General features: G+C 33.0%; 11 protein-coding genes across 18 annotated transcripts; 4 read left to right on the top strand and 7 right to left on the bottom strand.

The window, feature by feature from the left end:
- The first annotated feature begins 255 nt into the window (after window positions 1–255).
- LOC130976433 (amino acid transporter AVT1H) lies at window positions 256–5,322 on the top strand. Its single transcript, XM_057901301.1, has 3 exons — window positions 256–639; window positions 3,212–3,825; window positions 4,648–5,322. The coding sequence occupies exons 1-3, from the start codon at window positions 357–359 to the stop codon at window positions 5,185–5,187; spliced, it is 1,437 nt and encodes a 478-aa protein (XP_057757284.1). The 5' UTR covers window positions 256–356; the 3' UTR covers window positions 5,188–5,322.
- A 19,291-nt stretch (window positions 5,323–24,613) lies between these two features.
- Window positions 24,614–28,330, bottom strand: LOC130977159 (15-cis-zeta-carotene isomerase, chloroplastic). Its single transcript, XM_057902187.1, has 4 exons — window positions 27,763–28,330; window positions 25,683–25,829; window positions 25,303–25,512; window positions 24,614–25,114 (listed from the first exon to the last, which is right to left on the bottom strand). The coding sequence occupies exons 1-4, from the start codon at window positions 28,201–28,203 to the stop codon at window positions 24,779–24,781; spliced, it is 1,134 nt and encodes a 377-aa protein (XP_057758170.1). The 5' UTR covers window positions 28,204–28,330; the 3' UTR covers window positions 24,614–24,778.
- A 19,303-nt stretch (window positions 28,331–47,633) lies between these two features.
- LOC130973476 (uncharacterized) lies at window positions 47,634–51,030 on the bottom strand. The gene is made up of 7 exons (XM_057898028.1): window positions 50,805–51,030; window positions 50,670–50,707; window positions 49,843–49,914; window positions 49,529–49,763; window positions 49,342–49,459; window positions 48,394–48,516; window positions 47,634–48,282 (listed from the first exon to the last, which is right to left on the bottom strand). Exons 1-7 carry the CDS (start codon window positions 50,860–50,862, stop codon window positions 47,952–47,954), a joined length of 975 nt encoding a protein of 324 aa, XP_057754011.1. The 5' UTR covers window positions 50,863–51,030; the 3' UTR covers window positions 47,634–47,951.
- A 2,684-nt stretch (window positions 51,031–53,714) lies between these two features.
- LOC130973478 (glutathione S-transferase U17-like) lies at window positions 53,715–55,587 on the bottom strand. The gene is made up of 3 exons (XM_057898029.1): window positions 55,425–55,587; window positions 54,928–55,302; window positions 53,715–54,353 (listed from the first exon to the last, which is right to left on the bottom strand). The coding sequence occupies exons 2-3, from the start codon at window positions 55,243–55,245 to the stop codon at window positions 53,979–53,981; spliced, it is 693 nt and encodes a 230-aa protein (XP_057754012.1). The 5' UTR covers window positions 55,246–55,302; window positions 55,425–55,587; the 3' UTR covers window positions 53,715–53,978.
- Window positions 55,045–60,318, bottom strand: LOC130973473 (pentatricopeptide repeat-containing protein At1g05670, mitochondrial). 6 transcript variants are annotated; one of them, XM_057898018.1, is made up of 4 exons: window positions 59,973–60,318; window positions 55,993–58,581; window positions 55,425–55,464; window positions 55,045–55,236 (listed from the first exon to the last, which is right to left on the bottom strand). In XM_057898018.1, exon 2 carries the CDS (start codon window positions 58,502–58,504, stop codon window positions 56,300–56,302), a length of 2,205 nt encoding a protein of 734 aa, XP_057754001.1. In that variant the 5' UTR covers window positions 58,505–58,581; window positions 59,973–60,318; the 3' UTR covers window positions 55,045–55,236; window positions 55,425–55,464; window positions 55,993–56,299. The 6 variants fall into 6 exon arrangements, with proteins under 6 accessions (XP_057754001.1, XP_057754002.1, XP_057754005.1 ...); XM_057898019.1 differs by having other exon boundaries at window positions 55,203–55,236; window positions 55,425–55,615; XM_057898022.1 differs by lacking the exon at window positions 55,045–55,236 and adding an exon at window positions 55,284–55,302.
- Window positions 60,319–64,346: 4,028 nt separating this feature from the next.
- On the top strand, window positions 64,347–65,348 carry LOC130973903 (uncharacterized). Its single transcript, XM_057898591.1, has 2 exons — window positions 64,347–64,931; window positions 65,091–65,348. The coding sequence occupies exons 1-2, from the start codon at window positions 64,347–64,349 to the stop codon at window positions 65,346–65,348; spliced, it is 843 nt and encodes a 280-aa protein (XP_057754574.1).
- Window positions 65,349–74,385: 9,037 nt separating this feature from the next.
- On the top strand, window positions 74,386–76,744 carry LOC130973479 (rho GDP-dissociation inhibitor 1-like). Its single transcript, XM_057898030.1, has 5 exons — window positions 74,386–74,694; window positions 74,775–74,841; window positions 75,227–75,448; window positions 75,529–75,653; window positions 76,425–76,744. Exons 1-5 carry the CDS (start codon window positions 74,500–74,502, stop codon window positions 76,500–76,502), a joined length of 687 nt encoding a protein of 228 aa, XP_057754013.1. The 5' UTR covers window positions 74,386–74,499; the 3' UTR covers window positions 76,503–76,744.
- Window positions 76,745–90,062: 13,318 nt separating this feature from the next.
- Window positions 90,063–92,946, bottom strand: LOC130973481 (protein BUD31 homolog 2-like). Of its 2 annotated transcripts, none has more exons than XM_057898034.1 (4): window positions 92,733–92,933; window positions 92,160–92,303; window positions 91,910–92,097; window positions 90,063–90,641 (listed from the first exon to the last, which is right to left on the bottom strand). In XM_057898034.1, the coding sequence occupies exons 2-4, from the start codon at window positions 92,167–92,169 to the stop codon at window positions 90,486–90,488; spliced, it is 354 nt and encodes a 117-aa protein (XP_057754017.1). In that variant the 5' UTR covers window positions 92,170–92,303; window positions 92,733–92,933; the 3' UTR covers window positions 90,063–90,485. The 2 variants fall into 2 exon arrangements, with proteins under 2 accessions (XP_057754017.1, XP_057754016.1); XM_057898033.1 differs by having other exon boundaries at window positions 90,074–90,641; window positions 92,201–92,303; window positions 92,733–92,946.
- Window positions 92,947–100,681: 7,735 nt separating this feature from the next.
- LOC130973474 (MACPF domain-containing protein At1g14780-like) lies at window positions 100,682–106,483 on the bottom strand. The gene is made up of 7 exons (XM_057898025.1): window positions 106,156–106,483; window positions 104,439–104,677; window positions 103,867–104,071; window positions 103,257–103,334; window positions 102,976–103,159; window positions 102,575–102,741; window positions 100,682–101,640 (listed from the first exon to the last, which is right to left on the bottom strand). Exons 1-7 carry the CDS (start codon window positions 106,408–106,410, stop codon window positions 100,930–100,932), a joined length of 1,839 nt encoding a protein of 612 aa, XP_057754008.1. The 5' UTR covers window positions 106,411–106,483; the 3' UTR covers window positions 100,682–100,929.
- A 1,826-nt stretch (window positions 106,484–108,309) lies between these two features.
- Window positions 108,310–110,778, top strand: LOC130973480 (oil body-associated protein 1A-like). Its single transcript, XM_057898031.1, has 3 exons — window positions 108,310–108,437; window positions 109,684–110,087; window positions 110,594–110,778. The coding sequence occupies exons 1-3, from the start codon at window positions 108,310–108,312 to the stop codon at window positions 110,776–110,778; spliced, it is 717 nt and encodes a 238-aa protein (XP_057754014.1).
- Window positions 110,779–112,958: 2,180 nt separating this feature from the next.
- On the bottom strand, window positions 112,959–120,555 carry LOC130973475 (uncharacterized). 2 transcript variants are annotated; one of them, XM_057898026.1, is made up of 11 exons: window positions 120,128–120,555; window positions 118,991–119,150; window positions 118,063–118,124; window positions 117,770–117,847; window positions 117,613–117,694; window positions 117,354–117,474; window positions 117,001–117,082; window positions 115,959–116,062; window positions 114,974–115,052; window positions 114,680–114,730; window positions 112,959–113,274 (listed from the first exon to the last, which is right to left on the bottom strand). In XM_057898026.1, the coding sequence occupies exons 1-11, from the start codon at window positions 120,434–120,436 to the stop codon at window positions 113,191–113,193; spliced, it is 1,212 nt and encodes a 403-aa protein (XP_057754009.1). In that variant the 5' UTR covers window positions 120,437–120,555; the 3' UTR covers window positions 112,959–113,190. The 2 variants fall into 2 exon arrangements, with proteins under 2 accessions (XP_057754009.1, XP_057754010.1); XM_057898027.1 differs by lacking the exon at window positions 117,770–117,847 and having other exon boundaries at window positions 117,613–117,762; window positions 118,053–118,124.
- Between the last annotated feature and the right edge of the window lie 860 nt (window positions 120,556–121,415).

Below are 121,415 nucleotides of genomic sequence, written 5' to 3' on the forward strand. Positions count from 1 at the left end.
TCTCACTAAAATTTAATTGAATTAAAAATATGAGCCCAATCATGTCAACACCTTGATTCATTTTGATATATCTCATCAATCTGATTCGTAATTAAGTCGATGATTGTAACCTTACGTTAGAATATTATGTCATACAAATTAACATTGATTCTTTTATACGACAATCAAATCCAACATAGAAGAATCTAAGTCCTTCTTTATCCTACTATAAATATCACATTTTATTAGCAACTTTGAGCAACACACCACCTTACTTAATAAGCAACTAGTGCTAATTAATATAATTAAGGTTCTCTTCTTTCTTCTTGTCAACAATTTCCCCCCTAATAATTTTTTCTTAACTTTCATTAATTACCATGTGGGGAAAGTTGTTGATGAAATCCTTAGGGAAATGGCTTCAAAACCTTATTGTTAAATCAAAGAGTAGTGATGAAGAGAATTGCAATGCTTGCTTAGGAGAAAGCAAAGAATGCAATAATTGTGTCCACACCAATAATAATAATAATAATAATAATAATAATAATAATAATATTGAAGAAGGAGTCACCAATATGATGGACACAAAAAATGATGCTGATGATGATGAGGCCAATAGCTCTTTTGCTCATGCTGTCATCAACATGGTGGGGATGCTCATAGGTAATATATCTATATATATTATTGATTAAGAAAGTTTTTTTTTAAATGATGGATGTATATATTTTTATTTTTTTATTTTATATATATAGATATATATTATCGAAAAAATTTCAAGTGTATCAGAAACATCAAGTTCCAGTTGTTTTAACAGTTGATTTTAATTAATATATATTATATATTATTTTTTATAATTTAGGTCAACGGTTAAAATAACTGAAACACTGGTATTTTCAATACACTTGAAATTCTTTTTATACTATCTATTTCTATTGATTACGTGAATAGTTATAAAAAGTAGAATATAATTATAACTGTCTAAAATATTTTATAGTGTCAGTGATTTATATATTATTCATAAATTAATTTTACAATAAAAAATTCTCTCATCACGATGAAAATAAAATAATAAAAATAGAAACTAATTTTAAAAAAATCACACAATAAGTAGAAAAAAAATGACAATAATATATCATTCCCTTTGCCCGAACCATGCAAATTCTTTATGTTTAAAGTCTTGATAATCAGTACAAAAGAGATAGATTGTATCTTTTTCTTAGAGAGAATATATAATAAGGAAATTTTCTTATTAATTTAGTTATCACTCATGTGACTTTTTTTATTTGATTACCTGTATATAATGACATGGGTAATTTTACATATTTAAATTTTTTTATGAATTAAATTCAATCAAATTAAATAATAGAACGTAAAATAATATTAATTATAATGGATTTTTGTTATATTAAATCAACTTAATTAAATTTAATTAACAAAAAAATTTAAATATATATCATTATTCTAATGACATAGAATCCACTACAACATTCTATTCTTGTTCAGATACCTAATATTAGTTGTCTTAGAATATTTCATTTGTTATTCATTCTTATCTTTAATATTTATAATTATAAATTTTTAAGTTACCAATGCCAATGTGTTCTAATCATATAAAGATTATCCTTAGAAATATTAACATGCTGAGTGTCTGAAAGAGCTGTGGAAATATGATTAATTACTCTAATTCCCATTTAATTTGGTAACTATATTGAATGGGTTGAATTATTTTTTTTAAATCAACTATATTATATATATATATATATATATATATATATATATATATATATATATATATATATATATATATATATAATTAAACATCAAATTAAATTAGTCATTTGTATTAAATACACATTAAAATTTAGAATATAATACATGTTAAAATATATAAATTAAAATAATACATATAAATAACTAATTTGATAATTAATTTTTTACGTACATATATTTTTTTTTAATTTCATAAAAGTCATATCATTTCACCAAACAAAGAAATAGTTTTATGAGGGTAAAATTATTATTCTCTTTATTTGCTCAACTTTAACCTACTAAGGGCTTCAGAATTACGTGTGGAATCAGTGAATCAGCAACGAATAATCCAATTAAAAATATTATTATTTAAATTCTAGGAATATATATTCTTTAGTTCTACACAATGCTAGATAACTAACATTACATCTAACATTTTCAACCGATAACAATTGGGTTAGACCAAAAGCACAATAAAAATACAAAACAAAAATAAAAATCACATGTTCTTTTGAAATTATTTTTTTATCTATTTTTATTTCTTGTTCTTCTTTCTTATATTACATTTCATCCGATCACCATTAGCCATTAATTACCACTTCAGTCATAGTTGTTGGCCACCTAAAATTCTAAATCCTAAATCATAAACATTAAATTTTAAATTCTATATTTTAAATCTTAAATTTTAAATTATAAATTTTAAATCCTAAATTCTATTTTCTAAATTAATTTTTTACTTAGTTTCACTTTTAAATATTCTTTTTATTTGAGTTTTAAATTTTTTATTATTTTTAATTTTAGATGTTTTTCTAAAATGTTTAAGTATTAGTTAATTTATTAGTTAAAAAGAGTTGGCTCCCAATATTTTTTATTCTTTTATCATTAAAAGAAGTATAAGCACGTGAGTAAACAAATGTGTATAATTCTTGTATCTATAAGATAGACACATTATTTTTATTGGAATAATTCTTTGTCACTTTTCACAAGAGTTGTTTAGCTCGCTTATAACTGCATTTAACCATTTGTTGGTCATATATTATTATTTGAAAATTTTACAAATATTCCTAGCTTGGTTTAAATGTTATTCTATTAGTTGGTTAAATCTTTTATATCAGTATTGCATAGAAGGTACCTTAGCTTTAAGGCAGAGATAAGCTCAAAATAATTTTTTAAATTGACCGTATGTACCGAAATAATTTTTAAGATTTTAATTTCAATAATTATATTTTTGAAATTGACAAAAATATACCATATTAATTATTCAGTCTCTTTTCATCAAGTGACTCGTTACGTCGTTGGGAATAAATGTAAATTATTTTTGTCTATCTTAAGACTTCAGAGATTATAATACTTTAGAATTTAACTCCTTTAAACTACTTATGATTAATTACTTGTTGCTTCTTTTAAGTAGTTTAAAGTTTGTTAATTATCCCAAAAAAAAAGAACACATTATAGAGTTCATACTATATTTACATGTTGGTTGTAGGTTTGGGACAATTATCAACTCCATATGGTGTGGAACAAGGTGGTTGGGCATATTCCTCAACCTTACTCATAGGGCTTGGAATCATGTGCACTTACACTTCTCACATCCTCGGCAAATGCCTTCGCAGATATCCGACGAAGCTAAGAAGCTACGCGGATATCGGCGGCCAAGCGTTCGGATCGAAAGGAAGGATACTAGTCTCTACCTTCATATATATGGAGATCTTTATGGCTCTCATCTCCTACACTATTTCGCTACACGACAATTTGATAACTGTTTTTTTAGGAACTACTTTGAAACTTAACCTGGCGAAGTTGTCAACTTCGCAATTACTAACTATTGTGGCTGTGTTCATTGCTCTCCCTACAATGTGGATAAGAGACCTTTCTTCCATTTCGTTTCTTTCCACCCTTGGGATTCTCATGTCCGTCGTCATTTTCGTGTCGATGGCGGCCACCGCCGTTTTCGGAGGTGTTCTGACTAATCATAGCATACCGGTTTTTCAGATGCGTAATATTCCTTCAATTTCTGGGCTTTTTCTTTTCAGCTATGGAGGACACATTGTTTTCCCTAATATATATAAAGCTATGAAAGACCCTTCAAAGTTTACCAAGGTAAATAAGTTATTAGCTTAAACAAGTTTTTGTTATTGTAAAATAGCTTTTTTAATTTTATGGTCTTTATAGAAACTTTTCTTGGTGTTAGTTTTTCCAAAATTTAATATTATTTGTTTTGCTCCATATTATTATTATCTTTAAATACTAAGTGTTTGTTTGGGCGCCATTAATTATCTTGATAAAAAAAGATATTTTTTCTATGTAAATTTTTTTTTTATTTTTTAGTGTTTTTGGCAAATTTCTAATAATAAAAGTAAAAGCACTAGAAAAATAAAAAATATCTTTTTTGAGAAACTATAATTTTACATCTTTTTTTAAAAAGTTTTTTCTTTAAAAAAAAGATGTTTATAAACAAAAAAATACTTTATATTGTTATACCCAAACATAATTAATAAATAAAAAAATTTTTGCATGAGATATCCAAACAAAAAATTACTTTTATTTTTTCATAAACTCTTTAAAAAATATAAATCAAAAAAAGATTTTTTCTTAAAAACTCACCCAAACAAACGCGTAACATGAATATCTTATCACATCGTTATTTTAAGAATTTGAAACAAACTAATAATATACAGATATGTTATGATCACTATTGTTTTACAAAATTTGGGTTGCAATAACTATTTTTCTGTCACTTTTTTTTTTTATTGACATGTAAACTCTTAGTAAAAAACACATTTTGGTTTGTCATTAAAATCACATGCAACACTAATTTTTCAAATTGATTTTTTTATGTTGAGAACTAATTATTGTTCCATATTTTTTTCATTTTATAAAAGATTCATTTTCTTCTTATTTATTTATTTGGGAAAATTTCAGGTATCCATTGTGAGCTTCACAATTGTGACAGCACTATATATGATAATTGGGTTCCTAGGTGCAAAGATGTTTGGGCCTAATGTTAACTCTCAATTCACTCTAAGCATGCCACCAAAGCAAATCATTACAAAGATTGCTCTATGGGCTACAGTGTTAACCCCCATGACCAAATATGCCCTTGAATTTGCACCTTTTGCAATACACTTAGAGCATAGGCTTCCAAGTTCAATGAGTGGAAGGACAAAAATGGTAATTAGGGGTTGTGCTGGTTCAATCTTCCTTTTGATCATTCTTGCACTTGCTCTTTCAGTCCCATATTTTGAGCATGTACTTAGCCTCACTGGATCTCTAGTTAGTGCAGCAGTTTGTTTGATTTTGCCATGTTCTTTCTATCTCAAGATCTTTTGGGGTCAAATTGCAAAGCCCCTTTTGCTCCTAAACTTTTTCCTCATCATATTAGGGTTCTTTCTTGGGGTGATGGGTACTATTTCCTCATCAAGATCATTGGTGGAGAGTTTTCAAGCACATCATTCTAGCTGAAGGAAGGATTTTATGAAACTATATAAGGAGATGTCTTGTTTCTATTTTTATTTTCAGTGTTTTTGTTTTAAGGATCTTTTGACAAAAGTAAAGGTCAAAATAAAATTAATAGATTCTCATTGTCTTGTTTTATTTCATGTTTTCGTAAGTCTTATCTATTATTACTGTGCATGAGTTTAATTACTACTAAATATATATAACTCGGTTACAGTTATCCAGTGTTAGCCAGAAAAAATGATTGTAAAAGCGATTTTCATAATAGCGACGAATAAAATGAGAGCAACCTAAATCGTAAAAATAGAATTGTAAGAGAGTTATATAAATATCGTGCTGTTAGACGAAGCAAAAATCGTGATATTGTGAAAATTTTCACAATTTGATAGACTTATTCTTAGCAAACCCCAGTTGTGATAGGAATTAGGTGGTAGCTAGCCTAAAAGGATAAGAATTTGAAATCCATGGAAAATTACTTATCCAAATAAACTTCTTATACCCAATTTTTCACTTCAATGCTTTCTTTATGACATCCTTTCCTTCTAGATTACTTTTCTATGCTCATGAGGGATTATTCCCACTTAGACATCTAAATCACTTCCATATCTAAAAATGTCTTTCCATAAAAATGTTGTTAAAGATTAATCATATTTAATGAGTATTTGACGAGTATAAAAGACCGAGATTAAAATTTCACAAGTTATAAAACTCAAGTTTGTTGTAAATAATTCTAAATTAGAATTTAACACTCTTTAAAATTTAATAAAAGTGTCATAATTCAAAATAATAACTAAAAGTTTAATCCCGGATCATTCTTTCTTGGAATCACAATCGATTGCCATTATCATTGACTATGAGAGATTGAGAGTTTGTTTGCAATTAACAAAAATATAAATAGCAAGAAAGTAAAAGTAGAATAAAAAATTAAATCGGAAGGAACTTAAACCAAAAAAAAAAAAAAAGAATCAAGGCAATTAGCTAGAGGAGAAGAAAGTAAATTCAAGTTCCAAAAGATCTTGGCAATGGTTGAAGGTTAATGATTACTATTCTTGTCACTAACCACAACATGATAATTACAAAGGGCAAACCTGTAACACCCTAACTTTCAGCACGTCATGATCATCCCAAAAGTGAGGTGTTACTGACCCATTATTTCTTATTTACTATTTAATATTGAGCCTTTAGTTCGTATCGCGTTTCAATTTTTAAGAAAATGCCGAAAAAATTTATTTCTCATTAATCAAAATCATACATCAAAGAACACAAGTAATAATAATAACATAATTATTAATAATAATAAATATTATACAAAAGAATTCAAATGAGACTCGGATACAATTCTTTCTACGTGTATATGTGTGTGTTTTTGTTTTGGACTTTTGGTTGTGCTGTGTGTATATCTGGGATGGGTTGGCGGTGGGTGAGTGAGTGGCGGTGAGAAAGGGTAAACATGGCTCATTGAAGAATAAACAGATGGTGGGAGAAGGCATACGTGTAGGTGAATTGGGTAATAGGATTAGAACTGGTGAAATTAAGAATTGGGAATTTAGGGATTAGATAGAATAGAATATGAATTGAAAACCAAACTTAATCAATAAAATTAATTTTAAGAATACTACTTATTTTTTAAATTACAAATTATTTTTAATTAAATACTTCTAATTTAAAATTATAGATAAATAAATAAAATTTTCTTTGTTTATAACATAAGGTTCGAAACTAAATATTCAAAATATAGTATATAAAATTTCTATTATTTCTTAATTACTAGAACTTCAAATTATAATTAAGAAAGTACTTGATTTATATGTAAAAATCTCCGAAAATATAATTTTGATTAAATAGAATAAATTGTAAAATAAGTTATTATTTAATTTCGAAATCCGGAGTCTTACAAAACCCAATTCATTAGCCTCTGCAAATTGAGAAAAGGCAATTAGGTTTAATTAACCATAATCCACAAGTCCTAACCAGCTTACTAATTGAATTAGTAAAAGATTAGCGTTAGTAAAAACAAGATTAATTAATATCTCTAAATTATCAATCAATTTAGACATTAATGACTCAACTTCATCCAAGTTCCCAACCCAAATGAAGAATACAAAATCTACTCCATAATTAATGTAAACATTTTATCAAACACTTTGTAGGCATAAAAATAAAACATCATAAATGGCAAGAATAATGAAAACTACAACTACTTAATTCAAGAAAGTAATAAGATAAACTCAAACAAGCAACAAAGAAACATAAAACATCACATTCATTTATGAAAAATAAAAATTCAACAAGAATTCATAAACTAAATAGCAAACTATAGGAAGTAACAAGAAATCCTAAGACACCAGAGTAGTAAAACAAAAAATTATAAACTAAGAACTACAATTAAACAAACTAAAACCTAAAAATAAGAGAGAAATTCATAAAAACACTACAAGAAATATCATTAAAATCGACGGCTTTGCCGTCGATAATATTAAAAATTGACGGCAAAATCAACGGCATAAGTTATCGCTTTTTAGCTTGTCGATTTTTTAAAATTCTAATAAAATCGATGGTTTGCTAGTCCGTCGATAAGTTTTCAATAAAATCGACACCATTTTCGTCGACAATATGAGTCTAAAATTTTTACATATTCAGTAAAATCGATAAAGTTGCCGTCAATAATATCATATAAAATCGACAATGCCTCTGTTAATATTAGATACATTAAAATCGATAAAGTAGCTGTTGATTTAATTATTAAGATACTGACAAACATGTCGACGATTTTTAATTTTCTTTTATCTATTTTAAATTTAAAAAGCGACAAGAGTGCCGTCGATTTTAATAGCCATATTTTTTATTTTTTTTTTCATTTGAAAAATAGTAGACATTTAATGCAAATAAACTTTTAAATATAAAAATAAAATTTATACTAAATATTACATAACGAGGCAACTAAACTTTTAGATATAAAAATAAAATTGATACTAAATATTAGACAATAAATTTACAAACTTATCAAAATAATAAATAATCTTCTAATATAAATATTCAAGACAACATAAATAACTAAACTCAAACTTATATTCTTCTAAATTGCAATCCACTAATAATACAAAATATTCAAAGCAAATTAAATAACTCTACTCGTACTCATCTAAATAGTCTTCATCTGAGTCATCGAGATCGTCAGAATTATCCTCTATCTGAGAATCCTGCAGTTGTCCTGGTGGCTGCAGGATAAGTGGGAGATATGTGTAATGATTGATCATTTGCGATACACAACAATAATGTAACAATGTTGTACAAAGATATGTGACTTCAAATCTTCACCATTTTCCAATTGCCACCGTTAGGATCCAGGATTTCCCTCTCTTCAGCTAAATTTAAACGTCAAATTTGGTGAACTTCCTTCTGCTTTACCTCGCCCTCAGCCAAATTAGGTGTTTCTAATGTAGTTTCATGTTCTTCACTAGTTTTCCGTTTGATTTTCCACAGCTTAGTAGTCTTCCCAATTGCTATAAGCACAACCCTTCACTTTAATTTTGTCGCCATTCAAATCTTGCATCCTTGCACATGCCACACATCAAATAAAATGTGACTGAGAATTAAGAATCAATATAATACATCAACTAACCCTTTATTATCATCACTATTTCTTTATAACAAATTTTCACAAAATTACTATGACTCTTTCTAATATTTTCAAATTTGTTTACCCTTTTGTTATAATTTTTAAGAATTACATGTAGTATAAGAGTGACGTTTATTATTAATTCAAACTAGCTAACAGGATCATGTTGTACAACAAAACAAAAGTTTACAAAAGGGGTGTCTGCTTTTGCCATTATAATTGAAAATCAGCATTGAATGGACTTCACAATAAGCATTCAGCACATAGTTAAAGTCATTAAAGTAATAGTCCCTTACCTATATAGCATCACTCATAAAAGTTTTCTTCATAAAAGTCATCTTCAAAGCTTGAATTCGGTATCTGGGGAGAATAATATTTGGGATCAACTTCATAAAAGTCATCTTCATAAAAGTTTTCTTCGTAATTACAAAACTATTAATCAACTTCAATTCTTATTTGGGATCAACAGAATAATAATTGGACAAAGTTCTTACCTTAAAAAGGTCTTAATAGTTGGGCTACCCATTTCAAAATTCAAAGACTTCAGTCTGTTAGCTTCCATTTCCACTACCTATCATGATATACCAATAGCACCCTAAGTGAGTGGAAAATCCATCAAATACCAAAACGAAATTCAGTGTTAAAAAACCATGACACGTGACTATGAAATATTTACCTCTGATTTGTTGTATGTGTTATTAGTGATAAAGCAGAATTCCTCCACATGAGGAGGATTGATCTCTTCATATTTCCTGAACATTAGACACAAAAATGAACAACAACACTTTATCCACCAAAAACACAAATAGTTTACCATCAATAAAAGATTATCAAACGGAAAACCTGACAGGCAGAATGCTAATATAAGAAAATTTTGCCTTGAGATTAAGTCATTAAACAAATAAAAATTTTAGCTATGTCTTAGTATTTGTTTGTGCGCTATTATTTTGATAAAAAAAAGATATTTTTTATTTTTTAGTGTGTTTGGCAAATTTCTAATAGTAAAAGTAAAAGCACTAGAAAAAAAATATCTTTTTTTGAGAATATGTAATTTACATCTTTTTTTAAAAAGATGTTTTTCATGTAATAAATAAACAAAAAAGTACTTTTATATTGTTATATCAAAACATAATTGATAAATAAAAAGATCTTTTTACATGAGATACCCAAACATAAAATTACTTTTACTTTTTCGTAAGATCTTTTTTAAAAAATAACTCGAAAAAAGATCTTTTTTTAAAAACTCACCCAAACAAACTCTAAGTCATTAAACCTGATAGAATACTTATTGGAATATTTTGAGGTAGGCTAATCACAAAAAAGAATAGTTTTCCTTTAGCAAAATGGCATCAACATGGCTTGGTTTAACCTGGTCTTGCATCCCCAAAAAAAAACAAATTATAGAGTTAAGATTCAATCTAAAACAAAAGAAAACAAATTAAAGTCGCTCAATACAAACAAAATCATTGAAAAGAGTAGTGAATAAAAAAAACTTGAGTTTATGCTACAGAATAATTGAAGTGAATATGAGAAATTAGGTATTCAAGAAATTAGATACTAGGTTTTTTTGTACGTTTTAAGTTGCTTCGGATCCAAATTTGATTAATGATTAGTACCAAATCAATCTTTAAAGACCTATTCTGTAACAATGCTGAACAAATTTTTTTTATCCAAATAATTGATGAAAAATCAATGGAGGGAGAGAGAGAGAGAGAGAGAGAGAGAGAGAGAGTAATTTTGATTGAGTAGCAACAATAACGGTGCAGAGAGACGAAGCGATGGCAGCAGCGGAGCGACAGCCACACGGGAGTAGCAGAGTGATGGCGGCGCCGCAGCGGTGGAGAAGGAGGGTTGAAGTATGCGAGGTGAATTCAGGGTAAAATAAGGGTTAGTAAAAATTGAAATGGTGAATTTGGGGAAATGAAGGAAACGCGGGGAGCGAGTGGGAAAAAATTTATTTTATTGATAAAAATTGACGGCAAATATGTCGACTTTAATTTGAAAAAAAAAACACATTAAGCGTCTATTTTATACATTAAATCCAAAATTTATCGACGAAAACATTGTCGATATTTTAAATATAAAAATAGACGCCATGTCCGTCGATTTTAAAATAAAAATATTTTCAACGCCTTGATTCGTTGACAGTATGACGACAGTTAAGACAGGTTTAATGCATTATAAAAAAATCGATGGTCAGGCTGTCGATTTTATTATTTTATTTTTAATTATCTTTTTTTTTTAAATATCGACAGCAAGCCGTCAAAAAATATTAACGGGAGATATAGCCGTCGATTTTTTGCGTCAAAAAATATGCTTTTTCTTGTAGTGAAAACTCTTGAATTTTGGAGAAAAGTTGGAGTTTTTCTCTCTAGAATTCAAGGTTCTAAAACCCTAAAAAAAAAAGAAAAATGAGTGTATGTGTATGTGTGTGAATCCCCTCATGGCTTGCTTCAAGTATGGATTCAAAGTGGCTTGAGATGTGCCAAAAAGGCTCTCGAATCGCGAGTCACGTGCTAATTTAAGTGAGTCACGCGTTGGATATAGTGCGTACGCATGCATGGTGCGTCCGAATCTCTGCAACTTTGCCAATTCTTTATTTCTTCATGAAATCTCTACTTTTGCATGTTTTTCTTCCATCTTTCCAAGTCATTCTTGCCTTCTAGACCTTAAACAACTTAAACAAACATATCAAGGTATCGAATGGAATAAAAAGTGAAATTAATTTAATAATTCTAAAGGCCTAAAAAGTATGTTTCGATCAATTAAACACAATTAGAAGAAAATTCATAAAAGCATGCATTGTTAAGGAATAAGTGCGAGTTAAGTTGATAAATTTCACTCTTTTCAATAAAAAAAATCATCACAAAATATAAATTTATCGGTCTCCAACATTATTTTCTCATCATTGAAAGGTTAAAGGCCTTTAAATGTGTAAATCCTAGCCTTCCATGATAATTGAGCTTTGAGAAAATATCCTAGTAGTCCTCGTGTATCCTTTTTCTCCTCATTATTTTCCCTACCAATATCTAGATATAAGACTTTATGATGGATTAACTACTTGTTTTGGAATTTTATAAACTATATAATGAAAAGTGATGAAAGAGGTGTATTTTTGTTATTGTCATGCAATGATTACAAGTGTGTTTATATAGGATGAAATTCTCCACTGTATAAATAAGAAAATCTATACAATATCTACCAAATCTAGAAATGATTATAAAAGAGATTCTTTTTCAATGACTTACTTATTCGATCAATACTGGTGTAATGTTTAACATGCCCCCCTAAACTGGAGGTTGGAATATGTTTAATAATCCCATCTTGGATACATTAAAGTTAAATGGTTGGGTGACAATGGCTTAGTGAATATATCATCCAACTGCCTAGAAGAAGAAAACAGAAGAAGCTTCATTAACCCAACATATGTTTTCTAGCATATTACATGATAGTCTACTTCTAAATTTTTGGTAAGCTCATGAAAGATGGGGTTCGCAACAATGTGTAAAGCACTTGTATTGTCATAGTATAAAACAAGAAGATGATCACATGAAATGTTAAGCACTTTCAAAAGATTAAGAAGCTATTGAAGTTCACAAGTTGTCTCCCCAATTAGAATCACTAAAAGTGAAAAGGCAAATTGGAGAATGTTTGGGAAAAAACCATTTACCCAGGTTACTCTTCAAGTACCAAACAACTCTCATTGCATCACGATGATGATTCAGAGTGGGTTTGGCCATGAACTGACTGAGTTATTATATGGCATGAGCGATGTCATGGTGAGTTGCAAAAAGATAAAGGAGTCGGCCAATGAGTCGACAGGAAACAAAAACATCAGCAAACAGAGGACTATCATCTTCATATAGTCTCATGGAACTATCCATAGCAACAGAGGATGGTTTGAAACCCAGTAATCTAGAATCATGTAGTAAATCCAAACAATATTTACAGTGGCACAAAGATATCCCTTCTATGAATTAGCAACATCAATTCCTAAAAAATATTTCAGAGGACCTAATTCTTTGATCCAAAAATGATGATAAAAATTCCATTTAATTGAAGCCATTTTAGAAAGTGAATTACCAGATAAAACAATATCATCCATATATAACAACAAAATAAAAAATTAAGAACTCACAAATTTGACAAAGAAGCTATAATGAGAATTGTTCTGCTGATACCCACAAGAAATTAGTAGTATACATAGTTTATCATACTATACACGACTTGATTATTTGAGCCCATTAATAGATTTCAACTATTTAAACATTGATTAGGAACAGAAGAGGAAATACCAAAGGATAAAGACATATATACCTTTTCAAATAAATCATTGTATAAGAACGCATTGTTTACATCTAATTGCTAGATTGACTATCTCAGTATAGATGCTAAAGCAAGAACAACACAGATGGTAGTAGGATTCACAACCAGAGATTCTAGACACCCATTGCCACAAGTCGAGCCTTGTAGCATTTGATAGAACCATTGAGCTTTTGTTTGATTATGTACATCCATTTGTTATCTCACTTGATCTTGTAAACAGATTTGTTACTAGTGGCTTTCCGACCTACTAAAAGTGCAAAAAGTTCCTGAGTATGGTTACTATGTAATACCTCGATTTCTTCCTACATTGCTGTCATCCACATAGAAGCATTTGGATTGCGCATAGACTTCACAAAAGTTATTGGATCTCATTATTTTGTTAGAAGAAAATATACATCGTGGCTTTCCTAACATAATCAGAGTGCGATGATAGTATTTTTCTTTGTCGAGTGGATCAACAAACTTTTATATCATTAGCTTATTCTGGTTCTTATCTTTTGTGCTCTAGTTCTTCTTCAAAAAAATCACCTTATATGTATTTCTTATCTATTTGAACAATGGTTATCTCATTAATAGTGTTGTCATTTTCTTGTCTCCTTGCAATTCATTTTTCTGTTAATATCACATCTATGTGGAAAACTATCTCGCAAACAATGGAATCTCACATGTGATACCCTTCAACTCCGTCAACATAACCCAAGAATATATATTTCCTATACTTTGGTTCTAGTTTTATTCTCTCTGAGGAATTGTACATCACATACGTAGGATAATCAAATATATGGAAATAAAAATAATTAGGTGGTTTACATTGCCACATCTCCGTTGGTATCTTCAACCCATCTGTAGTTGTCACAAGTGGTTTTAACAGCTTCTGTCCAAAAGAATAGTTTAAAATTGATAGGAAGTGGAGTTGAAATTGACTTACATTCTTTCATGTTGAAGTGCTACAAGATCATCCTCAAATAAATCTTTTGAGATAGTCAAATATTCCTGTCTTTTCTGTTTCGATGAACTTGCATCCTTAAAATATTGTTTGCTAGTCCTAAGTCCTTCATATCAAAAACTCCATAACCAATTGTGCCTTCAATTCTTGGATTTGATCTTTGTTATTAGGGCCTACCACCAACATGTTATACACATACAATAGAAAAACGATGATAACATTGACAATGAATTCCTATCCTTCAAAACATAATACAACATTCAGGTCCCTTTGATGTATCTTAAGATCCTCTTAACAACATTTTAATGCTCTTTACCCAGATCTGTCATAAATCAACTTACCACTGCAATTGCTTGAGTAATATCTGGCCTTATACAGATCATCGTATATATATAAAGCTTCCCACCGCTAATGTATACAATACTCAAGACATTTTCGTCTTCTCTGTTTCACTACTACGGTACATACTTGAGGATAATTTAAATTCATAGGAAGTGGGGTTGAAATTAGCTTACATTCTTGCATGTTGAAGCGTTGCAAGATCTTCTTCAAATAATCCTTTTGCGATAGTCAAATCTTCCTATCCCTTTCTGTCTTGGTGGATTTGCATCCCTAAAATCTTGTTTGCTGGTTCCAAGTCTTTCATAACAAACTCCCTAGCCAACTGTGTCTTCACTTCTTGAATTTGATCTTTTTTGGGGCCTATGACCAACATGTCATCTACATACAATAGTAGAATGATGAAATCATTATCACCAGACCTCTTGTAGTAGGTACAATGATCTGAACTAAGTCTGTTGTATGTTGTATCCAAGGCTAATAATGAAAGAATCAAATCTCTTGTACTAACACCTTAGCATCTGCTTTAGACTGTACAAAGTTTTAGTTGACCTGTAAACTAAGTTTCTTTTCCTTGTTCTTCAAAATCTTCTGGCCGGCTGGTTGGTGCATATATATCTCTTCTTCAAGTTCTTCATGAAGAAAAATAGTCTTTACATCTAATTACTCTATATGTAAATCAAATGCAGCAAACATAGCCAAAATTACTCTGATAGTAGTTACTCTCACTATTGTAGAAAAATTTCATTGATGTCAATACTTATTTTCTTAGCATATCATTTGACAACCAATCTTGCATGATATCGTTTCTCCTGATTATTACTATCTTGCTTAATCTTGTAAATCCATTTGTTACTAATTGCTTTCTAACCTGCTTGAATTGCAACAAATTTTCAAGTATGATTCCTATGTAATGTCTCTATTTCTTCTTGTATTGCTGCCATCCACATAGAAGCATCTGGATTGTACATAGCCTCCATAAAAATTGTTGGCTCTCTATCTTTTGTCAGAAAACAATATGCATCATGGTTTGTCAAAACATAATTTGATTACCATGATGGTGTTTTTCTTTGTTGAATGGATCGATGAACTCCTATGTCATTAGCCTCTACTTCTTGTTCTTCGTGCTCTGGTTCTGTTTCAGGAAAATCACTTTCTCTGCATTTATCATCTATTTGAACAGTGATTTTTTTAATCGTATTGTTATTTTCTTGTTCTGTTTGCAATTCATCTTTTGCAAATATTACATCTTTGCTGACAACTATCTTGCAGGAAGTAGAATCATACAAACATACCCCTTAACTCTGTCAGCATAACCCAAGAATACACATTTTGTAGACTTTGGGTCTAGCTTTGTTCTTTCTTGAAAATTGTACATCACGTATAGAGGACAACCAAATATATGTAAAGAAGAATAATTAAGTTGCTTACCTTGCTACATCTCCATTGATGTCTTCAATCCAATTGCAGTTGATGGTGACCGATTTATCACATAATAGCCAGTTTAACAGCTTCTTCCCAAAAAGACTTGGCTAAACCTGCTGTTTGCAATATAGCTCGTTCACTTTCTAGGAGAGTCCTATTCATTCGCTCTGCTATACCATTTTGTCGAGGCGTATATGCAACTATGAATTGTCATTAAATACCTACTTGCTTACAAAATGTTAGAAAATTGTCATCGACATATTCTCCTCCATTATCTATCATAAAACACTTTATCTTCTTTCCAGATTTAAGTTCCAACTTTTCTTTGAACTTTTTAAACATCGCAAGAACTTCTAACTTCTTCTTGATCGGGTGCATCCATAGCCTCATAAAGTAATCATTAATAAAGGATACAAGATATTTTGCTCCTCCTAGGGACATCTCTAGCGACTTCCATACAGCCGAATGAATCAACTCCAATATGTGCTTGCTCCGAGCAGTTGATCTACCAAACGTTAATCTATGTTGCTTGCTTGTAATGTAGTGCTTACAAAATGGTAAGTTTACCGATTTGAGCCCGTGAATGAGATTATGTTCCACAAGAATCTTCAAGCCTCATTCTGACGTGTGGCCTAATTTGATATGCCATGTCATTGTCATTTCTTCTTGGCTTGTTGAAGCAACTGATGCATCTGTCTCTTGCAAAGTGTTTCCCAAAAACATGTATAGATTTGCTGCAATCCTTTCTACTTTTATTACCACAAGAGTACCTTTAACAACTTTCAATATCCCACATTCAATATGGGTTTTGTAACCATGTTCATCCAATCACCCAATCGACAACAACTTCTTCTTAGAGCCTTTCACGTGTCTTACCCCTTGAAGTGAACGAATAGAGCCATCAAACATTTTTATTTTGACAATACCAATTCCAACAATTTCTAAGGTATGATCATTTCCCATGAACACAAATCCTTCCACGACTTGTTCATATGTACAAAATCAATCACGATGAGGAGTCATGTGCCAGGTTGCTCCTGAATCAATAATCTATGCATCATTGAGTTGTTTGCTGCCTTTAGAACCAATTGTTGCTTCACTATACAACATTTCCCCATCATCAGATGTACTCGCAACACATCCTTGAGAACTTGATCCTTCTGGATCCTTCTCTATGCTCTTTTTATTCCGACAATCTTTCTTGAAGTGTCATCTCTTGCCGCAATTATAGCATTTGAATTACTTTTTTCCTTGTGACTTTGGTCTACTTTGGCTTTCACTGGAACCACGCTCCATTAATTTTCCTCTCGTCATTAACAGCGCCTCTGATTATTTTGAGCTCTCTAATCTATCTTCCTTATTCTTGCGCCTGGATTCTTCTTCAATAATCACAGCAGTTATATCATCAAAGGAAAGATAGTCTGTCAAAACATTATTAGTTAAGTTGATAATGAGCTGTTCTTATGAATTTGGCTCACTTTGAAGTAGAAGCTTTGCATATTCGTTTTCTGCTACGTTGTAATCCAATGATGAGAGTTGAGAAAATAGCATATTTAGATTGTTGATGTGATTTGTTGTTGCCGATGTAGATTCACTCATTTGAAGAGTATAAAATCTACTTTTTAAAAATATATTATTGTGAAGTGACTTGACTTCATATAATTTGCTGAGAGCATCCCAAATTTTCTTTATTGTCATTTTCATTGCTACACTTGATAAGACCGAATAACATAGTGCCAAGTGTAAGTTTGCAACGGCATTATCATCTATCTCCTTCCGTTTTGCATCTATATTCTCAGTGGGTTTATCTTCAATTGCTGCCACGCAGTTGTCTTTCCTCGTCATTGTTTTTATTTTCAATTTTCATAAGAAAAAATTACTCCCATTAAATTTTGAAATCTCATATTTTGCTAACATTTTTTTATATGCGGTAACTCAGTGGATGAAAAATTATTAATCAGCAACTTTGGTTCTAATGCCACTGTTAGGTACCAAAAAAAATGACGTAGTAAAATATATAGATGAAAAATTAAAAATTTGTAATAAAATAACCCTGTTTGAAAATTACAATTTCTCTCTGTCAAAAGGAGATTACAATAAAACTTTCTTTAATTTTGACAAAAAAGAGAATATACATCTCTTTAAATATATGAGAAAATATCTCAAAAAAAATATTTCTATGTAACTCTATGTTACTATTATTCTTGTTGAATGAATTAATTAAACTAAATTAAGAAAGCTCAATTTATAGATGCACTTCTTTAATGTACACCATCCCTCAATTAAAGGAAAATAACTCTTCTTGTTTTCTATCATTAAAATTCTATGGTTATAAGTTAGGAATGTTTATATTCTTTTATTTTATTTAGATTTTTTTATCAAAATAACTTTATACTAATTTTACAATCTTGTGTAAAATTAGTGAAGCTATTTTGGTAAAAAGCTAAATAAAATAAAATGATATAAATATTATACTTATAACCATAGAATTTTAATGGAAGAAAAAAAGAAAAAATATTTATCTCTAATTGATGGATTATTTACATTAAAGTACATCTAAAAATTGAGTATACTTAATTTAGTTTAATCAATTCCTACAACAAGAATAATAGTAGCATTGAGTTACATAGAAAATTTTTTTTTTCTGAGAGATTTTCTCCTATATTTAGATAGAGATGTATTCTCCTTTTATCAAAAAAAGAGTGTTATTGTAATCTCTTTGTGATAGAAAGAAGTTGTAATTTTCAAAACAATTATTTTATACAAATTTTTAATTTTTTTTATCTCTATATTTTGCTGCGTCATTTGTCTGGTATCTAACAGTGGTATCAGAGCCAACAATTGTTGATTAATAATTTTTTCTTCCGCTACAAGTTACCGCGTATAAAAAAATGGCAACAAAGTGTGAGATTCCGAAATTCAATGGGAGTAATTTTTTTATGAAAATTGAAAATAAAAGCAGTTATGAGGAAAGATAATTGTATGGCAGCAATTGAAGGTAGACCCATTGAGATTACAGACAAAAAATGGAAGGAGATGGATGACAATGTCGTTGCAAACTTACACTTAGCACTAGGTGATTCAGTCTTGTCAGGTGTAGCAGAGAAAAGGACAACAAAAAAAATTTGAGATACTCTCACCAAATTATATGAAATCAAGTCACTTCACAACAAGATATTCTTAAAGAGAAGACTTTATACTCTTCAAATGAGTGAATCTATACATCGGCAACAGATCACATCAATAATCTAAATATGCTACTTTTTCAACTCTCATCGTTGGATTACAACATAGAAGAAAACGAACGTGTAGAGCTTATACTTCAAAATCTACCAGATTCATATAATCAGTTCACCATTAACTTAACCAATAATATTTTGACAGACTATGTTTCATTTGATGATACGGCTGCTGCGATTCTTGAAGAGGAATCCAAGCGCAAGAATAAGGAAGATAAATTAAAGAGCTCAAAGCAAGAAAAGCACTGTTGATGATGAGAGAGATATCAATAGAGCGTGATTTCAGTTGGAGCCAAAGTATACCAAAGTCACAAGAAAAGAAGCAATTCAAATGCTACAATTGTGGCAAGAGAGGGCACTTTAAGAAAGATTGTCGAAATAAGAAGAGTATAGAGAAGGTTCCAGAAAGATCAAGTTCTCAAGGATGTATGTGAGTACATTTGATGATAGAAAAATCCTATATGGCGAAGCAACAATTAATTCTAAAGGCAGCAAACAACTCACTGATGCCTGGATTGTTGATTCAAGAGCAACCTGGCACATAACTCCTCATCGTGATTGGTTTGTACATATGAACAAGTTGTGAAAAGATCTGTGTTCATGAAAAATGATCATGCCTTAGAAATTGTTGGAATAGATACTGTCAAAATAAAAAAAATTTATGGTTCTATTCGTTTACTTCAAGGGATAAGACACGGGAAAGGCTTGAAGAAGAATTTGTTGTCGATTGGGCAATTGGATGAACTTGGTTGCAAGACCCATGTTAAAGGTGGGATCTTGAAAGTTGTTAAATGTGCTCTTGGGGTAATAAAAGCATAAAAAATTGTAACAAATTTATACATGCTTATGAGAGATACTTTACAAGAGGCAGAGTCATCAATTGCTTCAACAAGCCAAGAAAAAATGACGATAACATGACATCACAAACTGGGCCACATGTCAAAACGAGGCTTGAAGATTTTTGTGGAACGTAATCTCATTCTTGGGCTCAAATCGGTAAATGTACTATTTTGTAAGCACTGCATTACAAGAAAATAACATAGATTGACGTTTGGTAGATCAACTGCTCAAAGCAAGCACATATTGGCGTTGATTCATTCTTATATATGGGAGTTGCTGGAGATGTCCCTAAGAAGAGCAAAATATCTTTTATCTTTTATTGATGATTACTCTAGGAGGCTATGGGTGTTCCCAATCAAGAAGAATTCAGACGTGCAGGCGATGTTTAAAGAGTTCAAAGCAAAGTTGGAACTTGAATATGGAAAGAAGATCAAGTATTTAAGGATAAATAATGGAAGAGAATATGTCGATGGTGATTTTCTAACATTTTGCAAGCAAGTAGGTATTTAACGGCAATTCATAATAGCATTTACGCCTCAGCAAAATGGTGTAGTAGAGCGAATGAATAGGACTCTTTTGGAAAGAGCACGAACTATGTTGCAAACTACAAGTTTAGCCAAGTCTTTTTGGGCAGAAACTATTAAAACTGTCTATTATGTGATAAATTGGTCATCATCAACTGCAATTGGATCGAAGACGTCAATGGAGATGTGGCAATGTAAGCCACCTAATTATTCTTCTTTACATATATTTGGTTGTCCTGTGTACATGATGTACAATTTTTAAGAAAGAACAAAGTTGTACCCAAAGTCTAAAAAATATATATTCTTGAGTTATGCTGACGGAGTTAAGGGGTATCACCTGTGGGATCCCACTGCCCGCAAGGTAGTTGTCAGTAGAGATGTAATATTTTGCAGAAGATAAATTTCAAAGAGAAAAAGTAAATGACAGCACTATTAAAGAAATAACTACTGTTCAAATAGATGAGAAATGCAGAGAAAGTGATTTTTCTGAAGCAGAACCAGAGCACGAAGAATAAAAAGCAGAGGCCAATCACATTGAAGTTCATCGATCCACTCGACAAATAAAAACACCATCATGGTACTCAAATTATGTTTTGACAAGTTATGATGCATATTGTCTTCTAACAGAATATGGAGAGCCAACAACTTTTATGGAGGCTATGCGCAATCCAGATGCTTATATGTAGATGACAGCAATGCAAGATGAAATCGAGGCATTACATAAGAACCATACCTGAAAACTTGTTACACTTTTAGCAGGTTGGAAAAGTTATTGGTAACAAATGAGTTTACAAGATCAAGCGAGATAATAATGATCAGGTAGAATGATATCATGCAAGATTGGTTGTCAAAAGATATGCAAAGATGTTGACTTCAATGAAATATTTTTCTAGTAGTGAGACTAACTATTATCAGAGTTGTTTTGGCTATGTGTGCTACATTTGATTTACATCTAGAGAAATTAGATGTAAAGATTGTTTTTTTTTATTGGAGAACTTGAAAAAAAAAAGATATATATGCACCAACCAGAAGGTTTTGAAGACCAAGAAAAAAAAACTTGGTTTGTAGATTAAATAAATTTTTGTACGGTCTAAATCACGCATCAAGGTGTTGGTATAAGAGATTTGATTCTTTCATTATTTGTCTTAGATACAACAGACTTAGTTCAGATTATTGTACCTACTACAAGAGGACTGATGATAATGATTTTATCATTCTACTGTTGTATGTGGATGACATATTGGTGGTAGGCCCCAACAAAGATTGAATCCAAGAATTGAAAGCACCATTGACTAGAGAGTTTGATATGAAAGACTTGAGACCAGCAAACAAGATTTTAGGGATAGGAAGATTTGACTATCATAAAAGAATTATTTGAAGAAGATCTTGCAACGCTTTAACATGTAAGAATGTAAGCCAATTTCAATCCCACTTTTTTATGAATTTTAAATTATTCTCAAGTACGTGCCTAGAAGTGAAGCTGAGATGATAAAAATATCTCGTATACCATATGCATCAACGGTATGAAGAGCATTTGAATAATTTAAGTTGATTTATGGCATATTCGTGTAAAGAACATTGGAATGCTGTTAAGAGAATCTTGAGATACATTAAAGGGACTTCAAATGTTGTATTATATTTTGAAAAATCGAAATTCAGTCAATGGATATGTCAATTTAAACTTTGTAGGTGGTCTTGATAAACAAAAATTTACTACAAGATATTTGTTCGTACTTGCAAGAGGAGCTGTAAGTTAGCTATTTAAATTACAGACTGTTGTAACTCTATTCACTACAAAGGCTGAATATATGGCAGCTACACAAGCATGCAAGGAACCTATTTGAACCCAAAGGTTGATGGAGGAATTCGGACACAAACAACAGAAGATTCCTATGTATTGTGACAGTTAGAGTGCCGTGCAGATTACAAAAAATCCTATCTTTCATTTAAGGACAAAATATATTGGAGTACAATATCACTTTGTTTGGAAAGTAGTAAAAGAAGGGAGTGTGGATATACAAAAGATTTATACTAAAAGTAACCTAGCAGATGTCATAACAAAACCAATTAATACTAATAAATTTGAATGGTGCAAATCCTCCTATAGCCTATTGAGTACATGAACAACATAAAATCGTGAGATTTTTAATACCAAAATTAACTTTAACTGAGAGGTTGTAAAATTAGTAAAGCTATTTTGATAAAAATCTAAATAAAATGAAAGGACATAAACTTTCTTAACTTATATAACTATAAAATTTTAATGGTAGAAAATAGAGAAGATTTATTTACCTCTAATCGATGGATGGTTTACATTAAAGAAGTGCATCTATAAATCGAGTCTTTTTAATTATTTTTTTTAGAAGTTTTCTCTTATATTTAGAGAGGTGTATTCTCTTTTTATCAAGAGAGAATATTATTGTAATCTCCTTGTGATAAAAGAAAAGTTGTAATTCTCAAAAAAAAAAATTATTTTGTACAAATTTCTAATTTTCAATTTCTATATTTTGTTGCGTCATTTGTTTGATACCTAACAGAGCTTTGATACTATGTTACAAAACTACTCATCCCAAAAATTTGAGCTAATAGGAGAAAATAATATGAATAGTTATATATCTAATAAATACAAATTGTGTCAATAGACATCTTTTATAATCAATTATCTTTTTACTCCCAAATTCTTTTCTATTCTAACCTCCATTAGCTTTGTGAAATTTTTTTTTTGCTTTAGTATGTAAATCATGGTTCTTATCACGATTTACTTGCGCTTTTTCAAACTAAACTTGTGGTTTAATCAAGGTTTTGAAAACTGAATCAATCATCGAACTACTTTAATTATTGGTTTATTAGTTTAACTGTAGTTCAACTGAAATAACAGTTTTATAATAAAATAATAAATAATTATGCTAAGTACATAGTAAACCCCATCACAAGAATAAAATATATATTAAAAATAAGTTAAACTATACATGTATTTGTATACAAATATATGGTAGTTAATTTTAGTGTATAAATAATATTTTTGTAATATAAAATAATCGAATTATAATAAAATAATATATAAAATAATAAAAAAGTACAAAAACATAAATACAGATAATTAAATTATATTCTTATTATATTAATATCTTAAATTATCATCTTTAGAATAAAATCTTTGTATTAGTGTTATAATTATAAAATTATTTAAAATCTTTGGCCGTTTATAAAATTTTAATTCAAATTAAAATTATTAAACACTTGAGATTGGGTTACGTTTTTGTTTTTTGGACATGGAGATTGGGCTACTTTAGTTAACTTGAGATTGGATTGAATAATACACCTGAAGTCCATCATGAGTAATCCAGCGTCTTCATTCTTCATAAGGGTAAGAAAATTGTTGGGTTTGAGCACAAATAGAGAGTAGCCCATATCTTCTAATATACCCCTAATTATCACTCATCACCCCCCACGAATCCCTTACATTCCAATCAGTAGGTAAGGAAGATATTAATATCCTAAGCCATAAAGTGATAAATCATAAAACAAAGTAACAAGCTCCAGTGCTCCTTTTTGCACATCCATTCCCCTCTTTCTCTATCGTTCTGCTCGGCTTTTCTTCTTCATTTTTCACTTTTCTCCTCTTTTACTGCGTTATTGCGTTTATGGTTTTCTACATCTCTCTACGTTCTTTTTTTTTTTTCTGGAGGTGGTCCCAAGAGAATATAGCAATGGAATAGTGTTAGGTAGTTGAATTTGGCTCTGTGTATTTTGAAGGTGAGAGGGAAAGTTTTTTTTTTCCGAAAACCGGTCAGGTTCTGGTTCGATCCGGCAGACCAATTCCCGCCGGTTCAATGGTTCAGGAGCAGTTCTGCCCGGTGGTTTCAGACTGTAAACCGAACCGTATAAAGATACATATATTTTTATATGTATCAAATTCGTGGTTTTGAAATTTACATATAAAGATACAGGAGATGAATGTAACCAAATTTACTTCAAGGATCTATGTAATTTTATATTTTTTTAATTTTATATTTGAAAAAAATCCTTGTCCTCCCTCGATGTGATGATGCTTGGATCATTTAAGTTTTCAGCTTCTACAGTTGCATCTAACACAACTTTACACCGTTTCTAGGCCAAAAGGAAAAATAACACACAATTATATATATATATATATATATCACACAAGGTCATATTCATCAATTGTTTCAATTTCATTTCACTTTCATTCTATTATTCATTTCTTTGTTGAATTCTCATCTCCACATATTGATACATACAACAGCAAGTGGAATTAGCGTTTACCTCATAAACATTTTGTTCTTCACACAAATGAGAGGGAGGTGTTGTGTTGTGCTACTTACCAATGAAGCCTGAAACTAGCAGCCTGCATAAGAGGGTGCGCAAAGTATGCTCCTAGTGTCATTGCAGTGATTGCTAAGTATGGCACCCGAATGAACTCCTTGTAGAAATCTTTTGGCAGCTTTTGCCGGCGATCAATAATTGCGGCGAAAGGGACAACACTTGTTCGACCCTTAACTAACTCAAAATCTTCCCCGTACCTTAAAGCCAGTTTCCTGTCTCCATTCCAAACACCAAATAGATGATGCGCAATTAAGCCTATTGAAGCTGCAATAGCCACAGAATTTCCGATCCAAATCGTGTGAGCTAGACACCACATAACCTGCCCAACCATCTAGAGCAAAACAAATCCTTCAATCAGAGAGCAAAATATGTTCAATCAAAGAGCATAATAAGTTGTGCATTAATAAATACAATAGACATACATTAAGAAAAATCATTTGATGGTATTTAAGTTATTATTCACAAAGATTATCAAATTCATCAGTCGTACCAAAACTATTTCCAACATTGGATTAATACCTGTGGGTGCCTTGTTATTCTTATGATCCCAGTTTCCCAGAGATGTAATTTAGGCTTGTCAACTGCTGCAACCTCTAAAAGATTAAATGTCGAAGGATACAGAAAAAAGAAAGAGATGAAATTAGAGATCCACACAAGTTCATGAACCCCAGGAGCACTTTGGAGCTGCCATAGTTGAACTCCGTCATATCTGTGGTTAATGAAATACACCTGCATGATGATGCCAAACATGGCAGAATATGTTAGTTTGAAGAATCAACTTCCATTGTCACAATGAAATGCTAGTGATCCAAAATAAATAATGCATTTGCTTGCATATGAGAGAGAACCAGACATGAGTTATTGGGTGGATTCATGAGAAAAGAGTAGTAACTACTCACAATGGTACTGAGAGCCAAAGGAAGCGATATCCCTGCGAAAAGAACACGGTATGCTCTTTCTCCAATAAGTTTCTCACCAGAGTCCCGGAGGCTAGCTAAGCCACTATGGACACATGCAAATATGAGAATTAGGATCAACATCACCACCTGCAGATTAACATGTCAAGGTTCCCTTACAAACCACAAGAAAGAGTGAAAGACTACTCTTGCAGATTTTATAAGTGGTTAGGTCATGAACATCACACATTATCTTCTCATCAAACAAAATTATTACAGTAACAACAAGAACAACCAAGCTCTTTCCCACTAATATGATTGAATACAGGGTGAAAATTTCCGTCTATGTGTTCACTGCATTGATCAAAACAATTATGTAATCCTCTATAGTAAACCATACGTCCATATCCATATGTATTGACAATATAATTAAATTTGTGAATGGTTTTTCCTATAATTGTTTTGGTGTCCTTGACTCCTACATCCAACTATTGAGTTGGCGCATCCGATCCACTTTCCTTATTGAGCTTCCAAGCTGAACTTCTACTATGCTATCTCAACTAAGTTACTAACTTTATTCTTTCATCCTATATGCATAAAGAAAGAGCAATTTATCTAATTTATTAGTCTTTATATTTTACTTTATAAAAAATATTTGCTAAACCCATGGGTTTAGTATCAATAGTATAGACACAAAATTCTAACTATTCATCTTGTATGTAGGGTCCTTAAGTACAAATTCTCGAATACAACATGAGTAGTTAGGATTTGATGTCTATATTATGGACACAAAACCCATGGCTTCATGTAACATTATTGTTTACTCTATCCAAAGGAGGATGCTTTGATGGGAGCACAACAACCGAGTTTTGTGCTACTAAGATGTATTTAACAAAACCATTGAGACTTGTATAAAATAATTCTGAATTCAAACCTTGGTTTTCAAACTCATTACTTGGTATTCAAGTCCATCTAATCAGAACAAAGTTGACACCATAGCAAGTGTCAAAAGCCAAGCCTTTCCCCCTCGATTAATCAATTATAGCTATATGAAGTTCTGAACCAAATGACATCATTTTATCATTTCCCAAATCAGGTTATACTCAAGCCATATATGAGTTCACCTCAACAATGTGTACTCATTTGGATATAAGCTAACTAACCCAAAAACACCTTATTGGCCGTTTTCAGCATAAACACTACATACTCAGAAATTCTTGTGTGTTCTTAGAGCATATTAAATTTGGATTACATATTGAAAGTGTTTTGTGTTGACACCATCAGTATCCAAACCTTATAACCAGTTTGGAACTTAGTGACAGTTAAGGCTCTTAACCCTTTATAGCATAATTATATGAAAGGGAAAGTATGAGGAGCCAATGGAATACTTGTACAATGTGTACAATGGAGGTTTATGGAGTATTATAGATATAACCATTAGTGTTACCTTTTTCCATCAGTTAAAATTTTTGGGATGAGTGGTATCATGACATAGTATTAGAGCGCTAGATCCGAAAAGTCAAGAGTTCGATCTTTGGTGAACCCCAAAATCAGTTTAATCTTTTGGGGATGTTTATTATCCCTAGTACTCGGATGGTTATTCTAAATAGTATGGGGATGGTTATTCTAGATAGTATGGGGATGTTTATTTTATAACTCAATAGCCCATTGTACACATTGTACAAATAGTCCATTGTCTGCTAGCAGGATCCTTATATGAAATGCAATACGTTCCAATACAAGAACGGATACACACCTAAGCAGTATGTAGTACACCACATTCAAAATATTTTCTTTGGAAAATATAATTATGGCGATTCAGTACGCAGATGAATTGTGAATTAGCACCTGCAAATTTATATACAGTATGTCACCTAATTGGTGAATTCATATAAATATGCTAAGTGGGAATCAAACCTGAGGCTCTTCATCTACATACATAAACAGTGTATGAGAAGTGTTTTAGGATCAAGAAACAAATTCATAAACAGAGAAATTCTTCGAACTCGAATTAGATGTGTTTCAGGAACATAAAATAAAAAAAAAAATCCTTGGAAAGAGGGGAAGAAATAGAATGAAGTACCTCATGACTATCAGAAACACGTGAAACGGCGTCAACGAAAGCCTTTCCAAAACCAGTTGAATCATCAATCCAAGCAACGTTGAGAACAAACAGCACCGTTCCGAGAATAACGGAAAAGTAAACCCACGAAGATAGTTTCTGTTGGCCCAATTCAAACGCCGCAGAGTCCTCACCAACAAGACTCGAATCTTGTTCGGTTTCGGCATCTGCGTCTCGAATTGAAGTGCGAACAACATCGAATCCCCGACGAGAAGAAAGCAAGAACGGAATTGTATGAGGAGAGTTGAAGTGATGGAATAAGAAGCATTTTTGGAATCGATGAGTTTGTTTGGGATTAAGGCGAATGGAGATTGAGTTGGAAGGGTGTGTGGAGAGGGGTGGGGAAGAGTGGTGGTTGGAAGTGAAGGAGGTGGTGGTGGAGAGAAGAAGGGAAGAAGCCATGTGGCGGTTGGCTCTGCAAAGTGAAGTGCAGAGGTTTAATGTTTGGATTCGGATTTCACTATTTCATATTTTTATTTGTTGTTCTCTAAAATACTCTCTTTGTTTTGTTTGTTATGGATGGTATTACATTGGCGGTTAATGGTGGCATCTCCAACATGCCTTCTGCTATATATATAATCGTTGACAGCAAATTTATTTTTAAATAGATTTTCAATTCACAATAAATTAATTCTTTTTTGATTGGATAATACAACTTAAAAAAACAAAAAGATTAGAAAAGTGTCTGATGGAGAGACATAATCATAAAAAGTTACTAATTAGTGAAAAAAAATAATAAAGAGAAAAATCTAAAACAGTCTTGACAATTATTTCAAAAGACAATGAGGTCTTTAACAAAAAAAAATATTAATTCGACTATTGAGTTTTATTTTTATGGGATTGATTAGTCTTTATGCAAAAAAAAATGCCAATACTTTTTTTTTGTACATGAGCTAATCAGTTTCAAATAAAAATTATCAGGAACCGGGTTGGATATTTTTTTTTTCTCGAAAACTTTATTGTCCTTTCAAGATAATTGCCAAGAATCGGATGAATTGGATGGATATTCACTCAATAATAAAGAGTGAGAAGAAGAAAAAGAGTAGAGATAATAGAATATGAGTCTTTTTTTAATTATTATTATCTTCTTCAATTTTTCTCATACTCTTCGTATACTTTCTATTTGTTATTTTTCTTTTTGTTTTTGTTATACTTGATATGTATCTATTCTTTTATATTGAATCTTAGAATTGGTTATTATTTTTAAGTTTAATTATTTTATTATTTTCTATAATTTCGTAAAATTTTTAATTATATTTTTATATTTTTTTATTTGGGTTCTTATACTAATTTTTTAAATTGGATTCCTATACAATTAAACTAATTACTGTTAAAAAATGCTTAATTAAAAAATATAAGGACCTACTTACAAATTTTACGAAACTATAAAAACTAACAAAGTAATTAAATTTTATTTTTATTATATATAATTTTTTTTCATTTTAATTTATTTAGTAATACTTATCATTGAACTATGCTATACAAACAAAAAAAAATATATAAAAAATTAGTGACTAAATCAATTATCGTATATTTATATAAATATATTTATTATTTAATTTATTTTTAATATATTATATATTTTAATATAAAAAATTATTAAAAGCCAAATTTATCTTTTTAATTATTTTTTAATTTTTAAATAAAAAGTTTTTTATTTGTATCTTTTTATGTTTTTTAAAATAATATATATTTAAATTTTATTTATTTAAGTATTAAAAAGATAATTAAAAAAGAATTATATTTTTAATTATTATTTTATATAAATTAAAATTAAAATCATGGTTGAAATATTTAGCGATTAATTGTTGATATATTTGATATAAATTAAATTTATAATTGATAAATTTAAATTAATTCTTTAAAATTATTATACAAAAAAATCATTTAACTATTAATTTTTTGACATATTTAATATAAATTAATGCTTAATTTTAATATTTGTATCAAATATATCAAAATTAGTTTTTTAAAATTAATACTTTCTCATAATAATAAGAAAGCATTATGAATGTTTTTGAATGCTTTCTCATAATTAATGCTTTTTTATTATTAAAATTAATGTTTTTTTATTAAAATTAATGTTTTTTCATAAAAAATATATTAATTTTAATATTTTAGTTACCATATTAATAAGAAAGCATTAATCAAAATATATACGAAAATTTAATTTAGCAATTAATTTTTGATATATTTAATATAGATTAAAATTAAATTCATGGTTGATATAAAAAAGCATTAAGCTAAGTAAGAGGATGATATGGTAATGTGGTCTGCACCTTGGTTGTGTTTGTTTTTGAGTACAAGAATAAGACATAACAAGATATTGATAGACGAAAATACAAAATCTTATATTTTTATATTTTATTTAGTAATAAATTAAAATAAATTATAAAAATTTAATTTATTCTCATTTTTTTATTAAAAAAATTAAGATAAAAAATATAATAATAAAAAATATAATTATAAAAAATTAATAAAAATAATAAAATAAAAAATAAAAAATAAGTTATATTTTTTATTAATATTTTTTTTTGTTAAGATAGATATAAAATATATTAATTTAATGTCTCTAAATACATTATTTCTATTCATATTTCTTTTATCAAATACAATTTTATATTTTTATATTTTTATCTCAATATCCTGTCTCTATAAACAAACACGTCTTTATATGTGTGATCCACTCACAGATTATTTAATGCTTATTGGTTTTCGTTTTTGGTGACCAATGCTTATTGGTTTTATTAATGTGCATTTCGATACAAGAATTATTATTAAAAGCCGACTACCAGTCAAATCTTTATAAATCGGGTGTTCCAAACTAAGAATGTATTTGAAATTGTTATTAAAAGAGAAAATGTAATTTATAGAGGATTTTGTTATAAAATGATATTGTTGTGGATGTCATGATAGAGTATTATTATGTATAATAGAATATGGAGTATTATTATACACAATAAAATATAAAACATTATCAATTAATGAAGTATAAATGTTTGTAATATATTTTTATTAATTAATAAGTAAATTAAGTAAATAATATTTTATTATTATTTAATTTAAAATTTTTATTTATAATAGATCCTAAAAAAAGCTTTAAGATATATCAAGTTTACAAATTTATATTGTTACGGTAGGTAACCGGAGATTAATACGACGAATGGCGTTTGGCGGCCCAAGTGTGTGATGGAGGAGAACTCCGGGTAGGTCCGCAACTCGGGAGGCTCCGTCCGACTTGTGCTCGCGTGTGAATGGGGGGTGGTACCTGCAAAGACACTCCGATGCCTAAGTTAGCAAGAGTGTGAGCAGGTCTAGAGAGTATTGGACTTAGAGATACCTGAGGGGTGTCAGTGTATTTATAATGGTGAGCCAATAACCACCGTTGGTGTAGTGCCGTATCTTTAGGGTGGTAACCGTCCCCATTATCTTGGGGAGGTTAAGATATGGCTTTATGAGGCGGTTAGAGAGATTTTAGGGGTGGTTACTCATTTGAATGAGTGTTTATCTGCCAGCGAATCTCACATCCGACCTCTTCAGACCAAGTCGTGGTTGGCACCGACTTCTTATGTGAAGGTCGGCACTTTGCCAGGCTTAATCTATTGGATCAGGCCTTTCGATTGGACCTGGGCCCTTAACATTGGGCCAGGGTATGAACAGTGCCCCTACTTGAGCCCAAGATCCTTTTAAGGCTTGGGTTCAAGTATTTAACTCGGATACGTAGTCGACTTGTTTGAAAGAGCACGGGTCTGGGAAACCGACGTGATTTTCGCGACTTTTAGTTTCTGACAGTTACGTCAATTCAAGCGTCGTGTCCGTTGAGGAAGTGTTGAGGGCTTTGGTAACGGTGCAATCTCATTAATGACTGCTTCGTTTTTACCATTATGCCCCTGGGTGTATTTATAAATACTTTCCCTCTCTTTCTATTTTCCGTTTCTGCAATCTTTCAAACTTCTCCTTATCTTGTTCGTGCTGCATTCTTGCGTTCAAAAGATTTCTGTTCTTCTCCAACCTTCATTTTCGGATAAAGGTTAGTTTTGCTTTTTCCATGTCATGCCTTATGTTTGCATGTTTTGTTTTGCGAGTAGATAGGTTGACCTGTAGATTCTAGTTTCGAATCTTTCTCCTTAGAGGCCGTGTTTTTTGATTTTTTCTTTTCTTTTTTCCCTTTTGTAGGTTTCTGCCACTTTTCTTTATATAAAAAATGGCTTCCGTAGACGTTCTTTCTCAGTGGGTAGATGTTACGGTCCTTGGGGAGGAACCGTTGGTTGACGCTGAGTTCATCACTCGTCTTCGTACTCATCACAGGCTCTGTACTTCAGAGGAGGATGAGCCCAAATATGAACTGATAATCCCGGGTCCTGAAGACCGGGTCTGTTTTGGGAGAGAAAATGAGGAGGCCCCTCATTTTTTCTTTATGTATGAGTGCATGATCACCCGTTTGGGTGTTTTTCTTCCTTTCTCAGATTTCGAGACATCTGTTTTGCATCATTGTAATGTTGCCCCTACTCAACTTCACCCCAATTCTTGGGGTTTTTTGAAGATTTATCAGTTTATAAGCCATGCTCTGGACTTTCCGACCTCCCTAAAGATTTTCTTCTTTCTCTTCCATATGACTAAGCCCTTTAGTGGGCTGAACAACAAACAGCAATGGGTATCCTTCCGAGCCATACAAGGTCGGAGGATTTTCACCCTTTTTGACGAATCTTTCCATGACTTCAAAAACTTCTTTTTCAAACTTCAAGCCGTAGAGGGTCACCACCCCTTTTTTCTGGATGAGCATTCCTCCCCCCGCTTCCCCCTTTATTGGTCGCCGCCCTCCTCTTGTGAAAAATATGGTCCCGATGACCTGGATGAGGTGGAGGCGGCCATTGTAGGGTTTTTCCGAGAAGCGTGGGGGAGGTCCCCATATTTGGATACCAGAAAAATCCTCCAGGGAACGCCGACTTTTGTTCAATCTCAATTAGGTAGTGCATGCATTCCTAATTTCCGAGTTGTTTCTGCCGACTTGCATTCTTCCGACTTGTAATTTTTGTTATTTGTTTTCTTTTGTAGATATGGCAAAAAGGAACGCTCAGGAGGCCTACCAAAGGGTCCAGGAAGCCAAGGCGAAGTCCCGGGCTAGGTCCGGGGGTGCCAGGGCGATCACCTCTCCTCCTCCTCCTCCTCCTCCTCCTAAGAACACTGGCACTCCTTCTCAACCCATTGTGATTTCTTCCTCAAGTTTGCCCCGACCACCCCCTTCTGCCCAAATTCTCTCCGAGCCCGAGAAGAAGAAGCGCAAGACTTTAGAGTCTGGCCCTTCTTCTTTTGATGGTGGGGTTAAGGCGGATGCTCTTGCATTCGTCCGAAAGAACATCTATCCTTTTATAAATATGGATGATGTTTCTGTTCGGAACCACCTTACCACCATGGCCGAGGAGAGTTTTAGGACGGCGGGTGTTTGTGGCAAACTTTTGGACATTTTTGAGAAGACTCCCCTCAGCTCTTTGGGGGCAACCTCAAAAGTTGAGGAGTTGGAGGGGAGACTTCTTCTTTTTGAAAAACATGAGAAGGAGTTGAAGGAGGAGAGAGATAAATTGAGGAAGGAGAGGGATCACCTTAGGGAGGAGGTAGGTAAGCTGCGGGCTCAATGCACTTTGGAGGCAAATTTGAGGAAAACAGCACAAGATAGCTACCACAGTTTATTTCAAGATATTGTTGCTGTGAGGAAGGACTTGCTGAACTCTCGGAACGCATACGCCGAGTTGGAGGACTCTATCGCCGATGGTGCCGAGGAGTCTTGGAGAATTTTCCTGGAACAAGTCAGAGTTATTGCTCCCGACTTGGACCTTTCTCCTTTACATCCCGACAAAGTAGTTATTGATGGCGCCATCGTGGATCCTCCTGTCCCCGAGGTCATTTCCGAGTCAGACCTGAAGACTCGGGGGCAGAGGATTATAGAGTCTCCTCCTCGTCCTAAGGATGCCTCGGGTTCTTCCTCCGTTCCTCCGGCCGGTCCTGGTGGCGCCCCTCCTGAGCCTAGCGGTGGTGATTCCTCGACTCCTTTGAAGAAATGACTCTTTATTTTTTATGGCTATATGGGGGCCCGGCCTGTGGGTCCCCTCTTTTTTAAACTTTGTTTCTCTGTTGGTGGTCGTGAACAATTTCTTTTTGGCCTTTTAAGGCCGTAAACAAAAATATTTATGGCGATTGCCCTTTTCTGGACAAGGGCGTAGAAAAATAAATGCCCTTTTTTGGATAAGGGTTCTGAGTTACCTCGTGCGTGCATGCTTTTCTGTTTTTGATATTTTTTGATCTTTTTTCGAAGAAACCTCTTCGTTGGCTTGCGTTTTTCTCGAGCCTTTTTCGTTCAAGGGCTTTTATGCAGCCTTTAAACTTTTTCCAGGTTTTCCTATCTCTTTTGTTATCCTTTATGCTCGACTTTGCTTTAGTGAGCTTCTATGACTTAGGTTATTTTTGTGATGCGTTTTTCTTTTACTCAGAGCTCGGTTTTCTTTTTCTCGGAGCTCTTTCGAGTTCGTTTTACTCGGATTTTCATTTCGACTTGAGAGTCGGATGATTCCTGAGTTCTTACGATCAACTCATATAACCTCTTTACGCCGACTTGTACCTCGTCGTTTCATCCTGACGACCATGTTAGGTCGGTTCATGGGATTTTCACGTTTTGTCGAGCTTAAGTTGGCGCGTTTCGTAGAAAAACTTATTAAAAATAAAAAAGGAGGATTTTAAGAGAGATATTGTAAAGAAGATCTTTATTAATTGGGAAGGTACCTTTTTGCTACTAAGGGTCTTGACAGTATGTTTTCCCTTAGCCTCTACTATGATGCCTCGTTAAAAACCCCTCTCCAGAAAAACCCTTTTTTGGGAAAAAATCATGAAGCTGGGAAAAGAGTACATCAGGGAGTAGAGTTCGCTTCTAACTGTAGTACCTTTTCATATTACAAGCATGCCACGACCTTGGTAGCTCAGTGCCATCTAGGTCGGTTACTTTATAATAACCTTTCCCTAACACTTCCTTGATTTTGTATGGCCCTTTCCAATTTGCGGCGAGCTTTCCATCTCCTGATTTGTTGACTCCGATGTCGTTTCTGATTAGGACCAAGTCATCTAAGGCAAATGTTCTTCGAATGACTTTCTTGTTGTATCTGACAGTCATCCTTTGCTTTAGCGCCGCTTCTCTTATCTGGGCATCTTCTCGGATTTCGGGGAGCAAATCGAGCTCCTCTTTATGCCCCTGTTCATTTCCGACCTCATCATGGAGAATTACCCTTGGACTTTGTTCATTGATTTCTATGGGAATCATGGCTTCTACACCATAGACTAGTCGGAAGGGTGTTTCTCCTGTGGCGGATTGGGGGGTCGTCCTATAAGCCCACAATACTTGAGGGAGCTCTTCAGCCCAAGCTCCCTTTGCTTCCTGTAATCTCTTCTTCAATCCTGCCAGTATGACTTTGTTAGCTGCCTCGGCTTGCCCATTGGCTTGTGGGTGTTCCACCGAGGTGAATTGATGCTTGATTTTCATACTGGCTACCAGATTTCTAAAGGTGGAGTCGGTGAATTGGGTTCCATTGTCTGTGGTGATGGAATAAGGTATTCCATACCTTGTGATAATGTTTTTGTAGAGGAACCTGCGACTTCTTTGAGCGGTGATAGTGGCTAGTGGTTCCGCTTCTATCCACTTCGTGAAGTAATCTATTCCCACGATCAAGTATTTGACTTGCCCTGGTGCTTGGGGAAAAGGACCTAACAAATCCATTCCCCATTTTGCGAAAGGCCAGGGGGAAGTTATACTGATGAGCTCTTCTGGTGGAGCCACGTGGAAATTTGCATGCATCTGGCATGGTTGGCATTTTTTCACAAAGTCTGTGGCCTCTTTCTGCAAGGTCGGCCAATAGAATCCTGCTCGGATTACTTTCCTGGCCAGCGACCTTGCTCCGAGATGGTTTCCGCAGATCCCACTATGTACTTCCTCCAACACCTCGGTTGTTCTTGAGGTCGGTACGCACTTCAGTAATGGCGTTGATATCCCTCTTCTGTAAAGGACATTTCTCACCAAAGTATAATGTTGTGCTTCCCTTCGGATCTTTTTAGCCTCTTTCTCCTCTTTGGGGAGGATGTCGAATTTCAGGTATTCGACTAAGGGATTCATCCATCCGAGGTTTAGGCCGACTACCTCAAGTACCTCTTGTTGATCCTCTGTTTTTGATACCGAGGGCTCTTGGAGGGTTTCTTGGATCAGGCTTCTATTGTTCCCTCCGGGTTTGGTACTTGCTAACTTGGATAGGGCGTCAGCTCTGCTATTTAGATCCCGAGTTATATGCTTAACTTCGGTTTCCGCAAAGTGCCCAAGGTGCTCCAAGGTTTTCTCCAAGTACCTTTTCATATTCGGGTCCTTTGCCTGATATTCTCCACTTATTTGGGAGGTCACCACTTGCGAGTCGCTGTATATCATCACCTTTGTAGCACCGACTTCTTCTGCTAACTTTAATCCGGCTATCAAGGCTTCATATTCTGCCTGATTGTTTGAAGCCGGAAATTCAAATTTTAAGGAGACCTCTATTTGGGTTCCTTTTTCATCTACCAGTATTATGCCCGCGCCGCTCCCTGTTTTGTTGGAGGATCCGTCTACATAGAGTTCCCATGTAATCGTCTTTTCCTCTTGTTCACCTGCACATTCTGCGACGAAGTCGGTGAGGCATTGGGCTTTGATTGCTGTCCGAGTTTCATATCTCAAATCAAACTCGGAGAGCTCTATTGCCCATTGAACCATTCTCCCTGCAACATCCGTCTTTTGGAGGATTTGTTTCATGGGTTGGTTCGTACGGACTCTTATTGTGTGAGCCTGAAAGTAAGGTCGTAGCCTTCGTGAGGCTATTACTAAGGAGTAGGCAAACTTCTCTAGTTTGTGGTACTTTAGCTCGGGGCCTTGTAGGACCTTACTGGTAAAGTAAACCGGGTGTTGCCCGACCTTGTCTTCTCTGATCAGAGCTGATGAGACAGCCCTGCTTGCCACGGATAGGTATAGGACAAGGTCTTTTCCCGGTTCTGGTCGTGTTAAGATAGGAGGTTGACTTAAGAATCTTTTGAACTCTTGGAATGCCTCCTCACATTCCGAAGTCCATTCAAATTGGCATCCCTTCCTCAATAAAGAAAATAGTGGAAGGGATTTCAGTGCCGATCCTGCCAAAAATCTGGAGAGGGCTGCAAGTCGGCCATTGAGCTGTTGAACCTCTCTCAAACAAGTCGGGCTTTTCATTTCTAGGATGGCCCTGCATTTGTCGGGATTGGCCTCAATCCCTCTTTGTGTTAGCATGAAACCTAGAAACTTCCCCGCTTCTACTGCGAAGGCGCATTTTGCGGGATTTAGCCTCATCCCATGCAACCTTATAGTGTTGAAGACTTGTGAGAGGTCGGTTAAGAGGTCGTTTTCTTGCTTGGTTTTTACTAACATGTCGTCGACGTATACTTCCATTAGGCTCCCTAGATGGGGGGAAAACACTTTGTTCATCAGCCTTTGATATGTGGCTCCTGCATTCTTTAGTCCGAATGGCATGACCACGTAGCAATAGTTGGCTTTTGGTGTGATGAACGATGTTTTCTCCTGATCGGGTTCATGCATCGGGATTTGGTTATATCCCGAGTAGGCATCCATGAATGATAGGTATTGGTACCCCGAGCTGGAGTCCACCAGGGTATCAATACTTGGTAGAGGATAAGGGTCCTTAGGACATGCCTTATTCAAGTCGGTATAGTCGACGCACATTCTCCATTTACCATTTTGTTTTTTGACTAGCACTACATTGGCTAGCCACGTTGGGTATTTGACCTCTCTGATAAAGCCGGCCTCCAAGAGCGCCTGTACTTGTTCTTCTACTATTGAGGCTCGCTCCGGACCGAGCTTGCGTCTCCTTTGTTGTACAGGTCGGGATCCTGGGAAAACCGAGAGCTTGTGGGACATGAGCTCGGGATCAATCCCGGGCATGTCGGAAGCCTTCCATGCGAAGAGGTCGAAATTAGCTCTTAGGAGTTCTCCCAACCTCTGTTTTAGGGCTTCCCCTAGGTTGGCTCCTATATAAGTGTTTTTTCCTTCCTCCTCTCCGACTTGTATTTCCTCGGTTTTTCCTCCCGGTTGAGGTCGCAGCTCTTCTCTGGTCCTTGCACCGCCTAGCTCTATGGTGTGGACTTCTTTGCCCTTTCCTCTCAGATTTAGGCTTTCGTTATAGCACTTCCTAGCCAATTTCTGATCTCCCCTCACCGTGGCTATTCCCCCTGGAGTCGGGAATTTCATGCAGAGGTGAGGAGTTGATACCACTGCTCCAAGGCGATTAAGGGTAGTTCTGCCGATTAAGGCATTGTAGGCTGACCCTTCATCGATGACTATAAAGTCTATGCTCAGAGTCCTTGATTTTTCCCCTTTTCCAAAGGTGGTGTGAAGGGGTAAAAATCCCAGTGGCTTTATTGGCGTATCCCCTAACCCATATAGGGTGTCGGGGTAAGCTCTCAACTCTTTTTCATCTAACCCTAGCTTGTCGAAGGCGGGCTTGAAAAGGATGTCCGCCGAGCTTCCTTGGTCTACTAGGGTTCTGTGGAGATGGGCATTGGCTAGGATCATAGTTATCACCACGGGATCGTCATGCCCGGGGATTATCCCTTGCCCATCTTCTTTCGTGAATGATATAGTGGGGAGGTCGGGTGTTTCATCCCCGACTTGATAGACTCTTTTGAGATGTCTTTTGCGAGAAGATTTAGTGATTCCGCCTCCCGCAAATCCTCCTGAGATCATGTGGATATGCCTCTCAGGGGTCTGTGGTGGTGGATCTCTCCTGTCCATATCATCTCGCTTTCTCTTTCCATGGACGTCCGACCTTCTCTAGCCAGCTTTTCTATCACATTTTTGAGGTCGTAACAGTCGTTGGTGGAGTGACCATATATTTTATGGTACTCGCAATACTCGCTGCGACTTCCCCCTTTTTTATTTTTAATAGGTCTTGGGGGTGGCAGCCTTTCAGTGTTGCAAATTTCTCTGTATACGTCCACTATAGAAGTCTTTAGAGGAGTATAAGAGTGATACTTCCTAGGCCTCTCGAGACCGAGCTCTTCCTTCTTTTTGACTTCCCTTTCTCTCTCCCTAGAGGAGGAAGTGGGTCCAGGTCGCGAACTCAGGTCTCTTAGCTTTGCATTCTCTTCCATGTTGATGTACTTCTCAGCCCTTTCTTGTACATCACTTAGAGAGACGGGGTGTCTTTTAGATATGGACTGTGAGAAGGGACCTTCTCTAAGTCCATTGACTAACCCCATTATTACTGCCTCTGTGGGCAGGTCTTGGATCTCTAAACATGCCTTATTGAACCTTTCCATATAGGCTCGTAAAGACTCTCCGACCTCCTGTTTTATTCCCAGGAGGCTCGGTGCATGTTTTACTTTGTCTTTTTGGATTGAGAACCTCATCAAGAATTTCCTAGAGAGGTCTTCAAAGCTGGTGATGGATCTCGGGGGAAGGCTATCGAACCACTTCATCGCTGCTTTCGATAAAGTGGTCGGGAATGCCTTGCATCTCGTAGCGTCGGAGGCATCGGCTAGATACATCCGACTTTTAAAATTGCTTAGATGATGCTTTGGATCCGTGGTTCCATCATAGAGGTCCATATCAGGGCTTTTGAAGTTCCTTGGAACTTTTGCCCTCATTATGTCCTCGCTGAAGGGATCTTCTCCGCCCGGGGTTTGATCTTCGCCTTCGTCGCGGGAGTTCTTGAGGGAGGATTCTAGCTGTAAGAGTTTTCTTTCTAACTCTTTTCGCCGTTCCATCTCCTCTTTAATATACCTTTCGGTTTCCTTTTGTTTCTCCCGCTCTTGCTCCAATTGCTCCAGGCGGCTATGGACCAATCCTATTAGTTCAGCCACGTGGGATGGTCCGTCCTTTTCTGATTCACGCCCATCTGAGAAATTTACCTTCGGATTCTTTACTCCGGAGGTACCCTCTCTGTGCTGGTCGTTGTCTTCATTGCCATTTCCCATGTCTAGATTCTCTTGTTCAGAATCTGTTTCGACATGGCCTTCTTCATGGGATCTATCTGCCATCGTGGGATGATCTCGCGGGTCCCCGGCAACGGCGCCAATGTTACGGTAGGTAACCGGAGATTAATACGATGAATGGCGTTTGGCGGTCCAAGTGTGTGATGGAGGAGAACTCCGGGTAGGTCCGCAACTCGGGAGGCTCCGTCCGACTTGTGCTCGCGTGTGAATGGGGGGTGGTACCTGCAAAGACACTCCGATGCCTAAGTTAGCAAGAGTGTGAGCAGGTCTAGAGAGTATTGGACTTAGAGATACCTGAGGGGTGTCAGTGTATTTATAATGGTGAGCCAATAACCACCGTTGGTGTAGTGCCGTATCTTTAGGGTGGTAACCGTCCCCATTATCTTGGGGAGGTTAAGATATGGCTTTATGAGGCGGTTAGAGAGATTTTAGGGGCGGTTACTCATTTGAATGAGTGTTTATCTGCCAGCTAATCTCACATCCGACCTCTTCAGACCAAGTCGTGGTTGGCACCGACTTCTTATGTGAAGGTCGGCACTTTGCCAGGCTTAATCTATTGGATCAGGCCTTTCGATTGGACCTGGGCCCTTAACATTGGGCCAGGGTATGAACATATATTATTCTAGTTCGTGTTAAATTTTTGTGTAATAAAAAATATATTTTTATAAATTATTAAATATTATATTGTGAGGATATTATTAAAATATAATTCTTTCATATTCTCATATATAAATTTTTAGTCTTATTTATCTAATTTATTATATTTTCACAATATGTTATTAGTATAAAAATTCTTAAGGTAAAAAATTTTAATTATGTCAAATCTTCTTTTATTTGAAACTTATACCACTTCATAATTTTGAAAAAATTATTTATTATAGATTATAGATCTGGACTCAATAGGTCTCGGTAATATCATTAAGCAAACAATAATACAATGCTAAAGGATCAAAGACAAAATTTTCTTGTCGTCATCAGGATAAATGATTGAAAAATAAATATTTTATTATAAAAGATCTAGCATAATTATAGAAGAGCTCAGAGAAAATGTATTATCACATAAAATCGATGATTCTTTTAAATGTTCGATATGAATAGTTACATCTGCAGACAAGATTTTAAATCCATTATTAAATATAATTTTACAATATTCAAAATAACCTCAAAATTAAAAAAGTATGGAGAAAATGTTGCTGATAAAGATATATTGGAGAAAACATATTCGACATTTTATGCCTTGAATATGCTCCTATAACAACAATATCGAGAGAAGAAATTTATAAAATATTCTGAATTAATTGCATGTCTTCTTACGATAAAACAGAATAACGAACTGCTTATAAAAAATCATGAAGTTCGCCTCTCTCACTCTGCTCAATTTTTCAAAGTAAATGTGATACATTATAATCCTAAAAATGATAAAGGTCACTATTTCGATAATAAATATGATAAAAAATAGAAAAAGAATTTTCAATAATAAAAAATCAATGAGATAATAAAGAAAAGAAAATTGGGCACATTAAAAATATAAAAACTAGATGTTATCATTGTGGTGGTAAAGGTCATTGGTCAGTACTTATCGTATGCCAAAGTACTTAATTAAACTTTACTAAACGAAATGAGAAAAAAATAAGAACTAATTTTATAATTTTATCTCAAAAGATCTATCATAGCTTATTATGATGTGTTTGATTTTTTTGAAAATGCTAAAAAAATATTGATCATCTAATAAAAAATTGAAATGTTAAATAATTTTTTTAATTATATGTTTGATTTTCGATATATTAATGTATGTTTTTACTTATTTATGTTTGAATGTATTTACTTTTGTCCTTCTATATAAATTTTAAAGAATCAATAAATAAATTTGCGTTATTATTACAATATATGTACAATAAATAAAATAACTATACAAATAAGAATATAATTTAACTCATTACATATATATGCATTAACAAAATAATTGAGGTATGATTTTTGTAAGAAAATTAATTTAAAGATAAACATATATTGAATTACAATTTTACATGTTTATTTTCTCTTGTGAAGAAAATGACGAAGGTACAAGAAAAATATATTTATCTTGCAGATAGTGTAATTACACACATTATTCTCAAAAATAAAATTTATATTTGCCAACCTTATACATAAAGGGACAAGTGTTGTTATCATTATTGGTACAAGTAAAATAATTGATGGCTTTGAAAGAATTATTATTTTGTTTTCTAAAAGGACAAAACTCATTATAGATAATGCGTTATTATCTACAAAATTTCAAAAAAACTTACTACATTTTAAAGATAATCGTAAGAATGGATATTATATTGAGATAGTAAATGAGTATAACGTTCCTTTGTATTACGAATTGTGATTCAAATAAAAAAATTATATTAGAAAAATTGTATATCTTCTTTTTTGTATATATTATACCCATATTAATGTAGCTGGATCACGTTATAGTAAACTAGAAATTTATTAGCCCAAATAAATTTACTATTTGGCATGATTAATTACCTCACCCAAAATATTAGATTTAAATTTTTTGAATTCTTTGAGCAGATTCAAAATGATATATATGAACCAATTCATTCACCATAGATATTTTTTAGGGATTTGTATCCTCTAAATTTTGAATTTCATTTTAGAAGGTAAAGTGTAATCTCACACCAATTATTTTACAGGTGGGATCAAAGAAAAATATGAGAGAAAAACTATTCAAAGGTAAGAGATTACACTTTACCTTGGGTGTGGAGAAGAGGATGTCAAGAGAATTGTCAGTGAAGTGTGGAGAATGGAAGTTGTAGGCTCAGCTATGTTCTCCTTGGCCCAAAAGTTGAAAGTTTGTAGACATAGACTAGTTCAATGGTAGAAAACTCACAAAGCAAACTCTCGAAAAGAAATTGAGGACCTTCAAGCTAAACTAAAGGAGTTGCGGGTGGCTGGAATCAATGGGGGAGAGGAGGTTACCAATTTGGAGAAGAAGTTGGAGCTGGCATATTTGAAAGAAGAGAGCTATTGGCAAGAAAAATCTAGAGTCAAGTGGCTAAAAGAAAGAGATCAGAACACTAGATTCTTTCACCAGAAATTTCAATCAAGGATGCGAAGGAATAGAATTTGGAGATTAGTGGGGAGGGACAATGAGATTGTATCGAAACCGGAGGATATTGCAAAGATAGTTGAAAACTACTTTTGCGATATTTTTACTTCTTCTTGTTCAGCTGATCCGAATCCATACTTAGAGGATTTGGAGCCAAAGGTTACAGCTTCCATGAACCGTAGGCTCCAAAGGCCAGTAATTATGGACGAGGTCAAAAGAGCTACATTTAGTGTTCACGCTCAGAGTGCTCCTAGTGATGACGGGTTTACAGCTAAGTTTTTTCACTTTTTCTGGGATATAGTTGGAGGTGACGTTTTTAAGGCAGTAAAAAGTTTCTTTCACAGTGGCAGAATTCTAAAAAGCTTCAACCATACTCAAATTTGTTTGATTCCAAAGGTGCCAGATGCCAATGACATGACTCAGGTACGACCGATCAGCTTGTCTTCAGTTATGTATAAAATTATTTCTAAAGTTATGGTGCATCAATTACAAGGTATTATGAATAAAATTATAAGCCCAAATCAGAGTGCGTTTCTCAAAGGTAGACTCATTTCAGATAATATCCTAATTGCCCACGAATGTATGCACTATTTGAAAAATAAGAGAAGTGGGGCAGAGCATGAGATGACTATTAAACTAGACATGAGCAAGGCTTATGATAGGGTCGAATGGCATTTTTTATGGTATATTATGGATAAGCTGGGCTTTGATGCTAAATGGATTAACTGGACTAAGGAATTGGTAACGACTGTTTCTTACCTGTCGTTGTGGAAGGTCAACCTTTTGGCTATTTTAGGCCAAATAGGGGCATCCGACAGGGTGACCTCCTATCTCCATATCTCTTTCTTTTTTGTGCATAAGGACTTTCCTTCTTACTACACAAGGCAGAGCAAAACAGATTAATTCAAGGAGTTCAAGTTAATCAGAGATGCCAAACAGTTAATCACCTTTTGTTTGCTGATGATTCAATCCTTTTTTGCAAGAGCGCACCTAATACAAGCCAAAGTATTCTAGAATTGCTAGAGATCTATGAGGATTTTAGTGGGTAAAAAGTCAATCTGAATAAGTCAGCTATCTTTTTCAGTCACAACACACCTCAAAACACAAGACTAGCAATTGTTCAGACACCAAATATTGAACATATCAGAGCACAAGACAAATACCTAGGATTGCCCTCTATAGTTCAAAAATCAAAGAAAGCAACCTTTAGAGCTATCAAGGATAAAGTTCAGAAGAGGATTATGGGTTGGAAAAGAAGTCTATTGTCATCAGGTGGTAGGCACACGCTATTGAGAGCGGTGGGGGAGGCGATTCCTATTTATACACTCTCTTGTTTCAAGCTCCCGGACACGCTGTTGACTGAGATTCATAGCATGCTCTCGCAATTTTGGTGGGGTCAAAAAGGCGCAGAACGAAGAATGGTTTGGATTAAATGGGACACAATGACGAGATCGAAGAAAAATGGAGGGCTGGGAATCAAGGACCTAAGGGCGCAAAATTTGGCTTTATTGGGAAAACAATGTTGGCGTCTAATGAAATACCCTAATTCTACTCTATCAAGAATGCTCAAAGCTAAATATTTCAGATATACAGATTTTCTACATGCATAGATAGGAAGCGTACCGTCGTGGGGCTGGAGAAGTGTTCTTGAAGGGCGCAAGGTGATCGAGAAAGGCTTGTTATGGAAAATAGGCTCTGGCACTAATGTTCGCATCTTCCATGACCCCTGGCTCCCACCACCAGTGCCCTTTAATGTCCCTCAAAATGCACTCACAATCCCGCCAGATCTGCAAGTGTATTACGATAGTGCGTTACTAAATCCTGATAGAAGCTGGAATAGAAATCTGATTGAGTCGATTTTTTCAGTTGATATATGCAATAAATTTTTTTCAATCAAACCAACAAAGGAGGAGGATGAAGTTAATTGGTGCTGGACAAAATCTGGTATATATGAAGTTGGGTCAGGATACAAAATTGCTTATGGATTCTTTCATTCTCCTACTTCATTTAAGCCCCAGAACATACACAACAGAGTCTGGAATAGCATTTGGGAGTTGAAATTACCACATAAAATTAAGATTTTTCTATGGAAAAGTCTTCGTGAAAAGCTTCCAATGTTGCAACAAGTCCACAGCCGGTTCGCATCCACTCCTGCCACTTGTCCAAGATGCATGTTGAAGGCTGAATCAATTTCTCATGCTTTGTTCCAATGCCCCTTATCTTCAATAATATGGAGACTAAGCTTAATAACCCCTGACTTATAGATGAGAGAAGAAGAGACATTTTTCAATTGGTGGCAACGAGTCTTATCTTGGGCAGCGGCTCAATTAGACGGTAGACAGAAGACCCTCCTCATAGCGGCGCTGTGTTGGAGCACTTGGAAAGCGAGGAATCGGTGTGTTTTTGAGAAGGTAATAAGCCCGGCACCAGAGATAGTGAAAGAAGCCAGCAATTTAGTGCGTGAACTCGTGAGCCATACCTGATAGATGCTGCTAATTTTCTTTACTCTTACTTTACTCTTCTTTAAGCTCTCAGTCTTTCAGTCACAGTTGGTGATAAATGGGAATACCCAATTCTTTTGTACTTCTTTATGGAAATACTTTTATTTTATATTAATAAAATAACATTTATCTTTGAAAAAAAAAAGAGATTACACTTTACCTTCTAAATTGAAAATTCAAAATTTAGAGAATCTCTAATTGTTATATCTTCAAGATGATCTCATATGTACTTATTATTATCTCACAACTTAGCGTTTGTAAGATTACTTACTTAAATTATAAAATTAAAAGCACAATTTTTAGAAAATTTAATTAAAACAATTTCCTTTAATGCTAGTGAATTTACTTCGGAAGCATTTGATACTTATTACATGATCCCTGATAAAAGTATTGAATATCTAATAATTCATTTTTATACACAAAATAGACTAACAATATCACTTATTAAACATCTTCAGCTAATTGCTAAACACACAATTTGCATCCAAACTCTAAAATGCAAGACCTACTCAACTTATATCTAGTGTTTAATTTTTCCGTTAAGTCATGCTCCTCCCATTCCCTCAAATGTCTTCTCCATTGAAGGCTCCATCTCCAAACACCACACTCACTAATGGTGCATTCCTTTGCTGTCACTGCTCTATATAAACAGGAAAACTTCTCAGTTCTCACATAATCTACCTTCCTTCACTTTTAAATCACACCAAAATTTAGTCCTTGTGCCATCCCTTAATTGTAGTTGTAATCTTTCAATAAAAATACAAAACTTTTATTTATTAGATATAAAAACTTTATATTATTTTTTGAATCTTATTATTTGAAATTATTCGAAACGATTCGTGATTCAAAATTTGGTCGCAATTCGAATCCCTTGATTCTAATTATTATGAAAAAGTTTAGGAAGTCAATTACATTATAAACCAACTAAACCAACTCCTTTTTATTTTCTATTTTAAAATTCAAAAAATTAGGATAGTGGAGAATTATCTTTTATTTTGTTTTGTAACAGATTTGTTTTTCAACTAGATTATTGGAGTTGGCTTCACTCCTAGTTGGATTCTAATAAAACCGAATTAATATTAGTTTAATTTCACTGGTTGTCTGATTTTGATGACTTTATCGGAGGAGCAGGAGATTTATTGAAAGAGGAGTGCTAGGAGGCAGCACTTTTGTTAAATTCTGGTCAGCACTTAACCATCAAAAGGAAATTGAATGATTCTACACTATTAGATGCAATCTCACACCATTAAAAACATTATTGATAGCTAAAAAGTACAAAATCTGCTAATCCCCTAAACTTTCTCTTATTGAAATATACATTGATGCACTCTAGTTTGTAGTCGTTACTATAGTTTGAACGTATGAATTCGACATACTCTAAACGACTTTAAATCGCTCTAAAATACTTTATTGCCATGATTAACACTATCATAACGGATAAACGGCTGTAAGCCGAGCACAGCTTATAAAGCACAATGATAAAACAAGAAGGCAGGTATGTTTTTAATTCATCTAAAGTCTACACTAAGATCTTTCATGCACTAATTCGAGTATTAGAACATCTTTTGTAGATACCTACATTCACTGTTTTACTTTAGCCAAGGAATAACTCTTTTCTGAGAATCGATGTTCTTGTCAAAATGCTAGTAAGCTATATAGAAGAACCATCAAAGAGGATCATCCTTTCAACAAGAACACACTCGATATTTGTTTTTTATATACTTTGTTTCTCGTTAATAAATATATAAGTTAGGAAGCATTTCAAGTGCACCAGGAGTACCGGTGCACCAATTGTTTTAACCGTTGATCTGAATTATAAAAAATATATATAATATATATTAATTGAAATCAACGATTAAAATAACTGGTACACCGGTGCTCCCTGGAACACTTAAAATGTTTCCTATAAGTTATGTTAAATGTATATTAAAATCAATTATTAGCATAAAATATATATTAAAATATAAAAAATATATAAAAAATAAATTAAATTATACATATATTTATATACAGTATAATAATTATTTTTTTGTCTGTACATAATATTTTTTAAATATATTTTATAGAAAAATAAATATTTATTATAAAAAAATAAGTATGTACGATTCATATATAGTTTCATACAAATACACAGAAGTTAAGTATTATTTAAAAAATTGAATATAGACATTTACTGTCCAGATAAATAAGAAAAATAATAAATAAATATGTGTAAGTAAATCTACTGTACGTTTATTTTCGCTATTTACTCTTCTTCCTAATATATGGTAACAAAATGGATATAAGGTGCAAAGAAAAATAAAAGGGAACGTATATATAGTACCCAGAAATACTAGAAACTCATTCGAATTTATTGTTTTGACCATCAGTTAGCTATCAATATTTAAAAATATAAGATAAAGCATATTGTTGGATTATTAGATTAAAAGAACTAAACTAAAGAAATTGAGTTGATGACTAACTGATGGCCAAAAACAAATGACCTCTGGCGTTTCTCTATAGCAACCCCATGCTGGCTAATGAAGGAGGTGTTGTACCCATTGATCCAACACAGAGGGGGAGCCATACCATGGTCTGAGTTCATCATCGGAACCCACCGGTGAGTGGTAAACACCATCCAAAGAAATGTTAAGTGCGCCATCCAAGTGAGCTGATACTTGAGGTACCACGCCATCACCCCACACCTCTGCTTCCCCACATACCTGCTTGTAACCTTGCCCAACAATGCGACCACGTAATGTGCTTCCACTTTCCGGCTTCATGTTTACACCTTCACCTGCTGGAACTGCAAATTCCGCGTTTGCAACTGAATTTGAGCTGCCCCAAAGCGGAGCTCCTTGAATGTACCTTCAGTAATGATACAAGAGTCATGTTATTTATAAGAATATTACCAACTAACCTCATAAATATTCATTTAGTTCATTTATCAGCGGAAGTAGAACTGTAAAGTATATATACCTTCCTGCGATACACACGTACTTAAGTTGAGGGGTGTAAACAGCTTTAGAGCAATTCTTTTCGACATAATCAAGGAGGCCCCGAGTTTGATCAATAACCCCTGCCACGCCTTTTGGAGGAGGGCTGAAAACACAATTATTTCATCATTAGCAGCAGCTTTATTTCTTTACTCCCTCATTCTCATGCTAACTGTCCAGATTCATTAACGATACAAAATTTCCGATTACAAAAATAAAGAGGTAATGACTAATATAGTCCCTAAAATTATCATCACTCATTAAAAACAGTATCTGACTTTTGGAAAAGACTAAATTAGTTCCTGAAGATACAAATCGTAAATCTTCTTTTTCTCTAATTCAGCTGTCATTAACACTGACATACAATGTTAAAGTGTTAGTCTGATAGTTTTGATTGGACGAATAGAGATTTACGATTTGTAAATTTAGGGTTCTATTTGGTCAATTCTAAAAGTCAATAACTAATTTAATAAGCACTCGAAATTTTAGAGACCAAATTTGACAATACCTTAAGGTAGTGTCTGGTGGAGAGCTAAAGCCGAAAGACTGAGACTGAAATAAATTTCAATATTCTGTTTGGTGTAAATTAGGAGACAGGAATTGAAACAAGAATAAAATTCTAATTTAATTTGCACAAAGGATAAAATTGGAATTAATTAATTAAAATGAGAGTATTTTAGGTATAAAATGTTATTAAAGTTTCAGTCTTTATCTCTAAAAATTTTAGTTCGCTGTGTCCCTACTTTTTAGATGTACTGAAATACTGAAATTTTGGAGATAGAGACAAAAATTTTAGTACCATTGTCTGAACCAACAAACATGATATTGAGTTTTAGTCTTCCAGTATCTGTCCTAATACCTCAAAACAAACGCTACCTAGAGAACAGGAGTATAATCATGGATAGAACAAATTGGAAAAGGAAGTAATTACAGGTGAGGAGTTCCAAGAGTTAATAACAAGGATACATGGTGGGAGAGTTCAAAATCTTGCATATAGAGACGCGCAAGCCATCCTCCTGCGGAGTGGCCAATGAGGGATATACTTGCATCTGTAACAACACAAGCTAAGGTTGGTTATGCCTTAATTAAGGGATGTAAGAAAAGAAGAGAAGGAGGACCTTGTTGTTGTGCCAAGAGCTTAGCCTCTTGAACAGCATCATCAACTCTCTTCAAATACCAATCAAGGACAGGCCTTGGCTGAAGGGTGCCACGCCAGTAATTGGGGTCTACCAAACCGGCAGCGTTACGCAGCCAATCAACTCTTGACACCTTTGCCACCACCGTCGGCACGCCGTACTTATCCTCTAGAGTTTGCTCTAACTTGAGGTAGTCGCCGGAGTTGTTCCCCAAGCCCTGATAATGAGTGATGAATGACATCAAATTCAAATCAAATGAAATCAAATCATATCACAAAAGAGTAGAGAACACTAACGGGAAGAATGACAGCCGGACGGTAGTTATTGGAGGTTGAATGTGAAGCTGAGGTTGAACATTGGAGGAATCTCTGCAGAGAGATAGACAGAGAGTGAATAGAGATAATCAGTTCCTTTGGAGATAATACTTAATTGGGTCTCTGAATTTACATACGAACTTTAATTTAGTCTCTAAAATTTCAGTTGTCTTTATTTAGTCTCCAAACTTTACAAATATGTTAGTCTTTGAAATAATTTTCAATGTATACACGTTAATAGAACGCTGTCATGGACAGACGGATGCCACACTAAATTCTGTAAAATGATGTGTTTTGGTTTTGACACTTAAATAACTAAAAAACATCATAAGTGATATTTATTGAAACTTTACCTAACAAAACAAGTGATTCGATATCATTTTTGAGCTATTTAAATGTCAAAACCAAAACTATATCATTTTACATATTTCAGTATGGCATTTGATTGTCCATTTCAACACTCCATTAACGTTTTTTAACTAAAAATTGTCTCATAGACTAATGCGAGGTACATTTATAAAATTTGGGGACTAATTAAAATTTCAGGAACTAAATTGAAACTCGCGTGCGAGGTTTGGGACTAAATTGAGTATTAACTCCTTCCTTTGCCTCTATCCTTTTAAGCAATATAGTGAAAACTCAGGTGCATTTATCTCCATCTGAAGTTGATAGGTAAAAGTTAAATAATTCATCTAACGATTCTCAGCTATCAACTTTAATTTGATCCGAACTGTTGTTAGTGTTCACACAAATGCTAATTTGACCATTTCAAATAAAAGCTACAACACAGCTAGTGATTATAGGTGTACCTGAGAGGGTAGTGGCTGATGTGAACACAAGTTTTCTCCTGTTTATATTTGATTTAATGTAAGGACAGCAAAAAGAAAAGATAATGGAATCCAATAGCAATTGAAGTAGAAAAAGCAGAGAACGAAGACGGTTACTGAGAAGGGTGTCGGGGAGGGCGTTGAAGTTGAAGTGAGGCACTAAGAAGCACGACATTCTAGTGTCCTCTTATCTCGTTATGTCATATCATGTTGCAATTTACAGGACGAGGGAGCTAGAGACTAGAGAACGAATGAGTGTTTTAGTTGTTGGAAGCGTAGAGGCAACATACACTACATATATCATCAGGATAAGGAAGACACACACACATCTTTTAGTTTTACTCTTCACCTCTTTTCTTGCTTTTCCTTAATCTAGGACTAGTTTTTTTTTTTTTTTAACGGATTTTGAAGCAATAGGAGATTTTTGTATGGGTTTAATTTTGATGGGTTAATAGTTTTATATTATTATTTAATTACATTATTTTTTTTGAATATTAATTATCCACACAGTTGATATAAACATAGTTATTTTTAATCAAATCAAAAATTATTTTTTTAAAATAAAGTATAAAAAAATTATTTACCAAAATCAGTTTTTTTTTTCTTTTTAGTTTTGACTAAAATTGAGTGGGCCAAGTCCAAAAATTGGTGAGAATATGGGAGAGAGCAGCGGCCATTTTGGTATGGTGTAAAATGAGATATCATACCTTAAAGCTAAATAATAATCAACTTAGGTTGGTTGAGTGGTCAGCTTATTCGTCCGCTTAAGTAAGTGTCGGGAGTTCGAATCATATCTTGTGCATGCAGCGATTAATCCTTAACCTATCGAATTGGGGGGATACCGTTTGAGTAGCCAAAAAAAAAAATACCTTACTAAATAATTGAAAAAAAAATTAAGAAAATTCATCTAATCTGTATCGTTTATTCACTTGAACGTTATTTCTATGCTTATATTTGAAATGTTTGTTTGTTTTACCTTAAGTTATAATTTGAACCGTATTTAATTGATTAGAGACTTAAACAATGTTTAATTATATATTTTGGACAATATTTATTTCGCTTTGGATAATATAGTTTTATTATTTTTTAAAAAAACTTGGTTGATGATTATTTTTATTAGATATTTAAAATTATAAAGACTTTAATATTTATAAATTTAAAAATTATCATTTTTTATATCTTTAAAAATTATAAATTTATTGAAATGTTTATAAAATTATATATTTTTTAATATTTAATACTTTAATAGTTTTTTGAAAAGAAAAAGATAATTGGTGGGCCAATCCACTGTTAGACAATATAGAATAAAAATTTGAGACCACCTTAATAGACAAGTGAGTCAATTTATAGTTAGACGAAATAGAATAAAAATTTGGAATCGCCTCAATATAGATAGGGTGGGGCGGGACAGGCATGCCCGCCTGCCACCCCTAATTTCATATTCTTTCATTTCACTCTCACTTTTAGATAAGTCTTCTCTTCCTCTCTTCTTTAATTTTATTTTTTATATTTATTTATATATCTAAATAATTGTTGTAATTAATATTTAGAAATCAATTTTTGTCATTTTTAATCAAAATTTTAATATACATATCAGAAAAATAAATCTTTAAAAATGTTATTAAAAAAATTAATTTAAAAAATTATCATTTGTTCATATGACCCAAAACTAAAGCTATAATTCAAATACACAAAAGATCCATAAAAACTTAACAGATCCACATAGATCACACCAGTTAGCCACAAAGTTCAATTCACCCAATCTACTCGAGGCACAAGCTCCATAAATCGTACCTAATCCGACTTGCATGACAAACAAAACCTTATTAAATCATTACTTCAAATATTCATTCATAATTCATCCACTACTCTAACGTTAGATAACACTCTAGATACGAGGGGAGAAATTGTCCACTATTATAAGTGGAGAAATTTAAGAAAGATGATCAAGTCATTATTTATCTTTATAAATACTTCATTTAATTTAAGTATTTGTCAATCTCAATTAATTTAAACTTATTTTAAACCTTTACTAACTTAACATTAAAATTTCTTATAAGTATTTTCATCACTGTCCAAGCAAAGATATTATTAAACAATCTACCGTTTCGATAAACAAATCAAAACCTTCACCCAAAAATATCTTAACCTCACGTCTAAACCTATATCTACCTTGATTTCGGGTATTACTTCAGGACATCATTACATGACAAATTAATTTCCCATTAACACGACAAATGAGTCAATTTGTTAATAAAAAATTGTTGAAAAAGTGTTCAATCTGAAATTTTTTAAAAACTTATTTGAACGTTTATGTTTTCATAAATTATTTTCACAAAATTGAAAATATTTATCTTAATAAATTTATTTTACTAACCTTAAGATCTCAAATGTTTGATTCCTCTAAACACTAGGCATTAAAAGTTATTGAAAAGTTGCAAACATTGTTTTGAGGAGCAAGAAATCATGATTTTGAAAATGAGTATAAAATGGTCAGTTGGCCGGGAACCGTTGCTCTATGCGGTTCGAACTAACAAGAAAACCGGTAAATAAGCAAATTGATGACGAATGAAAAAAGATAGTTGAAAATGGATCTGTTGGATCAAAGCAAAAACCAGCCGGATTTTAAAATTCCACCTAAAAGAAAAACTCATATGGGTTGGATAATACTATAGCTAATGATCACACACGATATTGATCTCTCGATGTCTCTTGACTTTCACCGTTTCAGGTCAATTAATTAATTATGTTTCTATCACAAATGTTACCTTATATATATGGTTAATAATGTTAGCACCATATGTATTTGTTTACCTAAAATACTATATACACAAAAAAATTAATAACTAAATTAGACATTATATTTTTCTATATATTTTGATCAATTTATAGCACATATTTAATCTATTGCAGTCTAATTTTAATGTCGGCAAAAAATAATTATAGTATTTAATCAAACTTATTTGTTTAAATTATTAATATGTAGTGGATTAAAAGGTGATATAACAATAAATAATTTAATTGTTGGCATATTTTTTTGTCTAGTGTATAGAATAAAATCTAACTAATATATAGGTTCTTATTTTGCATTAGCATGACCCTAGTTCCCACTACAGTAAGAGTTTGCTCATCGGAGTAAATTATTATCGCATTTCTGTGACAAGAAATTAACATGAAACTAAAATCATGAAAAACATTATTCATATTCGGATCTTCCAATTTCCTACTACATTAGAATTTCATGAAGCATGGCATAGAATAAGTTCCCTGCTACCTTGTATAAGGAACTTTTTAATTTGGAGTAGAAGCAGCCATTTTGGCCATTAACATCTTAGCAAACTCAACAAGCTTCTCTGTTTGTGGCATAACATCTTTGACAGCACCATGTGCACAGAACCTCTCAGCCCATCTCACCAAACAAGGTGTCTTAACTTGGTCAAGCAACTTCACCCCAGTGAGTGAGTCTGTCACCCTCAGCCATCCCAAGAAGCACCCAAATGCAATGTCCAAGTAACCAATTTGGTCACCACCAAAGAAGTCTTTGCCTCTGCTTATCTTGTTAAGTGCATCCTCAAGCAATGTCAATCCTTCTCCGACCTCCTTTATCAGCTTCTTCCTCTCGTCCTCTCCTTTTGCTCCTCTAACAGATCTCAAGGTCGGGTACCACTGCAAAATCACACAATCATTTCCACACTTAAATTTCGTCATTCCAAAACTTGCACATAAAATCGTACCATGCAATTTTGTGTATTGACTATTTTGTATTCATAAAAGTAATATTTTAACACAAGTTTGTCCACACATATGTGACACATGATTAAAGAAAAATGAATCTTAAATATATCATGTATAAACATATTAGGGGATGCTTATATTAATGTAAGTATATATCAATAGACAGGTATACATGCATCAAAATAAAATAAAATACTGACTATTTGTATGAGAGAATGCTGTAAGTGTTCCCAAAGTAATGTAAAGAGTTTTCTTTTTTAACTTTTATAGTATTACATAATTTTCCCTGTGATCTCGTTTTATGCTTTTGAAATTTTTTTGTCAAAAGATTAGCTGTCATATTAATAAGCAAAATAGTTAAAACCTCTCCTAAAATAGGTGGCAAATGGACATTGGCTTTATGGTAATTGATGAATGATGATAATTTTCAATCAAGTTAAACAAACAAAAAACATTGACATATAACAGCTAGAAAACCTTGACAAGGTGGAGTATCATTGTGTACCTTGTCATCGAGATAGGTAGCCCAGAAGCGTGCAATGGCACGGTCGTAAGGCTCAGAAGGGAGAATGGATGGGCCAGAGGACCAGACATCATCCACATACTGCACAATGATCAAGGACTCGCAGATAGGTTTGTCTTGATTAATGAGAACAGGGACTTTCTTGTAAACAGGGTTGGAATCAAGAAGGAGCTGACTCTTAGGTTGAAATGTCTCCTCAAGGAACTCATAGCTCACTGATTTGATGTTAAGAGCTATCCGAGCCCTCATAACAAATGGACTAGACCATGCCCCCAACAGCTTTACTTCACTCTTTGTCATGGTTTATTCAGGAAATAAGGTTAAAACTCTTTTAAGCTACTTTTGGTATATGTATGACTATATAGAAGAATGAATCAATGGCAAAAAGAAGGTTAGTTGATGTGAGAGTCTAGATCATAAATGCAAAGGTGGAATGGTAGATGAATGTGTACAAGGCTACCAAACTAACAAGTACCTACCAGTAATTTACTCGAGCTACTTGTTGGTCTCCTTGTTTTCCTGCACCATATCATGGTATGTATAGCTTTTAAGAACATTGTACAGTGCCATGAAGCATGCACGATCATTAGATTCTCTCTATATGTATATATTGTATGCCAGATGAAATATGAGCATCAAATCCTTTCATCTGATTTGTTAATGTGGATAACTATAAGTAGAAGAATAAGCCAATGGCAACAAAGATTAGATAATTTATCATAAGGTCAGAGAGTTTATTGCATAATGCGAACATGGAATGCTAGATGAAGTTGTGTTTAGGAGTAGCAACCACCCACCACTAATTCTTCAAGGTTTTACATATTATGTGTTGTAATTTTTGCAAGAAAATAAAAGACAAACTTTTTTCAATAAGATTATGAAATTCCAGCATCTATATCCATTTTGAAATCCATCATCACCGAATATAGAGCTCTATAAGAAGTTATGAAGGATGTCAAAAGCTATATTAGGAAAAAATTAGGTTGTATGAATTTCCTTTCATTTAAAAGAACTATTTACATATTTCCAGAAAACAATGAAAATTACCTTTGTTTTTCTACATGCAAGGGAGACAAAGGGATCCAGGATGTAGCATCTGGCAGTGTCCCAACTTCGACCACAAATATCCTTGGAGAGAATCTTAGGTGTCATGTTGAATAATTGAATTTGAGAACACACTATTTCCTGTGTTCTGTGTATGTTAGTATGAATGTATGATAATCTACTCTTAGCAATATACATGGACATCAATCTCACTATTTCAATAATGAGTGTAATTGCTGTTTATGGTCTGCAAGTTATGCGCACAAAATTGCTACCTCTGATAATTCCATCATACTCGGACAACATTCAACTAATTTCTCTTAATAAGACATTTCTCTATTGCTTCATCACAAAGCTCAAGGGTAATTTCCCAGTTCCCTTCTCCATAGTTTACATCAACAAAAATGTCATATATCTCTTTATCTGCAACCAAACCTTGGATTCTCATCTCCTCAAATAGCTGCCTAGCCTCTGCGAATTTTTTCCTCTTACAAAAACCTTTGATAAGAGCACTATATGAAGCAGCGGTAAGAGTGAAGCCCTTTTCCACCATTTCTTTATGCAAATACCATGCCTCTTTCATATTTCTAGCCACACTGTGCCCTTTAATCAAAATGTTATATGTGTTACTGTCGGGCTTCACTCCTTGAGCAAGCATCCCCTTATAAATCTCAGTAGTCACACGCATGTTATTTCTAATGCAATACTGCTTCATAAGAGAATTGAATGTCGTTGCATTTGGCATTATACCCTTCTCTAACATCCATTTGATTAATCTTTCACCATCTTCCACCATCCCTAACATGCAAAACCCATTCATTAATACATTGAATGTAACAACTGTAGGCTGAAGCCCCTTATCAAGCATAATTCTCAGCAACTCGTGAGCCTTCGCCATTTCCCCCATCTTGCAATACGCATCCATGACTGTAGTGTATGTAATAGTGTCAGGGTAAAACCCCGCCAGATCCATTTCTTCCATAAGTTTTATTGCTTGTTCTATATTTCCTATCTTACAAAGACCATTGACCATTACATTGTACGTGCAAAGATTTAGCTGAAGGCCCTTTCCAGCCATCTCATGAAGAAGATCATTCGCTATATCTACCTCTCCACGTTTACATAGGCCATCAACTAATGCAGTATAAGTTATGATATTTGGAGTCAGACCCTTTTGAACCATCTGGTTGTGAATAGAAAAGGCCTCTTTCATTTCCCCTGTCTTGCAATGCCCATCAATTAGAGCAGTATAAGTAACTTCATCTGGTTCTAACCCTTTACCAATCATTTCACTAAACAGTTGGTGTGCTTCCACCATCTTTCCAGTTTGGCACAGGCCGTGAAGCACCGAAGTATACGTCACAAAATCAGGATTGATTTTCTTATGCCTCATTTCATCAAAGAGCTTGTGTGCAGCAGAAACATTCCCAGACTTGCAAAAACTGCTTATCAAAGTTGTATAGACAGCATTATCAGGAAAAGCACCCTGCTTTGACATCTGCCTCAACACTTTCATCGCTTCAACTACCTCACCAGCCTTACAAAGAAGGACAAGTATGTTATTGAAGGTATACTCATTTGGTGTTAATCCCTTCCGACGCAATTCTTCGACGAGCTTCAAGACCTTCTCTACCTCTCCAACCTGACAATAACCACTGATCATAGTGCTATAACTTACAACATCAGGAACATTCCCCCTAAACTCCATCTGTATAAGCAAAGTATGAGCTTCTCTTATTTTCCCCAAGTTACAAAGACAATGAAGAATAATATTATAAGACATAGTCTTCCAACAAACACCTACTTCGGCATACTTCCTGAACACCCGAACCGCTGTCCGCATCCCCTCGAAACTCCCCCCTAGCCTCGTGAGAAACAAGTTACAGGAATCTACAGACAAAACAACACCATAACTCAGCAGCTTATAAAACAACTTCCCAGCTTCTAGAAGCATCCCAGACTCAACAATCACCTGAAAAAACACATCAAACACATGGGGATCAGCACCCCAATCCTTATAAGTGTAAATCAACCTCTCAGTAAAAACATCAAACACTTGGTGTGCATTCAAACGCGGCCTGCCCCAGAACTCAGAAACGAGCCTCTGCGCCATCCCAAGATCCCTGGCAGCCACAGAAATCTGAAGCACAATGCAGAGTGCTTCCAAGGAAGGGTCCCTTCTAAGACGAGCCCAGTTGAAGAAATCCAAGACAAGGTTGTAGTCGTTCTTGATGTCCATGAGGACCCAAATGAAGTGATCGGGTTTGAACTTTGACTCATAGGGTTTGAGAATGCGGCGGAGTGGCTCGGAGCGGCGTTGCTTGATGGTGGTGGAGATGCGGTGGACGAGGTCGGTGTCAGTGACGGTGGGTTTCTTAAGGGAGTAATCAGGGAAAGGCCTCGGATTGGATGGGCCGAAAAAAGAAAAGGTTCTGAGAGAAGCGAAAGTGGGAAGTGGGAGATGGTGAAAGCGTTGAAGAGAGGAGGAGATAGCTGCAGCTGTTGCTCTCTTCATGTGAAAGACAAAAATCCGGCAATGGATGCCATGCTCCTTCTAGTATGGACAAGGTTACCAGAACCGGACCTGTAATTCTGTTAATAAACCGGTTTAGATAAATAAATAATAAAATTATTTAATTATTAACATACAAAAAATGTCAAGCTTTTATATTCCTAATATATCTATTTGAAAAAGTATAAGGAATTAACTTTTAGTTAGTAAACACAGTAGCTTTAGTATTTAGATTTATAATTTAAGAATTAGAACTAAACATTTATGATTTAAAATTTAAAATTTAAGATAAACAAAATAATTTAAAAAAAAAAAACTAGATAATATTGGTTAAAAAGAAGTTTGTTACCTAGCAATACTTTTTTACTTTACAATTAAATTTTCCATTCAACATAATTGCCACATAATATCAACAAATTTCAACATAATTACTAATTAATAGCTATATTTAAAATCCTATAATATCCTTTAACCTAAAAAATTTATAATCCTTCTCTCTCTAACTAGTATTCTCTTTCTCTTATCACCAAGGTTCTGAAAACATCAAACTGCTATAATTATTGGTTTATTGATTTATTAATCTAACTGGTTCAATCATAATTTGCCAGAATAACCGTTTTATAATAAACTAATAAATAAAATATAAATAAACACACAATTTATGGACAATTTTAAGTTTTTAACAAGGTTGTTATCACAAAAATTAACAAAAATGAGGATAAACACAAGGCGAGTGTATAATTGGCAATATTCATCAACCATGGCAAATTTAAGTTCTCAAAAGCCTATGCTGAATTAACCAGCATTTAACAATCTAAACAAATATAAATAGATAAACCAAGATTAACAAGAGTCATCACCATCCATCCATTTGCAATCGACCCCATTCTGCTATTAGCCCCAAGGGAGAAGCATGAGGTAATAAGCTCAATAGAAAGTGAGAAAGAGCAAATATTTATAATTAAAATAGCAAACCTTTCTAATAACTAAAGACAGCATCTGAGCTGACCATAGTTCCCCATGTCCCACAACAAAATCTGAGCAGACTATATAACAACTTTTAAAAATCAATCTCAGGAAGACCAGTCTTTGTCCATAAAAAAACCAAAAACGAAAACACATTTTGTTGTTTCACCATTATATCATCTCATAGAGGCTGTGCAATTGATACAGTTGGAAACCAAAATTGAGTTCCAAGAAAAAAACTGGGTCAAAAAATGCAACTTCCCCATTTTTACTTCTAATCTTCCCTGTATTTTCCTAACATGGTCACCAACCCAAAAAATATCAACCATTTGACAAATCAGCAAAATCACAAACACACAAAACAGCATCACAGCAGAACCAGAGCTAATCAGTAATCAAATAATCATTCAATAAAAAATTAAAGACACAAAACATTCAAATAATCAGTCAAATAATCATTGAACAGGGCATAAAAAAACGCAGAAAAAATGAGCAGTGAATTGACCTTCGAAGTCTGGAGCTCTGGGCAGAGTACGTTGCCGCTACGGACCACGCCGACCACACGACGGCGAGCAGGACGGCGAGCAGATGAAGACGACGGATGGGCCAAGCTCGCGGAAGAAGAGAGCAGGGGTTGGAGACTTGGAGAACAGGACGAAGAGAGAAGCCCTACGTGCGACGGACGGCGGAAGCGGCTCGACGGACGGACGGACGGCGGCTGAGGCTAGGGTTTTTAACTTTTTCTTTGGTTAAGAGGACTTGAGGTTGATTTCTGAGTTCTGGAGAGTGAAGAAAGAGAGAAGGGGGTAAGCGCCACTGAAACTGAAGTGTTTTTTTTTTCTCTGTTATAATTAGTTGTCATACCGAACCAGTGATCAAACCGATAAGAATATTGATTCACTAATTTATTGATTTAATCGATAAATTACTGAATCGATAAAATTGATCTCACTTAAATAATGTTTTTAACTTTCTCCTCATCAGATGCTATTTTGTATTTTTCATTTTTATTCTAAGTTAGAATTCATCTATTTTTTGCTTTTTTTTCATTGAAGTTAACTAGATCATTATATACAATTATTCAACGTTTGATACAACCAAATTATATCCCTTGAATTGTTTTTCAGTTAAGTTTTTTTTTATTTTGAAAGAAAAAATTCAACACAACAAATAGAGCGAAAGAAACAAAAAATACTAGCGTAAATCATAAAGTAAAAGTTACCCAACTCAAAAAACATCAATATTTATCCTTTTGTCATCTCTGATATTACTATCAACAACAAAAATGATCCACACCTAACCCTTCCTTACAGTTCATGAAGGACATATGAATAATCTCGTCAACTCCTTTTCTTTTATTCTGAAAAATTTTTCTATTTCTTTCTTGCCAGATATTTCAGACAATCGCACAAAAATACATCATCTACCTCTTGCGCTCCTCCTTGCTAGCTGATATCTCAGTCCAACTTATAAAATGTTCCTTCAACGTCTCCGGACATGACCATTGCCTTCCAACAAATGATAACCAAGCGTACCAAACCAGCTTTATTGAGAATCTTGGTTTTTCATAGGCTAAGTTTTTCCTCCACTTTATCAACAATTAGCTTCCAACAGCTCAATATGATCTCTACCAACCAGTGGCAGGATATGCGCCCGTTTCCAACCGCCTCCCCAAACATCCTATGTAGAATATCAATGACAAGGACAAACAAAAATGGAGACAGTGAATCACCTTATCGTAGGCCCCTTTCCATCTTAAACAGCTTAGGGGGCGAACCGTTTATCAATACTGACGTAGAGCAGGTACTGACACACTCCATAAATCATTCTCTCCATCTTCTTCCAAATCTCATCTTCTGTAATACAAGATCCACGAAACTCCACTTGACTCTATCATATGCTTTCTGGAAGTCTAACTTTATTATCACCGCTTCCTTTTTCTCAGTTTAATCCATTGAATAGTTTCGCAAGCAATAAGAGCCCCGTCATGATTCTTTCTCCCTTTAACAAAAGCACTCTGTGTCTCACCTACTAGTTGTGACATTATTACATGCATTCTCTTAACCAGCATCTTAGAAATGACTTTGTACACACACCCGACTATACTAATCGGCCTGAGGTCCTTGATTTCCTTTGCTCCAGTAAACTTAGATGCCAGTGCAACCGAAGTGAGATTAGCATCCTCCGGTAATTTGGAGGACTGGAAAAAGTCCAATACCGCTCCTGTGAATTTAGAACCAATTTCATCCCAACACTTCTTTATGAATTTCATGTTGTAACCGTCACTACCGGAAACCTTAGATAATTTACAATCTCACACTGCTTCTCTAACCTCCTCAGAAGTCGGTTGCATCTCCAAAGCCAAAGCATCATCCTCACTGGTCATCTCCACCAGATCATTTCTGAACCCCACCAACGGCGACTCCTCCTAATTATATAGTTTTTCAATTAAGTTATATAATTTTTATTTATTATTTTCATAGTTTTGAGAATCAGACAAAATTGGTCAGTTCGATCCGATTAACTAGAAATTAATTATCAGATCGGTTAGGTTTAAGGTATAAGAGTAAAGTATCGTTTTTGTCCCCAATGTTTGAGGTAAGTCCAAAGTTGTCGCTAACGTTTTAATCGTCCTATTTAAGTTCCTAACGTTTCAAAATTGACTCAATGTTATCCTGCCATTAGGGATCCGTTAACACAGGGGCAGAACTAGAAATTTTTTTGGGAGGAGCCAACACGAAAAATATAAGTTAAGAAGATAGAAAAATTAAAAATTAAAAAGGGGCTAAACTAAAAAAATAGAGACTTATACATACAACTTATTAATTTTGGGGGCAGGGGAATTGCCCCATTCCTTATAACTACGTGGCTCCGCCACTATGTTAATAGAATTAACGGTGGGATAAAATTGAGACGATTTTGGAATGTTATTGTTACGATGGGTAACCGGAGATTAGTCCAATGGATGGCGTTCGGCGGCCCAAGTGTATGATGGAGGAGGACTCTGTGTGGGTCCGCAACTCGGGAGGCTCCGTCCGACTTGTGCTCGCGTGTGAATGGGGGGTGGTACCTGCAAAGACACTCCGATGCCTAAGTTAGCAAGGGTGTGAGCGGGTCTTAGAGAGTATTGGACTTAGGAATACCTGAGGCGTGTCAGTGTACTTATAGTGGTGAGCCAATAACCACCGTTGGAGTAGTGCCGTATCTTTAGGATAATAACCGTCCCATCATCTTAGGGAGGTTAAGATATGGCTTTATGAAGTGGTTGGAGAGATTTCAGGGGCGGTTACTCATTTGAATGAGTATTTATCTGCCAGCTAATCTCGCAACCGACTTCTTTATACCAAGTCGGGGTTAACACCGACCTCTTGGATGGAGGTGGGTGCTTTGATAGGCTTAACCTAGTGGATCAGGCCTTTCGATTGGTCCTGGGCCCTTAACATTGAGCCAGGGTATGAACAGTGCCCCTACTTGAGCCCAAATCTTTTAAAGTTTGGGTTCAAGTATTTAACTCGGGTTCGTAGTCGACTTGTTTGAAAGAACACGGATCTTGGAAACCGACGTGATTTTCGCAACTTTTGGTTTCTGACAGTTACGTCAATTCAAGCGTCGTGTCCGTTGAGGGTTTATTTAGGGATTTGAGGGCTTTGGTAACGGTGCAGTCTCATTAATGACTGCCTCGTTTTTACCATTATGCCCCTTAGCCTTTTTTATAAATACTTTCCCTCTCTTTCCATTTTCCGTTTCTGCAATCTTTCAAACTTTCTCCTTATCTTGTTCGTACTGTATCCTTGCGTTCGAAGACTTCCGTTCTTCTCCAACCTCCATTTTCGGATAAAGGTTAGTTTTGTTTTATTCATGCCATGCTTTATGTTTGCATGTTTCGCGAGTAGATAGGTTGACCTGTAGATTCTAGTTTCGAATCTCTCTTCTTTAGTGGCCGTAATTTTTGATTTTCTTTTCTTTTTCCTTTTTGTAGGTTTTCTGCCACTTTCTTCTTTATAAAAAATGGCCTCTGTAGACATTCTTTCTCAGTGGGTTGACGATACGGTCCTTGGGGAGGAACCGTTGGTTGACGCTGAGTTTATCACCCACCTTCGTACCCACCATAGGCTCTGTACTTCGGACGAGAACGAGCCCAAATATGAACTGATAATCCCGGGTCTTGAAGACCGGGTCTGTTTTGGAAGGGCTAATGAGGCGGCCCCTCATTTTTTCTTCATGTATGAATGTATGATCACCCGTTTGGGTGTTTTTCTTCCTTTCTCTGATTTCGAGATATCCGTCTTGCACCACTGTAAGGTTGCCCCTACTCAACTCCACCCCAATTCATGGGGTTTTTTGAAGATTTACCAGTTTATAAGCCACGCTTTGGACTTTCCGACTTCCTTGAGAATCTTCTTCTATCTTTTCCATATAACTAAGCCCTTCAGTGGGCTAAACAACAAGCAACAATGGGTGTCCTTCCGAGCCATTCAAGGTCGGAGGATTTTCACCCTTTTTGACGAGTCCTTCCACGATTTCAAAAACTTCTTCTTCAAGGTTCAAGCTGTAGAGGGTCACCACCCCTTTTTTCTGGACGAGCATTCCTCCCCTCGCTTTCCCCTTTACTGGCTGCCGGCCACTCCTTGCGAAAAGATTGGTCTAGATGACCTAGATGAAGTGGAGGCAGCCATTGTTGGGTTTTTCCGAGAAGCATGGGGGAGGGCCCCATACTTGGACACGAGAAAAATCCTTCAGGGGACGTCGGTCTTTGTTCAATCTTGCATAGGTAGTGCATGCATTTCTTGTTCCCAAGTTGTATTTTTCCGACTTGCATTTTACCGACTTGCATTTTATCGACTTGCATTTTACCGACTTGGTTGTTACTTTTGTAGATATGGCAAAGAAAAATGCTCAAGAGTCCTACCAGCGGGTACAGGAAGCTAAGGCGAAGTCCCGGGCTAGGTCCGGAGGTAAGGCGGTCGTCTCTCCTCCTCCTCCTCCTCCTCCTCCTAGGAACGTGGGTACTCCATCTCAACCTATTGTTATTTCCTCCTCCTCAAATTTGACTCGACCACTCCCTTCTGCCCAACCGTTCTCCGAGCCAGAGAGTAAGAAGCGCAAGACTTCAGAGTCTGGCCCTTCTTGGGAAGGTGGTGTTAGGGCGGAGGCTCTTGCCTTCGTCCGAAAGAACATCTATCCACTTATTAATATGGATGATGTTTCTGTTCGGAAGCACCTTGCCACTCTGGCCGAAGAAAGTTTTAGGGCGACGGGAGTTTGTGGCAAACTTCTGGACATGTTTGAGAAGACTCCCCTCAGCTCCTTGGGTACTTCCCCAAAGGTCGAGGAGCTGGAGGAGAGGCTTCTTATGTTTGAGAAACATCAGAAGGAGTTAAAGGAGGAGAGGGATAAGTTGAGGAAGGAGAGAGACGACCTCCGGAAGAAGGAGAGCGAGCTGCGAGCCCAATGTACTATGGAGGTAAATTTAAGGAAGGCAGCCCAGGAGAGTTACCAAAGCCTATTTAAAGATATGGTGGAGGTGAAGAAGGATTTGCTGAACTCTCGGAATGCTTATGCTGACTTGGAGGACTCTATCGCCGATGGCGCCGAGGAGTCTTGGAGAATTTTCCTAGAGCAGGTCAGGGTTATAGCCCCCGACTTGGATCTTTCTCCATTACATCCTGACAAAGTGGTGATTGATGGCGTCATTGTTGATCCTCCTGCTCCCGAGGTCCTTTCCGAGTCAGACCTAAAGACTCGGGGGCAGAGGATTATAGAGTCTCCTCCTCATTCTAAAGATGCACCGAGTTCTTCAGCTCCTGCTCCGACTTCTTCTTTGGCTCCTCCTTCCAGCCCTGGTGATGTTCCTCATGGTGGTGGTGATTCCAAAAAATAACTTCTTTAATTTTATGGCTATATGGGGGCCCGGCCTGTGGGTCCCCCTTTTTTTAAACTTCTATTTATTTTCTGGTGGTGTTGAACAATTTGCTTCTTGGCCTTTTGAGGCCGTAAACAAAATATTCTGTTTGTTGCCCTTTTTTGGATAAGGGTTTTAAACGAAATAAATGCCCTTTTTGGATAAGGGTTATCTAATCGAAGTAGGTGCCCTTTTTGGATAAGGGTTTACGTTACTTTACGCGTGCACATGCTTTTCTTTTTTGAAATATGTTTGATCTTTTCGAAAAACCTTCTGTTAGCTTGCATTATTTTTTCGAGCCTCTTTCGTGGAAAGGCTTGTATGCAAGCTTTAAACTTTTCAGGTTATCATATCCCTTTTGTTATCCTTTATACTCGACTTTGCTTTAGTGAGTTTTTATGACTTAGGTTATTTTTGCCATGCGTTTTTCTTCTACTTGGTGTTATACTCCGATCTGCGGATCAAAGTTTTTCCAAGTTTTCCTACTCGGGATCTCTTTCCGACTTATGAGTTGGGTTAGTTACCGAGCTTTTACGACCGACTTGTATAACCTCTTTACACCGACTTGTACCTCGTCGTTTTATCCTGACGACCATCTAGGTCGGTTCATGGGATTTTCACGTTTTGTCGAGCTTAAGTCGGCGCGTTTCGTAGAAAGACTTAGAAAAATAAAGGAGGATATTATAAGAGATATTATGAAATGAAAAAGATCTTTATTAATCGAGAAGGTACTTTTTGCTACTAAGGGTTTTGATAGCATATTTTCCCTTAGCCTCTACTATGATGCCTCGTTAAAAACTCTTCTCCAGAAAAAACCCTTTTGGGAAAAAATCATGAAGTTGGGAAAAGAGTACACCAGGGAGCAGAGTTCGCTTTTAACTATAGTACCTTTTTAAATTACAAGCATGCCACGACCTCGGTAGTTCAACGCCATCCAGGTCGGTTATTTTATAATAACCTTTTCCTAACACTTCCTTGATTTTGTATGGCCCTTTCCAATTTGCGGCGAGCTTTCCATCTCCCGATTTGTTGGCTCCAATGTCGTTTCTGATTAGGACCAAGTCATCTAAGGCAAATGTTCTTCGAATGACTTTCTTGTTGTACCTGGTAGTCATCCTTTGCTTTAGTGCTGCTTCTCTGATCTGGGCGTTTTCACGGACTTCGGGGAGCAAGTCAAGCTCCTCTTTGTGCCCCTGTACATTTCCGACCTCATCGTGGAGAATTACCCTTGGGCTTTGCTCACTGATTTCTATAGGAATCATGGCTTCTACGCCGTAGACTAATCGGAAGGGTGTTTCTCCTGTGGCGGATTGGGGGGTCGTCCTATAAGCCCATAGTACTTGGGGGAGCTCGTCAGCCCAAACTCCCTTTGCTTCCTGTAATCTTTTCTTTAGTCCTACCAGTATGACTTTGTTAGCTGCCTCGGCTTGCCCATTGGCTTGTGGGTGTTCTACCGAGGTGAATTGATGTTTGATTTCATGCTGGCAACCAAACTTCTGAAGGTGGCGTCGGTGAACTGGGTCCCATTATCAGTGGTGATGGAATAAGGTATTCCATACCTTGTGATAATGTTTTTGTAGAGGAACCTGCGACTTCTTTGAGCTGTGATGGTGGCTAGTGGTTCTGCTTCTATCCACTTTGTGAAGTAATCTATTCCCACGATCAAGTATTTGACTTGTCCTGGTGCTTGGGGAAAAGGACCTAACAAGTCCATTCCCCATTTTGCGAAAGGCCAAGGGGAAGTTATACTAATGAGCTCTTCTGGTGGAGCCACGTGGAAATTCGCATGCATCTGGCATGGCTGGCATTTTTTCACAAAGTCTGTAGCATCTTTCTGCAAGGTCGGCCAATAGAATCCTGCTCGGATTACTTTCCTGGCCAACGATCTTGCTCCGAGATGATTTCCGCAGATTCCACTATGTACTTCCTCTAACACCTCGGTGGTTCTTGAGGTCGGTACGCACTTCAGTAATGGTGTTGATATCCCTCTTCTGTAAAGGACATTTTTCACCAATGTATAATGTTGTGCTTCCCTTCGGATCTTTTTAGCCTCTTTCTCCTCTTTAGGGAGGATGTCGAATTTCAGGTATTCGACTAAGGGATTCATCCATCCGAGGTTTAGGCCGACTACCTCAAGTACCTCTTGTTCATCTTCCGTTTTGTTACCGAGGGTTCTTGGAGAGTTTCTTGAATCAGGCTTCTGTTGTTCCCTCCAGGTTTGGTACTTGCTAACTTGGATAGGGCGTCGGCTCTGCTATTTAGATCCCGAGTTATATGCTTGACCTCGATTTCCGCAAAGTGCCCTAGGTGTTCCAAGGTTTTTTCCAAGTATTTCTTCATGTTGGGATCCTTCGCCTGATATTCTCCACTTATTTGGGAAGTCACCACTTGTGAGTCACTATAGATCATCACCTTTGTAGCGCCAACTTCTTCTGCTAACTTTAATCCGGCAATCAAGGCTTCGTATTCTGCCTGATTGTTTGAAGCCGGAAATTCAAATTTTAAGGAGACCTCTATCTGGGTTCCTTTTTCGTCTACCAATATTATGCCTGCACCGCTCCCTGTTTTATTGGAGGATCCGTCTACATAGAGTTCCCATGTAGTCGGTTTCTCCTCTTGTTCTCCTGCATACTCTGCAATAAAGTCGGCAAGGCACTGGGCTTTGATTGCTGTCCGAGTTTCATATTTCAAATCGAACTCGGAGAGTTCTATTGCCCATTGAACCATTCTCCCTGCAACATCCGTCTTTTGGAGGATTTGCTTCATGGGTTGGTTCGTACAGACTCTTATTGTATGAGCCTGAAAGTAAGGTCGTAGTCTTCGTGAGGCTATCACTAAGGAGTAGGCAAACTTCTCTAGTTTGTGGTACCTTAGCTCAGGGCCTTGTAGAACCTTACTGGTAAAATAGATCGGGTGTTGACCGACCTCGTCTTCTCGGACCAGGGCTGAGGAGACAGCCCTGTTTGCCACGGATAGGTATAGGACGAGGTCTTTTCCCGGTATTGGTCGGGTTAAGATAGGAGGTTGGCTTAAGAATTTTTTGAACTCTTGGAACGCCTCCTCACATTCCGGAGTCCATTCAAACTGGCATCTCTTCCTTAACAAGGAGAATAATGGAAGGGATTTTAGTGCCGATCCTGCCAAAAATCTGGAGAGGGCTGCAAGTCGGCCATTGAGCTGTTGAACCTCTCTTAAACAAGTCGGGCTCTTCATTTCTAGGATGGCTCTGCATTTGTCGGGATTGGCCTCAATCCCTCTTTGTGTTAGCATGAAGCCTAGAAATTTCCCTGCTTCTACTGCGAAGGCGCATTTTGCGGGATTTAGTCTCATCCCATGCGACCTTATAGTGTTGAAGACTTGTGAGAGGTCGGTTAAGGGGTCGACTTCTTGCTTGGTTTTACTAACATGTCGTCGACGTATACCTCCATTAAGCTCCCTAAATGGGGGGAAAATACTTTGTTCATCAGCCTTTGGTACGTGGCTCCTGCATTCTTCAGTCCGAATGGCATGACCACGTAGCAATAGTTGGCTTTTGGTGTGATGAACGATGTTTTTTCTTGGTCGGGCTCGTGCATCGGGATTTGGTTATATCCCGAGTAGGCGTCCATGAATGATAGGTATTGGTACCCTGAGCTGGAGTCTACTAGGGTATCAATACTTGGTAAGGGATAAGGGTCCTTAGGACAGGCCTTATTCAGGTCGGTATAGTCGACGCACATCCTCCATTTACCGTTTTGTTTTTTGACTAGCACTACATTGGCTAGCCATGTTGGGTATTTGACCTCTCTGATGAAGCCGGCTTCCAGGAGCGCCTGTACTTGCTCTTCTACTATGGAGGCCCTCTCTGGGCCGAGTTTGCGTCTCCTTTGCTGTACAGGTCGGGACCCTGGGTAAACCGAGAGCCTATGAGACATGAGCTCGGGATCAATCCCGGGCATGTCGGAAGCCTTCCAGGCGAAGAGGTCGGAATTAGCTTTTAGGAGTTCACCCAACCTTTGTTTCAGGGTTTCCCCTAGGTTGGCTCCTATGTAAGTCGTTTTTCCTTCCTCTTTACCGACTTGTATCTCCTCGGTTTTTCCACCCGGCTGGGGTCGTAGCTCTTCTCTTGTCCTTGTCCCACCTAACTCTATGGTGTGGACTTCTTTGCCCTTTCCTCTCAGATTCAGGCTTTCGTTGTAGCACTTCCTTGCCAATTTTTGGTCTCCCTCACCGTTGCTATTCCTCCTGGAGTCGGGAATTTCATGCAGAGGTGAGGAGTTGACACTACTGCTCCAAGTCGATTAAGGGTAGTTCTGCCAATTAAGGCATTGTAGGCTGACCCTTCATCGATGACTATAAAGTCTATACTCAGAGTCCTTGATTTTTCCCCTTTTCCAAAGGTGGTGTGAAGGGGTAAAAATCCCAGTGGCTTTATTGGCGTATCCCCTAACCCATATAGAGTGTCGGGGTAAGCTCTCAGTTCTTTTTCATCTAACCCTAGTTTGTCGAAGGCGGGCTTGAAAAGGATGTCCGCCGAGCTTCCTTGGTCTACTAGGGTTCTGTGGAGATGGGCGTTGGCTAGGATCATAGTTATCACCACGGGGTCATCATGCCCGGGGATTATCCCTTGCCCATCTTCTTTCGTGAATGAGATAGTGAGGAGGTCGGGTGTCTCATCCCCGACCTGATAGACTCTTTTGAGATGTCTTTTGCGAGAAGATTTGGTGATCCCACCTCCCGCAAATCCTCCTGAGATCATGTGGATATGTCTCTCTGGGGTTTGTGGTGGCGGATCTCTCCTGTCCATGTCATCCCGCTTTCTCTTTCCATGGATGTCCGACCTCTCCATGAGATATCTATCAAGCCGGCCTTCTCTAGCCAGCTTTTCTATCACATTTTTGAGGTCGTAACAGTCGTTGGTGGAGTGACCATATATTTATGGTACTCACAATACTCGCTGCGACTTCCCCCTTTTTGTGTTTTAATAGGTCTTGGGGGTGGCAGCCTTTCAGTGTTGCATATCTCTCTGTATACATCCACTATAGAAGTCTTTAGAGGAGTATAAGAGTGATACTTTCTGGGCCTTTCGAGACCGGGTTCTTCCTTCTTCCTGACTTCCCTTTCCCTCTCCCTAGGGGAGGAAGTGGGTCCAGGTCGTGAACCTAGGTCTCTTAATTTGGCATTCTCTTCCATGTTGATGTACTTCTCGGCCCTTTCTTGTACATCACTTAGAGAGACGGGGTGTCTTTTAGATATGGACTGTGAGAAGGGACCTTCTCTAAGTCCGTTGACTAACCCCATTATTACTGCCTCCGTGGGCAGGTTTTGGATTTCTAAACATGCTTTATTGAACCTTTCCATATAGGCTCGTAGAGATTCTCCGACCTCCTGTTTTATCCCCAGGAGGCTCGGTGCATGCTTTACCTTATCTTTTTGGATTGAGAACCTCATCAAGAATTTTCTTGAGAGGTCTTCAAAACTGGTGATGGATCTTGGGGGAAGGCTATCGAACCACTTCATCGCTGCTTTCGACAAAGTGGTCGGGAAAGCCTTGCATCTCGTAGCGTCGGAGGCGTCAGCTAGATACATCCGACTTTTGAAGTTGCTAAGATGATGCTTTGGATCCGTAGTTCCATCATAGAGGTCCATATCAGGGCTTTTGAAGTTCGTTGGAACTTTTGCCCTCATTATGTCCTCGCTGAAAGGATCTTCTCCGCCTGGGGGTTGATCTTCTCCTTCGTCGCGGGAGTTCTTGAGAGAGGATTCTAGCTGCAAGAGTTTTCTTTCCAACTCTCTTCGCCGTTCCATCTCTTCCTTAAGGTACCTTTCGGTTTCCTTTTGCCTCTCCCGCTCTTGTTCCAATTGCTCCAGGCGGCTATGGACTAGTCCCATCAATTCTGTTACGTGGGATGGTCCACCCTTTTCTGATTCACGTCCATCTGAGGAGTTTACCTTTGGATTCTTCATTCCAGAGGTACCCTCTCTGTGTTGGTCGTTATCTTGATGTTGGGCTGTGTCTTCATTGTCGTTGCCCAGGCCTAGATTCTCTTGCTCAGAATCTGTTTCAACATGGCCTTCTTCATGGGATCTTTCTGCCATCAAGGGATGATCTCTCGGGTCCCCGGCAACGGCGCCAATGTTACGATGGGAAACCGGAGATTAGTCCAATGGATGGCGTTCGGCGGCCCAAGTGTATGATGGAGGAGGACTCTGTGTGGGTCCGCAACTCGGGAGGCTCCGTCCGACTTGTGCTCGCGTGTGAATGGGGGGTGGTACCTGCAAAGACACTCCGATGCCTAAGTTAGCAAGGGTGTGAGCGGGTCTTAGAGAGTATTGGACTTAGGAATACCTGAGGCGTGTCAGTGTACTTATAGTGGTGAGCCAATAACCACCGTTGGAGTAGTGCCGTATCTTTAGGATAATAACCGTCCCATCATCTTAGGGAGGTTAAGATATGGCTTTATGAAGTGGTTGGAGAGATTTCAGGGGCGGTTACTCATTTGAATGAGTATTTATCTGCCAGCTAATCTCGCAACCGACTTCTTTATACCAAGTCGGGGTTAACACCGACCTCTTGGATGGAGGTGGGTGCTTTGATAGGCTTAACCTAGTGGATCAGGCCTTTCGATTGGTCCTGGGCCCTTAACATTGGGCCAGGGTATGAACAGTTATGTACTTACATAGGACGAAAATGTTGGGGACAAAAACGATATATAAAAATAAATTTTAATTTTATCCTTTAATAATATCAATTTTTTACTGTACATAGTATTCAATTTTTTTAATCACATCTAAGTAAATTACACTTAATCACATTACTTTCATTCTAAATAATTTTTTTAATATAATTTTACACTTAAATTTATAAGTTAATATAAAAATATAAAAAATATTTAGAATGAAAATAGTGTGATTAAGTGTAATTTATTTAGATATGATTAAAAAATAATTGAATATTATATACAGTAAAAAATTGCTATTATTGAAGGATAAAATTAAAATTTATTTCAATGTATCGTTTTTGTCTTCAACATTTTCGTTCTATTTAAGTTTTCAAAATCGTCTCAATTTTGTCCCGCCGTAAATTCTGTTAACGGATCCCTAACGCAGGATAACATTGAGTCAATTTTAAAACGTTAGGGACTTAAATAGGACGACTAAAAAGTTAGGAACAACTTTGAAACTTATCCCAAATGTTGGAGACAAAACTATATTTACTCCAAAAAAATATTTGAAGTAAACCAGTTAAAAATCAATTACAAATTCAATTAACTTATTGAACTGAAATAATTTTTTAAGAGTTTAATGATTTAAAATAATAAATTACAAAAATAATAAATTTTTTAAAATTATATATTTAATACTTAAATATATTATTTTATTATATTTTCGTTAATTTCAATTAAATTTCAATTAAATCTCTATTGTTTCAATGATCAATTCAGATTTTAGAACCTTAATTATTTTCATTGTCATTTAAAGGAGTTCGGGAGAGAGAAGTATCAAGTGAAAGCCACCTTTTTAATGCAAATCAATCTCAGTTAAGTAGGGAGTGGATCCTCTCCGGTGACTAAAAAATTGGATAGTGTGCAGTGTTTAATCTAACCATTCATCACTCTCTATTTCTTATTTATTTCTGGTCCCACTTACAAAATCAAAGATGAGAGATCACACTGTATTTTGTCAAGTGTTGAAAAAATTGGAGAGGATCCATTTCCAGTTAAGTAGATTCAATAATCTACTAAGAGAGATTGCCAAGAATGATGACATTGGCGACTTACTTCGATTTCATCAAAACGGATTTTAGAGATCAATATATTTAGATACATATTCAAAAATGGAGGCACTCAGATAAAGACGCCTAAAACGTCTTTTTTTAAAGATGTTTTAATGTTGTGTTTTAATTAGTTTCTGTTTTTGTCACATATTATTAAATTTCTCAAAAGATTTTCTTTCCAAAAATAATAAAAAACATTTAATTTGGACTAAAACAAAAAAATAATATATTAACTATTAGATTTTTTTTTAAAAATTATTTACATAAAAAATTATATCACATTCATCAATATATATATATATATATATATATATATATATATATATATATATATATATATATATATATATATATATATATATACAAGCTCTTAAAATTTCAACCATATCCCATCTTTAAACATCCTTAGCAATATATATTGATGAATGCGATATATTTTTTATGTAAATAATCTTTTAAAAAAATCTAATAGTTAATCTATTACTTTTTTTTGTTTTAGTCCAAATTAAATATTTTTTATTGTTTTTGGAAAGAAAATCTTTTGAGGAATTTAATAATATATGATGAGGAACACCGAATAAATTATACAGAAACTAATTAAAACACAACATGAAAACATCTTTAAAAAAAGACGTTTTAGACGTCTTTATCTAAGTGACCTCCTTCAAAAATTTAGATCTAACTTTGTACTGTTTTGTAAATATATTAAATTGATAGCAATAATAAAAAAGTTAGTATATAAAAAATCAATTATTAGTATAAAAATATATTTTTTATGATTTCTTTTTCTAAAGTGCTATTGCAGATATAAAATATATATTAATAATAAATTTAACACATATATTTATATACAAATATGTAAAAATTAATTTAGTAACTAATTTTTTGGTAAACATAGTATGTTTTAAAAAATAATTAGTTTATATAATTCGTAATTCATCTTAAGATGTAACAAAAATAAGATCGTCCTTTTTTTAATTCAATTTATTTTATTTTGGTTTTGGATATTAGAAATATATTACTTCTAAAATATTATGTAAATAACAAATCTTTTTTAATGATATAGCTCAAATAACATAATTTTTTATACTTATATAAAAAATCGTGGATTTGAATGACATAAGTCAAATAACATAATTTTTTTATACTTATATAAAAAATCGTGGATCTGAGTCTTTTTATTTTTAATAGAAAAAAAAAACTCTCCTTATATATATAAAAGTGTCTCAAAGTCTTGAAGACTTGAACGAGTCACACGAAACAGCAAAGCCAAATCTCTCCTCAAAAAAAAAAAAAAAGACAAATTCTCTCTAAATTTGGCACCCAAAAATATTCAAAGTGTTACCACTAACTACTTTCTCTGACTCAACCAAAATGGCTGCTGCTGTTAGAACTGTCTCCACCACCACCACCAAGGATAACAATATGAAAGAGCACAAGAACAAGAATAACGTTGTTGATCAATGTGAAGAACATGATGCTGATGATGACAACAAGTGTTGTGAAACTGAAAAGGAATTGGATCTTGGTCCTCTGGTTAGCCTCAAGGAACACCTTGACAAAGATAAAGTAATAAGCTTCTTTCTTTATTCTTCACTTTTTTTTTCAATAAGTTTCTTTTATTATAATTTTTTTTTTGTTTCTAAAAGGATGATGAGAGTTTGAGAAAATGGAAAGAACAACTACTTGGAAATGTTGATGTATCTGCGGTTGGAGGTAACTTCCAACAAAATCAGTTCTAGCTTTTTCGAACTAAAATCAACCACTAAAATTAGTTATCAGTATAAAATATACATTGAAAATAAATTAAACCATACGTGTATTTATATATAAATACCTTAGTGACTGATTTTAGTGGCTGATTTTGGTGTACAAATAGTATTTTTGTTTTGACATTATATATACTATGAAAGGTGAAAAATCAGTGCAGTCCACTTCATGTGAAGTTAATAGCTGAGAGCCGCTAGATGAAAATTTAGTCAAATCAGTCAAATCATCTAACAACTCTCAATTATTAACTTTACATGAAGTCGACTGCACCTGAGTTTCCACCACTATAAAATTTTGTATCGATTTTCGAACGTTGTGGGTTGAAATCCAGAAAGTAAAGATCCAGAAGTGAAGATTGTGAGACTGAGCATTACATCCCCAGACAGAGAAGAAGACATAATATTGCCAATTCCGTTCACAAATGAACCTAAAAAGACACTCTTTGTGCTTAAGGAAGGAAGCAAATTCCGAATGAAATTCACATTCACTGTCTCAAACAACATTGTCTCTGGTCTCAAATACACTAATGTTGTCTGGAAAGCTGGTGTTAGAGGTTAGAATGGACCCCTTTGATTAATTAATTAATTTGATTATCATATAATTAAGTTAGTTACATGGGATTTTTGTTAACAGTGGACAGCAGAAATAGAATGTGTGGAACATTTAGTCCACAGCTGGAGCCATATGCATATGAATTGGAAGAAGAAACTACCCCTACTGGCTTTTTTGCCAGGGGAACTTATTTATCAAGAACAAAGGTAAAACCAAAAAATAATAAAAATAAAAATTATGCATTAACTTTACTATTATCCTCAGATCCTTCATAAATTGTGAGCATGTCTTTATTTTGTGTTTTTGTTTACTTCCATCTTTATTGTGTTGAGTCTTTTTGTTTTTTTCAAGGAAAAAAACAAGTTTTTTTTTGTCATTTTAGCTAGTAATTAAGTTAACGTAAAAAAGAACAAATCGATTCCTAACTTTTTGGTCTGCGGATATACATTTAAGTTTCTGGACACATCGATCTCTGAGTCTAATTTATCCAATTTTAAAAATTCTCTCACGTGTGCATCCGTATCAACCAGGTAAGTACAATGGGAATCACGTTTGATTTTTTAGTTGGGTCTGACAGACCCAAGTGAACATGAGAGATCGATATATCCAGATTTTGAAAAAGTCAAAGACTTAAATGTATTTTCAAATTCTTGAGGATTTAAATGTCTGCGGTCAAAGATTTATTTGTCTTTTTCTGGTAAACTACCAAAAATGGATCCAAATGATTCATAAAAATACATCTGAATTTTATTATCGACAAAATACCCTAAAATAATTTAAAAATACGACAAAAATTATTCGGATACATTTTGTGTGGTTTACCCTTGTGATAATTATCTACCATAATTTTTCATTTTTTCCCGCAATTTTATTGGTTGAACCCTGAACTATCTTTAATTTGTTTTAGAATGTTTGTTAAGTTTGTTACATTACTAATTTAGTGTACCTAATTAATTTGATTTTCATGGTTTTTTCAGTTTATAGATGACGATCGAAAATGTTACTTGGATGTGAGTTACCACTTTGAAATTCGGAAGACTTGGGGAGGACAATGAGGGACTGAATTTGAAGCTCAAGTTATTTATTGTTGGGACATTATTATTTTTCCTCATGTCTCCAATCTCTTTGACAATGTTGTTTTATCTTCGTGTGACGAATGTTAATTCAAGTTTAGCTTCTTCTCTGTTTCTGTTTCTCATTGTTCTCAAAGTTGTTGGTTTCGTTTAAGTGAAGAAATTGTTCATAAATTAATTGACTCTAGATTGTTAGTTTTCTCTCTAAAATCATATAATAGGCAAATTCGGCTTGAAATTACAATGCATCAAGAATTGACCATAATTTCATTGCAATTTAATTATATCACTAGTAATTCATCACAATAAAACTAAGAATCAATTCTTTTAGAAATATAAAAGTATTTACATCGCAACAGTTATAATATACATTGCAAAAACCATAATATTTGCTATCATAGTAATATACAACTGAAATTCAAAATAATAGCTTTTATGTTCACTAAACTACACTAAAAATACTAAAAAAAATTGATTGGTTGACAAATGTATTTATAGGAAAAAAATAATTCTCTAAAGTTAAGAGTTAGGAAAATTAGGGTTGAACGCGGATGTGATCGAATATAGCCAAAATTTCGATCCGATCCGCATTAAAATCATCGGATCGGATCCAATATCCACAGCTTTTAAGCTTGGATCCGATCCGCACATTTGTGGATCGTATTGGATCTGATATCGGATATATCCGCAAAACACAAAATTATTTTTAAGAACTTATTTTTATTAAAAAATATCAATAAAATTCATTTTTTATATTCTTTTAAATATGTTTAAAAGAATGATTAATCTTTGATAAATTTTTATTCTCTTCAAATTTTAAAAAAAATAATACTGTGAGACAAATTATTTTCCCTTAAAAAAAATGGTGAAACCAATCTATCCGACATAATTAATTTTTGAGAATTTGAAGAGAATAAAAATTTATCAAAGACCAAAAGTGTCTAATTTAAAATAATTTAAGGGTCGATTTAAATATTTATTGACAAACAAACAGGACTCATGTGTAGTAGTATACAAATGTACCTAATGAGAAATGGTAACTAAAAATTCATATTGTTGACAAAATAATTTTTAAAGATACAAATAAAAAATGAATTCCTAAAAAATAAAAAATTTGACAAAAAAATAGATATAAAATGTAAATTTTTTAAAAGAGATTTTAAAGCTCAAATTTTAGTTTAATTTAGTTGAAGCATTATTAAAAAATAAAATTTTTTAAATTTGGTATTTTTATGCTAATAAATTATTTATTTTAATATGACTGAATTTTTTTAACAAAATGTTTAGAGTTCGAATTTCAATCTGATATTTTTGTTTGAACTTTTCAAATAGTTATTTTTCAAATATTTTTGCAAAATATTTGAATTAAATATAAAATTATTTATTAAATATAAAAATTATTTATCAATTATAAAAAAAATTTTCTTATCATATTTTAAATTATTTTCAGATGCCATTTGAATAATTTGTTATAGTGAAATGGTACGGAAACAGTCAAACAGACGATTTTTTTAAATAAATATTTTTAATATTTTATTTATTAATATAAATAATTTGAATATAATTTACGTTTTTGTATCTTATTATTTATCTTATTTACAGTGTAAACGAATTAATTATAAATATATTTTATTATATATTTTTTTTCAAATTTTATATATATTATTTATAAATAAGATAAAACTAAATAAAATTATGACTTATTTCGTTTATACAATTAAAAAAAATACGTCTATAATTATCTTATTTACATATATATTGATAAATAAAAATATTTAATTTATTTATATAAAAGAAACAGAAGCAACAGGTGGATCCTCAAGTACTGCTTCTGCTTTCTTAAGCAAATGGCCAAAAGATCCTTCAGTCCTTTGGTATGGTCCAAAAGCTATTCTCCTACGAACGCCACGTCACACTTTGTTAACAACCGAACATCAGGATTAGGAAGAAGAAGAGAAAAAGAAAGAAAGAGAAAAGACGACGGGATTTATTAAAAAAAAAATTAAAAAAACGAAAGATGCAGAGCTTGCATTGAAAAATAAGATTCGACCCCATTCATTGCATGAACCAAAAGTATTTGAAAGTGAGTAACAAATTATATTGCCCTAATATATTTTAATCATCATTCATTTGAAAAAATTATACGGAAGGCAATAACTTTGGGGCCAATGTAATTAGTTCTTAGTCATTACTCTTAATTCTAAAATAAAAAAAAGTTATTTTGTATATATATAATGTATGGGACTAGCAATTTTTAACAATTTTTGTTATATTTAACCAGAATAAATATTAAATTATTTTTAATAAATAAATTTTATTAATATATATATATATATATATATATATATATATATATATATATAATTTACAGAACTAGCAATGTTTAACAATTTTTTGTCATATTTAACAGTATAACTATTAAATTATTTTTAATAAATAAATTTTATTAATTTATATACATAAATTTTAATAAATATTAATACAAATTACATGTTTTATAAATGTAAATTATTATAAATAAGTGTAAATTATTGCTTATATATATATATGAAAATAAATTTGTGGAATAATATGGATACTTTATTCATATTTTATACGGATAAATAGTTAAAATAGTCTTTGAAAAGTTATGACGTCAATAATTGAGTGTCTTAAATTGGTGAATAAAATATATAACTATGAGTAAAATTGGTCTTTAATAACATACCATCGTATTTTCTTTTCAAATGACTCAATACTTTTTATCAGAGTTACACAAAAAGAGTGCGATCACTTAATTGAAATCCTATGAGCCTACAAAGAGATTAGTGGACAAATGGTCAACCTAGATAAATCCTCGATTTTTTGCAATAAAAATACTCCTACCCAAGTGCGTGATCAACTAACTAGTACGTTGTGAGTTTCTCATGTAGGCAATCAAAATAAATACGTGAGATTATCGGCAGTTATGTAAAGATCTAAAAGAGATACTTTTAACTATATTAAGAATAAAGTCTCTCAAAAATTACAACACTGAAAAAGGGGACTTCTTTCTTCAAGTGGCAGGGAGGTGTTAATCAAGGCAGTGACAGCAGTAGTTTCTATTTATACCCTCAGTTGTTTCAAACTTTCAGAGACATTGATTGAAGATATTCAACGAGCAATAATAATATAATTTTGGTGGGGTTAGAAAAATATAGAGAAAAGGATGCAGTGGATTAGCTGAAAAATTTCATGCAGACTGAGACCTTAAGGAGATTTAAACTTCAAAGATTTAAAGGCATTCAACCTCACTATACTAACTAAATAAGGGTAGAGAATTCTGACTAAGTCCCATTTTCTAATATATAAAATCTATAAATGCAAAGATTATATATTTTTTAACTTTTTTAGAGTTGAAGTTGAAAATAATCCATCTTGAAAATGGAAGTGTGTTGGAGAAAAAAAAGGTGTCGAAAAAGGGTTTACTTTAAAAAATTGGTAGAGGCATTTTAGTGAGTATTAAAGAGGATTCGTGGTTCTTGAGTTTATTACTGTAACTCCTATTCCTAATGCCAATATAGTACACACACTAGAATGGATATCAAAGTTAATTCAACCAGATAAAAATTGGAATCAGACATTAATAATCAACATTTTCAGTAGACAAGTAGCAATAGCCATACTCAAAACAGTCATCCAAAAAGGAGAAGACACACTGACTTGAATGAAGACGAAAACTGAAAGTTGTCTCAGAGTATAAGATTGCTTTCCAATTCTTTTACCCTCCCATCGAATTCTACTTGAACAAAGTTAACAAAATTTACTACGGTCCTCAATTTAAAAGTTAAAGTGTCCACCGAAAATTAAAAATTTTTGTAGAAAGTGATGCACGAGGATTTACCAATTAAGAAAAAATTAAACTCAAGAATTATTGCAGTGAATTCGAACAGTCCAATATGCGGATTGGAGAAAGAATCTGTTTTTCATTGTTTCTGGTCATGCTCCGATGCCATAGAAGCTTGAAAAAATAACCAATTGCCTATTCCTCTCTGAGTTGAAAATCTTTGGCGATGATATATGCAATTGACCAAATTCTTTTAGAAGAGTGGAGATTATCAGCAATTGAAAGTCCTGACAACTTACACAATATAGAAGAATTGGAGAGTAAAAAATAAAATGATCTTCACTAACTCCCGAAAAAAAATTATTTTTAGTGACAAAAATTACACTAAAAACTCTTGAAAACTCATAAACTTATTTATCTTTTACATTAATGGTTATTGCATATTGTTTTAGTTAGAACTTTCTATTTTTTCCTTTTAATTATAGTTTAATGTGGACCATTTATTCTATCTAATAAAAATATTTACCTTTTGATAAAAAAAATACAAAATTAAGTAATATGATCTTCCAAAAATTAAATTGACGTATTTGTAGAAATTTTTTTTTTGGGTGACTATATTTGTAGAATTGAATATACCCATATGTTCCATCACATTATAATTCCAATTTCTAAGGTAGAGACCAAAATTAATTATTTGCCTCTAAGAAGTTGTGTACGTGGGTTTGGTTTTGTAATCATCAGTTATTATTGCTGCAGATCAAGGTTTATTAGTTAGTTAGTTATGTAGTTCAACTAGCTTGATTGTTCTTTCAGTTTTCATCAATCAAATAGTTAACTCAATAATGAGTCTTAGATTGAGTATTGAATGATCAACCTTCTCATTGCTCAATCTCGCACACTACTTCTCTTCTGTCTTTGATTGTCTATTAGCAAGTTTCATCCATTCTTAATGATCATATATAGGAGTCAGATATTTTACCACCAACCTTTTACTTACATATAAACTATCATGTTTAATTAAAAAAAAAAATTTGAAATTTACGATTTTTATTATAAAAGATATAAACTAATTAAAAATTTAGTTCAATAAAAATGAACTACACATTTTAAATATTTTTTTCAACTAACCCAATTTTACTTTTTAATGAATATTGAATTAGTTTATCAGTGATGTTATTCGTACAAGTTTTTTTGTAACTAAATCTAACTAAGTTGAAAATGCGCGCATGTGTCACTGTTTCTTTTTATCTGTACTTTTTTAGCACAAAAATTTTTATTAAAGAGCACAAAAAATTATTGATATAGCATATAAATTTTTACATAAAACACAAATTTATCAATATAGTATATAAATTTTTGTACATAACACAAAATTTTTTGCTACAAATATAATTTATTAGTTAGGTAAATCAATGTTATGGACATGTGATCTTTCAAAAAATTTTGTATTGTGCATAAATTTTTTTTGTACTGTGTAGTATGTATTTTGTTGGTTGGACGTTAATATTTTGAATATGTAATCCTTTAAAAAATTTTATGTTGTATGTGCACCAAAGTGTTTATGCTGTGACTAAATTTTTTATGTTGTGTACTAAAATTTTTATATTGTGCATATTTTGTTAGTTGAGTGTCAATATTCTGGTACATGACCCTTTTTGTGTTGTGTGTTAGAACTTTTGTACTGTGAATCAAAATTTCTATATTCTAGTTTTTCTAAACATATATAAAAGAAGAAGATGAAGATGAAGAAAATAATAATAATAATAATAATAATAATAATAATAATAATAATAATAATGATGATGATAGAGAATGAGAAAGAAAAAGAAGGAGGAAAAAAATCAAACAAAAGAAGAAAATATTGACGAACAATAATGCAAGAGGAGGAGGAAGACGATAACGACGACAAAAAAAAGCAGTAATGGTACATGTGTATATATATATATATATTCAAAAAAGAAGTGCGCTGTAATTTGGTTAAATACATAATTTAAAAAGTTTAGATGTCTAACTTTATTGTTAGTTTATATCTTTTATCTATAAAATTAATGATATTTAAATGTTTTATATATTCATGCAAATATTTTTTGTTGACTATTCTTATATTTTTATTTTCTATCTTTGATGGCTATGGTAAAAAAAGATGAAAAAATTTAGAGATCAGCACTTTTAATAAATATAGAAGTTACAATTAAAAAATAATATTGTAATATCCCCAGTAGAAAGAAAATATTGTTTAGAAATTGATTGATTTAAGATAGTGTACTGTTTATACTTTATAGTATTTAAGTTAAATCCAACTGGAAAAGCGAGAAAACATTACTCATGAATAGCATTGATTTAACTCTAAAGTCTAAACCTTACTTTTTTTTGGGTATGTTTCTAATTATCCACTTTTGAGATGTCAAGAATCAGAACAAAATTAAACACGCTAACTGGATTCCAATTATTCACTTTATTAATTCAGTCATGATGGTTGTTTTGAGCATGATTATTATGATTGAAAGGTATAACGAAATGTGTGGATGCATGCTATTGCTAGCTATGATTACACTCATGAACTTGATGGGCCTACAAAGAAAGTAGGGTTTTGTAAACGAGTTTTTTTTTCTCACCGTATCTCCGAGGAAATAAAGGGTTGTTCATACTGAATTTTATTTAAGAATTTGTTATTAATCAATAAATTACTACATGCATAATTAATTTGAATTGGTTTAACAGTCAGTTCACTCGTCCACTTAAGTAAGTATTGGGGATTCGAATTTCGTCTTGTGCATGCAGTAATCCATTGGCCAGTAACAGATCCTCAGATGGAGTTCAGATTCGCGACGAATTAGTCATTGACCTATCGAGTTGAAAGATACCGTGAACAACAAAAATAAAAACATAAAACAAAATTGAATTTCCAATATTTATTTAAGCGAATTAGTAATCTAATAACTAAACCAATCCAACTTAATTTCTTGTAATCGAGTATGATCTATTCACTAACATCAATAATAATGTGAGTACTTATAATTAATATTAGTTTGTTGAATAGTACTAATTAATAATAATCTTTCTCATTATTGTGATCCATGCACTAACATCAATGTGATTATACCGATGAACACCACTTTTATCAACAATCCCAACTAATATCATAGTTAAGAATCAAAATAAACTAATGTAAATATTACGTTTATATGAGTTTATGACGCTCAGAGGTACTGTCCTATTCGGCCGCTTTATTTTTATAATTTATATATTAAACAATACCTAAATTACAATTTATTATTTTATTTTAAAATTTAATTATAATGAACTAACAATATACAAAAATTTTACACATATATTTACTTACATGTCATTACATTAATAAAAATAATTATTTTTAACAATTAATACGTGAATAATTATTTAAATGATTATATAAAATAATTTATATTATATTAATTTATAAAATTAAACTCTTTATTTTAACTCTAATTGTATGCAAAAAAATAATTTTAAAATATATACAATATATATCTAAATACAATATTATTGAAAGATAGAAATTTAGGTAATTATGTAAAGTTAATAAATAAAAATTGTTAGCTAATAATTTAATTAAATTAATTTCACATAAAATTTGATTGCAACTTGAGTTTTTACCTCATTGAAAACGGGTTATATTGCATGCTAAGCACGTTCATGATGAGGTAAGAGCGGTTATGCATTTTTCTTTTTCTTGTTAGGTGAGAAAATTATGTGGGTGATGCATAGTGAGAGTAAGGAGAGAAAGACCAAATTGAATATGAGAATGATATAAAATATAGTATGTATTGGGAATAAAATATTTTTATAATTGATTTAATTTAAAAATTATTTGAATTGACAATAAATTATTATATTCAGAATTAATTAGGTAAAATTAGAATTAATTTAATTTTTTATTTTTATTTTTTATTTAGAATAAAGTATTAAATTGATCTTTTACGTTTAAACTTAATTGTGTTTTGATCCTAAGATTTAAAGTATCCTATTTGAATCTAAAATTTTTTTATTTAATTTCAATGTAGTCCTGCGTCAACGTTAAATAATTTGGCACCGTTCCACCAAATTTTAATGTCCTTCTCTAAAAAAGAGGTATAAATTCGAGAGACACAAAATCACCAACAGTAGATGTATCACTGCGAACCACTAACCTTAGTTTAAACATTCGGAGAACATCTTCGAAAACTAAAAATTTGCCCGTAGCAACGAGAACAAGGTCATTATCAGTTCTACCGCAAAAAACTCTCCCCGACAATCGAAGAGTTTAGTTATATAAGTTTTCTATATTTAAAAACTGAATTTTATTAATTATTTAACATTGAGTTTATGACATAATTATATTAAAGTCATAAATTTTTTTAAAATTTAATAAGACACTTTAAATTTTAAAAATTAAAACAGAATTAAACCCAAAAATATATAAAACTAATTTAATACTTTACCTTTTTATTTATGATACAATCTTTCACCACCATTATTATCATCAGTAACTACCATAACCAAATTGAACCCCTCCCCCGCCCCCATTTCCGATTCTAAACAATTTTCTTTAATACTTAAAAGATAAAAATAATATTTTACAATTTAAAACAGTAAATTATTTCAATTTAAATCAAATTTCTCAAAATAAAAAGATTTAAAACAAATGTTAAAGTAAATCAAAATTTACAAATCAATTCAATTTCTAACTTTTATCCATTCCAAACAAAAAAAATTGATTTCGAAATCAAATTAATTCCAATTCATGTGGTATTCTAATACATTCTTAATTACTAAAGTACAAATATATATAACTAATTCTCCTTTATGTAATGAACACTATCATCATGTGAAGCCATGTATGTAGTAGTCCTTTTCTCTTTTTAATGCTGCAAGATTCAAAAACAAGCAGGCCACACTTGCTTCCTTTAATTTAATTTGCTTTTGATAGATAAGAATTAACATTTGCCATAATGATGGTAAAATAACTACATCAATAGTGCTAGAGAAAAGCACCAGCATATTTTATAATTTATATAAAATTATATTTAATAATATAAAATTACATATCTTTTTTACTAATTAAATATATACTGACTAAATTTTAATAAAAATATTAGTCTCTTAGACTTTTTCTAATCCAATACTCAACAGAAACAGAAAGCATAGCAATTGCTTAATAGAATCATGAAGTAGATCTTGACATTTTCTTCTTCAATTGAGTGCTGCAAAATTAAGGTCCTATAAGTATCAGATGGATTGGACTACTAAAGTTTTTCCACATTCTCTTTGCTTCTACTTTAGCCACCAATTTTTTTTTTTTTTTGGGTTGATATATAGCTACGTGTTCATTCATCTTTTTATTTATTGCTAATAAAAAAAAATTGGCAAAATTGTTATACAATTACAAGATGTGCATGGGATTTAAAAGGATAAAATGCAAGAAATTAATTTTTAATTAGATAATATTATATAATATTAATTAATATTTTTTATTTTAAATATTCTTATTTTTTGAAAAAAATTTAGTTTAAGATTTATAATTTAGATTTTAGAATAAAAAAATTATAATTCGGTGTCTAAATTTCAAAATGAATAAAATAATTTTAAAGAATTAATTAACTAATATTGACGGAAAAGAACTAGATTCTTAACATTACTTATTTGAAAGTAGTTAAATTTGTTTTTGTTCAAATAACATTTTTATATATTTATAAATTTCATCTATTTTTATTTAGTTTAATTATTTTGTTGGTCTCTATAGTTTCGTTAAATTTTTAATTAGATCTCTATATTTTTTCTTTTTAATTGGATTTTTATATTATTTTTAATTTTGTAATTAAGTCCTTTTCATAATAAAAACATTATAATTAACAGAATATTTCTCTCAAAAAATATGTAGTTAAAGATTTAATTAAATTTTTAATTGTAAATATCTTCAATTTGCAAAAAAAAAATATTCAATTAATTCTAATATTTTTGAGATTAAAAAAATCTAATTATAAAATTAAAAATAGTATAGAGACCTAATTAAAAAAATATATAAAAATTTAATTAAAAATTTAGTAAAATTAGAAAAACCATCAGAATAATTAAATATTTTTATTTTATTGTATCTAAATTTAAATGATAAACATATATCTACATAAAGAAAAAAGGAAAAAAAAACAATTATCGACTAATGTGACCATAGGCAAATAAAGGACATTCTTCAACATTCCTTTCTTTATAAGCAAAGTTGCATAATTAGCACTATGCTAATGATTACAAGAATCGTGGGAAAATAAAAAAGAAAAAAGAAAGCTTGGAGAAATGGCAGTAGGCAAGCCATCAAAATCGGGAATATTAAGAATTTTTTGGTGGAAAAAAAGAAAAATAAACGCTCTCTTTGAGGACCAGGTTCAATAATTAAAGACTCTTTTAATTTTATCCTTTCTTCGTAGTTTAGGATATATACAGTGTCGTAAGTTAATCAGTTAGATAAATTGTTAGTACTACCAAAATAAAATTGTTTTTATTAAAAAATGAGTTTTTACATATTTAATATTATTGAAAACTTTAGTTTTATTATTTTTTATTTTTATAAAATACTTCTATTTTTGTAATTTTAACAAGTAGTACCTTAGAAAGCTGCAACATCTACTACACTTTAAATCAAATGGCATACATACACTGTTAAAAAATTATAAGGTGTGAGTTTATACAATAATGTCCATATAGTACGATGCTTATATATTATAATATACAGTACTATTTATAGAGATATATACGCATGTATACAATTGTTCGTATTATATTATACATGTTTCGAGATTTTCTTGAAATTGGATTGGATTTGGATTTGAACATGAGATTTAAACTCTAAGTGAAGTAGTTTTTAGTTTGACCTGTGTATTCAGCAGCGTCTGAATTGTTTACAAAAAGATGAAAGATAATACCTATAAAATACTTTGATGTCTAAGTCAGTAAAATCTCTAATGCCTAAGTCAATGTATTTATAGGTGATAAATCAATAATCATTGTTAAAATAGTTTCACTATAGAATAGTTGTATTTTTTGCTTTTCTTATTTTTGAATTTGATTTATGTTTTAAGTCAGATATGAATAGTACACGAGTGAAATCCCAAAATGGTCCTTCAGATTGGGCCCGTACACCAAAGTTGCCCCTCAGTTTCTAAATACTCTAAATGTACCCTCCAATTTGAGCTCTATGCAAAATCCTGGTCCTTCCACCCAATTTCGGCATGACTCAGCAATAGAGCGCTGAGCTGGTAGTTCCACCCCCCTCCACATATGCTTCATCACTCTCCACCATCACCATTGTTCCTCCTCTTCTCCCAACGGAGCCATTACCCTTTTCTCTTCTTCCAATCCTCATTTTCCTTTCTCCCTTCCTCAAGCATTGTAGCCATTTCCATTGGCTTAAGGCTGAACCACCACCGCGAGCCACCATAGCCTCCACCATCTGCGACCACCGCGTCCAACCTCCTCCCTCTATCCTCTTCTTCCCCGTCAGGTCCAGAAACGTCGAGCTTTCTTCCTGGCGAACCACTTCCGCCGGGCGCCATCAATCTGCCATCTTCATCACCCTCTTTCACGCACCGAACCCTAGCCCTATCGCAGCTTTCAGCATCTCCATCGCCACCACCATCACCTCTGACTTTTACCCAACACCGCCACATCTTCCTCCCCCATTTCCTCTTCTCAGCTAAAGAGTCGGGTACCTTCATCTTTGTTCCTCATTACCGAACTACTGCTACTGCAATAGCCGCTGCAACCACTACTCTGCCGGTGTTCTCCCCTCATTTGCTTCTCCTTGTCATTTCCATCACCCATGATGACTAACCTTCCTCTCCTTCCTCACGTTTTGGTTTGCCTTCTTTCCCTGTCTGACCACCCCAACTTCCCCTATTAATTTAGGTTTATTTAGAATTTAGTTTTAAGTTTTACCAGTTTTAGGCTTAGTTTAGTTTAATTATCTGTTTTAATTGATTTTAGGTGGTTATAATAGGTTAATTTAGTTTGTTGGATTCTGATTGTTGCTGAAAGTGTATGAAAATATTCTCCAAGCTTGAGAAAGAAGAGAAAAGAACAGAGGAAGAAGAAAAGAGAAAGGGTTGCGGCGGTGAGGTAGTGATCTGAAGGCTAGTGAGAAGCAAAGGCCGCCATGCTTAAAGAAGGGAGAAAGGAAAGGAGAATTAGAAGAAGAGAGAAGGATAGTGATTCTGTTGGGAGAAGAGGAGGAACGATGGTGATGGTGGAGGGTGATGAAATCCACGTGGAGGTGGTGAAACTGCTAGCTCAGCACTCTGGCTGTTGAGTCATGCCGGAATTGGGTGGAAGGACCAGAATTTCGCACGGAGTTCAAATTGGAGGGTGCATTTAGAGCATTTAGAAACTGAGGGACAATATTAGTGCACGAGAATAATTTGGAGGACCATTTTAGAGTTTCACTCAATAGTACACGTATACAATGTTAATCTATACAGATACTATTCACGAATACGATTTTCCATCATTTTTTTTGTCGCTTAGGTTAATTTTCGTCGAAAAAGATGTCGGTACTTTCGATGGGCCCAAATTCAGGCCATATTTTCTTACAACATAATGTTCTTACTAGTTTGTCTTGACTAGGAAATATTAGTGTGTTTTCACTGTAATTTTGAAGAAAAAGTAAAAAATATATATAACTATATATATTTGCTCCCATTATGATGTTTTCGCAACCATAGTAAATTATAGATGCTTTTTTTTTCGAAGTTTATCTTTAAAAAATATTTTATTTAGTTAAACCTAATATACAGTAATGGTTATCTTGTTAAATCTGATTTAGTATTAAAACTAAAAGTAAATTAATCAACTAAGAAAAAATTAACAAGTAGTGATAATATATTTTCTTAAACTAACTAATTAGTTAATTACCAAACTGAAACATAATATTTTAAACATACATAAAATTATTAATATTTTTTTTTGTCTTCAAAAAATCATTTGATATAAGAAAGAGTATTATTTATCTATTTATTAGTTAATATTATCTATTTTAAGTCTTAAATGATCTTGTTTATAACTATTATTTTTGTTGAAAAAGTTATTTTATGTCATAAATATTATAACAAATGAATTTTTCTAATTGAGTGGGAAATAATCAATAGTTTAAAAATGAATCTTCTCAATTTAGTAAAATGTGATCTCTAATCTTTCAATGCTTTTTTTTTTACATCTTTTCTTGGTCCTATTTATAAAATTACCAGTAAAAAGTCATACTATCCTCTCAAATGAGTAAAAAATTGAGAAAATTCATTCTCTAATAATTTAGTTTTTCTGAAACTTAAATATAAATCTAACTTAATTATAAAAATCAGTGTATTAATAGGCTTAACGTGCCTATTGGTTAGCTCTTTTATTTATTAAATGTGCTAAAAAAAATTAAAAATGCAATAATTGAAAACATAAGATAACAAATTGCTTATAATTTATCGAAGATTTTGAGTTTAAATTTTAGAAATAAAATTTTTTTTAGAAATTGTATATAATAAAAAACATTTAAAAAAAATTATATGCTAACTTTTTTTAATTTTTATATCTTTATTATACAAAATATAAATATTAAAATTTAACAAAAATTATTTTAATATATTTTCAACTCTACTACTAAAATTTTTTGAATCCGTCATAGATGATAGTGCATTAAAATTAAATTCTATTTTAAAATGCAATTTTTACTAAGCTTCCTGCACCAGCTTTGCGTTTTTCTTTTTGATGTTTGTATGCACCGATTAAATTATGAGTAATTTAGTTCTAATTGTGTGTCAATCATGCACGATTTGAATACAACTTAATTGAGCTTGCTTTCATAAGTGGAATTAGCTGAATAATGCTACACATCCAAATCTTTTTGTTAACTAGGTTCAACCAAGTTGGTCTAAAATAACAAAAATCAGTTATGGCTAGTATTGTTCAAAGTCTTATTGTTTAACTTGATTAGACTTTGGTTCATAAAAAGACTTGGATGTGTAACATTACTCCAACAGCCATATAGTAAGTGCCAAAATAAAAAATCAAAACAAGATTCATCTTAATACAAATCATAAGATAAACATTACAAGATATATTTATAACAAGAAAATCACAACAACTGACGCACTAGAATTGTGGCCAAATCAGTCCCCACTAGCACAACCCTTGCAACCACAATGAACACACTCTATAACCTTCTCCTCCCTGAGTTGTTTTGGTACTCTGCAAACACATGCAGTGGCGAAATTGTGATCACGCGTCTGCATGCATCTCAAGCAACACAATCGTTCATAACCAGGCTGCAATTAAACAAATTAGGGAGATAAGAGTGACAAATATAGATCTAAACTGAAAATGAAGTTATCCTGTTTTGATCAGGTGTGAGAAGTGGCTTTTTTTATTAAGCCTGATAACTAAAAGGACGGGAGATTTCGGAGCTAGTACAGCTTTCACCATAATACGACGAAAGCAAACCACATAAGCACTACTATTCATACCAGTCCTTAGAATTTTATCTTCTGAGGACCTTTGGCTTCTTTAGATTGTGCTTGCAAGCTGGACTTATGGTGGGAAAATTCGTGATTTAAGGGAAGTCTTTAAAGAACATAAAGAAAAGCTTCACTTTACTCCTCAAGCACTTCCCTTCCCTCCCTAAACCCTAAACCCTAAACTCCGAACACCGCTGCCCCCCCCCCCTCCTCCCCTCTCCCTTTTCTTCCCCCTTAGACTTAGTTACAGTGTTGTCACCTCTTTCAGAAGCCTTTAATTGAAGGTTTCATGTTCTCACTACTTTGCATAGTCTTATACTCTGTTAAAGAACATGCTCGAAAACATATTGCACAGAGAAAGTAGAGAAAAAGAGAGTGAATTGAGAGAGTTTGAAGAGGGGTGAAATTGATTCAATAGAGGAAATGGAGAATATCAATTACTTCAATTACAAGCAAGCCTTATATACTACTAGTAACTTAACAATTGAGTGCAACTAACTAACCTAACACCTCAACTGACTATCTTGACAGAATAGACATGGCAGCAGTTCACTGAATCACACATTAAATAACTATGGCAATTTGCAACTTGTAGGCTTGTAGCTAAATGATAAATATCTCCTAACTGGACTTGCGGATATGATAACTACAATCTAATCCCACTAACAATTCCTCTCAATTAGGTATTATTAGAGTTGTTGATGCACTAACTTTACCTCTTAACTTGGCAGGGGAAAACAAGTCTAACAATCCCAGCTTGCCATAGCAATTCAACAAAGGGTGTGCGAGCTAGTCGCTTGGTTAATATGTCAGCATGGATTCACACAATAACTATGGCAACTTGCAACTTGTAGCTAGATGATAATATCTCCTAACTAGACTTACTGATACGATGAACTATAATCTAATCCCACTAACATACTCTAAAATCATGTTTTAAGGGTTTTTTTTTAATAAGTAACTGTTGAATTCTCCTCCTCCACCCCCAAGTTTTACTTAACTCTTCTCGTTAGTGAAAATTCTATTTACAGTCATATAAAAGCGATTTTAAACCAAAAAAGAAAAGAAAAGGGAGGTACCTTCTTCCATTTTGCAATAAGATTGCGGTCAGCATATCCTTGATCCAAGCAAAACTCATACAACTCTCTAGAAATTTCCTTCCTCTGATGGTAAAGGTCAAATATGTAGCGGCTCTTCTGGTATGCAATCTTGAATATAGGCCATAACGTCTCGCACTTTCTTTTGCCATCATGGGGGTCATTCTCAGCTGCAAGATCAACGGATTAAGAACTTTTTGGTTTCATATAAGTTCAGAGATAAGTATCATACTATCATCCATCAAGCAAGGAATGCATATCGCAACTTCAAACCTTCCCTCATCTTTACTTGAAGTTCAGAGAGTGTAGGTTCAATGAGTTCCCAGCCCTCAGGGTACTTAACACGATTGGTCTTCACTTTTGGCATGTTTTGTTCCTGTCAACAAAGAACTAACATATCAGAGAGTGAATCTTACATACATTCTACCTAAAATTTTTATTGGACATAACTTGCTTGAATTTTATGTTATGTGAAAATTCAGCTGCAGTCGATTTCACGTGAATTTGATAGTTGAGAGCTGTTAGATCAAAATTTAGTCAAATCAGTCGAATCATCTAACGGTTATCAACTTCACGTGAAGTCAACTGTACCTGAGTTTTCACTAACATGAAACATTATGAATGAATTATAAGTATATAGCAGCAATCCAACATCGTTCAACATTTTCATGATCAATTATGTTCTCAACTCCAGACCGATAAAATTTACCCTAAAAAAGAGGCGTAAGTGTAGAATTGAAAATCGCACGACTGGGGAAATGAACGGGAAAAAAACACGAGGTAGAAGAAGAAGAGCAGAACTCACACGAAGGCAGACGGTTGAGGCGGAAGAGAAGAAGAACGAAACGACGCAGGCGAGAATGAGAGCAGTGGAGCAGAACGCGGAAACAAAAGAAGAAGCACGAGCACACAACACTGGAAGAATTGAGGGTTTCTCACTCTGATTTACAGTTCGTGAAGTAGCAGGTAAAGGAGGGTTTAAAATTAGGGAAGAAGGTTGTGCTAATTCATTGTAAGGGTTAATACTTAATTGGTTTTCTTTCATATGAATTTTAAATTCTTTTAATTTTAAATAATAAATTGGACATTTAGATTTGAAGAAAAATTTTAGGTTGGATTTGATAATGTATAAATCAGAGAATGTTAAAATATTTTTTATTATAAAATAAATTGAAATGTCTAATTTATATATTTAAAGTTTTTTAATACTAAAATACAAATTTAAAACTCAGATTTATATGTTTAAATTTAAAAAAATCTAACTCTCATATTAAATTTAAAAAAATCTAACTCTCATATTTACATGTTTAAAAAAAATAAAAGTCACAAATTTATCTCTCAAATTTGTGATTTTTATATGAAAAACCACACTAAATCTCGACATTATTAAAAAATACTATTGGAAACACAACACTAAAATTAAAAGCATAAAATTTGGAAGTTAAAGGTTGAATTTTTTAAATAAATAATTTTTGAGTAAATCTCTATAATGACTCCTAAGATTTATGAGATTATCCAATTTGATTATCGATATTCTAATTTTATTAGGGTGATTTTTCATATTTAGGTTCAAGCACCATAATAGTTTCTAAACATATTTCTGTTAATGACTCGTTTCAGTGTTATCGTGACAACAGTTAGCTTAACTGTTCAGATTGTAATTGGTATTTGATTTGGTCTTTCTATCTCTACTTAACTCTTATCCTCTTTGTCCCCTCTCAAAATTTTTAAACAGTAAATTATGGACGGTGCTTCTTCCTCCTTAGTTTAGAGGTATTTGTTTTTGTTTCGTATTGATAATGAAACTGCATTTGCATGGAGTTCTGTTGCGAGGGATCAAATACAAAAGAAAAACACTATTTCTAACAATGAAGTTGGAGAAACAGAAAAAGAAGACGAAGAAAAAAAAAAGAGATTGTTCGTGAATTTTGCGTGCATCACTATCATCATTCACACCCATATTCTTGAACTTGCTGCCATTGTTGCTAATATTATTAACATCATCCATGGCCAATTAATCCCTCTGCTCTCTCTTTTTAAAGAAGACAAAAAAAAATATTGGAATCAAATCATAACGAAGCAAAAATAAAAAGAAGGATGGGATAAGAGTAGAGAGATTCAAATTTGGTGGAAAAGTTAGGAGTGTGGGAAGTGAATTTGATCAAAATAAAAAAATAGAATCATATACTAAAGTTATAATCTTTAGAGGTATTCGTATCTGGATTGAATTGAAAAAAAAAATCTAAAGAATAGAGAGCGAGCCGGAATCAGAGACAGGAGAATAATATTAAAGAAGCACTAGAATTTACCGTCGAGAAGTTTTGGAAGGGAGTAAAGAGGGGTAGAGTTAAATAGTGATTGAGGGACCAAATTGGTACAAATTATAATTTGGCTAGTGGCACACTGTAGCCACGTCAGCACTGAATGGGCGAGTCATGACTAGAAATATGCTCAAGGACTACTATGGTGTTTGAAACTGAATCTGGAGGACCACTATAGTGAAATTAGAATTTTAAAGATCAAATTGGGTAATTTTGTGAATCTCAAATACTATTATGAAAATTTACTCATAATTTTATCACTCTATTTTAAAATTTTCTCACTTTGTTTGACGTCCACATGTGAATCATGGCTCAAGTGATGAAGCTTTATGTAAAATTTGGTGATGTAGGTGGTAGTGGTTCTGGATATTCTAATTTTGTCCAATATGACCCACCTCTTGCACTATTTTCTCTGCACTGTGCTAATTCAGGAGAGCACATGGACATGGATATAGATGACTCGGATGAAAAATATGCCGCGAACAGCAATGAAAATAATTCTACTGAGGATAAGGATGACTTTATACCTGAGATGGATCAATTTGATACCTTTTGCCTCCTCCACAACGAATTCCAGAACTATCACTTGATGTGAACAAGATTATCAAATTATCTGTCATCAAGTAATCCCGGATCAGCAGTATGATGTAACACCTTGTGTACTGGTGGAGAGTGTTCAAATCTTTCTAACTAGAATACACTACACTTTGTCTCTAAGTTATGTGAGCTTGAAGGAAAACGAATCCTTTCTTTGGCTGCGGAGGAGACCTATCACCGAGAAGTTCTTCTACCCAATCTCACGATGAGTGTTGATACCACGTCTGAAAGTCCTTCAAGCAACTGTCCGCTAGTTTTTCACCAATGTGTAATCTTAGGTGGTATACCACATCTTGCAGGTGAAAGTATGGATCTCCAGACGCTAACGCTCAACAAATATAAAAATCAGGATATTGTCAAACACAAAATTTTTGAATTGTACTGTATAGCCAAAACTAACCTCCCTCAAACAAAAGAGAATGGCATCTGGTAGTACAAGAGAATAGCTAATTCGTCTAAGAAATAGGAGGCGAAACCTCTGTTTAAATAAAAATAAAATAATTAATGACATATATTATTGAGATTACAAATTTTTTAATTTTTTTACACAAACTCTTTTTTACAATTTTTTTAAAGAAATAATTCAAAGGTCTTAAATAATTATAGGGGTCTGTTTAAAATAAAACATTTAAATTATTTGTTAAAAAAATTCTAATGCTCATTAATAGTAAAATAAATTTCTAAACCCAGGTACCAATAATTATAAAATTAACTTAGGATCTAAACTAAATTTTGTTCCTATCACAACAATTACCCTAACCATACATATTAAATAAAATTTATTAAAGAAATAATTCAAATTTTTTAAAAATGTTAGGGATTTGTTTTTAAATAAAACATTTAAATTATTTGTTAAAAAATCGTAATATTCATTAAAAGTAAAATAAATTTTTAAAAATTGATACCGATATCACAATAACCATTGTAACCATACATATTAAAATAAAATCAATAAAACATATTTAACAATATGCTTCTTTATTAAACAAAAAATAACAACATTCACTTCGAAATTAATAACCCCAGCAATATGTTATGTGGCGTTTAGCATGATGGTATCATCCGAGCGTGCATTTGAATGCACCATAATGTCTAATAAATTCAACTATAGTAAGAAAACACTCTTAGATGATAAAAAAAAATACTAAAATTGAAGATAGAAATGAAGTGAAAGGAATTTTTTATATAGGCGCACCTTATACATATCTCTTTTATAATGTAAATGTCCGTTGTGAAAATAGATTGTCTGTTCTCACAAAAAGTTGGCCTTTAATGTAATGCTAGTAACTCAGTCTCTACCAGTCAAAGGGGGCCTTGGAAGGACATATGCCAGCTCAATATCAAAGAGCAAAGGGTGCGAGATAAACTGGTGAGTGGTTTGGCGATGGAAGTCGGCAATAGTAGAAAAATCCGGTTTTGGGAAGATAATTGGGTTCAGGGTGGTCCTCTGAAAGGGAATTTTTCACGACTCTTCTCTATTTCAAGCCAACAAAAATCTGTAATTGGGAGGTTTTGGGATGGATTAGATTGGATATGGAATTTTCAATGGAGGAGGAAGTTGTTCCAATGGAAGCTTGAACTTGTCCATCAACTGCATGAGCAGCTAAGGCTAATAAAGCTGTCATCTGAGAGCGAAGATAGTGTGGTGTGGAAATTTGATAATACAGGTGTCTTTTCCACGAAATCCTTCATGCAGGTAATCCAAACGGAGACATTGTCGGATGAGATCACGAGCTATAGCTTCACAAGTGCTCTATGGAGAGGTCTGGTACCCCCAAGAATTGAGCTTTTTGGTTGGTTTGTGCTAGTTGGTAGAATTAATACCAATGATAGGTTGACTAGATTAGGAGTTGATATTCATAATGATAATATCTGTGTCCTGTGCCACAAAGGGATAGAAACTGTTGTGCATTTATTTATTAGGTGTGAGGTAACATGGCAAGTGTGGTGCTCTTGGTTGCGATTCTTTGGTAGAGAATGGGTTATTCCTGGGAACATGAAAGAACTGTTCGGAAGTTGGATTGGCATGCACAACAGAAGAAAAGGGCAGAAGTTATGGATGACGGCGTTCTTTGCAGTGATATGAAACATCTGGTTGGAACGTAATGCTAGAATATTCAATAATAACATCGCCAGTATTGACTTTAATCACACAAGGACAGTGTTAAGCTACAACGAGTGGACTGGATGTGATTCTTTAGGTGATTGGTAGCATAGCCGGAGGTGCCAAGAGATTAGTTTTCGGTATGCATGTTTCATGTTTTCTGCTTTATGTTTTATGTTTTATGTTTGTGTGTTTTGCTCCACTTTAATGTGTTGAGCTTTCTATGTTTCAAAAAAATAAGCGTATTTTGTTTACAGTTATGTGTTGTTACTATCATAGGTAGTACGTTCACATATACTTATGTTTAAATGAGATAAGTAACTATATATAAAGTCATAAATTATCTCTAAATTATTTATATACATAAATAAAATATTTAAATTATTTATTTAAAAAAATCTTTTAAAGGTTAGGTTTTTTCCTTTGTTTTTTAATTTTCTTATTTATTAATTTAAATATTTCCAAAAGGACATTATTCTTCTCAAAAGCACGTTCTTTCGGATCAAGTGTTCGATTATGTATTTTGTTTCAACCTTACATATAAAAAAATATTATTGAATTTTTAAAGTGATTTTTGTGATTGGTATTATAGAATAAAATTATTTTTGAGATTCAAATTGTATTTATTATATGTTTTTGAGATTGATAATGTGAATTATCTTAGTCTTTAACATATTTTTCATTAACAATATACTGATGTGACTCGATGACGTGAACCATTAATAATATGTGTTTATTACTTTATATGATAGATTTAATATAGATAAATTTTATAACATATAAGTATATTATTTTAATAGAAAAAATTATATGATTAATTACACACTTTTTTTTGTTAAAAAAACATGCGTGATTTTCATAAGGAATTAAAAATTGAAATACACGTTTTTTTTTCTTTGATTCTTATGAAATATCCGTTTTTTGGACTAAACTAAAAAAATATTTTTAATCAATTATATAATTCTTTTATTAAATATATTACAAAAAAATTATCAATATTAAATTATAAGTTTAATTTTGATGCACTAGTATAAATAATTTTACACGGTCATCCAATCACTTTCTTTTTTATGATTATTTACGCAGTCAATGCAAAATGTTATTACATAATTGGATGCACATGTAAAATTAATTTTTTGTGGCCGTGCATTAAAATTAAATTTTTAAATTATTGTGAAAAAAATTTGCATGATTAAAACTAAAAAGTAGGGGGTATTCGCAGTGCGGTTTGGATTGAATTATTTTTCTAGAGAATCCGATCCAGTGATTTGGATTGGATTTGTGGTTTCGTAAATTTAAAAAATAAATAAATATATATATCAAATATCAATATCAAATTTTAAACAACTAACAATGATATAACAATTTTTAACAATATCTTGATAAACCAAAAATAAAATAACAATAAAAATAAAATTATAAATTAATTAAAATAAATAAATTTTATTTTAAATTCACAATATATTCACTAAATAATAATAATACATGAATAATATATGATATATAACAAATTAATCATATTATAAGTAAATTTTAAATATAATAATAAAATAATATTATAATACATTGTGTAATTTGAATTGAATTGGATCAATTTGCTAAAAATAAAATCCAATCAATCTAAATTAATACAATTTTATTTTGATGGTTTCAGTGGCTAAGAGAAGGGGGGGTTGAATCTTAGCCCCCTTTTTGCTTGATAACACTTGCTGGCTTGTGAGATTAATTCTGGAAACTTTTAGTCTTTTTGTCTCCTTACTGCACACGAGACTTTTCTTATTTTCTCGCCCCAAACCACGAGACTTTTCCTTTTATCTCGTCCCTAGCCACGAGACTTTTTCTTTTTGTCTCGTCACTTGGCACGAGATAATTTTAGTTTTTGCTCCTGTGAAGTAGAAACAGAAATGGAGTAGGAAAGGAGAAGAAGATTGCACCCAGATATATCCTGGTTCGGCTGCTAAGTGCAGTGCAGCCTACATCCAGTCTCCATCACAAAACATGATGGAATTTCACTATAATCAATCTGATTACAACTCGTAAAGTGCTAACCCAACTTACAAGGGGATTCCCACAGAATCATGATACACAACATAGATGAACAAAGGACCTCTAAGATATCTATGGCTTTTCTTTTAATTTTGCACTCTCTGCCTTTTTTCGCTCTATGGCTTTTTCATACAAACCTCACTTGTTTGCCTTTTTTCATGAGACTCAAGACATGACAAAATTAAACAGAAAAATACTAAACAGAATACATTAAAGGAGAACATACGTTAGCTCAGGTAGCTCTGAGAACCCTGTGCCTTGCACTCTCACACTGTCTCCTTGCTCCAAACCATGACTGTTCACCTCTTTTATAGAGAAGTGAAGCCTTCACAGTTGAAACACAAACCCGAGCTCAGCTTCTTTTTTCCTTCAACAAAACCGGTTCGGCCATACAGAGAGAAGAGGTAACTCATGCAAAAACCAACATGCAAATACCTCTAGTCCTTCCTTGGTCATCACTCTTCATCAATCCGAGCGCTCCATCCTTGGCTTCCTCTCCAAGATGGATTTCTGGCCCTTGATGCTTCATGATGATGATGACTTCATCTGTTTCAATCTCTGCCTCAACCATCACTTCGCCACTCTAACTACTTCCTGTGGTGGTTGAGCAGAATCAAAGACAAGCCATGCCTCCAAGGATCTTCCTTACTGGTCGAATCTTCATCCTTCTTTTTGAGTATGAAGGATCCGAGATTACCTCACCAAATCTTACCAGATTAGGTGATAATCTCAGCCACAACATATTTTTTTTCTTTTTCGTGCCATCAACTCGATGGTCTTTAGCCTTGCTTTTCTTTCCTTTTGGTAGCTCCAAGTAGCTTCCATGGCTTCCTGGTTAATGACCGAAGAAAGAAGAAGAAAGAGATGAGAGAGAAGAGAGAAAATATTCAATGGATTTGAACAATAATCAATGAGCAAAGAGAGAGAGAGTAAAAGTGAATTCAAGTTTCCCACTTCCCTTTGTTGAGTAGCGTGTAGTGTCATAATAACCATCAAATCAATCTTCTCTCTCTTTCTTATGTTTTCAATGCATTAATTAAATTTGAAATCCTTCAAAATAATGAAGTGGAATCCGTTGGAAGCATTTAGGCAGTTCATTTACTTCATGGATTCGAATAAGGCATGGAAACATTCATCAACATTGGGCTTGGTAGCAATAGATTTCATTTTGGCCCAATCATAATTCAGCTTCACTTTGTTGATTATAATCTTTAAAATCAAAGCTGAACAAAATTCACACTTGGGCTTTGCAACATTTCTTTTGTTTTTGTTCGGCCCAAATAATAATTCAGCTTCATAGCATGAGAAGCATGTAGCAAGGCTAGTTGGGCTTAATCCAGAATTTCATTTTCGGCCCAACACAAAAATCTGCACAACAAAATTATTAATTAAGCAAATATGAGTTGAGATCAAATTAATAATTTTGTAATTAAATATTTAATAATGTTTGTTCATCATCAAAATTAAATAAGAGTTTTCCAAACTCATCATATTTAATTTTTTATTTAAATTAAATTAAATAATCGGTTTAATTTAGATAGTTTCCTATTTGCACACCCACTAAAAAGGGAGTGATATTCCCTTGTTGCCAAATTAGGACTGAAATTATCATTCCCTCCAAATTATTATCATATAAGCATGGTCAAAGAAGCACGCTTTGCATGATTTGACCATTGTTACACTGTGGTGGGTATTTATTGGTGGAAGGCTCACGGTTTCTATTAAAAGATGTTTCTCACATCTGTATTTTACTATTTTACATACTCCATTCAATATTTTACATGTATAAACGTCTTATAGTTTAGTACATCCTTAACATTTCATAAATTAATCTAGTAGCTATTTTCCTAACCAATAATTACATCTATATCTATAGTTTTTGAACAAAAGAATGAAGTAATAATAATTTAGATCATAGATATCCTCTAGAGTCACTAGTAGTCTAACAATGCAAACTTAACCTGCAATCCAATCTTGCCACCCTCAGTCACAAGCTTAGCTGCTGTTACCAGCCAATGGCCGGGAACGTCGTGCGGACCTCGCACGACCTCACTGGTGTCAACAAACTTTAGCATTTTGGCGGAGCGAGTTGGGACAGGTGGACCGTCCGGATAAACTCCGGAGTTAAGCGCAGTTGGAGCTTGCTTCTGGTGACCACTCACACTCTGTTGTTGTGTGAAGGAAAATGTAGTGCTAAGATTTGTTAGGAATGATGATTTTCTAGAAGCTTCTGGAACGGCGGCCCATTCGGACTTCCTGATGCTGCAATTTGGTATGTGAGTGTATAGGAGGCGCAAATGAAGCACATTTCTTGGCCAACTCCCTTTGCTAATGAGTTGAGCACCGGTTACAATGTAGACACCATTACTACTTGATTCGTTCAACCATTCAGGGTCATGTTTGACTACTGAGGTGCACACGTTAGCAAAACCCTTCCATCTTATTGGCTCTAGGAATTCGTCGCTGTTTTCATTGTCATCCGATCCTCGCCACATCGACGATTTGCTTGTGATTGAGCCGCCGGAAGAGAGGATCATTGTGTTTGGGAGGCTGGAAAGGTGCTGTATGTGTAATGCTAGTCTGTCACATTTTCTTCCCTCTAAATACAAGCGAAGACCAACCACAGGTTTTTGTTCACTCAATACCTGATATTTTGCACGAATTCCGTGATTAATTATATAGAATATACTAAAAATCTTCCTAATTACTAAAGAAGAAGAAATAAAAGAGATGGATATTCTTGATGTCTTGAAATCTTAGAAAGCAACAAATTCTTCTTTAGAGAATGTTTGTGAGAATAAATTATTTCTCTATCGATATTAATATAATGTCAATTGCAACACTAAAAGGGTTCAAAACTCAAAATAGGTGCTATGTTCTATGCAGCACACACATTGAATTGAAATAAGGAAACAACACTTATTATCGAGTGAAGTATTAAGTTCATATTGTTGTCAAAATGACTTCTAGAAAGAACAAACACCCAAATTTGTCGGGAAAGAATTTTGATTGGATACTTTAGTCCTCAATAAATTTTTATTCTCTTAAGAGCCCTCTAGAATTACTCCCGCAAGCCAGATTGGTCCCTCGGTCGCTTTTAATAAAAAATTTTAATATGGGTATCGGACAAATAAATCCCTAAAAATTTTTATTTTAAGACAATTAGGTCCTCAAAAATATCACCCTAAGAAAAATTAATCCCTCTTCAAAACAACAAAGGAACCAATCTATCCAATGTGAGTCATTTTCATGGACTTCTAGAGATTAAAAATTTGTTGGGAATCAAAGTGTCCAATTTGAAATTCTTTGAAGACCAATTTGAGTATTTACTCAAAAACAAAAATTCGTCTCATCTCATGTACCTAAAAAGCTTGATTTGTTAGACTAATCTGCACAAGATAGGTAATTTCGTCAACAATATGATCTTTTGTAGCAAATGTTCCTCAAGGGTTTAATTTTTTTGTCTTCTGTGGATAATTTTCTCGGCGACATGATCCTTGGTGCATAAATTTAGGATTTCGCTTCTTATATATGTTGCAAAAACTGTTTGCTCAAGTAGCAGGGTTTGGTTAGTAGTACCTGTGCAGAGCTGATATGAAGCTTGGGACCCATGAAACTGAACTGCAGCGAAGGCGAAGAAGTCTTTCTCCGTTGATGCCTCAGAGGTAGCTCATAAAACATTGGTGCCCATTGTGTTGGAATTTGAAATTCCAAGAAATATTGTAAATCTTCAGGATAAGGCTTATCTGTGAAGAACATTTAAATCAATGAAATGCAGTGTAACTTCCTCGTCAAATTAGAAAGTGATCGACACTTGAAACTCGTGTAATTTAGTAAAACATGCAAGGACAATCCGAGACAAATCATATTTGTTTTATTTTGGAGCTTATCTAAATCAAAATCATTGAAGCTGCATAAAATAGAGATAAAAAAACGTAGATTATATAACTAATTTTGGATCCGAAAAGAACATATCTTACAGCGCAAGTACGAATTGATGGCATGGCTCAGATAGCCACTTCCAGGAATTCCTGTGAGAAGTGATGAAATAGGAACAAACTTGAAGAGAATTGCTTCAGGATTTGATGGCACTGTCTGAAGCCAATTTGAGTGACTATGCTTGAACATATCACCTCCTCTTTTTGAGCAAATAATAGTGAGGCCCTGTTCCAATAACAAAAAGCATGAGATACTAACAATCTTTAAAATCTTTGTTCCTTTCAAATTGAACTGATATATTGTTTCTCTTTTTTATACTTACATCCTTGCTTGATGATTCCGAAATACTGGTGAACTGTACTGAGTTTGATTGCATCACGCGACTAAAGACTTCAGGGACCTACATGAATTAGCAAGATTGATATCTATCTATCAATACATAGACAACCATGTTAATAAATATTCTATAGACTTCAGTTGTAGGAATTAGCCTCTCTTAGAACGCTTTAATAATATTCTCTTATGAATGTGTATAAGAAGGTTATGAATTGTATCAAATTGACATAACAGTCACTTGAAATATTATTCAGATTATATCACTCTCCCTCTATTTTGATTCTGTATTTCCACCATGAATCTAAGAGTATTAAAGATGTTAGTAAATATCCTAAAAACTTAAGTTGCTAGATAAAGACAGCAAGACATGTTAATGCTTTTTATATCTAACAGGCTCCTTCATGCAAAAGCTATTTTAAGCTTGAAACGTGGCTACAAATCCACAAATACCTTGTGGTCAAATTTGATTTTAATTTAGAAGAAGGGGCGTAAAAAAGAACAAACACAAAACATTTTTGGGTTACAGAAGTTCAAATCTCATAAACCTTTTTCTTTTTCCAAAACCTTTGGCTATCGAGTAGAGTCATATTGGTTACCTTTTGCTTTGCATGTATTGTTGTCTGCCTCTCGAGTAGTGAAGGGCTTCTTAAATCCGAAAACATAAAGTCTCCAAGTTCCTCTAGATATCTTCTGAGATCACTAGGAGAAATCTTTGAAGAGTGTTTTTGTTTGACACAAATTACATCTTGGCCTCCAACAGCCATACCTATTATTATGTGTGTACCATATGTCTGAATGAACCTGCCTAACATGACTGATCAGGATCATTATGCTTATTGACCAAAAATCATGCATAACTGTATGCATGTTCCATTGTTAAGATTGAATTGCGAATACATAAGAGTGAAAAAAGTATGCTAACAAGGATTCTGTCTAGAAGGCAAATTGAGTATTAGTTAAGGGAGACATGGATTCTTGTGAATTGGTTCTCCATTACCGACAACTCGAGCTTAATGATAAAGAATAATGAATTTGTTAAATGCAGTATCATTGATAAGTTGTAGAAAGTACAGAGTACTTGCTATTTTTCACGTTTAGTTATTGTTAGATATATAAATATTCATGTGCTTCTATCTATCAGTTTAAACTTTTAGAAAAGATGGATTACCTGGACAATGCTGCAGGATCCCATTGAGCCGGAACAGCTTTCTTTACTTCATCTTGAAGTATGAGGTGTGAAGGAGTTAGGTGCAAATAGTACAGAGAAATGAAATAACCATCAAAAGCAAGATATTTGATATCTTCGGCATCACGATACCAATCGCCAGTTAAGTCGAAAAGAGCATTAAAATAGCCAGAGGGAATTTTCCCCTGTATTGCTGATTTCTGGTTAAGCAACTCAGACATCTGCAATCAAAGAAAGAGATATGCTACATTTAAACTCTGTCTTTTAATACATATCTTCTATCAAGAAATTGCAATGACATAATATCAACCATTTTAGAAATTTAGTACATTCATAGTTCAACTTATTCATAATGTACTGGATTTTCATGGTAACATACGTTATGGAATGAAAAGAGTATTACTGTTCTTTTTTCTTTTTTTTTTTGTTTTTTGTCTTTTCAATAAGATCCAGTACTGAAATATTGCTGAATTTTATTATCCATTAATTGAATTAGCTACATCTTGGGTAGCATTTCTTTGATAATCATGATCAATCTCTAAAATGCATTGATGACAGACAAATGAAACAAGTGATTAATGTCTTATATTCCAAGTTCAAGTGTCTTAACATTTTCATCATTTGAAGTTTGAGATTTAAATACCCAAAATGACATGTCATGGTAGCAATCTAAAATTAAGTGTAAACTATAATCATGTAACTGAAATGTATATACTGCCTTTGATAACACTGTCCATCAATTATGATTTATGACAACACATTTTACACTTACAATGATAAAATTCTCATTTATTTTACACCAATCACTATTCACTAATTAAGTAGAAGGTTCCCCCGTGCAGAACATAAAAGTTTAGACTGATTTGGGATACAGTTTTTTGGCATAATATCGAAGCTTATATAACAAATATAATTCAAGTGCCTAAAATTTGATTATTGTATTCAATTTCATTCTTCTAAATAAAAGCTTAAACTCTTTCTCTTTTTTAAAAAAGGAGAGAGGATTATTGACCCATGTTTGACACATGAATATTCCTTTTGTTTCGGATATTATCCTCATCCTTTTGGGAGTGTTAGAACTATGATCTCACAATACGTCCAATAATAAAAAAATATGTATCAACTCTATATATATGAAACAAATATAAGTACAAATAACACCTCATTTTGTACAAATCAATTTTCTATAGATATTCAATAAAAGACCAAGCTACCTGTACCAAATGATTCAACATAAACCTTGCATACTTGTCCGTACATATTTAAAGAGTAACGTTGCATGCACCAGTTTTGTCTACATTTCTTTTGTATAAACTTACCTTTAGTATTAAAAGTAAGAATTTAACTTTGATATTAGTAAAGTTTTTCACTTATTATATCTAATTACTTAATACCACATCAACAAAAATAAGTATAGTGTAAATAATCATCTAAAATAGTTAGAGTGAATGCATCAAAATTAAACTCTTAAAAGTAATTAATAAGAACAGAGAAGATAAAAGTTGTGTCTTTTATATCATAAAAAATGTACCAAAAATTTCCAGAAAAAATTGGTAAAAACCTCTCTTTGAAACCATTTTGCTGCTCAAACAAAGAATTATCCATCGAGAACTCGTACAGAAGCAATTTCTATTCATCCAGGCAATAGTATTTTGGAATTTGAAACGCAAAGAAGAAAAAATTAAAATAAAAAAGGAACCTGATTGAATTGAAGAACATCAGACTTAAATCGAATCCTGTCTCCTTTATCACAGCGTATATCTTGAGAAACATGAGGAATAATAGTGTTATTACCAGAAGGTCCTCCAGGCACCACAATATCCCTCGTGTTCTCTTCGTCAATAACCACCAACCTCCTCCCTCCATTAACGCCGCCCTTCGCGAACTTGAGCCGAAAATCGCTCGTGAGATCGAAGCCTTTGCCCAGACACCCCAACGCTGTAACCTCCTCCATCGTCGTCAACCAAATTAAACTTTGATGATTAAATTATTCGAATAAATAAGCACTTATAGCATCAGCTGCCACGACCTCTGACCGTGACCGAATTGAAGAATATAAGAATTAAGAAGCTAATAGTCAAATCAGGTTTGGTGGCGGGTTTGACTTTGGATTCTTCGCTATTATCACTTTGTTTGAATAATTGAATGAGACAAGGTCATTATTAGTACTTTGCAATGAAGCACCTACACTTAGTTGAGTTATTGTGTTTGTGTATCGGACACATTATTATATTTGTGTGTTGGACAATACGATACTCACCGATATTTATTTGACATACGTATTTGTTGTGTTTAATGGTATTTTAATAAAAGAATAAAAAATTTTTTTCATATATATTTAGACACACTTAAATACCATCACGTGTTAGCACGTCGGTTGTGTTCAACCTTATTCTTAACAAATATTTTTGAAATAAATTTAGGTATAGTATATATTATTATTTATTAAAACAAAAAAATATTTTAAATATTTGATATAATTAAAATAAGACATTAAAATAATTAAAATAATTAATTTATATTTTAATATCAATAAAATATTAAACTATTATTATGATTTTTAAAAAAATACGTTATATTTTATATATATGCATGTCCCCTTATTTTATAAGATTTTAAAATTTGCGTGTCGACATATTTCATATAGTGTCGTATCCGGTATTTATACATCATAGTTAATGTGATTATTATGGTTCAAATTAAATAAAATAATAATAGTGTGACAACAAATATTATTATTTTAGTTCAATATTTAGTCCATAATAATTTATTTAATAATTTATATTATTAAATTATTAATTATTAATAATTTATATATTATTTATATTATATGTATATTAAAATTAATTATTAATTATTAATTATTTTTAATATATATTTATATTTTAACTTATATTTTATATTAATAATTAATTTTAATATATAAATAATATTTTTATTTATCTATATATTTACTAAAATTTAACATATAAAATAACATCATTTATACATAAATTTATTAAAATTTATATATATATATAAATTGACAAAATTTATTTATTTAATATAATTTGATGTTCATATTATTTAAATATTAGTCAAAATTATTACAAATTATTGGCCTCTAAATTTTTTTTAAAAAATAATATAGAATTGATGTAAATAAATAGAATAGGATGAAAATTTAAGTATAATTAATTTTATATAAAATTAATAATTAAAAATTGTTAAATAAAAATTCAGTTAAATTATTTAATAATTTTTAATTATTAATTTTAATAAAACTAACTACATTTAAATTTTTACCGGAAAATAGGCGGAGGCTGAAGGCTAGAGGCTAGAGGCTGAGGGAATGGCGTCGGTTGTGATTTGAAAGGGAAGTTTTGTTAAGCATAAGGTTGGTCCAATTTCAATTAAGCATTATTTATTATATATTATATATCACAACTTGACACAACTAAAATATATAGCACAATTTGAATTAATTTTCAACTTCTTGTTAATTTGTTTTTTCATTAATTAAAATAAATAGATAAATAAATAAAATGATATGAAAAAAATAATTAAAAATTAAAATTTTAACCATTTTTTTAAATATTTATTCCTTGTATAGTTGACTACTTATAGTTATTAACTTAAAATATTAAGTAATCAAAAGGAGACCAACATACAGGCCACGTCTTTAAAATTTGTCAAGTACGTGGATCTCTGCATGCATACAATGCCATTACACATGCCACATGCCATCTTCTTCTGAACAATGATAGAATATAAGTAATGTCAGATACTCAATGTAAGTCACAGCCATGTATATATATATATAAACACATAAATAAAATTGTTACTTGAAAATCAGTGAAAGTTGAAAGCAAAGATGTCGAAGAACAGCAAGAGTAAGGTACCTGGGGAGCCCACAGGAAGTGGCACTTCCTTGCTTGAGACTGCTACGGCTGCCATCCAAGCCTTTGCTCCGGTCAACAAAATCCATCAACATCTTTGTGCGTAAGTAAACTTAGTTATTACTTTGAATTAAGGTTCTTTGTTTTTATTTTTAAAAAAATTTATTATAATTTTAAAAAAATAAGATCTATCCTTTCGTCATATTTTTAACAACTTAGTTATTATCCTAATAAAAATAATAAATTTAATAAAAATATAAATTTATATATCTTATTTTTACTGATTAAGATAAAAATTTATATATCATATTTTTATAAAATTTAAATACATTAATATATAATAATTAATATAATAAAATTTAAACGTAAAATTTTTCACAGACCTATTTAATCCAATTATTGTCCTTAGTAACTTCAACTACTGCAGATTTTATAGAAAAAATAATTCCTTCTTGGAAGTAAGACGAACTGACTCACAGAAATTGAATTTGACTCACAATTTAACTCATTAACAATCGAATCTATTTCTTTAATTCAAACTCGATTCACTAAAAACTCACGAGTAGATTCACCACTCAAATAATAAAGACATAATCTATCATTTTATATTAATAAATTGTAACATATATATTTTAAAATATTTAAAAAAAATAAATTTATATATTATTTATTTATTAATAAATTATAAAATTTTAATTTATATCCTACATCAAAATTTATATAAAAACAAATATAAAATTTTAAATAATTAAAATTATTAATATATATAATTATATATTATTATTTCATATGTATATATAATATTAAAAATATAGATTAAATACATATCATATATGTGTATTAATATATATAATCGCATCATATATGTGTATTAATATATATAATCGAAGAGAGCTGAGTTTATCTAAACTCAAATTCGACTCATTTAATTTATGAGTTCAATTTCAGGTCCAAGTTTGGTTCACGAGTTTAGCCTATCGAATTATTAACGAATCGAATTATTAACGAATCGAATTCGAACTGGCTCATGAACTAGTTTGACTCACTTTCAGTCCTACTCTTAATTGTGGTAGTAATCTATTATTTTCTTTTAATCTCGAAATAATATTGGTTGTTTCTATTTAATCTTTTCTCAAAATGATACTATTTCTTTTTTATGATATTACTATCATTTTTACGATACTTTTGGAGATATGATATTCAATATAATTTTTAATTTTTAATTTTAATTACTTTAAAAATATTATAAAGATTAAAAAGTGATATCTAAAATTGATACTCCTCTTAATAAACATGAGTTGAACATGCATTAACATTCATGTATGAACCAATTCGCAATTTGCATGTAGGTTTCACTTCTACTCTCACGACATGACCCGCCAAGTGGAGGCACACCACTTCTGCGGCCACCAGAACGAGGAGATGAGGCAGTGCCTCATCTACGACAGCCCCGAAGCCAATGCTAGACTCATTGGCCTCGAGTACATTGTGTCGGAGAATCTCTTCATGACACTTCCGGACGAGGAAAAGCGCCTTTGGCACTCGCACGAGTACGAGGTCAAGAGCGGTTTACTCGTCACGCCGGGGATCCCCGGCCCTATAGAGCGCCGGGACCTGGAGTCGGTTTGCAAGACTTATGGTAAAGTTTACCATTTTTGGCAAGTTGACAAAGGTGACTGTCTCCCTCTTGGGGTGCCTCAGCTCATGATGGCATTTACTAGAGATGGCCAGGTCTACAAAGAGCTTGTACAAAGTATGTTTATATCTTGTCCTTTTATTTATAATATTCTTTTATGATTGTGATAAATTGGTCTTAGAGCTCCTGTATGGCAAGTGTACCTAACTGTAGAACAAGAAATATGGTGAGTTTTTAAGGGAAAAAATGTAAATAATTTTTTTAAAGTTTTTACAAAAAAATAAAAATAATTTAATGTTTGAATATTTTGAGTAAAAGTGTTATTTATTTATCAATTATATTTGAATACAGAAATGTAAAAAAGTTTTTATCTCTTTATTGTGTTAAAATGTTTTTAAAATATTTTTAAAAATATTTAAAAAAAATATATAAATTATAATTTTTAATAATGATGTTTTTTATTTTTACTGTTTTTATTTTTATTATTAAATATTTATTAAACAGAATAAAAAATTTATTACAAAAATATTTTTTTAGTAATTTAATGGAACTTAAATAAAATTATATAGTCATACTTGATAAATAAAATGAAGGTAAAGCGTTTGTTGTTGTTATATGTGTAGATTGCGGCAAGCGTTTGGGCGTGGATCACGAGAAAGAGAGAATGAACAGAGAGTATATGAAAGGACCCGAACATGGAATTGATCCATTGGCCAATGGTGGAGGTAAAGGTCTTAAGACTGTTCTTAGAGAGGTCCATCTCCCAAAGAATCAACCTCCTTCATCTGCCACCAGGGTCTTTGTTTGAACAATCATCATATATCTGGTGATGATGAAGATGATGCACAACTTGTATAATTATTAACAATGATCATAACATTATATGTATGAGGAGTAGGGATCTCTTAATCCAAAGATGCCGTCTTTTATTAGCACTTAATTACCTTAGGATCAGTTTGAGAATAAAGGGTATAAAGTGTTGTGAAGAACTCATTATGTATTGGGAATCATATATGTTTAATTTGTTAATAATATGATAATAGCACGACAAGCGTCAGGCTTCATAGTTAGCGAGTCTTATACTCTATGTATGTGTCTAGTGATTGAAGTCAAATGGGATTATGAGGTGATTTTCTTTCAGCTCAAGTGGCATCATAAAACAGAATTTTGTGACGGGTAGTTACTAGAAAACTAATGGTCTAAGTGTACGAATTATAAAAGGAACATTACTCATATTATCCAGAATAATCATCCGAAATATCTCAGGTTATGAAACTACTCTTGACTTTTCGGATCTAGAGTTTTAATACCATGTCATGATACTACTTATTTTAAAAAATTCAGTTAATGAAAAAAAGTAACATTAATGATTATATCTCTAATATTCTCTAAACTTCTATTGTATACATTATACAAATATTCTATTGGCTCTCTATACTTTCTCTTTTGTGACATATAGATTCAGATCACCAAGTCCCTCGTCCCTCGTATGACTTGAGGGACGTTGCGAGAGTGCAGTTACTTGGCAGATAGTTAAAAACTTATGATGTCTTTAGAGTAGGAATTAGAAGATCTCTTTGCTCCCTTGGTTGGAATAATTTCTACTACAGTATTGGTCTTTGAGATATGGTCATCGTGGTTGCCATTGGTGACATTCTTTTTTTATGTCCTCATCCTCGTTAAAACCAATCTTTACTGAGCTAATAGGTCGACCATCCTTTGGACCTTGACTTGTAGCGTAGCATTCATGGCTGGCCAATAACTTGACCTAAATTGGTGGAGGAGGGAGTGGAATTTGCTCATCAACCATGGTCAAAGTCCTGCAAAAAAAAAGAGGAATAATAAGTGGAAAAAAGAAAACATAGGTAACGTTAAGGTCGGCTCCATAGGGGAACCAAATGTTCTTGCTACTGAGGGTTTTGTCTGAGATATAGCTCGTTATAGAAAGGGAGACGCTGTCCTGTCTTCTCTACAAATAAGGTATACATCGGAGTTTAAAGAACACCAAATGGGGTGAATACCTGCAAAAGGTAATTCGACGTTTAAGTCAGTAATAATTCAAAGAAGAAAGTAAGAGTGACTTAAGTGAGTATTAGATTTTTAGATGTATTCTTTTATCTTGCTTTACTTTATACAAACTTATAGAAAAATGACCGTTTTCGAATATCTTGATTGTCGAGATATTAGTGAGCACGTGTGGACTATAGTGCAGTTATGTTTGAAGTACCAACATCTTTTTTAACTACTTCACCGAACTACTAGGGGTGATGTGTGAGAAGGTTATTGTTTTTTTGTTTTACTTAAATGATTATATCTATTTATTTGACTTGTTCACCGAACTATAGGCGACAATTATTGAATAATACAGGATAGATTAGATTGTAAAGGTGGAGTTATAGATATAACGGCCGAGTTATATGTAACGTGAGTAGTGAATAGTGATTATTTATGAGCCACACAAATTCTAACATTCTTTTGACCTAATTTATGTGCTGATGAGTCGCAATCCCATACTTTATAATAGGTCAAAATATTTTGAAATTGATTTGCACTTTGTCCGAAGAGTTATTCAGCAGCAAGCACATGTTGTGCACATTTCTTCCTTTGATCAAATTGCCGATGTACTTACAATATCTCTGTCCCATGATGCCTTTGTTCGTTTTATGACCAAATTGAGGCTGGTTTCACAACCCTCCTCAGTTTGAGAGGAGATGTTAGGAATAAATGGTAGTTATGCTTATGCTAATCAGCTGAGTTGGCAAAGTGATTATTCTGTTAAAAGTTAGTTGGTTACTCGTTAGCTATTAAAATTGCTATACAAGACATGAAATTAGAGTAACAACATGATTGATAGTCACTCTTTTAATTACAATTCTGCTTTCTCTCTCAACTTCTTCTTCCTTTTTCATCCCTGAAGGATTTCTGATACCATCTCATAAACATAATATAAGCTGTACATAATATCGAGCATGCAAGCATACATCAGTGTGAATAAGAAGATTTTTTGTTACTGATGTCAATTGAGTCAATTATATCGTAAATGAATTGGTAAAATTTCGAATGATTGAATAACTGAACTATATGGAGTGTCTCTGCAAGAAACCTTTTTGTGAGTTAAGTCACAACACCAACTAGAAAATATTATTTTTTTTACAATATATTATATGATGCCAAATCACTGTACAATCATTGTGGAGTTTCTCAGTGACTCAAAATCAATTTAGGGGACACGTTCTAATACTCGTTGTAAGGCCTTTTTGATACCTTCCTGATCTAGTGACGTTGTCAAATGTACCTCCTGAACCTGCAAATAAATTATAAAATATGTTTTATATATAACTACAAAAAATAATCTTTACGAAAATATTTAGTAACAACAAAGAATTAGCCAAAAACAGGCCGAATTTACAAGTTCTGACTGTTTTTTCTGTTTTTTTCTCCCTGGCATTATCGTTATTCGTAATACTCACAAATCACATGTCTTATTATTTGTAAACTCTGTTTTCTATTCTCTTTTTCCACATTTCTTTTAATTATTTCCTTTATTTTTAAATGAGAAATGCTAGAAGACTAATACTTTTATTAATTTTAGCCAATATTTTAGACCAACGCCTTATTTATATACTATTAGAATTTAGAATTTAGTATTTAGTATTTAGTAATTAGAGTTAGTCAAGTATTGGCAAAAAATAATAAATTTTATTGGTGTTATAACATTGCTTTTTTAAAATTATCAAAGATTTCTAGAATCCTGTCAATAAGAAAAGTGATCAATACAAAATGATTGAAAATGGTCATGTTGAATTAAGATTGGAAATGATTTGTTATGATGAGAAACAAATACAGCCATTTTTAATTCAGTGTGTAGGTACCAATCATAATGAAGGGCCTAGATTATATAAAGTTCTGGCTTTGATGAGAAAGAAAAGAAGATGACAACATCTTAGTACTAATTATTGACAAGGACAGAGTTTAATCAAGGCAAAAAAAACCTGGTACCAATCAAGTAGGACAAGGACACTGCAATATGGCAAAGGCTTTCACACTCAAGGCAAGGAAAAAGAAACTAGAGCTTAGAGAAGTCAATGCATATGAGAGTCTATACTCTTCTTTTTTCCTATTCAGTTCAGATTGCAGATTTCTATATCAACTTAGGTTCTTAGGCTGTGTATAAGAAAAAACCACCAGAGAAAAGGCAAGAGATATTAGGAAGAAAGACATGTTCTAGTTTTTAGATTCATCTCGCGGTTTTCGGAATTTTTCTTCCTGTAGGAATCAGATTCTGGTTCCATTTTTTTTGGCTTTTGGATTGGTGAATGTAATAAAATTTTGTTAGAGATATAACAATTTATGTTGCTTCTTCCTATCAGCTTAAATCTTTGCGATGAGTGGTTTCATGATATGATATCAGAGCTCTATATCCGAAAGATGAAGAGTTTGATCTTTGGTGAATCCAGAAAAATTCAAATCCTCCTTTCTCAATGCCTCTAAAAACCTTAGAAGTCTAATATCTAATTATTTAACTAACTCAATGATGTTATATCTGTAATCAAGATTCTGAAAACCAAATCGATCATCGAACCGCTCTAGTTATTGGTTCATTGGTTCATAGGTTCAACCGATTTGACCAGCTGGTCTGAACCGGTTTTCAGAACCTTGTCTGTAATACACTATATAAGAGTTCATGCTACAAAGAGGTTTTATTTTACCTGTCTTCCCGCCCTAGCAAGGAGGGTAAATCTTTGATTTACTGGAGGTGCCTAGAAAACATAAATAAATAAATACAAGATAAAAAAAAGAATGTGAACAACTTCGATAATATTAGGACATCAGAATTTATTGTATTTTATCATTACTAGTTATCAACTTATTCATTTAGTATAGTAATTCAATAATATATTTTTTTATATTTTTAATTATTGATGACTAATGGATAGTCAAAAACAATAAATTTTAATGATTCTCTAACATTACTCAAAAGAAAATTATTTAAAAAAACTCACATTAGAGAGCCAAAGTTGCAAGTCTTGTGAGACAACCCGTTTTTCAAATCCTTGACGGCTTATTCTTGCTTCATCAATTCTGTCACATGAATAATATCATCGTACCATCAACAGAAACTTCTTCATATGCCTTTTATATATCATCATTTGAAGGAACAATATAACAAAAGTATATATATTTTTCTGAAAATAAAATACTTCTTTTAAAATAGAAGTAGAAAGCATTTTGTATTTAGGTATATTTATAAAATTGTTTTTTTATTAGAATTACAAACAGTTAAATTATTTTGAGATAGGAAATATATAAGTACTTTTTGAATAAAATTACAATTATTGTCATGAGGAAAAATTATTTAACATAACATGATTGTTTAAAAAATTAAAAGAGATAATTATTTTATTATACATTTACTTATTGGTATAAAATAACATAATTACATAATACTAATTATGTGCTTTTTTTCGTGATGTTTTAAATAAAATTATTTTATTTTATTAATAGTATACATTAAATTATCAATATATCAAATTTGTAATGTGAGAAATATTTTACAATAGATAAATAAACATATAGCATTTGTTTTGAGATACTGAAACAGAGACTGAGAGACTGAGACACAGTATCATGTTTGTTGGTTCAGAGACTGGTACTAAAATTTCTGTCTCTGTCCTCAAAATTTCAGTATTTCAGTACCTCTAAAAAGTGGGGACACATGGGACTAAAATTTTTAGAGATAAAGTCCGAAACTTTAATAACATTTTATACCTAAAATACCTTCATTTCAATTAATTAATTCTAATTTTACCCTTTGTACAAATTAAATTAGAACTTCATTCTTATTTCAATTTCTGTTTCTCACTTCGCACCAAACAGAATACTCTCTTTCTCTTAGTCTCTATCTCTCAGTCTCAGGCTTTCGGTCTCTATCTCTCCACCAAACGCTACCTATTAGAAAACAAGAGACAATAACGCATGGAAACATACCCATCCTCCTGTTTGAGCTCTTCAAGGATTGCTTCAAGCCCCGGAAGAGGCTCAATAGTACCACTTTCACTATCACTAGAAGAATCAGGATCAGCTATACCATCCTATAATATACAAAATATAACTTAAATAAGGCATAGCCATTTAGATTTTTGAGTAATTTTGCCATGGATTTATAAGTCTTAGAAAAAAAAAATCAAGTTCCTCAAGAATTGAAATTTGAAATACTGAAAAATTACATTGTTGGGTAAAATTTATCCTCTTCTGTTGGGATTTATACATCCAATATTGCAATTTTTTGAGGTACTTTACTTTATATTTTTTTCCCTTAGGAACCTATAAGTTCGTTGCAAAAAAATTTCAAAGACTTAATTTTGAACTTTATTTTTTCTTTGGAGATATGTAAGTTAGTCAAAAAATACCCCAAAAATCTATTTATCTTATTACTCTAAATAAATTAAATAAGACTGAGAAAAATGAATAAATATTTAAATTAATCATTAAGAAGTCTCTGAAAATTACTCTTTACAGATTAGTTCTCATGTCGCTTTTAATAAAATTTTTAATATGCGTGATAGACAAATAAGCATATAAATTTTATTATTAAATAATTAGGTCTCTAAAAAATATCATTATAGAACAACTTAGTCTTTCTTAAAAATTACAGAAAAACCAATTCATCTGAGAGTAATTCTCATAAAATTTTAGAATAATAAAAGTTTGTTGGGTGAATAGTTTGTAACTTTAGTTTAAAAGGTTTGCAGGTCTTTTTTACCATTGAACTAAATTATATGGCTGAGACAGTATTACTAATCAATTTTTCCAACCAGAAACAGAATAGAAACAAAATCATCCACCCAAATTCTTTGAAATACATACATAACATTGGAAAGCTTTCAAATATACCGATATACCGGTGTTTTAGTGATTTTTAACAGTTAAAAATCACTAAAACACCGGTATATCGGTACATTTAAAAATAGCATACAATAATAACATAACTAAATGCATACAAGGAATCATAGATACAGTTCATACAAACCTGTGGTATTACTTTGTCCAGAGTTTCTAGAAGTGGATCTTCTTCTAACTGTTTAATTGACAGTGTAATCCTTGATTTTTCTCTGCAACAAGTTTGACAAGTTAAAATGTAGTTCCCCATGCAAAATAAAATTCTTTTAAAAACCAGGGTAAGCTACCAAAATTTTCGTACAAAAATTTTCTCAAAATATTATAAAACATGACAAAAATAACTAAAAAAAATAATATTTTTTTTAAGTAGCAAACGATGCTTGTATTTGGATAAAAATATTTCATTTTTCTAATTATACTTACAGAAAACTACATTAAAATCTAATCTCTAAAGCATGTTTTGAGAATATATAGAACGATTACCTATCAACACCAATAACTTTGACCCTCACTTGATCACCTTCTTTTAAGATGTCTCTTACATCTTGAACTAGATCCCATGATACTTCTGAGATGTGTACTAATCCGGTAAGGTGATAAAGACCTGCATCATACTGTATTTGTTTGGTATTAAAATACATTGACATCCAATTAAGTGCTGCTATATAGATAATACGGCAGCACTTAATTGGATTTCACTGACAGTGTAAAGTAGTTAAACTTGACGATTAGGAGTTATTACCATCCGGGAAGCGCAAATGAACGAATGCACCGTAGTCCTCGACCGAGCCAACTCTTGCTTCGAAAATGTCCCCTACTTTGACCTGCCCTGAATATTTGGACCAAGAAGCTTCTTTCTCAGAGAAGATCAATTTCCTTTTATCTTCATCTGCTAGGACCTGCCCTGAATATTTGGACCAAGAAGCTTCTTTCTCAGAGAAGATCAATTTCCTTTTATCTTCATCTGCTAGAATGACCTAAAATTAGAAGAAGAAGCTACAAATCATTTATAAATTCAAATGCATAAACCATAGGATAAAACAAATATTTGATGCAAGTAGCAGATACAAATGCATTCATCATATTTCAAGGTTCAAAAACTCACTTTTTTTAGTAGATTTTTTTTTTTTTTTTGCTTCAAAAGATAAAATGATAACGTGTAGCATCTGTCATTAAAATAACAATAATGTACCTTCACTGATATGATTGAACCATGCAAACCTTTAGCAATATCTTGGATAGGTTTCTGTGGTTCTACACAAAAGTATAAAAACTACAATAAGGCAACAATTGCAACTCTATTTGCTACTATGACTAAACAAATAGTTACTTATACACACAAATGAGTAAGCATCAAGCTTAATAAACATTAGCAAATGTTGAATCAGTAAAATGTTATAAGCATGCTGTGTTTGGTACTATTAGAGATATAACCATTCATGTTGCCTCTTCCTATTAGTTTAAATTTTTGGAAAGAGTACTTTCACGATATGGTATCAGAGTTTTTTGTCCGAAAAATCAAGAGTTCGATCTTTAGTGATCATCAAAAGTGAAAAAAAAAATAGCACAAGGTAAATGGAAAAAGAAAAAAGAAAGCCTATGTAAAAGTCAAGCAAATCCAAAAAGAGGTTCTTGCTTGAAAAAGAGTGTCAGAAATATAACCATTTATATTGCCTCTTTCTATCAGCTTAAACTTTTAGTAGTTTCAAGATAGGTACATAAGCTATGGAACTCTTGCATTGAGAGTTAGCTACGAAAAGGGTTATTAAATAAGGTGAATCGAGATAAATAATAACAGTATTGTACCAAATACTAATATATGACAGAAGCAACCAAAATTGCCAACTAGTTAATGAAACAACTATGGTAACTAGTTGGCAATTTAGGGTGTTTGGTTTGCATTTTTATTTTCTGCTCTATGCTTTTTGGATTTTGTGAACTATATACGTGTACACCAAAATTAGCCACTAAAGTCGGCCAGTATAAAATACACGTTAGAATACAAATACACATTGAAAATAAACTAAACCACACATGTATTTATACAATATATTAGTTGCTAATTTTAGTAATCGATTTTAGTATACAAATAGCATTTTTGTTCGTCTTTGTGGGGATACCTTTGGAGGAATGGATTGGGCTGAGCTGTGGGAATGGGAGAAAGCCGACAATAGAATAAAAGCGAACAAGGAGGCCTCCGGCATTAAAGCCTTCAATCCTACCATTGTGGATCACTCCATTCTCTTTGTGCTCCTTTGCAACCTTCCAATCTGACGATCTCTACTTCATTGCAGAAATTTAGTATCAGATAAGTTTGCTAAGCTACTTACTTATATGTTGTTACCCTCCATCAAGGTTTCATCAAAATATATAAATCATGTGCTTCAGAATTCATGATATTTTGATTCCATATTAGCACCAGAAACGCATTAAAAAAAAATAGTCAAATTTTGTATTAGTGCTAATTGCTAAATCATAACATACGTAAAGGAGTTTACACTATCATGTAATTAAAACTAAAATTTATTATATGTATGACCTTTGAAGTAGTATGTGAGGATTAAGTCAAAGAAACGTAGCAATACTATGCTACGTGTACCGTGTACACTAAAATCGGCCATCAAAATCAACTATCAGTATAAAATATATGTTAGAATATAAATACACATTAAAAATAAATTAAACCACATATGTATTTATATACAAATACATTAATGACTGGTTTAGTGGCTATTTTAGTGTACGAATAGCATTTTTATATAATATATTTGTGTAAAACTTTTTTTGTTTTTGGTCATTACTTAGTCATCAACTCAATTTCTTTAATTCAATTCTTTTAGACTAGTAATCCAACAATATATTTTATTTCATATTAATGCTATTGAAGTATTTTTGTTAATTAAATCCAATAAATTGGTTTAGCATTAACAAAAATTAATTATAAATAGCATTGCTCCAAAACTTATTGTTTAACTTGATTCAGAAAAAAATTTGAATATATAATATTACTCAATTTTTAAACATTGATGACAAATTAATGAACAAAAATAATAAATTTCATGGCTCTCTAACATTCCTCTTTAAATATATACTCCTACAAATAAGAAAAAACAGGTGAAAACTCTCAACTTCATGTAAAATTGATGGTTGAGAATGGTTAGATGATTTGACTGATTTGACTAAATTTTTATCTAACCACTCTCAATCTTTTAACTTTCGCGAATTAAAAAAATATTAAGAAGGAAAAAGAGAAAAACCCGGGCCTGACGAATGTCATCGTCATCTTGTAGCGGCGGTTCCAAAAGAGTAGGGCGTTGATGAAGGAGTCCGCCATCTGGGTTTTGGTCAATCTGGGTACTATTTCCAGAGACGCATATTCTACTTGTGTTATTACAGTTATGGTGCCACTCCCAAGGCGTCTTTGCAGTTAATTTGTGGGGGCATTTTGGGAAACTAAAAGGATAACGATAATAAGTGGTAGTGGTGCAGTAGAGGAGGTCTGGTTGTGAAGAAGGTGTGACTGAGAGGAAAGAGTTTGAGGCAAGCGTTGGAGTGAAGATATGCATTCTTAATTGACTCTTTTTCAACAAAAGGGAAAAAAAAACTAAGTTGATGTGTTCATTATTATATATATCTAATCTCCATTTGGATTATGGTTGTTATGGATATAATATAAGCGATAGGTTTCAAGATAGCAGGTGTCTTTTCTTTCACCACCATATCTTTTATGCTCGCTCCTTTCTTTCTGGTCGTGTGGTCGTGGAACAAGCTCAGTCACACACTACTTTTATCTGAAAAATTTTCAGGTAAAAATGCTCCTACAGATGTTATTAATTATTTAATTACCATTCTTTTTAAGCCTCAAGTACGTATCCTTTTTTAACTTTTTTTTTTCTAATTATTAAAAGACAAAGTTGTTGTATTTTTTATTTTGTTATATATTTTTATATGGACTAAACTACTAAAATCATCTCTAATTTTTAAAATTATCCACAAAAATATCATCAAAATTAAAAATATAATTATTTAAAATGTATATAAAAAAATATCAAATTAATATTTAATTTTTATTTTTTTTAATTATATTTGTAAAAATCACATTAAAATTTAATTTTCAAAGAACTTGATACTAGTGAATTGCAGTCAGGAGTAGGTCAACTGGATGTGTCAATTACTAAGGTGTAAGGAGGCAGCCTTACCAGTGAGATATCTTGACATTAATTTGGGAGCAAATTCACGGTTGGTGAAAACTTAGAAGCCGGTTCTAGATAAGGTGGAGGAGAAACTGAGCTTGTGGAAAGCAAAAGTGATTAGTAAGACTGGAAAGGTAGTGCTCATCAAGTCGGTGATCAACATTTTACCTATTTATTACCTGAACTTGTATAAGATGCCAAATACGGTTGCACGTAGAATCATTTCTTTGCAGAGGAGATTTTTCTGGGGAAAGGATGATAGAATACCGGGTATGACTCTTGTAAAGAGGGAAATGGTCCAGGCTCCAAAGAAGTTAGGAGGGTTGAAAGTGGGTGATGCGGTAGTCCGTTA

Source organism: Arachis stenosperma, chromosome 4, assembly GCF_014773155.1.
Source record: "Arachis stenosperma cultivar V10309 chromosome 4, arast.V10309.gnm1.PFL2, whole genome shotgun sequence".
NCBI classification, from domain to species: Eukaryota; Viridiplantae; Streptophyta; class Magnoliopsida; order Fabales; family Fabaceae; genus Arachis; species Arachis stenosperma.

Bases quoted from the DNA above. Each gene is read 5' to 3' on its own strand.
- LOC130973481 (XM_057898033.1), bottom strand. From the start codon at position 92,294: ATGCCAAAAGTGAAGACCAATCGTGTTAAGTACCCTGAGGGCTGGGAA. The intron at 92,098-92,200 runs GTTTGAAGTTGC...TTGATCTTGCAG, and splicing joins TCAAGTAAAGATGAGGGAAG to CTGAGAATGACCCCCATGAT. The intron at 90,642-91,909 runs GTACCTCCCTTT...GTTTAATTGCAG, and splicing joins TTATTGCAAAATGGAAGAAG to CCTGGTTATGAACGATTGTG.
- LOC130973473 (XM_057898018.1), bottom strand. From the start codon at position 58,504: ATGAAGAGAGCAACAGCTGCAGCTATCTCCTCCTCTCTTCAACGCTTT.
- LOC130973480 (XM_057898031.1), top strand. From the start codon at position 108,310: ATGTCGAAGAACAGCAAGAGTAAGGTACCTGGGGAGCCCACAGGAAGT. The intron at 108,438-109,683 runs GTAAGTAAACTT...ATTTGCATGTAG, and splicing joins ATCCATCAACATCTTTGTGC to GTTTCACTTCTACTCTCACG. The intron at 110,088-110,593 runs GTATGTTTATAT...TTATATGTGTAG, and splicing joins CTACAAAGAGCTTGTACAAA to ATTGCGGCAAGCGTTTGGGC.
- LOC130973475 (XM_057898026.1), bottom strand. From the start codon at position 120,436: ATGCATATCTTCACTCCAACGCTTGCCTCAAACTCTTTCCTCTCAGTC. The intron at 119,151-120,127 runs GTTTTTCTCTTT...GCAATGAAGTAG, and splicing joins ATGACATTCGTCAGGCCCGG to AGATCGTCAGATTGGAAGGT. The intron at 117,695-117,769 runs GTCCTAGCAGAT...TATTCAGGGCAG, and splicing joins GGTCCAAATATTCAGGGCAG to GTCAAAGTAGGGGACATTTT.
- LOC130973479 (XM_057898030.1), top strand. From the start codon at position 74,500: ATGGCTGCTGCTGTTAGAACTGTCTCCACCACCACCACCAAGGATAAC. The intron at 74,695-74,774 runs GTAATAAGCTTC...TGTTTCTAAAAG, and splicing joins AACACCTTGACAAAGATAAA to GATGATGAGAGTTTGAGAAA. The intron at 74,842-75,226 runs GTAACTTCCAAC...GTTGAAATCCAG, and splicing joins TGATGTATCTGCGGTTGGAG to AAAGTAAAGATCCAGAAGTG.
- LOC130973474 (XM_057898025.1), bottom strand. From the start codon at position 106,410: ATGGAGGAGGTTACAGCGTTGGGGTGTCTGGGCAAAGGCTTCGATCTC. The intron at 104,678-106,155 runs GTTCCTTTTTTA...CTTTGATTGCAG, and splicing joins ATGTTCTTCAATTCAATCAG to ATGTCTGAGTTGCTTAACCA. The intron at 101,641-102,574 runs GTACTACTAACC...GCAAAATATCAG, and splicing joins TTCATATCAGCTCTGCACAG to GTATTGAGTGAACAAAAACC.
- LOC130976433 (XM_057901301.1), top strand. From the start codon at position 357: ATGTGGGGAAAGTTGTTGATGAAATCCTTAGGGAAATGGCTTCAAAAC. The intron at 640-3,211 runs GTAATATATCTA...TGTTGGTTGTAG, and splicing joins CATGGTGGGGATGCTCATAG to GTTTGGGACAATTATCAACT. The intron at 3,826-4,647 runs GTAAATAAGTTA...GGAAAATTTCAG, and splicing joins ACCCTTCAAAGTTTACCAAG to GTATCCATTGTGAGCTTCAC.
- LOC130973476 (XM_057898028.1), bottom strand. From the start codon at position 50,862: ATGTCGTGCTTCTTAGTGCCTCACTTCAACTTCAACGCCCTCCCCGAC. The intron at 50,708-50,804 runs GTAACCGTCTTC...AAATATAAACAG, and splicing joins CCTCCCCGACACCCTTCTCA to GAGAAAACTTGTGTTCACAT. The intron at 49,460-49,528 runs GTCCTCCTTCTC...GTGTTGTTACAG, and splicing joins GCTCTTGGCACAACAACAAG to ATGCAAGTATATCCCTCATT.
- LOC130973478 (XM_057898029.1), bottom strand. From the start codon at position 55,245: ATGACAAAGAGTGAAGTAAAGCTGTTGGGGGCATGGTCTAGTCCATTT. The intron at 54,354-54,927 runs GTACACAATGAT...GTGATTTTGCAG, and splicing joins CTACCTATCTCGATGACAAG to TGGTACCCGACCTTGAGATC.
- LOC130977159 (XM_057902187.1), bottom strand. From the start codon at position 28,203: ATGGCTTCTTCCCTTCTTCTCTCCACCACCACCTCCTTCACTTCCAAC. The intron at 25,830-27,762 runs GTACTTCATTCT...GTTAATCTGCAG, and splicing joins GTGTTTCTGATAGTCATGAG to GTGGTGATGTTGATCCTAAT. The intron at 25,115-25,302 runs GTATTAATCCAA...GTTTTGCTCTAG, and splicing joins GAATAACAAGGCACCCACAG to ATGGTTGGGCAGGTTATGTG.
- LOC130973903 (XM_057898591.1), top strand. From the start codon at position 64,347: ATGGCAAAGAAAAATGCTCAAGAGTCCTACCAGCGGGTACAGGAAGCT. The intron at 64,932-65,090 runs GTAAATTTAAGG...TTCCTAGAGCAG, and splicing joins GAGCCCAATGTACTATGGAG to GTCAGGGTTATAGCCCCCGA.